Source organism: Dreissena polymorpha, chromosome 8, assembly GCF_020536995.1.
Source record: "Dreissena polymorpha isolate Duluth1 chromosome 8, UMN_Dpol_1.0, whole genome shotgun sequence".
NCBI lineage: Eukaryota > Metazoa > Mollusca > Bivalvia > Myida > Dreissenidae > Dreissena > Dreissena polymorpha.
The window spans coordinates 99,855,555-99,999,733 of record NC_068362.1 but is presented as its reverse complement, the minus strand read 5'-3'; the positions used below and the strand labels follow the sequence as shown (position 1 = coordinate 99,999,733).

Genomic DNA, 144,179 nt, shown 5'->3' with positions numbered 1-144,179 from the left:
AACATTAACCCATTTATGCCTAGCGTCTAGAAAAAAAGGCCTTGGCAAACAGCGTAGACCCAGATGAGACGCCGCATGATGCGGCGTCTCATCAGGGTCTACACTGTTTGCTTAAAGGAATTTCTGTAAGAAATATTCTAAATATAAAAATAAATATACTAGACATTCCCTAATTTTAGAAATAAATTGATCCAATTAAGAAGGATGGGAGAGTCCACTAGGCATAAATGGGTTTAAACTGAATGTCTTTGGAGTGTTGTATCCCATGTAAACGCATAGTGCAAAATATCCTTACAAGAATTTCGTTTTGCGATTATTAATAGACCAATACACAGCCAATCGGGTTTCTAAGATATTATATTAGTACTGTGTAGAGTTGCATGAATCCAAAGTCACCTTAATCACAGACCACTAATTTAAGTGTAAGGTGTTTGTTGAATAACAGTGTCAGCTCTCTCTTTCTTATTTAACTCCGATTCCTATTCTTTTTAATGCCGGGCGCTTGGCAGGAAGGCTTCGGTACCCATCAATTTTGTAAATGAGCCAAGTAAGCGTTCTCCTCCTTGTTGGACTAGACCGCGTTAACAAACGCCGAAACCACTCGGCTACAGAGACCAATAAAACATGCACCTATATTTCCGCTTACGTTGTAGGGACCCGCGAGGTGGCGTTCGTACACGCGATCTCCTCGGCCGGAGTTGCGCATGCGGTGACGCGCGCATGCAGCAAAGGGGACCTCCAGACGTGCGGATGTGACCGCACGGTGAACGGGAAGACCGCAGAAGGTTTCGAATGGTCCGGATGTTCGGATAACATCGGCTTTGGTACCGCGTTCTCGCAAAAGTTCGTCGACGCAAGGGAGCGGACGCGTTCGTCGACGCAGAAGAAAAGCAAAAATATAAAACGGGTGTTAATGAATCTTCATAATAACGAGGCAGGGCGAAAGGTTGGTATATAATTATAATTGCATAGCTAATGAATATTTATTTGTTCATCTTTATTAACTTCATTATTTATTTATTTATTTATTTATTTATTTATTATTTATTCATTCGTTTCTCCCTTTTCCTTCCTTCTTTCATTCATTTATGTGTGTATTTATTCATCTAAAACTGAATCGATATATATTGTTTTGTGTTTTTATATTGTATTTAATGTCGTTAGGATTGTTGATCGTGTGAAAACAATTGATAAACAAAAGATAATATTCATCGTTTTACCCATACATCCAATATGCATCCTATAAACTTCGTTTCGTCGTGAATAAAATAATCATAACATGGTGTTTGATAAGGAAGACAAAGTAAACCCTAACTAATGCAAGATGGCGCTTTATTGCTTTGTGCACGCTTAATTTACAGTTAATTGGACTGACAATACGACTACGAGAAGCTTTAAATTATCCGAAATTCCTTTCACACGAAACTACGTATAATTACGACGAAACATTTCGTGCTTTCAACTGCAACCAATGATAGACATACAATGCAACATTTCACATTTTATTACCGCTATATACACCATTAACCCTTTGATTTGGACCAAATTAAAGTTGAGTTCAATGAAAAGTGCAGTTTTGTTTGTAATAGAGTAAGGCACTAATAAATGTTCGAAAAGAATTATACTTTCCAAGCAATACTCAATAAATCAAGTTGTAAATGTCGCAGTTAACCAAGTGATTTTTACGGAATCCGGATATTGCCATCTATAATCTCGCCCTTCTTTCATCAAGGGCGACACTAGACACACGAAGCGATACTTGACCTTATTCTTGACAGTCGCGGCGATACTTAATCTTTTTCCTGAAAGTCGCGGCGACACACGATATTTTTCTTGACAGTCGCAGCGAGGTACGACGTCTAATTTCAGACCGCGACACTAGACACACGAAGCGATACTCGATATTTTTTTTTGACAGTCGCATTCAAATATCGCTGTAATTATATCGCCTGTCAACTGTCAGGTTTTTTAAACGGTGTTACAGTAATTTTTAATCATTTATTATTAATAGCGTCGCGGTCTTAAATTAGACCGCGATACACGAGATTGGGATAATATGAGCGATATTTGAAAAATAAAATATCGTGTGTCGACGCGACTGTCGCGCAAAATATCGTGTATCGCTTCGTGTGTCTAGTGTCGCCCTTTGAAGGCGGCACTAGACACACGAAGCGATACTTGATCTTTTTCTTGACAGTCGCGGCGATACATGATCTTTTTCTTGACAGTCGCGGCGACACACGATATTTTTCTTGACAGTCGCAGCGACGCACGATATATTTAACTCGATATATCGACTTTTGGGCTACCTACACAAGGGCGATATATCGTGTTAAATATATCGTACGTCGCTGCGACTGTCAAGAAAAATATCGTGTTTCGCCGCGACTGTCAGGAAAAAAATCAAGTATCGCCGCGACTGTCAAGAAAAAGATCAAGTATCGCTTCGTGTGTCTAGTGTCGCCCTTGATGAAAGAAGTGCGAGATTATAGATGGCACTATCCGAATTCCGTATATTTTTGATAGTCGTACGATGATTGGTTTATATTATACTCTATATAAGCAATCCTCGTAGTATCACAAAATATAACGACAACAACAGAACTCTCCAAATTATTCAATAGTTTCGCGTTGCAAAGCTTGATAATTTTCGGGTTTTAAATCGTCAAAAGATGCATATAATGGATATTTTAGAGCATAGTAAATGTCAAGTGTTACTGTTTCCTCACAATTATCATAAGTAAAACGAAAATTTGCGGATCTGAAACATTTTTGTTTAATTTTGTCAATTAACCAAAACGTGAAAAGGTCCCTTTAAATTAAAAAAAAGTGTCTGCGATCATATGTAGAGTTGGCAGACTATGTTTAGAATCGACCGAAAGACTAGAAACGGTACTTTTTAAATAAGCTTTTTACTAGGTACCGACAATAAAGAATACGTCTGTATGAATCATTACTGTAAATGCTTATAAATTGCTCAATTAAAGATTATTACCATAAACACACACGTATAACGCCCTTTCATGCTCACTGAAGGTAAAACACATTTGTCAAGACTAGAGTGAAAGCTTTACGGGCAATTTTGTTATAACAGGAATCAATGACCCGTCGCATCATATTAATCTTTCAACGTTTGGAAAAAATAAACCAAATATCTCGGAACATTAAAAATATAAACTATAAATCTTCGCGCTTCGTCATTAAGTCCATATTTTCTTACATTTTTATTATCTGTGCCTCTGTTAGTATTTATCGAGTACATAATTCGCCGAAGAGCCAGGTAACGGGGGTCTAAGGCTCCGGCTTATGTGCGGCATTAACGGCTATTTACCGCGCCGCATGAGGTATTTTCGTTTAAAGGGGCGGTTTAATTGATCAAATTGATTTATTGATACCACGTTTCGCTTTAAATACGGATGTTTGCGAAGAATTTTATTCGCCACTTGCTTCCCATATTAAAAAAGTCATATATCATAAAACATTAACAGTGTTTAAGAAGTAAGCTTTAAATACGGATATTTGCGCAGAATTTCACTTCGCCATTTGCTTCACATATTTTTAAAGTTATATATCATAAAACATTAACCGTGTTTAAGAAGTCCGTCATATTGTGGATATGACGAACACGTAAATAATATGACAAACGTCAGTTACCAAGTCATGTTGATGAAAAATCATCATGACAAATGTAAGAAACAGTGTTCTGTTTACAAACAAATAGAGAACACGACAAATATCACCTGCAACGTTGTGTAAATAAAACAGTTTAAACAAGACAAATATCACCTGCAACGTTGTGTAAATAAAACAGTATAGAACAGGACAAATATCAGCTGCACCGTTGTGCAAATAAAACAGTATAAAACAAGACAAAATGTCAGTTTTAATAAAGAAAAATTAACACAATCCAAAATATATCAAACTATCCCTTTCATTGTGAGCTCGCAATTGCGTCTTAAGAAGGCAATACAAATATCATCTATATTATAAACTAATAATGAAGGCGAAAAGGTTAATCGCTTTTGAACTATCCGACCATGTATAGTCATTTCGCTCAAAAGCACAGATTCAAATGTTACATTAAATGTGTTCTCGCTTGAACTCTTTGCGTATTGGTAAAAAAATTACATTAACAAGTTCTGGAATATACTTGTTTCTATACGTTTCTTCTGCTGAGTAAACATTGACTTGACGTATGCTTCCATTTTATCATGTACATAATCCCAGAGAGTTGATTGTTGGCGATCTGTTTTAAAGATTCTGGTCATATGACTAGAACCACGTCAATTAAAAAGGTTAATGAAGAGTGTTGCGGTTGATTCTGTCAGACATTGTATTCATATGAGCCGCGCTCTGGGAAAACCGGGCTAAATGCAAGTGCCTGAATTGTCGTCCACGTGAAATGTCGTCCACGTGAAGTGTCGTCCACGTGAGGTGTCGTCCACGTGAAGTGTCGTCCACGTGAAATGTCGTCCACGTGAAGTGTCGTCCACATAAAGTGTCGTCCCAGGCTAAATGCATGTGCGTGAAGTGTCGTCCACGAGTAGTCTGAGCAGTGCGCACAGGTTTATCTGTGACGATTCTTTCCGTCTTGACTAAATTTGCGTTTAGAAGAGACTTCATTTACGCGAAAAAATCAATAAAAACGGGAATTTTCTTCGTCTCTGATAAGCCAAGGAAACTCTGGAACGAACATGAATTAAGCCCGGTTGTCCCATAGAGCGGTTGATAACATGATATAACGTACATTACTATGTGTTGCGTCGCCTCTTGTACACAGTGCTCATAATTATTTTTATCCTCTATCTGTCTCCCTAGACCGGAACATTAAAAATGATATATGATCTTGTATGTTAAAATAGCATTCACATAGTCTAAGCAATTTATTTAGTTCTATCGTACTTAACCCATTTATGCCTAGTGGACTCTACCATCCTTCTAATAAGGATCAATTTATTTCCAAAATTAGGGATGTCTAGTATATTTATTTCTATATTTAGATAATTTCTTACAGAAATTCCTTTAAGCAAACAGCGCAGACCTTGATGAGACGCCGCATCGTGCGGCGTCTCATCTGGGTCTACGCTGTTTGCCAAAACCTTTTTTCTATACGCTAGGTATAAATGGGTTAATGCACAGAAAGTTAATAAGCCTGTCTGGCTTCTACAAGACGAACATCACTAGTATATGGCACACTTACCGGAAGCTCTGTTACGTTTCAGAAGCACCCAGATGCTAATCACGTCCTTTGCCGTCATAACAACCTGTGTTGCCAACCTGGTCCTACATTTTGGAAACCAAATCAAACTTTTAATTAATTTCTTGTAGAGAAGTTTTGTTAATCACGAAAGAGTTTGGTTTCGCTCGCGGGGGTAGAAAAATCTTGTAATTCCATTATATGTAATCGAAACGAAGATTTATCGCGAGTCGTTCTAAAGGCAGTACGCGGATAATAAATGGCTTATACCACATGTTGAATATTTAGTGCACTAAAATAGAATTTTAGTAATAGAAAGCTCAACCTCTGCATATGCACGTTAGGAATTGATATGCGCATCGAAATCGTAATTTTAGTACAATTGTTATTTCTATTCAAGAGGATATAAATTAAGGAAAAGTTATCATACTTGCAAAACTCAACTTTTAGTTACGAGCAGATTGTATCTTAACCAATGAAGTATTATTTAACCCATTTATGCCTAGCGTCTAGAAAAAAAAGGCCTTGGCAAACAGCGTAAAACCAGATGAGACGCCGCATGGTGCGGCGTCTCATCCGGGTCTTCGCTGTTTGCTTAAAGGAATTTCTGTAGAAATTTTCTAAATATAGAAATAAATATACAAGACATCCCTAATTTTGGAAATAAATTGATCCAATTTAAAAGGATGGAAGAGTCCACTAGGCACAAATGGGTAAAACCGTTCCAAGAATGTTCATAATACTGCTATGTATTGAAAAATTCCACTAGTACACCGGATTGTTAATATTATAAAACATCGGACTGTTCATAATAGTGTTATATGTCGAAAATTTCAAATTATATACCGGAAAGTTCATCATATTGTTGTTGATCGAAACATCATACACATTCATCAAAATGTTCATAATATTGGTATGTATCGAAATGTTCATAATATTGGTATGTATCGAAATGTTCATAATATTGGTATGTATCGAAATGTTCATAATATTGGTATGTATCGAAATGTTCATAATATTGGTATGTATCGAAATGTTCATAATATTGGTATGTATCGAAATGTTCATAATATTGGTATGTATCGAAATGTTCAGAATATTGGTATGTATCGAAATATTCATAATATTGGTATGTATCGAAATGTTCATAATATTGGTATGTATCGAAATGTTCATAATATTGGTATGTATCGAAATGTATCTTCGTATACATCGGAATGATCACACAAGTGTTGATAGAAAGCTCATAATATTGTTTTTATAAAAACAGTCTTCTAAATCATTGGAATGTTCATATTATTGTTTTATTGCAAAGCATTCTCCTCAAACATCGGAAAGTCCATAATATTGTTTTTATTGAAAAAGTCTCCTAGTACCCCCGAATGTGTTATGTATCGAAACATTCTACTAAAACTCGGGAAGTTGATAAGTTTGTTATATATCAAAACCTTCTAATAAATCACTAACATGATAATAATATTGTAGTTTATCAAGAGATTTTACTACAATACTTAAGTTCATAATATTGCTATACATCGAAATATTCTTCAAAAACACCGAATATTCATAACCATATCCGGTGCGTGCCTTTTCAAAGCGGGCATCGAGAAGGAACGATTAGACACATCCGGTGTACTTAGGTGACAGAATAATAATAGTAATAATAATAATAATAATAATCTTATTATTTTCCGAAGGTAACTCATTAAGACAACACATTGATAAAAAGTCATGCAAACAGTTTAACAATGGCAATCTTATTTTCAATGAGGCCTTCAAACAACTATGGTTTGTATAATGCATTTCTACATTTTAATGCAAACATGTAGACTTTGACGGACATAAGTGTACTGTAACAGTGTAATAGAGGTGTTATAAAAAGCAAGTATATTATATGACTTCTCTTATATTATTAATTTCTCTTCCAATATTGAAATGGTTTCAAGGAAAAAAAATTAATAACAGAAAGTATTAAAAAATATAAATGTTTTGTTGATTACATTTTCCCATATGCACACACTCTAACGCACGCACGCACACACCTATACACACACACACACACTTATACAATTACCATATCTTAATTAACACGACCAATAACAATAACAAAAATTTAACAAAAACAGCCGCGTACATTATACTATAAAGTCAGAGTTTAAAAACGTGGAATACATTATTCTTGAAATAGTTTACGATTGATAGAAGTGGCTAATATACACAAATATTATAATTACAGAAAACAATATTCATGACCAGTGTTGTTCACAATAGGATATGAAATTACAAAACTGCTATGAAGAATAGCCTGCACCTCCTTGCTATAAAAATAGTTGAAAAAGCAATATGTATATTTGTTTGCAGAAATTAAATCTACAGTAATCATTACGACACGTATGGAGGAGTATTTGACTTTTGAATTAGAGGAAAACAGAAAAATGTTACTACGCGTGAGACTCAATTTGCGCCTCAAAGAGGAAATATTTCTTAAGCCTATGTTTGAAAGTGGTGAGAGTGAGAGATTGGTGAATACTAACCGGTATGTGGTTCCATATTCCCATACCAGAGTAACTAAACGACTTTTTTTAAAGGTTTGAGTGAGCGTCAAATCATTGTATGATATCGATCTTAAATTGTAATTATTGTTTTTCACCAGTTTTATCAACTCGTCAATATATGTGGGCGTTAAATTATAAAGAGATTTGTAAATAATTATACCTGGTAAAATATTTACGTCTGTTTTTAAAAGAAAGCCATTGTATTTTTTTTGATAAATAATAATCATTTATATTTAAGTCATTTCGTAATATTACTCTTAAAAACCTTTGCAGTTTTGATATTCTGTTTATGTCTCTAGTATTTGCATTTTGCCATGTGACACATCCATAATCAATAATTGGTGTTACATACACATTATAGAACATAATTTTCATCTCAGGTGTTAGAAAATATTGTATACGCCTGAACAGTGATAATTTCGAAGCAAGTTTTGAACAAGTTATATTAACATGGGCCTTCCAATTTAAATGTTTATCAATATGGATACCTAGAAGTTTTTGGGTTGCAACATGTTTTATTTTTTATTTATTTACAAACAAATTTAGATCTTCTAAATGTTTAAGTTTTTGGCGTGATCCTATAGTCATGAAAGTAGTTTTATCTGGGTTGACTGCCATATTATTTATCATACACCAATTTTGTGACCTTAGTAAGTCGTCTTGAAGTGTGCAATTTATCATACATGTAGTTATATTATTCCCTTTACAGTAGATTGTTACATCATTAGCATACATGTTAGATTCTGATGTTAGTTGTAAGGGTAGATCATTCATGTAAAGTAAAAATAACAAAGGTCCTAAAATGGAGCCTTGTGGTACACCGGAACTTATCATGCAGGTGTCTGATGTTACTCCATCTGCCCGAATTAGTTGTAAACGGTTTTGTAGATATGATTAAAAAAAACTTCAAAGACGAATCCGAAAAATGATATAGTTTCAACTTGTGCAGATGAATGGTGTGGTCTACTAAGTCAAATGCTTTTTTGAAATCCACAAAAAACAGTTCCTATCATATAACCATAGTCCTTACAATTTAACCATGAATCTACGAGTGAGATTAAAGCAGTTTGGCATGAGTGGTTTTGTCTAAAACCCGATTGGTGTTCATTTAGTGTACAGGTTTCCTTTAAAAAATTTATTTAATTGAATGGCTACATGTCTTTCAATTATTTTAAAAATTGTAGGTGATAAAGAGATAGGTCCAAAATTATTTGGATCATGTTTATCCCCTCCTTTATGGAGAGGTACGACACTTGCTAATTTAAGTAAGTCTGGAAAGATTCCAGTTGAAATTGAAGTATTTATTAATGTCGTAAGAGGTTGTACGATATAATCTTTGCAAAGTTTAAGGATATTAGGTCCTATTCTGTCTAAGCCACTACTTTTATTAGGATTAAGTTTATCAATTAATGTAAGAACTTTCAAAGGTGATATATATTCTAATTTGAACTCTCGATTACCCAATTTTTCATCTAAGAACATTTTTAAATATTCAAAATTTTCAGGTTTGAAAACTGTTTTCTTAATTATATGAGATATGTTAACAAAATGTTTGTTAAGTTCATTAGCCACACGCTGTCTCCCACAAACATTAACATTGTTTATGTTTAATGTATTAGGTAAAATTGCTCTTTGATTTTCACTATCATTTGATATGCTTTTGATAGATCGCCACAATTGTTTAATATCTTTTTTCTCTTTAACAGCATTATTGAAAAACGCTCTCTTATGTTTCTTAATTATGGGATTGCATTTGTTTCTCCATATTTTATACTGATCAAAATTGTTGCAAGCCTTTAATATATCCCTGTTAAATCTAGCCTGTTTTATTTCATCTGAATACCATCCAGGCTGATGTATGCGCTTAACACGCTTACTTTTAATTGGCGCATGCTGGGATAATACTGTGTTTAATATATTGTACAAAGTCGTTAGGGCCAAATTCGGATCATTTGTAGTTTCTATAATATTCATATCATATTGACCTAGATCTTGTAGAAACAGTGTTTCATCAAAATGTTTAAACGATCTATAAGTTATTTGTCCATGTTCAAATATAGACTTACTTTTAAGTTTACAAAGGAGTGTACACGTGATTGGATAGTGGTCACTGATCAATTATTTTTGATGACGTTTTTGTTACTTCGGTTGGATATTGAACCAGTTGTGTCAGTCCGAAATCAAGTACAGTTTTTGCCCATTTTGTATTATTAAATTCATTAGGTGAAGAAAATTCAATGTTAAAATCGCCAATAGCTGACCAATTCATATAAGATGATTCTGCAAAATCCATTTGTTTCTCAAATGAATATATCCAAGACTGGGGACTGTTTAGGGCACGGTAGATAAAGAATAGAAGATGTGATTTATTATTTTCGATAGCTACCTGTAGCCAAATAGTCTCAATGTCCGAGGATTCTAGATCAAAGCGACGGACATAGCTTATGTTCTTTTTTTAGATATATAATGAGTCCTCCACCAGCCTTTTTTGACCTGTCTTTACGTTCAAAACGAAGTCGTTAATTAATAGATCTGGATCATTAATTGAACCTGTTTAAAACGTTGCACTCAAACCAAAAATAACAATTGACGCTGGCTCTCCCATTATAAGTTTGAGTTCATCTAATTTTGGAAGAATGTGTTGAATATTCAAACTTGCTACATGAATACCTTGTGTGCTGAAAGTAAAAACGTTTTTATGAATCAACAATTTATCCTTGAAATTATTATTCGTTTTGAGAGGAGGCATTTTCGATACATCTACGTTTTTGCTAACATTTAGATACTGGTATGAATCATAATTGCAATTACAATACAACGTACATGTATTTTTAGAAACAAAATTAGTGTCAGGTTGAATATTATTGTCACAAATTATTTTGTTGCATTCAGTACATATATTGATAAGTTTAAGAAATTGGTTTTCATGAGTAAATAAGCCAGAGTGTCCGTCAGTGTTTTCCTACCATAATATGTGATTTCGGCAATCTTCTGTCGAGTGGTTTGCTAAACCGCAACGTATGCACGGTGACCATCGTCCACGTAGCTGAAAGTTTCTATTACCAAACAGGCGACCGTTAGTCTGGAAACGGTCTCAAATGCCATATGTCGCTCCTGTCCATGGTGGCCGAGAGTAACGTGTAGCGGCGACTCTGTGTGTTAATTCTCTCGCGGACGTATGTTTGGACTTCACAATTATAGTTACCGTGTTGATTGTCGAAACTAGTTTACTCGAGCCTTTTGGACACAGGTGTATATCGTCTTTGAAGTAAAACGGACGAATTGTGGTTTTATCAGCGTAAATGAACGAATGGTAGCAGTCAATGAGAACAGCATCCGTTTACATACACAATTTCTTTATTTCTTCATTTACCGGCCCGATGTCCGTGTCCGTTCGCGGACAGAGAGCGCATAAATATACAGTACACTGGTGACGTAAAGCCTCAAATGTTGAGTGAAGCGTTTCATACACACTGCGTGATGTTCCGGAAGCTGCATCATTACCTCCGACATAAAATACTATTTTTGTGTATTTTGATATATCGTCAGTCAAAAGACGAGTGTAAATGTCTCTCGATTTCTTACCGGGAAGTGTACGTACGTCCACATTGCTCTGAAGGCCACGCTTACGTATAATATTTTAATATTTGAGTCTCCGATTAATAACGTTCTATTCTGTTCAAGTCTGGGTTTATGTACGAAGTCATTAGTATGTGCGTTTCCGCTTCCTGTCAGTTCCGACGCGTTTTGCGAATTTTGCAAAGCGGGCGATGTTTTTTTCTACATCAAGTGATTGCGTCGCGGGAAACATTGTACGATCATTTGATTAATCATACGATATAGCAGGAGTTTCCATCAATTAATTTAGCGATATTTCAGTTTCTTTTTGTTACGTTAAAATATTAGACATCTGGGTTTTCATTGATTCAGAGAAGGATTGCCATCGTTTTAGAAGTCCCTCGTTCAGGTTGCTTATTTGCGTCTTAACAGATTCTGAATTTGAAGTAACATCTTTCAACTTATTGTTCATGTCACTACAGCACAGAGTGTGTTGAATTTTTTAAACCACATATAATATATTTTATTTCAGCGAGTTGCGTTGAGGTCTGTGGTATGTGTTCCCGCATTTCACTTTTATGTTCATTTATTTCACTTGAAACGGATTTCATAAAATCATTCAATATCTCATGGATATTCGAATTTGTGTCTTTATCAATTCGACGAGCATGCTTTTCTTTTCGTACTGACTGAACTGATTCATTGAGGCGACGTAATTCTTTATGACTATCGGATTCATTTTGATTTTCCGAAAGTTTAGATTCATTTTTGCTTATTGACATCAAAAGTTTTTTGAAGGCATTGTTTACATCAGTTGTTGTTGTTTCGTCATTTACTCATCTTTCCTCTATGTTTTTTAACATCGCTGGCAGGTGAATTTGCGTGAACTGATGAGAGTTTATAAGTTGATTAAACACGAACTTTTTGTGTGATAAAAGTTTAATGTATAAATACCCTGTCGACCAGAACTTAACTTGTATTGCGTTTTAATAAGATTTCCCTGTCTGTCGTGCACCGGAACTTTGCAACATTTATACGGAAGAGTGTTATTGCTGAAAAACTGATCCGCCGCAATCTTGAAAAGTTCATACATACCAGTGTTTAGTAAAAGTCGAAAACCTCCACCTGTCACGTATACAATGAAATCTTCTTGATCGGTGAAATTCAGCTTCTTTCGTTGTGACTTCTCCATATTTAGCGTGTAAACCTTATCAACTGCGGCGCCATCCGTAACATTGTTAACTCCGCGGGTGCCGCTGTCCCAGCGAAAGGCACAATATCACGTTACATGTTACGTCGTTTACGTTTGTCCGAAATCCACAAAATTACATTGTTGTATCGACTTTTGTTCAGAGATTCTGTTTTTTATAATATTTAAGTATGTTTTTTTTTAACCAGACGATTAAAAACAGTTAAAAACTTAATTTAAACGTGAAGAGTTTAAAAAAAAAGTTGTTTACAGCAACCGGACTTGACGTCAGAAGGTTGATGTGACTTTGATATATGACTTAGGCACCAGTTAAATAGCATCAATGTGAAAACCAATGCACTGTGTTTGTTTGTGTTATTTTTCTGAATGACCTTTGTTTACAACTGCTTTAAATAAAACAAGTCAGACATGGTACCCATTTTATTTTGTTAACGGTACGTCAACGTCATGATCGACATAAAATGCTAATTGGCTTTAATTGGGAATGTTAATTGAACGATGATAATTTATGTGTGCAAAACAACAATGAATAAAACGCAAAAACATTTATATTGAATCCGGGATTTCTTCAAGATTGTTGATAATACGTGCAATGCGCATCAAAGGAAACCCATTTATCAAACATTGAGCTTAATCTGTCGCTTTAAACGGTATGTTCAGAACTGGTTTACAGAATAACAGTTAAGCGTTTCGGTGTTAACATATCGTGTCACCACTTGCATATGAACGAGTCGCTTTAAGTACGCAGTAGAAATTGAGCATGACTTAAAAAGCAATTTATTGTCATTGTCTACCGCGAGATGCCTAGTAACGTAGGCGTGGGTAAATACAGTAGATGGGGTGTTGGATTATCTGAGTTAATACATAATAAGAAAATATTCACTGCAATAACTCCTTGAGTCTAAATATTACAGCAGCGTATACTTCAACAAACATTTCGTGTACTATACGTAAATTTGAAAAAAAGTAAACCAGACTGAGTAAAGTATGTTCGTATTTAATTTTTTTTCTTGTATTCTATTTTATTATTATTGTACAAGATTCTTATATCTTTCATTATTTTTAGTATGATGTATTTAACTGCGTATTGATTTGTTATCAATGTATCATTGTAAATGATTTGTTTCTGGCATTCATTTGAAAAGTAATGCCATGACAATTAAAAATGTTTAAATTATGTTATTTTTGATAAATATTATTGGCGTCGCACTTAAGTGCGACGACTCGTATGTAATACGTTGTTGTTGTTTTTTCGCTTATGGGAGGAGAATTTATTTTACGGATCAATGTATATATTTTTGTTGTCAAAATATCTTGCATAGTGGTGATTTTTTGTGTAAATTAGTGTAAATAAGTACTGCATTTGTGCCTATTTCATTTTACTACAACATTTATTGCCAATAATGCAAAGCTAATTCTTTTAATTAATAACTGATCACAGGGACTGGGCAAAAATAAAAGATCACAGGGACTGGGCAAATACGCGAACCAGTGAAACTTTCTGGTTTTGTAAAAAAAAACATAATCAAAATATATTTATTTTGTGGTTTTTCTAACAATAGCGCAGACTTTTGTTGTTCGAGTTTTGGTTAACGCGTATATTCTTCAATTTTACATGACGACAGCGATTTTATTATGCCCATGAAATATATGTGTGAGAGGGTAGGGGGGGGGGGGGGGGGTCGTAAACACATTAAAACTTTTACAGTGTTTTCATATCAATGAGTACTGAACCCCTATCGTAAATGAGCAACGTAAGAATAAGTTCATAATAATCTCCCCTTGAAGTTGAGAAAAATATGAAATTACGCTTACAAAATGAAGCAGATTTTTAAAAACTACAGTTCTGTTCCATTAATGAAAACTGCACACGGATGCCAGTAAAAAAGGAAACCAATGTAAATAAAATTAACTATGAAATATTTGGGGGTTACAACACAAAATTATAGATAATGGTTTTTTGGGGGTTATAACACAACATCATAGATAATGGTTATTTTGGGGTTATAACACAAAATCATAGATAATGGTTATACCAGTATTTTTTCTATTTTGTTTAAACTAATCGACCAATGTATTAATATTTACAGTAGAAAAATCGTTCCATGTAACTTCATTGAGTGCCTTTTACACTGACATTCCCGACGCCCTTTGATGCTTTGCATCAATAGTTATCTTGTTAAATGTTACAATACAGTTGGGTTTAGGTTACATTTTGTCGGGTATAGTGGAAATTATCTTGGGTCATATTATCATTATGTTGGATTAAAGAGTCTTTTCACGGATTTTGGCATGTGTTGAAGTTTGTTATTAAATGCTTTATATTGATAAATGTAATCGTTGGATCTAAAAAGCTCCAGTGAAACACAAGAGCAAAATTAAAGAAAGAAAAAAGTAACCCTCAATTGGGCTCAAACCACTGACTCCTGGAGTAAAAGTCTATCGCTTAAACCATTCGGCCATCCACGCACACACAATGAGTGATGACCTTTATACTATTTATAAAAGTAATTTTCGTAGTATCACAAAATATAACGACAACAACAAAACTTTCCAAATTACTCAATCGTTTCGCGTTGCAACGCTTTATGTTTTCCAGGTTTTAATCGTCAAAAGATGCATATAATGGATATTTTAGACGAAAATTTGCGAATATGAAACTTTTTTTATTTTGTCAATTTTCTGAAACGTGAAAAGGCCCCTTTATGCCTAGTGGACTCTCACATTCTTCTTAATTGGATCAATTTATTTCCAAAATTAGGGATGTCTAGTATATTTATTTCTATGTTTAAAATATTTCTTACAGAAATTCTTTGTAGCAAACAACGCAGACCCAGATGAGACGTCTCATCTGGGTCTCCGCTGTTTGCCAAGGCCTTTTTTCTAGACGCTAGGCATAAATGGGTTAAGGTAGGATTATGTTGGGTTAAATTTGCTTTTCGTTTAATTAACATCACATTATGATGAGACCAGTGTTCATTCTGTTGAGTCAAGTTGGTATTTTATTTAGTAAAAAATAACGCAACATTATGTCAACTTACCCCAACATAATGTTACCTTAAGTTAACCCAACAAAAGGTTAACTCAATACGATATCAACCTTTCGACATATTCTTACAATAGCAATAACAGCATTCAAATAAACTCAAAATTTACCTTACTTTTCACGTTTTGGTAAATTGACAAAAATGTTTCAGACTCGCACATTTTCGTTGTATTTGCGAGGAAATCGTTATACTGAACATTTACCATTATCTAAAATATCCATTCTATGCGTCTTTTGATGATTTAAAAATCTGAAAATTATGAAGCGTTACAAACGCAAAATGATTGAATAAAAATGTGAAGTTCTGTTGCAATCGTTATATTTTTTTGACCCTACGAGAATTGCTTATATGAAGTATTAATATGTCATATTCTGATTGAGAACGGATGGCCGACTGGTTTAAGTTTTAGACTTTCAGTTTTTCGAGCCCTATTGTGGATAACTTTTTTCTTTCTTTAATTTTATTCTTGTTTTATTTAATGGAGCTATTTAGTGCCAATGTTTACATTTATCAATATAAAGCATTTAATGACAAACTTTAATATATGCCAACATCTGTGAAAAGGTCCCTTTAACTGTGTCAAAGTAACCAGATTGTATTCGTTCTCCTTTACACTCTTTATAGGCCGTGGAAGAGAGTATGCAAGTTGTCTGCAAATGTCACGGCGTTTCCGGCTCCTGCGAACTGAAAACTTGCTGGCGCTCCATGGCAACGTTCAGAGACATTGGTGCCATTTTGAAAGAGCGCTTCGACGGAGCGACGGAAGTCACCCTCGAGCAAAGCAACACTCGCTCCGTGTTGGTTCCGGTTAATAATCAGTTTAAACCACCAACGCGGTCTGATATTGTGTATTTAGTGCCGTCGCCGGATTTTTGCGAGTCAGACGCTAAAACTGGGTCGCTCGGGACCAGTGGGCGGGTCTGCAATAAGACGTCAAAGGCCATAGACGGTTGTGACCTCCTGTGTTGTGGTAGGGGTTACGAAACAAGAACGGTGACCGTTGTGGAGCGGTGTCAGTGTAAATTCCACTGGTGTTGTTACGTCATTTGTGAAAAATGTTCGCGAACAGTGGACGAACACGTGTGCAAATGAGCTATTTTAAAAACGAGGATTTACAGATATTTTTTTTCAATTATATGCAATAGTGATTTAACAATAATCGGTTGATACCATTAATCGGCCAGTACGACTAGAACATTTTATGTTTAAACCATCAGCTGTAAAGTGAAGTTGTATTCATGTTGTTGCGTATGTAATCATGTTTCTGATGCAACAATTAATTGCTTCGTTTCATAACTAGTTTTATGTGAAACATGTTTACATTAAGCAAATTGAAAAAGCTGTTAAACGTGTAAATATGTATATTCATGAACAACACGTATGTCAATTGTTTTCAGAATGTTGTTGATAAGTGACTTAAGTGTGAAAATTAGATATCAATATGAAGCACTTGACACTGAGCAGACTGCACTATGGAAGATTGTTAACGAGGACACAATTTCCATAACACAAGTCCTGCCAATATGCAAACAGACCAAACGTTTAATGCCAAGTAACGTTTATAGCAGATATTACATTAAAACAGTTATTTAACCCATTTATGCCTAGCGTTTAGTAAAAAGGCCTTGGCAAACATCGCAGACCCTGATGAGACGCCGCAATATGCGGCGTCTCATCAGGGTCTGCGCTGTTTGCTTAAAGAAATTTCTGTCAGAAATATTCTAAATACAAAATTAAATATACTAGACATCCCTAATTTTGGAAATAAATTGATTCAGTTTAGAAGAAGGGAGAGTCCACTAGGCATTAATGGGTTACAAATTTAGTGCGTTTTGACATTAAAAGTTTGTTCGTAGTATCCTACCTTCGTGATGACTTAGTTCACGGTGACTGAAGTTCTTATTGGCTTAAGTTCGTGATGACTTATGTTCGTGATAATGTATGCACGTGAAGACTCAAGTTCGTGACGGCTGAAGCCTCTGTTGACTTATATTTGTGATGGCTTATATTCGAGATAACGAACATTCGGGAGGATTCACTTGAAGTTAGGATGGCAAGATGTGCGACCGTTAAGTCTTAGATGGAATAAAATGTCGGTATTGCCTACTGGTTTCCGTTTATGACGGTATGTCAGTGTTCAACAATCGCACGAGAATTTGAAAACGTCGTAGTGAGGATGGTAATATTGCACGACAAACTATTTATATGTTGTGCAATGTTTTGCTGATTCGTTACAATTGGCAGACAAGTGTGAAAATTTCCATTCGCTGTGCATGAAAGTATTTTTTCAGATGTTTGTTCTATACGTTAAAGAATAGGTACATATGAAAACACGTTAATAGTATTACAATTTTGCTCTTATGAATTTCACGATAGTGTATTTGTGTCTCTCTTTCTCACGGTTTACGATATACAACGCGTGTTGCCGTATGCATATTAGAAACAAATGTTAAAACCTACAATAACCATCCAGTAAACTGGAATTATGAAATTATTTTCTCTTTTGCAATAACTGCATTTATATAGTGAATATTCATATATGTATGTTTATATAAATTGAAGAAATACGAAATTCGAGTATCTTGTTTATTTGTAAGAGGAAAGTTTCCACAAATAGAATAATAATCGTAGTAAAAACAATCGGAACTTTAAAATCGTTATCGTTAATAATAATATCAAGTGTCTCGTTTCTTTGTTTTTAAAACTAATAAATTAAACACTGGATCGTAATATTCTGAATCCGCCGTTTTCGCGATGTTGGTTTGAACGTTATAAGACAATATTATTTAAGAAATAGTAAACCTCACTGAGGTCCCTATGGCATTATAGTGACCAGCCAGGCAGCCACAAACCGTATATGGACCGAAGCCGTAGGCTGAGGTCCATATACAGTTTTTGGCTGCCTGGCTGGTCACTATAATGCCATTGTGATCGAAGTGGAGTTTACTATTTCTTATATAACACCGAAGAGTGTCCCCTGTATGATTGTACAGTGTTGTACCGGCTTTCCTTACTTTTATTTTTCATGCAACTGAATGCGCAAACGATGACGTATATTTTGTGACGTAGTTTCTCTGACGAAACATTTCAGTTGGATGTTAAGGACATGTCGGACATGGTGTTTTTTAACAGTTAGTTATTTGTTTAAGGCATCGAACGAATGCAAAACGTATTTCGGATTGTGTGTTTATCATACATAATGTAAATTTCGATAGGAATACAATAAAATAGTGTGATTTAAAATGAGTTTCGATAAAGGGATGAAAGAATAGAAAATGGAAGTGAATATCGTTTTGACTTTATTGTTAAAAACATTGGATTAACGTTGGCATTGAGGAAAGCCTGTCGTTTATTCTAAATTAAGTGTTTTTTTTTACTCTTGTTGAATCTGAACTAGTGCCAATGATGTTCAATAAAACGCTTTAACACGGTGCACATTTAGTAATGTGTAACCCCGAACGGTCCATATACAAAAAATAGTGACCGCTCCATATACTCTTAGGTTTCTCAATCGCATTTTACAGACTGAAACCGGTCATATAGATATAGAAGGATCGATACCTCTGAGGTGTAATATTCTCATATATTAATCACAATATGATACAATTCTTCATAGTCGTTACTCTCGCAATATAATTATTAACTCATAACGATTGTTATTTGTCACATTTCGCTAAACGTATGCGCTCGCATTCAGTTTTGCGATGAGCAATTGACCCATGTTCAAATACCTTTTCTTCCCCAAATCACACTGTTCAAACTTAATCAGGTGACCAATAGAATATTTTTCGCCAATGTGAGAGAAAACTGTGAACTGTGGATACTGCAATTTAAACCATTTATGCCTAGCGTCTAGACAAAAACGCCTTGTGCGGCGCCTCATCGGGGTCTGTGCTGTTTGCCAAGGCCTTTTTTCTTAAAGGCCTTAAAGAAATTTCTGTAAGAAATAATCTAAATATATAACTAAATATAATAGAAATCCCTTATTTTGGAAATAAATTGATCCAATTTAGAAGGATGGGAGAGTCCACTAGGCATAAATGGGTTCACGTTGCTTTCCAATTTATATACATGTAACGCTCAGTTTAGTTTCAACTAAATTTAATGTTGCACCATGAAAACGTAAAATGTTCTATGTTTAAAACGTTTACAATCGGTTGATGTTTTTTGCGCATTTATGCGATTCTGTCATGGATGCTAGATCGAAAATTTCATAAGAGTGTTCAATGCAATTTGTTTACGATCAATAGTCTTGCATATATAATTTATCTGTATGCTTACAGATATAACAGTCATATAACATGGAGATTTGAATTTGCAGGGTGCAGAATCAACGAGTTTTCAGGGATTTGCACGCGGGCTGGGCAGAATGTAAACACTACGTTTAGAACTTTATTTTTGCAAATATCTCAAGTTATTGGAATACATTTGCATAACTATTTAGTGCATACAAACAGTTTTGCTTGCAGTTTGTGCCGATATCATAAGGTATAAGAATAAATCCTTGATTACGTCTGAAATCGGTGACAAAATTGTGTGAAGCCTAATCTTGAAGTATACATGGATTAAAAAAACACAGACTTATCAAATACAGTAATTCTGGCGTATTTCACATTGCCAAAAGCAGCATTACAATCTGTCTTTTATGCACTAGTTGAAATTCATAAGAAAAGTTGTTTAAAGAAGTTATTTGTTAAAAAGCAGTACTTGCCGGCATGTTTACACCCATTAACGTTTAATTGGGAACCCAACAAAGTCACGTGATCCTGCACGGTGATAAAGCTAGCCTAAGTTTCGGCAACTAATCTGCAACACAACACATTCTTTCATACAGGTGAAGTTATCAATAAAACGCAAAACATATTGAAAATGTTTTGCGACGAGATAACACATCTGTTAAAATAAGCAACGGCTCATTAAGCAAGACTAAAGCGATTTTGGAAAATTGTCACAAATGAAAAATGGTTATTTTGCAAATCGCCTCTAGCAAATTAGTTTCAAGGAATATTCAATGGCTTTCGTTGTCAATCGTGCGTCTCTTCTTCATTCTTAACACCGGAAAATCGATTACAGTCTGGTTTGAATTAATTTGTTCATTCAATCACACAATCCCGAAAAAGAGATATACTGGTTTGTAAACGCATAGTATCAAAATGTTCCGCATAAAATGAATCATCCACTAAAACGCGGAACCTGTATAAAACATTAACTGCAATTTTAGAGTATATGTGAGATGTATTTTCTCGTATTTAGTAAACTATAATTATTCGTGAATTAAAATCCGTACACATATGATTATTTGTTTCTGGTTATATCGCCAAATAGGTTATGTAAATTGTTTTATCCCATCATCAAACGTGCATTGTCGAAATAAACCACTGTGGAATAAATTTTCCTCTATTTCGGCAGTGCTGAAATATAGCTGTCACGCGCGGCGAAGAATGGTCATATTACTCGGAATCAACTATAAAGTAATCATTTTTAGTAAAATCGAATCAGATTCAACTATACAAACAATTTGATACCAAGATGTAATATAATTTTAACACATAATGCAACTCAAAAAGCAAATAAACATATTTAAAAATATTAAGTGCGCGTACTCGTGACGTCATTATTAACACGTCATACGACACAATGCATGTTGTTTCACAATAAAGATGCAGTTGTTTAGTGTCTTTTTTTTTCATTATTTCTTAAAAATCGGAGACGTAGAGGTATGATAAACAGAAAAACAGGTTAGTAACTGATCTTTTTGTAATGTATTAGGCTCGACACGATTAAAATAATGAAACAATGTTTGCTTAAAATATCTTTGGGATTTTCCGTCTAGTTCGATTTTCCTAATCTATTTTTAAAGAAATAATTTACGACTAAGAAAATTGATGGGATAAATCGAATACTAGGTCGGTGCCGAATAAAGCAAAGTTTATCTTGCTCGGCATGAAAATCTGAACCACTCGCCAAGGCTCGCGGTTCAGATTTTCTAAGCCTCGCATAATAAACTTTGCTTATTTCGGCACCGACCTAGTATTCTCTATTTGTTTTTCTACAAATGATCCTCACATTAATGGTTATGCAAACATATATAGTATACATGTGCTCACTATATTGCACGCTTCAATGATTTTTTTTGACACTACAGTACGTTATTTTATATTGGGTAAGTTCAAATACATATTATCAATACCTCGAAACTTAAAACGAGACGTGTACGTTTAAGAAACTTGTTAACTTTTTTCGTATTGTTATGTCCCCCACCACTAGAGTGGGGGATATATTGTTTTTACCATGTCTGTTGGTTTGTCTGTTGGTTTGTTTGCGCCATCTTTAACATTTTGCAATAACTGTTTCTATATTGAAGATAGCAACTTCATATTTGGCATGCATGTGTATCTCATAAACCTGCACATTTTGAGTAGTAAAAGGTCAAGGTCAAGGTCATCCTTCAAGGGCAAAGGTAAAAAAAAACTAAATCAAAGCAGCGCAAAAGGGGACATAGTGTTTCTGACTAACACATTTCTTGTTTGTAATGTTTCATATTTGCCTTATATAATGAACGTGAAATGCCCTACACATAGTTATAAAAGCATTTTAATACGCTGATTAAACATATTGCATGCACTGTAAGTCGAAATCGGGACCTACCGAGGCAAAACGTAACGCGTCACCCCTACACCGCGCAGTCTTCTTTGATCAGCCACGTGTTTCGTGCGCTATGTAAGAAATGCACGTACTTTCTAAATTATCTATGAAAAGCGTTACAATCGCTTTATTATTTTATCGAAATCGAAGTCGATAAAATAATAAAGCGAGTGTAACGCGATTGTTACTTAACTATGTTGAATATAATTTAAACATTATTTATTATTAGTCTGACCATTATGGCTAAACCTGTCATTTGCCGACCTGTGAACACGAACGCATTTTATAAATACTAAATCAAAAGGCAATACAATGTTTGAATTTATGATACCGTTAAACCTGTATTTACTGCTACTTTTAAAGTAACATTACTACTCAAAATCAACGAAAATTTCGTACAATATTTCGTAAATAAAGTTAAACAATTAAAAATCATTGTTCCTTATGGCAATTGCCGAAATTTCAACACCAGGTCTGGTAAAATAGATACAAAATGCTCGTTTCTATTATGGTTTTAACATGGTACCATTTTAGTGTTCGTGTGTCGTATAAATAGATATATTCACAGGAAATTAGCATGGAATTTATTGTGGACACAAATAAATAAAAACGAGCATTTTGTATCTACAAAAATCTATGTAATCATATCACATCTAGCGTTGAAATTGTGGTTATTGCTTTAAGGAACACTGATTGTGTAAACTTTATTTTACGAAATACATTACTAAATTTTCGTTGATTTTGAGCACTATAGAGACTTTAACTCGGATGAGAAAACACTAAGAAAAACAGCCATAATGTAAAACCATTCGATACATATAAAGTTGTTGCAATTATACAGAACATGAGCCTTGTTCTGAGAAAACTGGGCTGAATGCATGTGCGTAAAGTGTCATCACAGATAAGCCTGTGCAGTCCGCACAGGCTAATCATGGACGACACTTTCCGCCTAAACTAGATTTTCGGAAAAAAGGGACTTCCTTTAAACGAAAAATACCATTAAAGCAAAAAGTGTCGTCCCTGATTAGCCTGTGCGGACTGCACAATCTTATCTGTGATGACACTTTACGCACATGCATTATGCCCAGTTTTCTCAGAACGCGACTCATATATAGAAGTACTGGGGGACAACCTCAGTAGAGTTACAGTGTATTATAGTAATAGCTACTTCCCCCTTTGCATGGCTGCGAGCGTTGATGAATTATCAAGTAAACATTATATTCACAGTATAATAATGAAATAAATGTAATTAGTAATGTTCAAATGACAAATTAATTTAATAACATTTGATAGTAAAGCAAAACGATCGATTGCCCCAAAAATACATACAATACAACATTAAACATATACTTGTGTTTGAAGCTGGGGCGGCGCCTTGAAACGATGAATTTGAAGGATTAAAAGGCATATGGCTAAACTTTAGAACCGCACGACTCGCACTTAGCACAAATTAATCACAAAATCGTCATAATCAGGTTTTTTTTTTTGTGCATACTTTTGTTTTTTGAAAGGTAAAAGTACCGGTAACTAAAAGTGTGAAAACACATTGTTTTCAAGCTACCAAAGCAACAACACAATTTTTTGTAAATGTACTGGTGTAAATGAAGGTTACATTTAACAAACAGGCATTCTATCAGACCCCGTATGCGCACAACTAAAAAAAGACAATTATTTTGTATATGTATGAATATTCACTCATCTATCTGGAGATTAAGAAATGTGTTTTTAAGCTGTTAAATGTTTAGTGTTGTGACGTTACATTCTGCTTCCCATTCGCTTTACTTACTAATACTTGTTTTAAATAAATAATTTAGCATAAAAGCAACGTTCAATAATGCCAATTTGATTTTTTGTGTAAACACAAGTTTGTTTTTATTCTTATCGTCACGTGTTATCCAATGAGTACTCACTATTGAGCCTGAAATACGACGCAAACTAGTTTGTTCGAAAAAATTTGGTCGGGTTAAAAGCGAATCAAGAGTTATTGGGTTTATTCACTACACCCCCCCCCCCACAATGAGAGCTCACTTCTTATAGTTTTAAGTTTCGAATTATGCTTGAACACATTTTTACATCAAAGTTACCAAAGGGCAACGACTCTGCTACAAGGAAAACACGAGTTGTGGTTTGTGTGCACTGCGCTTACTCTCAATGAGATACCTATAAAGTAACAATGGAGTTTGCATTATTTAAATTAAAACCCTGATAAAATTTAATTATAACAAGAGTTCCGCAGTCAGAGACATATGCCTCACAAACAGGGCTTTGCACTAGTGACCCAATTTCAATAGGGGTCATCTACTGCCCAAGGCAAATGCACATGTGAAGTATCAAGCCAATCGTTCAATTTGTTGATGTGTTATTGATCAGTAACTATTTTCACACTTAATGTGACAGTGACCTGGACCTTTGGCCTAGTGATCCCAATTTCAATAGGCGTCGTCTACTGTCCAAGGTCGATGCACATGGGAAGTACCAAACCAATCGGTCGATTCGTTGACGAGTTATCGATCAGAAATTATTTTCTCATTTATTGTGACAGTGACCATGATCTTTGACCTAGTGACCACAATTTCTATAGGGGTCATCTACTGTCCAAGGCCAATGCACTTGAGAAGTACCATGCCTATCAGTCAGTTTGTTTGAGTTATTGATCAGAAACGATTTGGCCACTTATTGTGATAGTGCCCTTGACCTTTGACTTCAATTTCAAGAGGGGTCATCTACTGCCCAAGACCAATGCACTTGTGAAGTATCAAGCCAATCAGTACATTCGTTGACGACTTATTGATCGGAAACGACACTTAGTGTGATAGTGACCTTGACCTTGTGACCCCGATTTAAATAGTGACCATCTACTGTCCAAGGCCAATGCGCATTTGAAGTATCAAGCCAATCGGTCAATTTGTTAAAAGTTACTGATCGGAAACGATTTTCACAATAAGTGTGATAGTGACCTTGATCTTTGACCTAGTGAGCCCAATTTCAATAGGGTTCATAAACTGTCAAGGCCAATTCACATATGAAGTATCAAGCTAATTGGTCAATTTGTTGACGAGTTATTGATTGGAAACGATTTTCACACTTATGTGTGATAATGACCCTGACCTTTGACCTAGTGACCCACTTTCCATAGGATTCATCTACTGTCCAATGCCACTGCACATGTGAAGTATCAAGCCAATCGGTCAATTCGTTGAAGAGTTATTGATCTGAAACTATTTTCACACTTAGTGTGCGTGACCTTGACCTTTGACCTAGTGACCCACTTTCAATAGGGGTCATCTACTGTCCAAGGCAAATTCATATGTGAAGTATCAAGCGAATCGGTCAATTGGTTGACAAGGTATTGTTTGGAAATGATTTTCACACTTAGTGTGATAGTGACCTTAACCTTTGACCTAGTGACCCGAATTTCAATAGTTGTCAACAACTGTCCAAGGCCAATGTACATGTAAAAAAAAGCCAATTGGTCAATTCGTTGATGAGTTATGGATCAGAAACCAACTGGTCTAACGACAGACAGACTGGTCTACTGACAGATATCCAGCAAAACAATATAGCCCTTCTTCCTCGAAGAGGGGCATAAAAATGAAAAAAGCCAATAACTTCATATGAAGTTTAAAGTTGATACCTTTTATAATAGTCAATGAGATATGCTTCGTGGGTCAAACAATATGGAAGGTCATTAGGGACATACAGTAAAATAATAGGATAATAAACTAACAACACGTTTGTGCAGAGTTATCTTTTCATTTATTGAACAAAACAGATTAATAGCAGGTGTCAATAGCTAATTGCAACAGGTTACATTAATGTAGCACTTTATATCGATATATCATTGGAGACAATATACAAAATCAATAATGAGTACAAACATAAGACAAATCTGAGATAGACCAACAAAGCTTGCAAACAATTTAAAATATAGTTAAATCTATGCAATGAAATGCTACCTGAATAATGAATCAAACATTAACTGGTTTGCACTAAGGACAAAAATAAATTAGAACATGAAGTAGATATACAGGCTAAATAATATTTTTTACAGAATTCATGTAAACACAAAATGGTTATAGGACAGACATTGTACAGTATTTTAAAGTTGATCGAATCATGCTTCAAAAGCAACAATGTATTGAATGCTTTAAAATAGTGAAACCAAATTTACAATATATATATATATATATATATGTATCACTAATTACTACAAAACACATCCGAGCATACATACACCTCATTTCACAATCTGCAACAAAAGTACTGTAAAATCCAATTTTTTGTGTGGGGGTTATAAATTTTTGTTTATTTGGTTGGTTGAAAGATCCACACAGTAAAACAATTTAACACATTAAAAAATGATCAAAGAAAACTTTATTTTCTAACAATTATTAGTTTATATTGATTAAAATGTCACGACTGGTATATTACATTACTTGAAAATCATATATTCAGTATATTCGGTAATAAAATTTGCAATTTGAAATCGAAAATACATCGTGAAAATAGGTGACATAACGTTATACACACTACATTTGTATAAATAACGCAAGTAGATGGATCATTTTATATTTTAAATAAATACAATTCACTACGCATGCACAATTTGCATTACTGTGTTTACCACATGACGATGATGATCAATCTACTTGCGTTATTTATAGTTAACTGGTAGTTACTTGGTAGACATACCCAGTAAAATTTTATTACCCAATTTACTGAAAATATGACTTTTTTCAAGTAATGTAATATACAAAATTAATGTAGGACATCATAGCATTCATAACAAGAGCACCGCCTTGCGGGTGCAGACCGCTTATCTTATTTTCTTTATAAAGGTGTAGGGACCTATCTCAATTTCAATCACAAAGAAGGGAGAGATGGAGAGGGGTGTATAGTGTGGGGGTGTGGTCATTTATTACATTATCTTCCAAAAATGCCCAACAAATGCAAAATTTTTATTTTTATTTTGCGGGGGGGGGGGGGGGGGGGGTTCTTGGGTGAAAAAACAAGAGATGTGTTCGTCAGAAACACAATGCCCCCTATTGCGCCGTTTTGAAAAAAAAGTGTTTTTTTTACCTTTGACCTTGAAGGATGACCTTGACCTTCCACCATTCAAAATGTGCAGCTTTATGAAAACGCTTCTTTGAAATATATTTTTTTGACCTTTGACCTTGAAGGATGACCTTGAACTTCCACCACTCAAAATGTGCAGCTTCATGATAACGCCGCTTTGAATTTTTTTTGGCCTTTGACCTTGAATGATGATCTTGACGGATGACCTTAACCTTAAACTTCCACCACTCAAAATGTGCAGCTCCATGATAACACCGCTTTGATATATTTTTTTTTACCTTTGACCTTGAAGGATGACCTTGAACTTCAACCACTCAAAATGTGCAGCTTCATGAGAATGCCGCTTTGAATTTTTTATTTTTTTTTGACCCATAAGGATGACCTTGACCTTTCACCACTCAAAATGTGCAGCTTCATGAGATACACATGCATGCCAAATATTAAGTTGCTATCTTCAATATTAAAAAAGTAAGGCCAATGTTAAAGTTTTCGGACAGACGCCGTATATTTGACATTTACCTTGAAGGATGACCTTGACCTTGGGTGGAGTCTATTGTGGTATGTCAGGTAAGAGTTGTTTTGTCAAATATCAATCATATCTAATCATAAATAAAGAAAATATGGCAATTTTAGCAAAATTTAATAATTTGACCTTGAGAGTCAAGGACATTCCCAGGCTTTGGAAATATTCAACTTGCCAGGTACAATACCCTCATGAAACCATGAAAGTATTTGAAGTTTGAAAGCAATAGCCTTGATACTTAAGAAGTAAAGTGGATCTATATATTAGAAGTAAAGTGGATCTAAACACAAAAAGTAACCATATATTCAAAGTTACTAAGTAAAAAAAGGGCCATAATTCCGTAAAAATGACAACCAGAGATATGCAACTTGTCGTTTACTGTCCCCTTATGATAGTTTGCGAGAGTTCCAAGTATGAAAGAAATATCTATGATACTTTAGGGGTAAAGTGGACCAAAACACAAAACTTAACCAAATTTTCAAGTATAAAGGGTCCATAATTCCGTCAAAATGCCAGTCAGAGTTACATAATTTTGCCTGCACAGTCCCCTTATGATAGTAAGTGTTGCAAGTATGAAAGCAACAGCTTTGATACTTAAGGAATAAAATGGACCTAAACACAAAACTTAACCAAAATTTTTAATTTTCTAAGTATAAAAAGGGCACATAATTCTGTCAAAATGCAAGCCAGAGTTATCTAACTTTGCCTGCCCAGTCTCCTCATGATAGTTAGTAACTGTACCAAGTTTGAATGCAATATCATTGATACTTTATGAGAAAAGCGGACCTAAACGCAAAATTTAACCGGACGCCGACTCCAAGGTGATGACAATAGCTCATTTTTTTTCTTCAAAAACTAGATGAGCTAACAATGTGCGATTGTGAAAAAAACAACACCCAAACTGCCCATGGGTATCTCTTTCACTCTGTATCTGCCTCTCACTATCTTTCTCACCAAAATACTAGTTACTATTCTTTTTCTTTTCTTTTTAAAAAATAGACTCATTTACATAAACAAAACAATATGCAATACAACAAAAGAGTAACAATCAATGTAAACAATATTCATCTATGTATGCCCTTGTGAGTCTAACTCTGTCACTAGAATAAATGTTTCCTGACAACTTCATTACAGAATAAACAAAATGTCAAGAAACTTGGGTAATTGTGACCTTGTTTAATGCTTGAGACACAAATTTCTGCAAGTTCTCATGAACACCTATATTCAATGAATGTCTCTATTCAATCAGTGTTCTCATGAACACCTATATTCAATGAATGTCTCTATTCAATCAGGTTTGTGAACTTTTATTAACCTATTATTAGTAAGGTAAATCTTCATTAAACTGTGATATTTCTTTTTGGTGAAACGTGACTCATCCTACTCAAGCACTTGACTGGCAAGACCAATTTAAGATGATAAACTGCTGGTGATAAAATTATATTTATTTTATCATTTAGATCTATAAAATATATTATAATACTCAAATGATGGCAGCTTGTGCAAAAGTTCACAGATAACTCAGATGAGGGTATTCTCATGATAGTCAACATGCCCACATCCATTCCGTGACAGGTATTTTACGCCGTTATTTACCATTTCAATTACCTTTATTTAATTTGTAAATACCAGTCACTTTCCAGCAATATCAGTAAGAAAGTGATTAGCATTTATTTTGAATTCATATTTGCTTTTTATCTCGACTTTACTCTCTATGAATTTTTGTTTAGGAGATGTTATTTTTTGATCCCATTTTAACATTTCGTAGCGAGTTAAGTCGAGATATACATCAAATATTACTACGAACTAAAAGCTTATCACTTTCTTGCTGATCTGGCTGGAATGTAAGCAGCATCAACACAATTTAAAAAGGAATAATGGGTATTAAACATCGAAAAATGCCTTTATCTGCATGGACGTTGCAATCTTGCCTATCACGTAATTACTCCCTCTTTTACTATTGAATAATTTCAAGTCTGTTCAGATACTTGACAGCCAATCCAAGGGAAGCAAAACTTCCCTCAGCAAAATTCAGCACCATAACATACATCATGTACATATACAATATTTGATTATGATCTTTCAATGACCTTATATTCTACATATACACATACATTTAAAACTTGAGAATAAAATATGGGTAACGGGAAAGAAAGTTTCCAGTTAGTAAAGAAAATTACCATTAAATGGTGAATATTTCTTTCAAGCATAGAATACATCTGAACTCATGCTTGAAAACTTTTCTTAACTGGCATATCAGGATAATAATTGTACATTTATAATCAGTAAGGAAATAAGTCATCAATAGTATCATATAATAATGAAATAAATCTGGCATATGTGTTTACACAATTATACTTTAAGGCTCTGTCCCTTTAATAACCTTCTAGCAAAATGAACAAAGCAAATGTATAATTTGGTACAAAAATGTGACTTAAAAAATGTTATTATCATTTACAAATTTACAAAAAAATACATTTTTTCCCCAAATCCATGATACTGTTCACCAGATTTTTGTATACAGCATTTATAAAAGCAGCTGTACATAAATATGTTAGTAAAATAATTATGATTCAATAAGAACCTTGCTGTACTACATAGATATTCAGTCTATTGAAATGAACGTGGAAATCGTTTGAAATGTGGAAGAATTGATAAAGCTCAATCACATGGCTTATAAATACATTGTGTGGAGTCAGAGCTCCAGATAAGGATTTAGTCTAAAGGGTATTTCACCCCTGATATTATTGTTAAAGCGTTACATATTTTACTCCTTTATGGTTTCAGCCATAAAGGGTATTTAGGAATATTTAGGGGTATTTTCCATTTCCATAGAAAACTGACACAGAAAATGGCGTGTTAAATCTAGAAATAGTATTATTTGTTATTTATATTATTAAATGCAAATAGAAGGAATTTAAAATAACGATATGAAAAGACTTTCTTTGAAAATATTCCCGCAGACGCCGCTGGTCGCTTTAAAAGGCCCTGTTTTGATCCGCAAACATAAGGGCCGCCATTTTTAAAACAAGCTTATTTTGATTGACTTACTTTCATTCAAAGGCATTATGACTTACACTAAAAACTCAACTGGATTATTGGTTAAACCGGTTACGCACTTTAATCGATTTAAAATACGTACCAAGATTTGTATTGCGTTTTGTTACGTACTGGGCCGATTTTTAATGCGTTTTAAAACATAAAAGAATGATTCCCACACATTTCAAGAAAAAAATTGTTCCACATTAAAAATATCTTCTTTTTTTAACCAAATAAACTACAAAACATGAAAACGGTCTTATGCCATATGTGGCTAGTGAGACCCATTTTCCTTCATATACAGTAAATTGGCGTTGCTAGAAATCAGCTTGCATTTATTCTGTTAATGATGAAAGAGTTGTTTTCATTGTAACCAGATCGATTGCTTGATGTTTAAAGGGATAGGAAATTTGTAATCATGGAATGACATCGGATATTAATGGGATGATATGACTAAATTTAAGTGATGAACAACTGTGATCACACTGCTGTTTTGTTTTGATATTGTTAATGAATTAAATCAAGGCATATGTTTAATGAAACACAGACAAATTAAGAAATTAACTGTGATATTCTGTATGCCAACAATTTTAGCTTTTTTAGCATTTTAGCAAATGATTCAAAGGATTTTCTTCATTTAAATATTTCCTACCAAAGCCAAACAAGAAACCGTCTGAGACGAGTGATGCTCCCCAAAGTTTTTTTGTCACAATATTGCACTATATATTCAGATAAAAGGAAACGTCTTGAGGGCAAAGTAGTTGGGGGGACAAGATTTTTTTTTATAGAAAATTTCAAAGAGCCATAACTCTGTGAAAAATCATCCGACCAGAACCCGCTGATAATATGCACATCTTCTCTTGGTAGTGAAGCTTTCCATAAAGTTTCATTGAATTCCGGTCATTAGTTGCTGAGAAATAGCCCGGACAAGAATTGAACTTTATGTACAGTTAACGGAAAATTTCAAAGGGCCATAACTCTATGAAAAATCATCCGACCAGAACCCGTTGATAATATGCACATCTCCTCTTGGTAGTGAAGCTTCCTATAAAGTTTCATTGAATTCCGGTCATTAGTTGCTGAGAAATAGCCCGGACAAGAATTGCACTATATGTACAGTTCATGGAAAATTTCAAAGGGCCATAAATCTGTGAAAAAACATTCGACCAGAACCCGCTAACAATATGCACATCTCCTCTTTGTAGTGAAGCTTCCCATAAAGTTCATTGACTTCCGGTCATTAGTTGCTGAGAAAAGCCCGGACAAAAATTGTGCACAGACGGACAGAAGAAGCGGCGACTATATGCCCCCCCAAAAATAAATTTGGGGGGGGGGGCATAAAAACTGAAATAGATGGTAAAAATTATTGAATAATATTAATGATCAAGGAATGTAATGGATAAAATGTGTGGAAGACAGTTCATTAATACCAATTGTTTCAAACAATACTGCTTTGATACTACATATACATGTATAATCCAAGCAAATGAAACGCATACTGTATTTGCCTTAAAGCAGTTGTAACTCCCAATGCTTTGAATTGATCCTTCTAAGGGGGAGAACCCAGTTTTAAGCAATTTATGTAAATAGTTTATAAAGTAGTGTAAGGAACAAGAATTTCTCTCCTGAAATAATTTCTTGAGTTTCATCATTTACTATATTGAATATGTCTATAAATATAGCTGATTAAACTCATAGGATGTCATATTAATTTACACAGAATTACTCAATTTAAAGTAACACATTATTATTATGATAACTGCCTGAGATACATGTAAGTCAATACACCTCATACTGAACATATTCAATTAATTACCTAGTATCAAGACATCTTATTGTATCAAAACATGTTCACAGAATTAATGTCATAAGACAGGTCAATCAAATTATATAAAGCATTAAAAAATGCTAGAAATACAATTTTACATATGATCAAGAACAAGTATTTTGAATGGTTGTATTACACTAACAAGAGCACCGCATAACGGGTGCCACATTCTGCTGCGAAAAACTTGTCAGAATTTTTTTTTTTTTTTAGAGGTCACAGTGACCTTGACCTTTGACCTAGTGACCCAACAAGAGATGTGTTTGTCTGAAACACAATGCCCTACTGCGCCACATTGAAATACAATTTCTATTTATCATTTGGCAGGTATAGAAATTATCTCCCTTTAAAGGTTACTTCCCTTGAATTTTGTCCAATCCAACGGGGTGAGGGGGGGGGGGGGGGGAGGGTCTCACAGTCAATTATGACCATGTCAGACATCACTGATAACCACGGCCTGTAGTTTAAAAGAGAACATAGCCATAGAGTTGATCATGTATCTATGGACATATGTCCACCGTTATGTATTGAACATCAAAGAAATGATTATTATATGATTTATAAAAAAACCTTTGACAAATCAATCATTTGGTTTATAAATAATCTAAATGATAAATCTGTACAGTAACTGTGAAAAGAACTTAAATTCTTGGTAAGGAAATATAAAATATGAGATTTATAATTATATTCATTACTTCCCTTGAATTTAATTCTGTATTAAATTTCTATTTTTAGTAGCAAATAATTGAAAGCCACTACTGTGACTGTAGATTCACCACTCAAAATGTGCAGCTCCATGAGGCACACATGCATGCCAAATATATAAAGTGGCTATGTGGAAAAGGGGCCATAATTATGACAAAATGCTTGATAGAGTTGTCTGCTCTTGTTTATAGGTTGGGGTCATGTTGGTAAACAAGTATGCAAAATATGAAAGCAATATGTCAAGGGACATTGAAAATAGTTGGGGTATGACGCAAACTTTAACATTTGCTGCATATTCTAAGTGAAAAAGGAGCCATAATTATGACAAAATGCTCGATAGAGTTGTCTGCTATTGTTAATAGGTTGGGGTCATGTTGGTAAACAAGTATGCAAAATGTGAAAGCAATATGTCAAGCGACAAAGAAAATATTAGGGGTAGTACGAAAACTTTAACATTTGGACGCTAACGTAGACGCTAACACAGACGATCACGCCGACGCCAGGGTGAGTATATATGATAGCTCCACTATATATATTTCATATATAATAGTCCAGCTAAAAATAACCAACCAATCGAAACCCGATCAAACTTAAAAAATCCTGTTAAGTTAAGAATTGGAGTCAGAGTTCAAGAATGATACTTATTGTGTACAATGGATACCAAACTTGATTCATTATTTCATTAACATGCAATAAAATATTTTCTTGTTCAAATCAGATTTAACATGTTTTAACAATAATAGAACATTTAACACTGATAATAAATCAAACAATTTATACAATTTATACAATCAACAATAATCAATAATTACCAGGCAAGTTAACATAAACAATAATGGCACATACGATTTGTACAGACACCTTTATCTTGAATGGTACAATTACATAAAAACAACAGTTTTCAATTAATAATCATTACTATAATTAGAGACGCGCTCTGAGAAAACGAGGCTTAATGCATGTGTGTTAAGTGTCATCCCAGATTAGCCTGTGCAGTCTACACAGGCTAAGCAGTCTGCACAGGCTAATCAGGGACGACACTTTCCGCTTTAATGGTATTTTTCATTCAAAGAAAATCCATTTAAGGCGGAAAGTGTTGTCCCTGATTATAGCCTGTGCAGACTACACAGGCTAATCTGGGACGACACTTTACGCACATGCTTTAAACCCAGTTTTCTCAGAACGCGACTCATTAAAATATTCCAAACCACCTCTTTTTTTTGAAACAAAGGATTCTACAAAACTTCAGTATTTGTATACTTGTGATTGAAATCAATACAAATACTAGTAGATAAGTTACTTAAAAGTATTGCAATTGCCAAAATTAAGAACAAAGAAAATGTTTTTTTTGTACATTAAATTTAAAAATCACATAAAATAAAAATACGGTTCAAAACATAAGCTCTAGGTTACAGTATACTAGTAAAAGTTATTCAAAACAAGAGGGCCATGCTCGCCCTAGTTACTAGTTAGCTCACCTTAGAGGAGTCGGTTCATTCATTTTTTACCAAACATCAAACTTGACCTAGATATTGTCCAGACAAACAACCTGGTCAAGTTTCATCATTATTGAACCAAAACTCTGGCATATGGAGTGGTTTTGTTTTTGTAAGATTTGACCTGGTGACCTATATTTTGAGTTGACCCCCTTACCAAACATCAAACTTTGCTTACAAAAATAAATATTATGACCAAGATTCATTAAATCTGAAACACAATTGTGACCACTAGAGTGTTTACAAGGATTTTGTATAATATAATGAAAATTTGGACAATCTAAGGGCAACAATGATGGCAATGTTTTTCAACGGACCGGAACCACTTTTAAACTCAACCAACATATCATTAAGACAAACATTTTGACAAAGTAACATGAAGATTGGGCATGAAATGTGACTTCTACAGTGTTTACAAGTTTTTTCTTTTTTTTGACCTAGTGACCTAGTTTTTGACCCGGCACGACCCAGTTTCGAACTCAACCAAGATTTCATTGGGAACTCGACCGAGATTTCATTGGGACAAAGCTTCTGACCAAGTTTCATAAAGATCGGACAATAACTGTGGCCTCTAGAGTGTTTACGAACGAATCTGGACAGACGACGGACAAAGACTGGTCACAAAAGCTCACCTGAGCAATCAGGTGAGCTAAAAAGACATCTACATTTGCAGAAAAAAATCTACAATCTTTCAAAGGAATGATTTGTATAACAATGAACTAATATGGCAGCAGTTACAGATAAATATTTCAGACACAAGTATATTCATTGTCTAAAAATGTGAAATGTCAACTGTCACAAACGCGAAAAGCCATGAGTCCAAAAACACATTACACTAATATTAAGTCAGGCTGCAATAAATATAACTATACTCCGTCAGACAATGTTTCAAAACATATACTTATTTGCTAATTTTATCTTTCAGATTTGTTCCTTATTTTATCAACAATTTCATAGCTTCTTTTAGACTGAAGTAATGCTGTGATGTTGTTGAATTTACATCAACACATTCTCGCAGTCTGTTACATCAACCACATTCTTGCAGTCTGTTACATCAACCACATTCTCGCAGTCTGTTACATCAACCACATTCTTGCAGTTTGTTGAATGATGGAGAAAGATGCAACCTTCTTTCTTTTTGTTTCTGCCTTCAGAGATTCACTGCTCTAGTATTTTAAAGGATGTTTTTACTTTGTTTATTTTAGAAGGGACTCATAAAAAAGGCTTCATATCATAAAATAAAATTGCTGAATCAGCACTATTCTTTTGACTTTGACCTGTCTTTTCAAATTACACTTTTAACTCTTTCAGTGCTGGAAGCCAATTTTGAAGGCCTTTGCAAACAGTTTGGATCCAGATGAGACGCCACAGAAGTGGCATCTCATCAGGATTCAACCTGTTTGCTATTCTGATAGTATCATTTGAAAAAAAATCAAAGAGAATGCTAATATTAGAAAATTCAGCAGACGACATTTTAGCAGACACATTTCCCAGCATGCAAAGGGTTAAACAATATAATAAAATATTAATGCCTGATACACAGTTATCACATACAAAAAGTTGCGAGTAACCAGGGAACTTTTCATGAGATACACAGAACAACTATTGTGCGGAGGTGATAGGTGAAGGTCATCAGAACCTATCAAGGTCAAGACAGGGTCAAGGTCATTTGGTAGCCACTTTGGGGAAGTTCTGGTAGATCTTCGAGTCTTCTTGGGGGGGAGGACTGAAAAGACATGACATAATAAGTGTCTCGTTCTGAGAAAACTGGTCTTAATGCATGTGCCTTAACTGGATTTTTGTGTAGAATAGACTTCCTTTAAATGAAAAATACCTTAAAAGCGGAAAGTGTCATCCCTGATTAGCCTGTGTGGACTGCACATGCTAATCTGGGACCACACTTTACGCACATGCATTATGCCCAGTTTTCTCAGAACACGACTCATACTGGTATCATAATTACAAATACTAAATGTGCTGTGATGTCTCTACCTTTTAGTTAGGAAATAAACAGATGATCATCAAAAGTTTTAAGTCTCTATAACGCTCAAAATCAACGAAAATTTCGTTAAGTATTTCGTAAAATAAAGTTAACACCTTCACAATCAGTGTTCCTTATAGCAAAAGCCAAAATTTCAACGCTAGATGTGGTATGATTACATAGATTTTTGTCGATACAAAATGCTCGTTTTTATATATTTGTGACCACAATTAATTTCCGCGAATATATCTGTTCATACGACACACAAACACAATTTTTGTGTTCATGTGTCGTATGAATAGATATGCAAAACAATAATAAAAACAAGCATTTTGTATCTACAAACATCTATTTTACCAGACCACATCTGACGTTGAAATTTTGGCAATTGCCATAAGGAACACTGATTTTTAATTAGTTAAGTTTATTTTACGAACAATTGTACGAAATTTTAGTTGATTTTAAATAGTAATGTTACTTTAATTTTGCACAAAGTCATGCAATTTGCTTTAAAAAACCGCCATCTTTTACAAATAAAAATTAGTGACACACAAAAATTTAAGATTGTGAAAAATACTTTTCTATCACCCTTCCTTAAAAACAATCATCTGATTAATTTTTAACAATGGTGTCTTGTTATGCAAGTTTAATTCTGAATATTCCTGTACCAAATAACTTGGTTTACTTTTATGTTACTTGACAACCAACACGTACAATGATGATTTAATCTACAAAAACAGAAATAAAGAAACATCTGCAAAAGGTTCTAGGATAAACACAGTCACAGTTACCTTGACCTTGGACCTAGTGACCCAAAATTGTCAGTCTGTCATAAATATAAAACAGAGGGACAAATATGCTTTGTTGACTTCTTTGACCATCCATTCAGGTAACACTAAAGACATTTTGTAAACACCACATTTATTTGACACCTTTTAAAACCCCATATCAGAGCTCATTTTTATTATATTGACACATTTGCAACCTGGATAAACTAATAATTTACGCTTGATTAGTCTTTGGTACTACCTACATGTACCCCGGTACACTTTAGTATACTTAATTGGACCCCGGGTACAGTTAATATACTAACATGTACCCGGGCCATTTAATACAGTACCCAAGATTTATTCCCTCCTAAAATCCCATGTCCTAAAAAGTGCTACGGAATATAAAATTCGCTTTAAAAAAAAACTTCCTCAAAATGCTTTTTGAAAAGTTTCGATAATATAGAGACGAAATTGACATTATTGTGACCATAATTAATTTGATGAAAAAGCCGACAACAACCAATTTAGGGTTATATAAGTATACTTAAGAGTACCCGGGGTACATTTAAGAAGTACCCGAGCCGACAATGACCAATCAAACATAATTTACCACCTCATATTTTCATCAGTGTTAATAACATATAACTGCTCTATGTGAAATAATATACATGTTTCGTTAGTTGTCAACATAAACAATCTAAAATTTCAGAAAATGGAAGCTGGAATCTATGATAATTATTCATATTTGGAGAGTGAGTTATGTTAAATAATACACTCAAATATATATCATTTTTATTGCATATATGTTTTTCATGCATTAACATTTAAAAATAGTATTTCAATGAATAACATGAATTCATTTTGATGTAATAAATTTGTGTTGTTGTGAAATTATATTTAAATCATAGAACTATAATATTTGAGCTTCAATCTGGGAACATGGGACTGAATCCATTAGTATACAGGAGTTGTCTGCGCAGGCTAGTATACAGGAGTTGTCTGCACCTGAATCCATTAGTATAAAGGAGTTGTCTGCACCTGAATCCATTAGTATAGAGGAGTTGTCTGCACATGACAAATGGGACTTAATCCATTAGTATACAGGAGTTGTCTGGACTGAATCCATTAGTATACAGGAGTTGTCTGCACCTGAATCCATAAGTATACACGAGTTGTCTGCACAGGCTAATCAGGGACAATATTTTCCACCTAGACAGGATTTTTGCTCAAAAGACTTTCTTTCAACTAAAAACTCCCTATAAGTGGAAAATGTCGTCGCTGATTAGCCTGTGCTGGTACTGCACAGGCTAATCTAAAATGGGAAGAAATTTAAATGTTTTATTATTAATACTTTGTATAAAAAAAGCAACTAAACCATATATTAATGTATGTAAAGTACACATTTATTCTCTGTTTAGTTATATTCTTTCGTTATGATTCTCCCTATCATAAATCAATGTGTCTGTTTTTACACAGTGACAGCTCTATTTTGAAAAGTGTTCAATTCCTTTGTTCTTGCCAGCAAATATACTTAGCTAAATATTTAAAAGAAGATACATGTTCCGATCTCAAGCCTGTGTAAATACTGTTTTAAAAGCTTAATATAATATTATATGAGCTATGTTATGCCAAAGTTTAATGCTTATGCAGCTATCATAGCGACCAGCATTGGCCATTGCTATTCTCAATAATCTTTTTTCCCATAAGAAGCAACATGAAAATGGCTTTTGCAAACAGCATAAAACCAGAATAGCCTGCGAGTAACTTGCAGTCTGTTTACGTTTTATTCTGTTTGCTGCTCATCATGTATGTACGGGTTGGAAATAAAGCCTTCAAAACTTGAATCTAGTAATTAGATCGTTAATTAAATTTAACTTTTTATGGGACTACAAATGCATCAAAATACGTATCTAAGTGATAAAGGGTTAAAAGGAGCCTTTTCACAGATTTTGGCATGTATTGAAGATTGTCATTAAATGGTTTATATTGATAAATGTAAACATTGGGTCTAAAAATCGACAGTTAAAAATACACAAGAATACAATTAAAGAATTTAAAAAAAAAGTAACCCTCAAGAGGGCTCGAACCACTGACCCCTGGAGCCATGGAGCAAAAGTCTACTGCTCTATCCACTTGACCATCCTCTCTTCTACCATTTTCAATGTATTTGTTTACCTCATATATGCAATCCTCGTAGTATCAAAAAATACGACGACAACAACAGAATTTTCCAAATTATTCAATCGTTTCGCGTTGCAAAATTTATAATTTACAAGTTTTTAAATTGTCATAAGATGCACATAATGGGTATTTAAGAGCATAGTTAATGTTCAGTATTACTGTTTCCTCACAAATATCATAACTTCAAGAAAAATTTGCGAATCTGAAACAATTTTTTTCAATTTTGTCAATTTACCAAAGCATGAAAAGGCCCCTTTGAGTCCCGCCATGATTAAGGGATTTTCAGCAGCGGGCATGGTAGCTTCTGACCACACTGTGCCGTTGTGCAGGCTGCTCTAGAGCTTTGCTGGCTGCATATGACATTACATATGACATGACATCCAGTTTTATACAATGCGACTCCTATAGAATGGTCATCGACCATAGATAAACAGTTTTGGAAATTCAAATTAATTAGAGCCATTCATAATAATTGTTAAAAAAGCCTGTTGCTTTGCAATGATTTAATTAATACATAGACTGTAGTATTTACCATTCAGGATTAAATATTTAGCATTACAAATATTAAATAATACAACAAGAGCTGTCCCCATCGGAAGACATATTGCCCCTGAAAAACGCTTGTTCAAAACCTTAACGCAGATTTCGAAACCTTAATGCGGACCCTAAGTTCAAGATCAAGGTCAAAGGGGTCAAAATTTGTGTGCGTATGGAAAGGCCTTGTCCATATACACATGCATACCAATTATGAAGGTTACATCTGAAGCGACATAGAAGTTAAGAGCATTTTTCGAAACCTAAAAGCAAAACTGTGACAGACGGACAGTCCGATCACTATATGCCCTCCTTCGGGGGCATAAAAATCTTCATTGTTAATACATGTTTATGAATGCCATATAATATGTGGACATGGTTAACCCATTCATGCCTAGCGTCCTGAAAAAAGGACATTGCAAACAACGTAGACCCAGATGAGACGCTGCATAATGCGGCGTCTCATCTGGGTCTGCGCTGTTTGCTTAAATGAATTTCTTTAAGAAATATTCTAAATATAGAAATAAATTTACTTGACACCCCTAATTTTGGAAATAAATTGATCCAATTTAGAAGGATGGGAGAGTCCACTGGGCATAAATGGGTTAATGTGGTGTTAGTAACATACTGAAGATTACATGGATAATGACGACTTGAAGCAACGTGTGAAAACATACCCAGATGCCTGTAGCTATGGACTTAAATCATTTTTGTATGGTTAAGGTAATATTAACAGTAAATTGGAGAGAAAGTCAAAGTATCTTAAAGTTCAAATTCTTTTCCTATGGACTTTTACCACATGCACAATTCAGGCAATATTGAAACCACATGCACAATTTAGGCAATATTGAACGTGTATTTTAATCAAACAATCCCAATAGTTTAACTTCTTTTCCAATGGACTTTTACCACATGCACAATTTAGGCGTCATTGGAAGTATACTTTAAAACAAGAGCACCGCATAACGGGTGCCTGCAACGCTCGGCTGCGGGTGCAGTTTTGAAAAAATGAAAGCTTGTCAGAATTTTTAGAGGTCACAGTTACCTTGACCTTGGACCTAGTGACCCAAAAATGGGTGTGGTGTGTGGAACTCATCAAGATGCATCTACATATGAAGTTGCAAAGTTGTAGATGGAAGCACTTTGATTGTAAAGCCTATGTTAAAGTTTTATATTATATGTCACATTGACCTTGACCTTTGACCTAGTAACCCAAAAATGGGTGTGGCGTGTATAACTCATCAAGGTGCTTCTCCATATGAAGTTTCAAAGTTGTAGGAGGAAGCACTTAGATTTTAGAGCCTATGTTAAAGTTTTATATTAGAGGTCACAGTGACCTTGACCTTTGACCTAGTGACCAAAAATAGGGTGTGGCATGTAGAACTTATCAAGATGCAGCTACATATGAAGTTTCAAAGTTGTAGGTGGAAGCACTTTGATTTTACAGCCAATGTTAAGGTTTTAGCACAGCGGACGGCGAGCTGGCTATGACAATACCTCGGTTTTTCTCTGAAAACAGCCGAGCTAATGACATCAAACAATCCTTAATGTTCAATATCTCTGCTATCACAGGAATAGCTATCAACAATAAACTATTATTAAATTACATTGTATTAAAAAATGGATGTCAAAAGTGCCTTCTTTTTTAATACTAAATTTACAATGGACTGAAACCACATCACATACAGATTTTATTCAGTCAGTTCAAACATAATTATTACTGTGTAAGTGATCTTGCAGAACTTGGTATATATTGGCATGAGCCTCCCTATGTGAAATCAGGGCTTAATGCCTTTAACTTATAAATGAGTGTCCTCTCAGATTAGGCTGTTCAAGTGTCCTCTCAGATTAGGATGTTCAAGTGTCCTCTCAGATTAGGCTGTTCAAGTGTCCTCTCAGATTAGGCTGTAAAGTGTCCTCTCAGATTAGGATGTTCAAGTGTCCTCTCAGATTAGGCTGTTCAAGTGTCCTCTCAGATTAGGCTGTTCAAGTGTTCTCTCAGATTAGGCTGTAAAGTGTCCTCTCAGATTAGGCTGTTCAAGTGTTCTCTCAGATTAGGCTGTTCAAGTGTCCTCTCAGATTAGGCTGTAAAGTGTCCTCTCAGATTAGGCTGTTCAAGTGTCCTCTCAGATTAGGCTGTAAAGTGTCCACTCAGATTAGGCTGTTCAAGTGTCCTCTCAGATTAGGCTGTAAAGTGTCCTCTCAGATTAGGCTGTTCAAGTGTCCTCTCAGATTAGGCTGTAAAGTGTCCTCTCAGATTAGGCTGTTCAAGTGTCCTCTCAGATTAGGCTGTTCAAGTGTCCGCTCAGATTAGGCTGTTCAAGTGTCCTCTCAGATTAGGCTGTTCAAGTGTCCTCTCAGATTAGGCTGTTCAAGTGTCCTCTCAGATTAGGCTGTTCAAGTGTCCTCTCAGATTAGGCTGTTCAAGTGTCCTCTCAGATTAGGCTGTTCAAGTGTCCTCTCAGATTAGGCTGTAAAGTGTCCTCTCAGATTAGGCTGTAAAGTGTCCTCTCAGATTAGGCTGTTCAAGTGTCCTCTCAGATTAGGCTGTTCAAGTGTCTCTCAGATTAGGCTGTTCAAGTGTTCTCTCAGATTAGGCTGTAAAGTGTCCTCTCAGATTAGGCTGTTCAAGTGTTCTCTCAGATTAGGCTGTTCAAGTGTCCTCTCAGATTAGGCTGTTCAAGTGTCCTCTCAGATTAGGCTGTTCAAGTGTCCTCTCAGATTAGGCTGTTCAAGTGTCCTCTCAGATTAGGCTGTTCAAGTGTCCTCTCAGATTAGGCTGTAAAGTGTCCTCTCAGATTAGGCTGTTCAAGTGTCCTCTCAGATTAGGCTGTAAAGTGTCCTCTAAGATTAGGCTGTTCAAGTGTCCTCTCAGATTAGGCTGTAAAGTGTTCTCTCAGATTAGGCTGTAAAGTGTCCTCTCAGATTAGGCTGTAAAGTGTCCTCTAAGATTAGGCTGTTCAAGTGTCCTCTCAGATTAGGCTGTAAAGTGTCCTCTCAGATTAGGCTGTAAAGTGTCCTCTAAGATTAGGCTGTAAAGTGTCCTCTCAGATTAGGCTGTTCAAGTGTCCTCTAAGATTAGGCTGTTCAAGTGTCCTCTAAGATTAGGCTGTTCAAGTGTCCTCTAAGAACAGGCTGTTCAATTTATGCAGGCTATTCAGCAACAACACTTTCTGTCTTCACACAATAAGTGCTTAGAAAATACTTTCTTTAAACAAAAAACAAAAAAAAACATAAAAGCGAAAGTGTCGTTCCTGCATGATTCCCCTGTGCAGAGTACACAGGCTAATCTAGGTTGATGCTTAATGCACCTGCATTAAACACAGTTTCCCCACAGCAAGGCTCAAATGTGGGATTGCGTCCTATCTGGGGCTTGGTCTTACAATACTGTCAATCACATTACTTATCTGGGGCTTGGTCTTACAATACTGTCAATCACATTACTTATCTGGTGCTTTGTCTTACAATACTGTCAATCACATTACTTATTTGCTGCATGGTCTTACAATACTGTCAATCACATTACTTATCTGGGCCTTGGTCTTACAATACTGTCAATCACATTACTTATCTGGTGCTTTGTCTTACAATACTGTCAATCACATTACTTATTTGCTGCATGGTCTTACAATACTGTCAATCACATTACTTATCTGGTGCTTGGTCTTACTATACTGTCAATCACATTACTTATCTGGTGCTTGGTCTTACAATACTGTAAATCACATTACTTATCTGGTGCTTGGTCTTACAATACTGTCAATCACATTACTTATCTGGTGCTTTGTCTTACAATACTGTCAATCACATTACTTATTTGCTGCATGGTCTTACAATACTGTCAATCACATTACTTATCTGGTGCTTGGTCTTACATTACTGTCAATCATGGTCTTACAATACTGTCAATCACATTACTTATCTGGGCCTTGGTCTTACAATACTGTCAATCACATTACTTATCTGTTGCTTGGTCTTAAAATACTGTCAATCACATTACTTATCTGGTGCTTGGTCTTACAATACTGTCAATCACATTACGACACATCTGAGTACACAAAATATAATTGAGCCGTGCCCTGTGAAAAAGGGGTTTAATGCACATGCGCTATTATGATGCTATTTTCTGTTTCAAGAAAGTCTCTTCTTAGCAAAAATCTAGTTTATTCGGAAAGTATCGTCCGTGATTAGCCTGTGTGGACTGCAAGGCTTATATGGGATGACACATTAAGCACATGCCTTAAACCCATTTTTCACAGAGCAGGGCCCATAAGTTAACATTATAATATTCCAAAGCATTAATACATTATTCTTGTTTGCCTTTCCATAGCAACATTTCTTCAGAATGGACTGAAAAGTAGAACAAGATGTCTTCTCCATGTCTACATATGTAAGGCTTGCTCTGACAGAAGATAACAATGTAACATTGACCTTATTTTAGAAAACAAATGCTTATTTACCTATAAAAACAAGATGTGCTTGTGAAACACCATGTCCCCCTATATGACGTTTGACCTTGAAGGATGACCTTGACCTTGACCCTTCACCACTCAAAATGTGCAGCTCCTTGAGATACACACGCATTTCAAATATAAAATTGCTAGCTTCAATATTGCAGAAGTGACATTCCATCAGCAATTTTGACCCATATATTTGACCTTGAAGGATGACCTTGACCTTTCACCACTCAAAATGTGCAGCTCCATGAGATACATTCTCTCCCCTTATTTGTGGCATGTGATAAAAAACATCAACAAATGCCACAGTTTCACAATCAACACTTACTTGATGTATATGTTTGAAAATACTATTAAAAACACACACAACAGTTTTAAACAAGAAACCATCTGAGACGGGTGATGCTCCCCAAAGGTCACAATATTGCACTATATATTCAGATAAAAGGAAACGTCTTGAGGGGCATAACTTTGGACAAAATAATACGATGGATGGTTTAGCAACTTAAAAATTTCAAAGGGCCATAACTCTCTAAATAAATCATCTAACCAGAACCCACAAATAACATGTGCATCTCCTCAAGGTAGTTAAGCTTCCCATAAAGCTATATGTACAGTTTATAGAAAATTTCAAAAGGCAAAATCTGTGAAAAATCATCCGACCAGAACTGGCTGATAATATGCACATCTTCTCTTGGTAGTGAAGCTTCCCATAAAGTTTAATTGAATTCCGGTCATTAATTGCTGAGAAATAACCCAGACAAAAATTGTGCACGGACAGACACACGCACGGACAGACGAAGCGGCGACTATATGCTCCCCCCAAAATTTATAAAAACAAAGAACCACAGAAACAGTTGCTGACAAAGTTCACTTAATGTGTTTGTAATACATGTAATAAGCTTCAATTGGGTAATTTGCAGATATTTTTTTACTTGATTGAAAAGAAAAATCATAAGGATAAACAAAGTACATGTATTTGTCTTAAACATGTCTTGTTATTGTACCATACCATACCCCACACACTAGTTGTCCAAACCAAACCAGTTAATACCCAATGTACCAATGTACTTACTTTGCAACTGGTCTGAAAGAAGATATGTCCAATATGCATCTCAACTGTTATTTTGTAAAAGAATTTATTAACAAACCACTTAATGCAAAATAACAGAACAATCTGCACTTACATATCTAGCCAAAGTAAAATAAATTAATATAATCTGAAAGCCCATTTAACCCTCTTACATTTATAAATATACATATTTTTTGTCACTTAGAAAGTTAAATTTTATTAATTTTATTTATTTAAGACCTTTCTTACGTAATTCAAGTTTTAAAGGCTTCATTTTAACACCTTAGATACTGCTGAGCAGCAAACAGTATAAAACCTGAACAGACAGGTTAGTTACTCGCAGGCTGTTCTGGTTTTATGCTGTTTAAACATAGCCATTTTCACTTTGCTTCTGAGTGGGAAAAGGTTAAAGGCCAGAATATAGCATTTAATCAACTTTTATTTTGGCAAAGGTTTTAAAAACCAACCACTTAATGCAAAACAACAGATCAATCTATGCTAACAGTTCAAGCCAAAGTAAAATAATAAGAGCCGCATCTTGAGAAAACTGGGCATAATGCATGTGCATAAAGTGTCATCCCAGATTAGCCTGTGCAGTCCGCACAGGCTAATCAGGGACGAAACTTTCCGCTTTTATGGTATTTTTGGTTTCGAAGAAGTCCCTCCTTACCAAAAATCAAGTTTAGGCGGAAAGTGTCATCCCTGATAAGCCTGTGCGGATTGAACAGGCTTATCTGGGACGACACTTTACGCACATGCATTAAGACCAGTTTTCTCAGAACAAGGCTCATATGATTATAACAGAAAGTCCCACTTCCGAGCAAAACAAGCTGATAGCCTTATCTGGCTTTCAAGAGAGAAAACATAAATATTCATCATATGTATATAAGCTAACACACATATCAAACATCTGACATGCATGTTGATGATCAGTGGATTTTGCGGAGACCTAAAAAAAACTACCTGATGCATTAATTTATTTAGCCCTTTACCACTTAGATATTAAAGTATTTGGGCGCATTTTTAGTCTCTTAGAAAGTTAAATGTTATTATAGACCTTTCTTACTAGATTCGAGTTTTAAAGGCTTCATTTCCAACAGTAAGATACTGATGAGCAGCAAACAGCATAAACCTGTACAGACTGCGAGTTACCTGCAGGCTTTTCTGGTTTTATGTTGTTTGCACATAGCCATTTTCACTTTGCTTCTGAGAGGGAAAGATTTAAATATTCCCAAAAATGTTCTCTCACAAAAAATAGACTCAAAGATTGACTTACTTGCATACAAAATTAAACATCCCCATTTGTCCATAATTAAAACTCCAGTGTTTTGCTTGTAGGATGAATACATTTAAGTTTGGACATCAAGCTATCCTGGACAAATTTGTTTTGGGATCAATTTCCATAAGGTGTTAAAAATAATTTGTACTGATAGTACCTTTATATTGTTTAAAAGTATTTATTAGGTGAAATACAAGTTAAAAATTTAAGTGAGATGAAATTATTTGCTTTTTGTAAATAATGCATAATTGGGGAAACCAATGATATTTTGCAAGTGCTTAAGGATTTTCACAATTTTAATTTAATATAATTAAATAACAAAACCCAGTACTGTCAAGACAATAATATTCAAGGTAAAAATGGATTCCTCGGTTGCTACAGGAGATACAGCAGAGTTTGATACAATAATTTGACATTTGGAGTCCTTGTAGAAATGTTCAAGCTTTCACAGATTCAAGCTCACAAAATATGGCAATGTAGATACATGAAGTACATGCATTTTCAAAGTAATTTAAGAATTTGTTTGAAATAATCAGATACAAATCATGCTATTTTTCTACCTTTTATTCAATGCCATTTACCATAAATCAAACAAATTACAATTTACAGTTTGCCAAGAAAACAGAAAACGCATGAAAGCGGAAAATGATAAGTATTTAAAACAAGAGATGTGTTTGTCAGAAACACAATGCCCCCTAATGCGACTCTTTTTTGTTGTTGACCTTTCACCTTGAAGGATGACCTTGACTGTTCACCACTCAAAATGTGCAGCTCCATGAGATACACATGCATGCCAAATATCAAGTTGCTATGTTCAATATTTCAAAAGTTATTGCAAAACTTTACTGTAAGGTTAAAGTTTTGGGATAGAATGACAGACCGAAAGAAAGAAAGAAAGAAAGACAGGCCAAAAACAATATACCCCCAATCTATCGATCCGGGGGCATAAAAAATATTTTAAGAAAGAATTATCAGTCCAGTAATCGCAATTAGAAGTTTAACCAATAAAACTCAAGTGTGCATACAATTACAAGAGACCAAGACAACTTTACAAACCATGTGCATTAACCGTTACCCACTTAAATTTTAGAAGCAAAGTGAAAATTGCTTTGCAACCAGCATTAAACCAGAACCTGCGAGTAACTCGCAGTCTGTTCAGGTTTTATGCTGTTTGCTGCTCATCAGTAACTAAGGGTTGGGAATGAAGCCTTTAAAACTTGAAACAAGTAAGAAAGGTCTTGAATTAAATGTAACTTTCTCAGGGACTTAAAATGCGTCAAAATACATATCTAAGTAGTAAAAGGTTAAACTGAGAATCTGTGCAAGGCCAGATTCAAATTGAGTCGCAGTCTGAGAAAACTGGGCATAATGCATGTGCGTTAAGTGTGTCATCCCAGATTAGTCTGTGCAGTCCGCACAGGCTAATCAGGGATGACACTTTCCGCTTTTATGACATTTTTCGTTTAAATGAAGTCTCTTCTTAGCAAAAATTCAATTAAGGCGGAAAGTGTTGTCCCTGATTAGCCTGTGCAGACTGCACAGGCTAATCTGGGATGACACTTCACGCACATGCATTATACCCAGTTTTCTCAGAATGCGACTCAAATTTTACCAGTTCCAGGGGTTGAGGACTTGTGTTTATTTTAATCACCCTCTGTGAACTTACTTTGGCAGATCTCTGAAGTGTTTGGCGGGTGGTTTGGGATGAACAAGGGCGGGATGCTCCATCACGGTGGCGCTGGGCGGTGCCGTGCCGCGGATCAGCGAGTTTCGGTCACCACCGTGCATCTGACTTGCATATTGAATGTTTGTGTACTCGCGACCAACTACTTTGCTTTGCTGAAGATAGAGAAACAGCATTTGTGATTGTTACCTTCTTTATAAAGTACCTGTTAAAAGCTTTTTACCAATAAAAGAATAATTACAACATTTCAAATTGCCATCTAAATATTCCCTAAAGAAAGGAACATTCATTTTTCCCCAAAAGCCTTTGTCTGCAATTGCAAAAATAAAATGAGCACTGAAAGTGAACATTTCACCATTAGGGCAGGTAAAACAATATTTAGATAAGTTTGTGCTACTCCCAAGCAATAACAAAGACAATAATTCCCAATCTTCAAATTTAATACTGCACATGATCCCCATTTCATGGATTTTTGCACGTACTTTGCCCATATTGAGGACAATTTATACAATTATCATGCCAACATTTACAAAATAATAACCTCTCTGAAAATGTTGGTGTAATTAAACTTTGTGTATTACAGTAACCGGTGTAGTATAGTGACATCATTTGGTGTATTTGCATTTAATTGCTTGGTGAAATTGTACTGTTTTCATCCATTTTCCTTTTTAAACTTTAATAATTAAGACAGAGGAATTGCCTAAAAAATGATGAAATGAATGGAACAAAAGTCACATTTTAAACACAGATACGTTCATCTTCTCGTTTACAAAGCTGAACCAGAAGACTTATAAGCATTTCTTTATTAATATATCTGTAATCAATACTAGTAAGTGGACTACACTGGGACAAGGTGCTGAAAATATAATTATGCGTGGATAATTGAATAAAACATATGTCCATATGGCACAATTGACATCACAAACCTCTCTTATCTGTAGAAAATGCTTCTTTACAGTTTGACTTTTGACCCCCAAAAATGACCTTGACCTTTGAGGTATAGAGAAAGACAGGTGATACATCCAACACTCTGCCTGCACTTGGTTGTAATTGAGCCTTGTTCTGAGAAAACTGGCCATAATTAGGGCTGCAACAATATACCGGTATATCGGTATATATCGCAATACGCAATCCGCATATTGTATTGCGATATGATTTTCATCATACCGGTACGAAAATTTTACAAAAATTCATTCACATATCGTCCAGAAAAGCCATCCAAAATAATGATAAAAAGGTAAACAAAACAAAGCAGTGTAAATTATTTTTTACGTAAAAATAGCATTCTAAAAAGTGTATTATACGGAGTAGCGTTGTTACATGGGAGCATTCATTCGATGCTTTTGAACAGATTATCGTTGAATTAATTTCGCACAGCTGTAAATGTTTCGTTCGATTCTGATTTGAGCATTATTTGTAATCCGAATTTCGGAAACACGCTTCCAAATTTGAATGCTAACGCGACAATAAAAAATTATAGCGTCAAATAAAAAGTGCTTTATCCTTTGTCTCAATAAAAAGCGCGCGAAAATTATACAGACATGTAGAACGTCGCATGGAAAGTATGGGTGTATTTTGTGTTGTATACAAACGGGAACATCACGTCAGCTGAATTACGCGTGTTCAGTTGGAAAAACGCCCCGGTTGGACGTTATTTCATCACATCTTTAAATAGTAACAATTGCAAAAATGTATTTGATACTTAAGAAAATTTGCGAATGTTTGTGTTTCTTATTATTCTTGAGCACATTTATAGTAAATATTTACCAGAATTTGCTTTAAAATTGGAATTTATGGGATTATCGGGTAATTGGCAAGTTATAATTTTGGTACAAGTTAGCAATATATTGCGATATATTGCAATACGGGTTTTTGAACTGACAATATATTGCAATACGGTTTTTGGCGTATTGTTGCAGCACTAGCCATAATGCATGTGCATAAAGTGTTGTCCCAGATTAGCCGGTGCAGTCAGCACTTTCATGGACGACACTTTCCGCCTATATTGGATTTTTGCTAAGAAGATACTTCATTTAAACGATAAATGTCGTAAAAGACGAAAGTGTCGTCTCTGATTAGCCTGCACAGGCTAATCTGGGCTAATGCTGGAACGACACTTTACACACATGCATTATTGCCAGTTTTCTCAGAACACGACTCAATTAGTGGTTAGTTATGGTATGTTAAATAGCATGATGACTTACAAAGTAACCTTGACCTTTGAGGAAGGGTCAAAATTGTTACACCCTATACATTTTCTTGCAATGGTTCACATAGGTGCACATTCATTTTGAAATCCATCAATATATGGCAAATATATGGCTAACACTGGATTGTTAAGATGCTTTATGACTAAACTTGACCTTTAACCTCTAAGGGTGACATTGACCTTAGAAGTGGGGAAATGGGTGTCAAATGTCCTCGTATAAAGGTTTACAATTTAGCCTAGTTTCTATATGTTTTCCACATCAGGATGCTATGAAGAACTTACTTTGCCATTCCCAAAATTAGCCAATTGCTACAAATAGACAAATTTGGCTACAGAAAATAATATTTCGCTTCAACTTTTCCTTTATAACTACCCATAGAATAACCAAAGACTCTTTCCAAGGCAAGTTAAATTTCGCAAAAGAAATGTATGAGTCAGAGAAAGTCCTGCTAGGGTAACAAAAACAGCACAAAACACATCAAAAGCTTGTTCTGCCTGTTTAAGTGTCTTCTCTGAGTAAATATAGCCAAATGATATGAGTACCCAATGTACCAATGTACTTACTTAGCAACAGTCCTCAAATAAGAGATACGAATCTCAACTTTTAATTTGGCGAAGGATTTAAGGACCAAACAAAAAACTCCCACGCAAAACCCATAACACACCTGTTCAGCCTCTATACGTTTCTTCTCCGTCTCGATATAGTGGTGGACGGCGTAGTAGACGAACTTGTACTGGGCCTCTGTCTGTACCATGCCTGACCGCTGGGAACGCACCATCTGAATGGTCTTCTGTATGTCAATCTCGCAGTCCATGCCTGCAATTATGGTACAAGAATTGGTACAAGAATATAGCAGTCCATGCCTGCAATTATGGTACAAGAATTGGTACAAGAATCTCGCAGTCCATGCCTGCAATTATGGTACAAGAATTGGTACATGAATATAGCAGTCCATGCCTGCAATTATGGTACAAGAATTGGTACAAGAATCTCGCAGACCATGCCTGCAATTATGGTACAAGAATTGGTACAAGAATCTCGCAGTCCATGCCTGCAATTATGGTACAAGAATTGGTACAAGAATCTCGCAGTCCATGCCTGCAATTATGGTACAAGAATTGGTACAAGAATCTCGCAGTCCATGCCTGCAATTATGGTACAAGAATTGGTACAAGAATTTCGCAATCGATGCCTGCAAGAATGGTACAAGAATTGGTACAAGAATCTCGCAGTCCATGCCTGCAAGAATGGTACAAGAATTGGTACAAGACTCTCACAGTCGATGCCTGCATGTATGGTACAAGCATTTGTACAAATACGCGCAGTCGATGCCTGCAAATATGGTACAAGAATTTGTACAAGAATATCGCAGCCCATGCCTGCAATTATGGTACAAGAATTGGTGCAAGAGTCTGGCAGTGCATGCCTGCAAGTATGGAACAAGAATTGGTACAAGAGTCTGGCAGTGCATGCCTGCAAGTATGGTACAAGAATTGGTACAAGAGTCTGGCAGTCCATGCCTGCAAGTATGGTACAAGAATTGGTACAAGAGTCTGGCAGTCCATGCCTGCAAGTATGGTACAAGAATTGGTACAAGTGTCTGGCAGTCCATGCCTGCAATTATGGTACAAGAATTGGTACAAGAGTCTGGCAATGCATGCCTGCAAGTATGGTACAAGAATTGGTACAAGAGTCTGGCAGTGCATGCCTGCAAGTATGGAACAAGAATTGGTACAAGAGTCTGGCAGTGCATGCCTGCAAGTATGGTACAAGAATTGGTACAAGAGTCTGGCAGTCCATGCCTGGAAGTATGGTACAAGAATTGGTACAAGAGTCTGGCAGTCCATGCCTGCAAGTATGGTACAAGAATTGGTACAAGAGTCTGGCAGTCCATGCCTGCAATTATGGTACAAGAATTGGTACAAGAGTCTGGCAGTGCATGCCTGCAAGTATGGTACAAGAATTGGTACAAGAGTCTGGCAGTGCATGCCTGCAAGTATGGAACAAGAATTGGTACAAGAGTCTGGCAGTGCATGCCTGCAAGTATGGTACAAGAATTGGTACAAGAGTCTGGCAGTGCATGCCTGCAAGTATGGAACAAGAATTGGTACAAGAGTCTGGCAGTGCATGCCTGCAAGTATGGTACAAGAATTGGAACAAGAGTCTGGCAGTCCATGCCTGCAATTATGGTACAAGAATCTCGCAGTCCATCCCTGCAATTATGATACAAGAATTGGTACAGGCATTTAACCAATTAAAGGGGTCTTTTCACAGATTTTGGCATTTTTTAACTTATTCATTAAATGCTTTATATCGATAAATGTAAACATTGGATCGTAAAAGCTCCAGTAAAAAATCAAGAATAAAATTTAAAAAAGGAAAAGAACATTGCCCTGACCAGGTTTCTAACCAGTGACCCCTGGAGTCCTGCCAGAGTCCTGAAGTAAAAACGCTTTTGCCTACTGAGCTATTCCGCCGAGCACATATACTGGAAGTATTTTATACCTTATATAAGCAATCTTCGTAGTTTCACAAAATTTAACGACAAAAACAGAACTCTCCAAATTATTCAATCGTTTCGCGTTGCAACGCTTTATAATTTTTAGGTTTTAAAATCTTCAAAAGATGCATATAATGGCTATATTAGACCATGGTAAATGTTCAGTATTACTGTTTCCTCACAAATATCATAACTAAAACGAAAATTTGCAAATCTGAAACAACTTTTTTCAATTTTGTCAATTTACCAAAGCGTGAAAAGATCCCTTTAAGACATGCCTGAAGTAAGGTGGTATATAAGAGGCTTGGAACAGGAAAATCAATAAAGCTGCTTCTGGGAAAACTGGGCTTAATGCATGAACGTAGTGTTGTACTAGATTAGCCTGTGCATCGCATTCTGCCTTAACTGAAAAAAAAATCCATAAAAGCAGAAACTGTCATCCTTGTCATGCCTGCGTAGACTGCATAGGCTTATCTTAGAGGATACTTTAAACACACATGCATTCAGACAGTTTTCTCAGGTTGAGGCTCCATTTAAAAAAAATTGTGCAAATAATGTGTAAGCTTTATCTGAAATTTTATCACAGAATTGACAAGTGTCTTTGAAATGTAAAGGAACTTTTCTATGATAATAAGGACTCACCATAGGTTTTGATCTGATTAAGGATCATGTCTATCACAATAAGGGTCCCCGTTCTGCCAATGCCAGCACTGAAAAGGAACATGAAGTAGTTTATAGCTATACAATAGTAACAAGTTTCTCTCAAGGAATGTTTGTTTTGAAATCAATCAAGCAGATATTTAAAATTTGAAATAAAGCCATACAAAAAATTGAGAACAATCATTTATATATTTTGAGAGCCAGTAATCTTGACCTTATTTGCCCAAAATACAACAAGAGGGCCTGAAAGGCCCAAAGTCGCTCGCCTGACATTCAAAGGAACTGACCTGTTCTGTGCAGCCCAAGATGTCATTAGAACAATATGTTCTTACCAACTTTCATGACTAGTGAACACCCTGGCACGTTTTTCAACAGACCAGAACCATTTTCATACACATCTAAGATATCATTTAAACAAATATACTGACAAAGTTTCATGAAGATTCACAAGTCCATATAAGGAAAAATGCCCCACCCACTGGTGGCCATGTTTTTCAAGCAACTGGAACCACTTTCTAACTTGTCCAAAATATCATTGGGACAAATCTTCTGACAAAGTTTCATGATGATCGTATGATAAATATGGCTTCTAGAGTGTTAACAAGGTTTAAATATAGCTATATAAGAAAAAATGCCACGCCCCCTTGGCAGCCATGTTTTTCCACCACCCGGAACCATTTTCAAACTCATCCAAGATACCATTGGGACAAATCATCTAACAAAGTTTCATGATGATCGGACAATAAATGTGGCCTCTAGAGTGTTAACAAGGTTTTACTAAAGCATGATATATAGCCATATTAAGAAAAATGCCCCGCCCCTGGTGGCCATGTTTTTTTAAGCAACCGAAACCATTTTCGAACTCATCCAAGATATCATTAGGACAAATCTCCTGACCAAGTTTCATGAAGATCGGAAAAAAATGTGGCCCCTAGAGTGTTAACAAGGTTTTACTATAGCCATATAAGGAACAAGAAATGTGTCCACAGGACAATGATGCCCCCAACTGTAACTTTGTCACTACATAAAAGAATAAATGTGTAACAGCTTGGTAGAAGTTATTAGTTTTTTTTCAAATCCTAAACGCAGATTTCGAACCTAAACGGGGACCCTAAGTTCAAGGTCAAGGTCACAGGGGTCAAAATTTGTGTGCGTATGGAAAGGCCTTGTCCATATACACATGCATGCCAAATATGAAAATGCTATCTGAAGCGACATAGAAGTAATGAGCATTTTCGAAATCTAAACGCAAAGTGTGACGGACAGACGGACGGACAGACGAACGGACAGTCCGATCACTATATGACCTCCTTCGGGGGCATAAAAATGTCTGAGAATATCAAAATAAATCAGAAAGCCACATAAACTAGAGAGCGGACAACATGCTTAATCCTTGAAATGCACTAAGTGACCCCGTGACCTAGTTTTTGACCCGGCATGACCCATATTCGAACTTGACCTAGATATTGTCTTAATACAACTTCTTACCAAGTTTAGTAAATATCAGATGGAAACTAATTCAATAAAAGAGCAGACACCAGGATAAATCCTTGAAATGCACTAAGTGACCCAGTGACATAGTTTTTGACCCGGCATGACCCATATTCGAACTTGACCTAGATATTGTCTTGATACAACTTCTGACCAAGTTTAGTAAAGATCAGATGAAAACTACTTCAACTAGAGAGCTGACACCATGCTTAATCCTTGAAATGCACTAAGTGACCCCGTGACCTAGTTTTTGACCCGGCATGACCCATATTCGAACTTGACCTAGATATTGTCTGGATACAACTTCTGACCAAGTTTAGTAAAGATCGGATGAACACTATTTGAATTAGAGAGCGGACACAAAGTGTGACTGACCGACCGACCGACGGACAGTGCGAAAACTATATACCCCCTTTTCTTCGAAATGGGGGCATAAAAATGCCCGGCCCCCTGGCAGCCATGTTTTTCAACCAACCAGCATCATTTTTGAACTCATCCAAGATATCATTGGGGTGAATCTTCTGACCAAGTTTTATGAAGATCGGACAATAAATGTGGCCTCTAGAGTGTTAACAAGATTTTACTATAGCCATATATAGCTATATAAGGAAAAATGCCCCGCCCCTTGGCAGCCATGTTTTTCAAGCAAACGTAACCATTTTCGAACTCATCCAAGATATCATTAGGACAAATCTCCTGACCAAGTTTCATGAAGATCGGAAAAAAATGTGGCCCCTAGAGTGTTAACAAGGTTTTACTATAGCCATATAAGGAACAAGAAATGTGTCCACAGGACAATGATGCCCCCAACTGTAACTTTGTCACTACATAAAAGAATAAATGTGTAAAAGCTTGGTAGAAGTTATTAGTTTTTTTTCAAATCCTAAACGCAGATTTCGAACCTAAACGGGGACCCTAAGTTCAAGGTCAAGGTCACAGGGGTCAAAATTTGTGTGCGTATGGAAAGGCCTTGTCCATATACACATGCATGCCAAATATGAAAATGCTATCTGAAGCGACATAGAAGTAATGAGCATTTTCGAAATCTAAACGCAAAGTGTGACGGACAGACGGACGGACAGACGAACGGACAGTCCGATCACTATATGACCTCCTTCGGGGGCATAAAAATGTCTGAGAATATCAAAATAAATCAGAAAGCCACATAAACTAGAGAGCGGACAACATGCTTAATCCTTGAAATGCACTAAGTGACCCCGTGACCTAGTTTTTGACCCGGCATGACCCATATTCGAACTTGACCTAGATATTGTCTTAATACAACTTCTTACCAAGTTTAGTAAATATCAGATGGAAACTAATTCAATAAAAGAGCAGACACCAGGATAAATCCTTGAAATGCACTAAGTGACCCAGTGACATAGTTTTTGACCCGGCATGACCCATATTCGAACTTGACCTAGATATTGTCTTGATACAACTTCTGACCAAGTTTAGTAAAGATCAGATGAAAACTACTTCAACTAGAGAGCTGACACCATGCTTAATCCTTGAAATGCACTAAGTGACCCCGTGACCTAGTTTTTGACCCGGCATGACCCATATTCGAACTTGACCTAGATATTGTCTGGATACAACTTCTGACCAAGTTTAGTAAAGATCGGATGAACACTATTTGAATTAGAGAGCGGACACAAAGTGTGACTGACCGACCGACCGACGGACAGTGCGAAAACTATATACCCCCTTTTCTTCGAAATGGGGGCATAAAAATGCCCGGCCCCCTGGCAGCCATGTTTTTCAACCAACCAGCATCATTTTTGAACTCATCCAAGATATCATTGGGGTGAATCTTCTGACCAAGTTTTATGAAGATCGGACAATAAATGTGGCCTCTAGAGTGTTAACAAGATTTTACTATAGCCATATATAGCTATATAAGGAAAAATGCCCCGCCCCTTGGCAGCCATGTTTTTCAAGCAAACGTAACCATTTTCGAACTCATCCAAGATATCATTGAGACCAATCTTCTGACCAAATTTCATGAAGATTGGACAATAAATGTGGCCTCTAGAGTGTTAACAAGGTTTTACTAAAGCCAAATAAGGAAAAATGCCCCACCCCTTGGCAACCATGTTTTTCAAGCAAACATAACCATTTTCGAACTCATTCAAGATATCATTGAGACCATTCTTCAGATCAAATTTCATGAAGATTGGCCAATAAATGTGGCTTCTAGAGTGTTAACAAGGTTTTACTACAGCCATATAAGGAAAAATGCCCAGCCCCCTGGCGGCCATGTTTTTTCACCGATCTGGACCATTTTGGAACTCCTCCACGATATCAATGAAACCAATGTTTTGACCAAGTTTCATGATGATTTGGCAAAAATTGTGACTTCTAGAGTGTTCACAAGGTTTCTCTTAAGCCATATAAGGAATACTGCCCTGCCCCCTCGCGGCCATGTTTTTCAACGGACCGGAACCATTTTTGAACTCAACCAACATATCATTTAGACAAACATTTTGACAAAGTTACATGAAGATTGGGCATCAAATGTGACTTCTACAGTGTACACAAGGTTTTTCTTTTTTTTGACCTAGTGACCTTGTTTTTGACCCAGCATGACCCAGTTTCGAACTTTGTCGAGGTGTCAATGGGACAAATGTTCTGAGCAAATTTCATGAAGATCAGACAATAAATGTGGCCTCTAGAGTGTTCACAAGGCAAAATGTTGATGACGGACAACGCACGACGGACAAAAAGCGATCACAAAAGCTCACCATGAGCACGTTGTGCTCAGGTGAGCTAAAAATTACAAATAAAAAAAAAATCCACCAAGCCCTTACTTGACTTAACTTAATACACAAGGGGGTTATAATCATGTTAAAAAGATGCTTTATATTATAGGTCTTGGTCAGTAACTGTTTACCTAAATATATGTGGCACGTTTTGAGACTTTCGGTGCTAATTCAGCAAGCGTCATAATGAGAAAACTCATCCGAAATGACGTCTCTAAACTTCCCGCTAATTTTGTATAAATTGCCTAATGTTTTCAGTGATTTTTCCATTTATCTTATTTAAGTAATATATATATGGCATTGACAGGTCCTTGAAAGTATTTTCTGTCAAACAAATAGTTGATTTTGACCTTTTAATGTCAACAGGCTGATTTATTACTCCCATTTTACCAAAATTGGCAACTTATAATTTAAAGCCTCACAAAATCTTTCAACATGTTGATAACGATTTTAGCTTGATGCTAATAATAGTGTTTGGATTTAACTTGTCTTTGAACAAGGTAAGGGTTATTCTTTTAATCAATTTCTTTTTATGTTTAAATTTCCAAAATAATTACAAAAAACAACATATTTACAACTAAAAACGAAAGAACAAATGGCGACCGTGACCTTTCTCATTTTCTTATATCTTGTTTAAATTTTAATTTAATAATTGAAATTCTTATTTGTTTTATTACGATTGAATGAGAAATTCCATCTCTTATTTATTTATATTTCCCACCTAAATGTGTATCCAAAAAATCACAGTTTTCTTTTGGAGAAATTCCCATCTGGAAATTCTCCTATACTCATTGTCTGTCACTGTATAAAAGTGAAAGTGCAATTTAAATGTTATGTTTTTGCCATAGAGCAGCATAATGACCTCAATTCGCTTAATTTCATGAAAACTGATTAAATCTTATTCTTGTTTTAACACAGAATATCATCAGACAAGCCAGCAGGAAGATAAAAAGCCATACAGGGCCACTGTGCAGAAGATGTCAAGAAATATATGACCTTCTTGAAAAGAAGTTTTATAACCTATTGTATACCAATCCTACAGTAAACAATTAGCATCTCTGCTCAATGCCGGTTCTGTAAGAGGAAGATCTACAATGCTGTTCAAAAGGAACTATTCTTACCTATCCCACTGAAGATATAGCCATGCCAACAAAACGTGACTAATAACAGCTCATATTACACCTACTTGCTGTAACTGGTCTATGATAATATGCTGCAACCATGGTAGATTTAATATTTAACTGCCACAATACCTCACTCACATTTATGGAATATGTTTGACTTCATCAGAAATTTTACCTATACTCATTTTATTATGCAGTTTTTATAATTTGTATTCCATTCTAACATTATATGTCAAGTTAAAAAAACTGCAAGCATTTTTAATTTTTAAAATGGTTACCCTGGTAACCACAAAGTTTTAATCATTGCAATTCAACTAATTCTTAAAAAATTGATGATTCCTGAATTAATTTTCATTTAATGGGTTCTAAAATAGCAATGAGTAACATTTATTGTAAAAATTAAATGAACATTGAATAAAACAGAGAAAACTATGTTCGTCTATGTATGTACTTAATTATGGGATTTGTTTATAATTCTTTATAAATGTATATTATCATTGAATTATTATTATATCTGAATTGCTAAGAGATTTAAAAATACAATTTGTTATAACATTGTATATTTTTTATTTACAAGGTTTAACAAACATAATATTTAATGTTCACATCTGTTAAATAAGTAATTTTATTTTTACCTCTTTCAAATAAATAATTGTGTGTATGGACATTGGTTTCCATGGTTACAGTTCAAACTAGAGCTTTGTCACAGAGGTGACAAATACCACCACACGCTGTATTGACACAGAATATTTTGAATGTTGTCTTCACAAAAACAGCGGACACCATGCTCAATGTTTAAAACGCACTAAGTGACCTTATTTTTTACCTGGCATGGCCCATGCTCGAACTTGGTCTAGACATCATCTAGATACAACTTCTGACCAAGTTTGATGAAGCTCGGATGAAAACTACTTGAATTAGAGAGAGGACACCGTGCTGGATGTTTTTAAATAAACTTAGTGACCGCGTGACCTAGTATTTGACCCGGCATGACCCATATCCAAACTTGACCAAGACATCATTTAGATAAAACATCTGACCAAATTTGGTGAAGAGCATATGAAAACAACTTGAACAAAGAGATTGCCAAGCAATATGGTACCCTACCGGTGAAACTCCACCATTGTCAGTAATTTATTTATTTTTTATTTTTTCCATTTGTTGCCATAGCAACCACAATTTTTGAGGTAGGAACAAAATGAATTGAGGTGCATAATCTCCATATTGCCATCTGTCCATGTTTTAAGTTTCATGAAAAAATATGAAGAACTTTTTAAGTTATCGCAGGATCAAGAAAAGTGTGACGTACTGACAGACAGACCGACACACTGAGCGCAAACCATAAGTCCCCTCTGGTTTCACAGGTAGGGGACAATTAGACAGCGGACACTGTATACGGACCGACCAACAGACCGTCTGACAGACAAGCTCATTCCCATATACATGTACCCCCTAAACATCGTTTGTGGGGGTATAATAAAACATTTAGATACTTTGTAAACAATCACTATTATATTTGGGAAACAGTACATTCAAATTTGGAATATACTGGTACAGTTTGTAAGACTTTTTTTGCAGTGTCATTAAATTTGTTAAAGTTTGCTAATTGCTGGTAATCTTATCTGATCCAAATAGACTGCAAACTAATTCAGCGCGAATAATCACAAGAGTCTATATTTATTGAGATAGACACTACGACTTTATATCTACATAAGGTATGGAACAATGTTTTGTTCAGTATATCAGTAATTAAACTAACAACAGTTAAAAAGTGAATTGCATACACAGAATTTCAATAGTTTGAATTATTTATGGTGTTTCCATGGTAACCAATAGAAATTTTATGATGTTGATAATGTTTTCTAATTATTTAGTAGTATTATGTATATTTAATTATAAAACCATATGTTATTGATTTATTCATGCACTTGTAGATTTATTAACAAGAGGGCCAAGATGGCCGTTGTTTGCTCACCTGAGAGGAGTTGGTTCATTCAATTGTTACCAAACGTCAAACTTGACCTAGATATTGTTAAGACAAACATCCTGGTCAAGTTTCATCATTATTGAACCAAAACTCTGGCGTATGGAGTGTTAACGAGCTTTTTGTAAGATTTGACCTGGTGACCTATATTTTGACCCCTTATCAAACATCAAACTTTGCTTACAAAGGTAAATATTATGACCAAGATTCATAAAATCTGGAACAAAATTGTGACCTCTAGACTGTTTACAAGGATTTTGTATAATATAATTTTAATAATCTAAGTGCAATAATTATGGCATTTATTATGTGATTTTCCTCTTTATCAAACTTGACTCGGATCTTGTGGCCATATAGCTAGCTTCTCAGCAACTTTGATAAAGAATGCTTGAGAAATGTGAATGCTAGAGTGTTTACAAATCAAATGTGGACGGACAGACAGCAGACAAAGACCAATCCTAAAACCTCAACTGAGCAATCAGGTGAGCTAAAAAGTGACAGATCTGAGCCATTTTCCAACTTGTCCAAGATATCAATAAAACCAATGTATTGACTAAAAGTCACGATGATAAGGCAAGAGTTCACATGTTTTTACTATATACATATAGAGAAAACTGCCCCGCCCACTGGCGGCCATGTTTTTCAACAGACCAGAACCATTTTCAAAATTATTTTACGTATCTAGGAAACAAATGTTCTGACCAAATTTTACAAAGATTGGACCAAAAATGTGACTTCTAGAGTGTTCACATGTTTTCACTATATTCATATAGAGAAAACTGCCCCGCCATGTTTCTTCACCAAACTCGTCCGAGATATCAATAAAACCAATGTTTTACCAATTTTCATGATGATTGGGCAAAAATTGTGACTTTTAGAGTGTTTACAAGGTTTCTCTATAGCCAAATAAAAAAAACTGACCTTCCCACGGGCAGCCATGTTTTTCAATGGACTGGAACCACTTTTGAACTCAACCAACATATCATTAAGACAAACATTTTGACAAAGTTACATGAAGATTGGGCATGAAATGCGACTTCTACAGTGTCTACAAGGTTTTTCTTTTTTTTACCTAGTGACCTAGTTTTTTACCCAGCATGACCCAGTTTCGAACTTGATAGAGATATCATTGGGACAAATATTCTGACCAAGTTTCATGAAGAACGCATAAGAAATGTGGCCTCTAGAGGGTTTACAACCAAATGTTGACGGACGGACAACAGACAAAGACCGATCCCAAAAGCTCACCTGAGCAATCAGGTGAGCTAAAAATGTATTAACTTATTTAATTGACATGAGAATAAATAAAGAAATGTTTATTTCTTTGTATTTTTATAGGCATTTCTAAATAAGCCATTTTAACCTGAAACAGTAAAAGTTTGCAAAAATCTTAATTTTTCAACATACATGGAGTTTCTGAAAATATATGTCACTTTTGTTCATGTACCCCGTTTTGACCAACAATCTCAGAACAGGCCACATATATGTACAGTTGTACTATCTGTAGTAGATATAGAAAGATAGTCACTTGAACAAAGATGCCCCCACATTCAACTTTTGTTTTCAAATTTTACCTTCAACCTCTTTAGTGTAACTTGGACCTTTAAATTAGGAAAAATGGTGTTACACTGGCAACATCCTCTTGTGATTTGTAACCTTTGCTTCACGTTGTTTTATAAGCAATCGATATACGTCAGAAATGGCTGAAATGACAGGACTTTTGATGTGACAATGTGACATTGAAACACTTACAGACATACAGAACGACTGTGTGAATGCCATGTGCTGCCTTCTTCAAAAGAGGGACATCAAGTGAATGGATTTGAGCAACTCAGTTATTAACTTGAGCTTTAACTGACACAGTGATAAATACCGAACCCTCTAACTTCTGCTTTCACACAGATGTAGAGCTATGAAAGGGCTGTACTGTGATTTAAATGTAAGACCTTCAACTAATTCAGTTATAAGTTTTGTCCAGTGATTGTGAATTTCTGAAATCAATGTATATTTCTTCAACATTGTGAGAATGGGGCTTAGACACCATGCTCAATTTTTAAAACGCACTAAGAGACCCCTTCATCCGATCTTCACCAAATGAAGAGTTTTTGACCCAGAAAGGCCCATGTTCTAACTTGGCCTTAAGATCATCTCCATAAAACTTTAGTTTTGGGCCCGGAATGGCCCATGTTCAAACTTGTCCTACAGATCATTTAGATAAAACTTGTGACCAAGTTTGGTGAGGATTGGATAAAAACTACTTGATTTAGAGAGCGAACAACATGGTGAGGTTTAAAACGCACTAAGATACCCTGTGACCTAGTTTTTGACCCGTCATGACCCATATTCAAACTTGACCTAGACATCATCTAGATACAACTTCTGACAAAGTTTGGTGAAGATTGGATGAAAACTACTTGAATTAGAGAGCGGACAACATTGTGATGTTTAAAACGCACTAAGTGACCCTGTGACCTTGTTTTTGACCCAGCATGACCCATATTCAAACTTGCCCTAGACATTATCAAGAAACAACTTCTGACCAATTTTGGTGAAGATTGGATAAAAACTACTTGAATTAGAGAGCGGACAACATGGTGAGGTTTAAAACACACTAAGTGACCCCGCGACCAAGTTTTTGACCCCGCATGTCCCATGTTCGAACTTGACCTACACATCATCTAGTTACAATTTCTGACCAAGTGTGGTGAAGATTGGATTTAAACTACTTGAAATAGAGAGCGGACATCATGCTCAATGTGTAAAACGTACTAAGTGACTCTGTGGCCTAGTTTTTGATCTGGCATGGCCCATGTTCGAACTTGGCCTTCAGATCATCTACATAAAACTTCTGACCAAGTTTGGTGAAGATCAGATAAAAACTACTTGAATAAGAGAGAGGACACCATGCGGAATATTAAAAAACGCACTAAGTGACCCCGTGACATAGTTTTTGACCCGGCAAGGCCCATGTTCGAACTTGGCCTTAAGATCATCTAGATACAACTTCTGACCAAGTTTGGTGAAGATCGGATGAAAACTACTTAAATTAGAGAGCGGACAGCATACTGAAAATTTAAAACGCACTAAGTGACCCCGTGACCTAGTTTTTGACCCGGCAAGGCCCATGTTCGAACTTGGCCTTAAGATCATCTAGATACAACTTATCACCAAGTTTGGTGAAGATTGGATGAAAACTACTTGAATTAGAGAGTGGACAACATGCTGAATGTTTAAAACACACTAAATGACTCCGTGACCTAGTTTTTGACCCGGCAAGGCCCATGTTCGAACTTGGCCTAGACATCATGTGGATACAACTTCTGACCAAGTTTGGTGAAGATCCAATGAAAACTATTTGAATTTGAGAGCGGACACTTAATACATACCGACAGGCAGACCGACAGACAAGTTCACTCCCATATACCCCCCTAAACTTCGTTGTGGGGGTATAATTATGAAACTTTAATTGGACATTTTATAAGTCATTTTGGAGAAAATACTATTTAGGATTGGGAATAGGGCCAAATATTTGCCCCAAATTGACCCCAAAACAACCCTACACTGGCAATGCCTGTATACCTGCAGTGCACAACTATAGGTCCAGCCTTCTGAAAGGACTGGCAATGCCAGTATACCTGCAGTGGACTACTATAGGTCCAGCCTACTTAAAGGATTGGCAATGTCTGTATACCTGCAGTGGACTACTATAGGTCTAGCCTACTTAAAGGACTGGCAATGCCTGTATACCTGCAGTGCACAACTATAGGTCCAGCCTACTGAAAGGACTGGCAATGCCTGTATACCTGCAGTGCACAAGTCTAGGTCCAGCCTTCTGAAAGGACTGGCAATGCCTGTATACCTGCAGTGGACTACTATAGGTCCAGCCTACTGAACGGACTGGCAATGCCTGTATACCTGCAGTGCACAAGTCTAGGTCCAGCCTTCTGAAAGGACTGGCAATGCCTGTATACCTGCAGTGGACTACTATAGGTCCAGCCTTCTGAAAGGACTGGCAATGCCTGTATACCTGCAGTGCACTACTATAGGTCCAGCCTTCTGAAAGGACTGGCAATGCCTGTATACCTGCAGTGGACTACTATAGGTCCAGCCTACTGAACGGACTGGCAATGCCTGTATACCTGCAGTGGACTACAATAGGTCCAGCCTTCTGAAAGGACTGGCAATGCCTGTATACCTGCAGTGGACTACTATAGGTCCAGCCTTCTGAAAGGACTGGCAATGCCAGTATACCTGCAGTGGACTACTATAGGTCCAGCCTACTGAAAGGACTGGCAATGCCTGTATACCTGCAGTGCACAAGTCTAGGTCCAGCCTTCTGAAAGGACTGGCAATGCCTGTATACCTGCAGTGGACTACTATAGGTCCAGCCTACTGAACGGACTGGCAATGCCTGTATACCTGCAGTGCACAAGTCTAGGTCCAGCCTTCTGAAAGGACTGGCAATGCCTGTATACCTGCAGTGGACTACTATAGGTCCAGCCTTCTGAAAGGACTGGCAATGCCTGTATACCTGCAGTGCACTACTATAGGTCCAGCCTTCTGAAAGGACTGGCAATGCCTGTATACCTGCAGTGGACTACTATAGGTCCAGCCTACTGAACGGACTGGCAATGCCTGTATACCTGCAGTGGACTACAATAGGTCCAGCCTTCTGAAAGGACTGGCAATGCCTGTATACCTGCAGTGGACTACTATAGGTCCAGCCTTCTGAAAGGACTGGCAATGCCAGTATACCTGCAGTGGACTACTATAGGTCCAGCCTACTGAACGGACCGGCAATGCCTGTATACCTGCAGTGGACTACTATAGGTCCAGCCTTCTGAAAGGACTGGCAATGCCTGTATACCTGCAGTGGACTACTATAGGTCTAGCCTACTGAAAGGACTGGCAATGCCTGTATACCTGCAGTGCACAACTATAGGTCCAGCCTTCTGAAAGGTCTCCTGTTTGGAGTTGACTGTGTTGAGGAAGTCCAGCACCACACTGGGGTCGCTGGGCACCCCGTAGTCCGGCCATGTCTGGAAGTGGTACAGCCACACGCTCCGCACCTCGTCTTTCTGTCAGGGAAAATTGACTTTAGAAATAAGGCGTGTTCTGAGAAAACTGTGCATAATGCATGTGCGTAAAGTGTCATCCCAGATTAGCCTGTGCAGTCTGCACAGACTAATCAGGGACAACACTTTCCGCTTTTATGGTAGTTTTCGTTTAAATGAAGTCTCTTCTTTTCAAAAATCCAATTTAGGCGGAAAAAGTCAACCCTGATTAGCCGGTGCGGACTGCACAGGCTAATCTGGGACGACACTTTACACACATGTATTAAGCCCAGTTTTCTCAGAACGCAACTCAAATGATCCCTAGGTTAATGTTGTTCTAAATAACTCCATGAATTTGTGTAAAAATAAATAACGATTTCTAACCCTTTATCACTTAAGATACATATTTTGACTTGTAGTCCCTTAGAAAGTTACATTTAAACAAATACCTTTCTTACTAAATTCAAGTTTTTAAGGGTTCATTTCCAAACCTTAGTTACTGATGAGCAGCAAATAGCATACAATCTGAACAGCCTGTTCTGGTTTTATGCTGGTTGCAAAAGCCATTTTTACTTTGCTTCTGATGGGGAAAAGCGTTCAGTAATTTTTAAGAGCAACATCATTTTCATGTTATTTACATGGTTGGTGAAACCCTGTTATAAATAATATACAAACATGTTATTTCACAGCCTTTTATTCTAGAATAAAGTTAAAGGGGCCTTTTCATATTTTGATAAATTGACAAAATTAAAAAAAAAAATTCATGTTAGTTATGATATTTGTGAGGAAACAGTAATACTGAACATTTACCATGTTCTAAAACAGTCATTATATGATTGTTTTGAAGATTTAGAAACCTGAAAATAATAAAGCGTTGCAAAGCAAAACGACTGAATAATTTGGAGAGTTCTGTTGTTGTTGTTATATTTTGTGAAACTACGAGGATTGCTTATATAACGCATAAAATACATTTGTCATTGTATGAGCATGGATGGCCGAGTGGTTTAAATGGTAGACTTTTACTCCAGGACTCCAGCGGTCAGTGGTTCCAGTCCTCTTGAGAGTTACTTTTTTAAATTGTATTCTTGATTTTTTTTACTGGAATTTTCAGATCCAATGTTTAAATTTGTCAATATGAAATAAAGCATTGTTTGACAAACTTCTATACATGCCAAAATCTGTGAAAAGGCCCCTTAAATACATTTTTGTTTGCTATAATGTTTTGCTGTTTTAACAGCGATTTAGTAATATTGCAGAAAAAACCTGACACTTTTACTTTGTAAGCTGGTTACCAGTGTTCGACATGATGTGCTACAAATTTGGGGCATGAAAGTTGAATGTCATAGACATTTACTTTAATTTTAATTTCAAATAATCCATAAAAGTTCCAACAGTTAAGGTGCAATGTGCAAGCTCTCTTAATAATCAATCTCCCTAACTCATAACCAGTGCGAAGTTCACATACTTCTGCAAGTAACTGACAGGTGCCCCACAAGACTGAGAGGTAAATGGGAGAAAAATATCTTATAAGTATTTCAGCCTTGTTCTGAGAAAACTGGGCTTAATGCCTGTGCGTAAAGTGTCATCCCTGATTAGCCTGTGCAGTCCGCACAGGCTAATCAGGGATGACATTTTCCACCTCAACTTGATTTTCAGTAAGCAGGGACTTCCTTGAAACTAAAAATACCATAAAAGCGGAAAGTGTTGTCCCTGATTAGCCTGTGCTGACTGCACAGGATAATCTGGGACAACACTTTACGCACATGCATTAAGCCCAGTTTTCTCAGAACGCGGCTCATTTCTTGATCAATCCCAGCACAGGTCATGTGGCATTGCTATGTATCATACCTTCTCAGTTTTGTAGTCTAGACTTACTGACCTAGCCCGCCAATTTGATTAATGAACAAGACCTGCATTTGTGCAACACAATTCCCCTACTTTGAAGTCCTACAGCAGCTGTTATCGAGAAAACAAGACCCATAACTCAGTCCACGGACCGGACCAAACCCACCATTCATCTAAGGACAAATAAGGGATGAATTAGGCCCCAATTTGATCACAATAAAACACTTCAACATGAAAATAATATTCCGGCCAATAAACTGACAGACAGAGTGGCTCTTATATAATCCCCTTAAATGAAACCAAAACATTTCACTTGCCGTTGCTTAACAAACATATAATATTCCATGTGGAGCAGACTCCAATATACCCCATACAATGTTACCAAAACTTCACTTGCCTTTCCGTCACTGTTCTCCCCGCGTCACTTCCAGCTCCCGAGTAATGTAGTCTTTATCTATGTCCTCCTTTTTTAATTTAACAATGATGGTCCCTTTGAACACGGCCATTCTTTTCTCCTTCTCCTGCGCATCAGGCCAGTAGCGCATGGCCTTTATCTGGGGGTAAAGATTGCAACATTTATTTGTGTCTTGTTCTGTGAAAATTGGGCAAAATACATGTGCGTAAAGTGTCGTCCCAGATTAGCCTGTGCAGTCTGCACAGGCTAATCAGGGATGACACTTTCCGCTTTCATTATATTTTTCATTTAAAGGTAGTTCCTTTTTACCGAAAAATCTAGTTTAAGTGGAAAGTGTCATCCCTGATAAGCCTGTGCGGATTGCACAGGCTAGTATTGGACGACACTTTACACACATGCATTTTTCCACATGTTCACAGAACAAGACACATTTCAGAAGTGAAATAGGGAACAACAGATTTGCCAAAAGAATGTCATCCACTATAATAATGTCATCCAAATTTTTCATTAAATATTTGCAGCACAGTATAATGTAAACTTTACCTTAATTTTTGAAGTTAAATAAGGGACATGATTGTGTTAAACAGCTCTCTTGGTTATGGGCATGCACATTGGCCCAATAATACGTGGTGTCTATTTGTCTAAAAAATGTCTTTTTTATATTGTAATTCTTAAACAGAGCAAGTTCCACTTCTCTCTTTTTTCTGAAAATTAACATTTCTTTAAGAATTATTGTACCACATTCCCCCCCCCCCCCTTACCTTTCCCCTCTCGACCTCCTTGGTCGTCATGACGATGACCCGACAGTTTTCCTGCCAGATCATGCGCCACATGTCCACAATGGTGTTCTGTAAGCAGCCCTGCGTCGCCAAGTAGCTCTTCTTAGGCTCAATATTGTCATCCTCCGCCTGAATGAAACAAACAATACTTTAGCCTAGCTCGTGAAAAATAATGAATGAAACAAACAAGAAACCATCGGAGACGGGTGATGCTCCCCAAAGGTTTTTTTGTCACAATATTGCACTATATATTTAGATAAAAGGAAAAGTCTTGAGAGGCATAACTTTGGACAAAAAATACGATGGATGGTTTAGCAACTTAAAATTTCAAAAAGCCATAACTCTCTAAATAAATCATCTAACCAGAACCCACAAATAACATGCGCATCTCCTAAAGGTAGTTAAGCTTCCCATAAAGCTTCATTGAATTCCGGTTAGTTTCTGAGAAATAGCCCTGACAAGAAGTGCACTATATGTACAGTTAATGGAAAATTTCAAAGGGCCATAACTCTGTGAAAAATCATCCGACCAGAACCGGCTGATGATATGCACATCTCCTCTTGGTAGTGAAGCTTCCCATAAAGTTTAATTGAATTCCGGTCATTAATTGCTGAGAAATAGCCCGGACAAACATTTTGCACGGACGGACACAGGCACAGACAGACGAAGCGGCGACTATATGCTCCTCCCAAAAATTTTGGGGGAGCATAAAAACAATTGAACTCACAAGAGGACTACTATGGCCAATGAGTTAAGACAAATTCCACAAAACTTTCAATTTGCAATAAATATTTGTTATCTGCACAAGTTTTAGAATTCTGCATATTTTACAAAAGCAAAATATATATATCAGCCTTGTTCTGAAAAACAGGGCTAAATGCATGTGTGTAAAGTGTCCTACCAGATAAGCCTGTGCAGTCTGCACAGGCTAATCAGGGACGACACTTTCCCCCATTTTCACTAAGAAACTTCCTCTAAACAAAAAATATCATAAAAGTATTGTCACTGATTTGCCTGTTCAGGCAGCAGAGGTTAATCTTGAACAATACTGTACACACAAGTTTTAAACCTATCTTTCCAAACAGCTGCTAATTTTACAAACAAAAGTAATGATATTTGAAGATATTTATTAACTATTTACTGTTATATGGTTTGCATTGATGTAATCTGAGCCCAGGACGTCCGGATCTCCATCTCGTAAACACACCCGAGTATGGTCAACTGAAATTTTGAGTGTTTTACACATCAGAAGTCATAAACCCTTTGCATGCGGGGAAATTTGTTGTCTGCTAAAATGTCATATGTTGAATTTCTAAAATAAGCATTTTCTTAGATTTTTTTCAAAGAATATTATCAAAATAGCAAACAGTTTGGATCCTGATGAGACGCCACGTTCTGTGGCGTCTCATCTGGATCCAAACTGCTTGCAAAGGCCTTCAAAATTCGGTTCCAGCACTGAAAGAGTTAATCTTTCACCTATCAGAAGCAAAGCAAACAAGGGACAAAATTGTCACAAAACCAGGTTTTCATTGTGAAAAAAAAATCTGATAAAGGGATAAAACTCAAACTGAACTTTTGAAATGACCAAAAAAAATTAACCCCCTTTGTAAGTTTTTTTTTTTTTTTTAAATCTATTTTTAGTCGTGGCGACCTTGACATTGGAGATATTGACGTGATTCTTTCGTGGGAAACACCGTCCCATGATGGTGAACAAATGTGCCAAATGATTTTAAAATCTCACAATGAATGACATAGTTATGGCCAGGACAAGCTCATTTATGGCCATTTTTGACCTTTGAACTCAAAGTGTGACCTTGACCTTGGAGATATCGACGTAATTATTTCGCGCGACACACCGTCCAATGATGGTGAACAAATGTGCCAAATGATTTTAAAATCTGATGATGAACGACATAGTTATGGCTCGGACAAGCTCATTTATGGCCATTTTTGACCTTTGAACTCAAAGTGTGACCTTGACCTTGGAGATATCGACGTAATTTTTTCGCGCGACACACCGTCCAATGATGGTGAACAAATGTGCCAAATGATTTTAAAATCTGACAATGAACGACATAGTTATGGCCCGCACAAGCTTATTCCGCCAGCCCACCAGCCAGCCAGCCCGCCCGCATTCGCCAATCTAATAACCAGTTTTTTCCTTCGGAAAACCTGGTTAAAAATACCATGTGCAACAAGCACAAAACCAGAACAGCCTGTGAGAAACTCTCAGTCTGTGAAGGTTTTATGCTGTTTGCTGCTTATCAGTACCTTAATGTTGGAAATGCATTATTAAAACTGTAAACTTGCAAGAAAGGTCTTAAATTTAATTTGATTTTCTTAGGGACTACAAATGCCTCAAAGTGCGTATGTGATTGGTAAAGGGTTAAGCTTTTACATGCCCAAGGGTCAACTGAATTGTGGCCCAGAATCATCTGTGTTAACGCATCAGTAGTTATTAAACATTCACATTTAATCAATAGTCAACTGAAATGTGGTTGGGAAACATCAGTGTTACCACATCAGTAGTCGTTGAACATTAACATGTGTGATATTCAACTGAAATGTGGTGGGTAAACATCAGTGTTACCACATCAGTAGTTATTTAACATTAACATGTGTGATATTCAACTGAAATGTGGTGGGGAAACATCAGTGTTACCACATCAGTAGGCATTAAACATTAACATGTGTTATATTAAACTGAAATGTGGTGGGAAACATCAGTGTTACCACATCAGAAGGCATTAAACATTAACATGTGTGATACTCAACTGAAAGGTGGTGGGAAACATCAGTGTTACCACATCAGAAGGCATTAAACATTAACATGTGTGATACTCAACTGAAATGTGGTGGGAAACATCAGTGTTAACTTCATGGTACAATAGTTTCATATCTATTTAGCTTTATGTGAACTTTCATGATAAAAAGTTGTGTACCTACGTTTTTACACAGAAGAATAGTTCTGCATCTACTTTACATGTAGTGTCATGTGTACTTACATGGCAGAATATTTTTGTATCTATTTTTCGCTTTATTTTCTGGTCGACCTCCTTCTTTCCGGCTAAACAAGTGCTTGACCTCTTGCTGTTGTAAATGCTGAAAAATGTAAACATTTTATACAGGTTACAGTAACAAAAAAATTCTTAAAGTCTAGTGGTTAATAAAAGTACATTATTTTTTTACACAGTCCATGCATAAAAAAAATGTTGCTTTAAACTTGAGATCAACTTATTTGGGCTGGTCACACACAATATTTTGGTTATATCATCCATGCATACAAGATCTAAACACCCAAGGACAACAAGGTAAAACTGAACTTCCCAAGTACAATCTACTTAAACTTAATGTCTCAAAGGAAAACTGGAGGTAGGACCAGGAGGTAAAACTGTATGCCCCAAGGCCAATGGTGCATTCTTTGATTCTTTCCCAAATGAGATGTGGGGGCAAAACAGCCTCTATAACGCTCAAAATCTACATAAAATTTGTAAAGTATTTGAATTTTCGTAAAATAAAGTTTAACAATTATAAATCGGTGTTCTTTATAGCAATTGCAGAAATTTAGTCAGGTAAAATAGATGTTTGTAGATACAAAATGCTCGTTTTTATGCCCCCGCATCGAGAGATCGGGGGTATATTGTTTTTGGCCTTTCTTTCTTTCTTTCTGTCATTCTGTCCCAAAACTTTAACCATACAGTAAAGTTTTGCAATAACTTTTGAAATATTGAACATAGCAACTTGATATTTGGCATGCATGTGTATCTCATGGAGCTGCACATTTTGAGAGGTAAAAGGTCAAGGTCATCCTTCAAGGTCAAAGGTAAAAAAAAGCGGCGCAATAGAGGGCATTGTGTTTCTGACAAACACATCTCTTGTTATCATTGTTTTGCATATTTAATTCCATTTTAATTTTCTGCAACGATATCTATTCATAAGAAACATGAACACTAACATGGTACCATTTTAGTGTTTGTGTGTTGTATGAATAGATATATTTGTGGGAAATAAAAATGGAATTAATTGTGTCACAAATAAATAAATTACGAAATACTTCACGAAATGTTCTTGATTTTGAGAGTTATAGAGGCTTTAAATACAAAGCTTTTTTCACGATATTGTTACAGCGCAAACGGACACAGCTTAGATTTATCTGCAGTGTGAACACTGTTGAAATTTAAACATGCAACATGTAGTAACACCATAACAGTTCAGTTTTAGCTGCGCATTTCTCTTAATGAGTCATTATTGAGAGCACATATATGATTTTAAGTGTTTGACTTAAACTACAACAATATAGAGAAATGATTTTATCTCCCTCAATTACAGATACTGTATTCACTTCCTCATTTTCTATAACATTTTACATAACCACCTACTGAAATGTTTAACAATCTGAAAAGGATGGCGGATTTTGGCATCAATTAGTTTCCTTGTTTGCAAATGGTGGCAGGAAGAACTAAAGCAGCCTCTCAAAAATGTATTTGTATTCATCAAGATTTATATTTTTAAATGTTAAACTTTTGCAAAGTTTATCTTCAAAAATCAACATTTATTTTCCTTGCAGAAAATGCGCAAACCAGCATTGGTTTTAAATTATACAAAAATAAAACCATCTAACATGCAGACCTCTTCCTCCCAAAACCACTTGCATCCAGAAAAACAAATTGAAATATTCATATTAACTTAGACACAATATCAATGTTCAGGGGTGTGATTTTTCCTCCTTTCAGCTAATTTCCTCCCTTTCAATGCAAAACTTATTTTTCAAATAGTTATAAACTTTGCTTTATCTATGTATAAATATAGAGTTTGATTGAAGCCTGCTAGGGTGGTAGTGCATTGTCCTTCCCTGAGTTAGTTCTTAACCCTTTGCATGCTGGGAAATTTGTCGTCTGCTAAAATGTTGCCTGCTAAATTTCTAAAATTAGCATTTTCTTCGATTTTTTTGTCAAAAAAAACTATCAGAATAGCAAACAGTTTGGATCCTGATGAGACGCCACGTTCTGTGGTGTCTCATCTGGATCCAAACTGTTTGCAAAGGCCTTCAAAATCCGGTTCCAGCATTCAAAGGGTTAAATCTCACCCCTGATGTTATTGTAATATTGTTTCTATAACATATTTTTGTCTCAAATATAAAATTCTTTGCTATTTCTACCTTGTTTTGGCCAGTTCTCAATAGTAAACAAGAAACGTCATATCACTAGGCTACTTTTCTGCTTTGATAGAATAATGTGCATAATCTGTAGTACATGTTATAGTATATGTAAACTTTGAGGAGAAATTTATGAATTCAAACAATAAACAAGACTCTTCCCGAACATATCTGTAAGCTTCAATTGAATACCTGGAGTAGATAGTGATACAAAGATGTTTCACTTTAACCCTTTCCCACTTAGAAGCAAAAAGAAAAAGGCTATGTGTAAACAGCATAAAACCAAAACAGCCTGCGAGTAACTCGCAGTCTTTGGGGTTTTATGCTGTTTGCTGTTCATCAGTATCTAAGGGTTGGAAATGAAGCCTTTAATACTTGAATCGAGTAAGAAAGGTCTTTAATGCAATTAAACTTTCTTAGGGACTACACATGCGTGAAAATACATATCTTAGTAGTAAAGGTTTAAATACGTATCTAAGTGGTAAAGGTTAACATTAACTACAGCATAACGCAAATGCCAATGTGGGCACGAGAGTGAGTAATAGATGAATGAGATGAATAGCTGAGCTTAAGTTCAATTTAATTAAAGACTTTTCTTAATAGATGCAAGTTTTAAAGGCTTCATTTTCAACCCCTAGATACTGGTGAGCAGAAAACAGCATAAAACCTGTACAGATTGCAAGTGACTCGCAGGCTGGTCTGGTTTTATACTGTTTGCACATTGCCAGCTATTCTGGTTTTATGCTGTTTGCACATAGTTGGCTGTTCTGGTTTTATGCTGTTTGCACATAGCCATTTCTACTTTGCTGCTGAGTGGGAAAGGGTTAAAACTACAACAAATAATGTGCATACACTTCACACTTAACAACTTATATCCAAATGTTTTACTGGCAATATATATCAGTTGAATAGGAATTGAAAAACAAACAAGGGCTGTTTGTAAAACATGCATGCCCCCCATATGGGCTGTCCGTTGTAGTGGCAGCCATTGTGTGAATACTTTTTTTGTCACTGTGACCTTGACCTTTGACCTAGTGACCTGAAAATCAATAGGGGTCATCTGTGAGTCACAATCAATGTACCTATGAAGTGTCATAATCCTAGGCAAAAGCGTTCTTGAGTTATCATCCGAAAATCATTTTACTATTTCGGGTCACCGTGACCTTGACTTTTGACCTTGTGACATCAAAATCAATAGGGGTCATCTGCGTGATCAATCTACCTGTGAAGTTTCATGATCCTAGGCATATGCCTTCTCGAGTTATCATCCAAAAACCATTTTACTATTTCGGGTCACCGTGACCTTGACCTTTGACCTAGTGACCTCAAAATCAATAGGGGTCATCTGCGAGTCATGATCAATCTACCCATGAAGTTTCATGATCCTAGGCGTATGCATTCTTGAGTTATCATCCGGAAACCATTTTACTATTTCGGGTCACCGTGACCTTGACCTTTGACCTAGTGACCTCAAAATCAATAGGGGTCTTCTGCGAGTCATGATCAATCTACCCATGAAGTTTCATGATCCTAGGCGTATGCGTTCTTGAGTTATCATTCAAAAACCATTTTACTATTTCGGGTCACCGTGACCTTGACCTTTGACCTAGTGACCTCAAAATCAATAGGGATCATCTGCAAGTCATGATCAATGTACCTATGAAGTTTCATGATCCTAGGCCCAAGCGTTCTTGAGTCATCGTCTGACAACCACCTGGTGGACGGACCGACAGACCGACAGACCGACCGACATGAGCAAAGCAATATACCCCCTCTTGTTCGAAGGGGGGCATAAAAAATCTAACATAAAAACCTTTCATTACCACAACCAAGAACCCATGCAAGTTTTACCATGCATTTTGGGTAATGGCATACCTCAAATTCGTCCCAGAATCCCCCTCTACTGGTACTGCTTGGTGCGTTCTGGTTGGTCGTGTCCTTGGTCAGCTGGGTCACACGGTTGTCTATGTTGCGCGCTGCTATACGGGTCGCGTTGTATGGCTGAAATGATCGTGGGCTTAATTCATGTGCGTGAAGTGTCATCCCAGATAAGCCTTGCAGTCCATACAGGCTAATCAGGAAGGACACTTTGCAGTCCGTACAGGCTAATCAGGAAGGACACTTTGCAGTCCGTACAGGCTAATCAGGAAGGAAACTTTGCAGTCCATACAGGCTAATCAGGAAGGACACTTTGCAGTCCATACAGGCTAATCAGGAAGGACACTTTGCAGTCCATACAGGCTAATCAGGAAGGACACTTTGCAGTCCATACAGGCTAATCAGGAAGGACACTTTGCAGTCCATACAGGCTAATCAGGAAGGACACTTTGCAGTCCGTACAGGCTAATCAGGAAGGAAACTTTGCAGTCCATACAGGCTAATCAGGAAGGACACTTTGCAGTCCATACAGGCTAATCAGGAAGGACACTTTGCAGTCCATACAGGCTAATCAGGAAGGACACTTTGCAGTCCATACAGGCTAATCAGGAAGGACACTTTGCAGTCCGTACAGGCTAATCAGGAAGGACACTTTGCAGTCCATACAGGCTAATCAGGAAGGACACTTTGCAGTCCGTACAGGCTAATCAGAAAGGACACTTTGCAGTCCGTACAGGCTAATCAGGAAGGACACTTTGCAGTCCATACAGGCTAATCAGGAAGGACACTTTGCAGTCCGTACAGGCTAATCAGGAAGGACACTTTGCAGTCCATACAGGCTAATCAGGAAGGACACTTTGCAGTTCATACAGGCTAATCAGGAAGGACACTTTGAAGTCCATACAGGCTAATCAGAAAGGACACTTTGCAGTCCGTACAGGCTAATCAGGAAGGACACTTTGCAGTCCGTACAGGCTAATCAGGAAGGACACTTTGCAGTTCATACAGGCTAATCAGGAAGGACACTTAGCAGTTCATACAGGCTAATCAGGAAGGACACTTTGCAGTCCATACAGGCTAATCAGGAAGGACACTTTGCAGTCCATACAAGCTAATCAGGAAGGACACTTTCCCCCTAAGCTGGAGTTTAGTTCTGAAGAGAATCCCTTTAAAAGTGGAAAGAGTCATTCCTGATAAGCCTGTGCATACTGCACAGGTTAATCTGAGACGACACTTAACACACATGCATTGAGCGCAGTTTTCCCTAACTGAGGCTCAATAATGAGAGATTGTTCAGAGGTCAGGGACTCACAAAACTCCCTTTGATGAGTATAGGCACCCCAATTAGTGTTGTCCTAGCATCCATGGGATGCGTGAACCCCTAATCATGGCATACTTTTCATCCCAAGTAATGCATTTCATATGAAACCAAATACCCCATACCTGATGATATACATGTCTTGAATGCCTCAATGCCCCTGTTGTTTTCACATCAAAATAGGATATTTATCGCATAAACAAGAAGAAACGTAAAGTTTAAACTTCAAATGGCTCCTTTTCAACAGTAAGTTGAACAAATTTTCTTCACTCTCAATGGGGTTCTGGCCCTTGATGATATAAAACATCCGTTGAAGTTTCAAAAGGATAGAACTTTATATGTAAACAAACAATAAATGTGTTTGTCGGAAACACTATGACACCTTCTGAGCCGCTTTGAATGATTTTTTTTTACCTTGACCTTTCACCGCTCAAAATGTGCAGCTCCATGAAATACAAATGCATGCCAAATAGGAAATTGCTTTCTTCAATATTGCAAAAGTTATGGCAAAATGTTAAAGATTTTCTTTTTTCTCAAATTTAAGGGGAGATAATTCTGGACTTATAACTCCGATATTGCTCATTTTCAATAAGGTTTGACTCATCATTCAGATAAAGACACTGTGCAAGTTGGGAAATGATTGGATGAAAACTGTGGACTTAATTGCATAAACAAGCCTTATTTCACAATTTTCTCAAATTGAAAGGGAGATAATTCTGGACTTTTTACTCTGATGTACATGTAACCCATTTTCAATAGGTTTTGAGTCCTCATTAATATAACTACACTGAACAAGTTTGAAAGAATCGGACGAAAACTGTGGACTTAATCGCGTAAACAAGAAAAAGTCTTACGCACGCACGCATGGACGGACGACGGAAACCACACCATTACATAAGCTCTTCAGGCCTTCGGCCAGTTGAGCTAAAAACAAACAATTGGCATACGTCTGCCAAGATCATTTAGGTCTTTCCAATATAAAAGTTTGAGAAGGAACCACCAGTAGTAAAAATAAAGTAGAAAACACATGACAACAAAAAATATGGTCACAATTGGGACATGAAACATACATAAAAAAAGCTCTGGTAAAACAATAAAAAATATTAATAATTTTCACTGTTAATTATTACTCTTTGAAACAGTGAATTATCAGTTTTATTAACTGATAATACTCCATAAACCAACGAAAAGCATAAAATAAAGCGTTAAAAGTATATAGTAACAGTGTAAACATGAGTGTTCTTGATGAAGCATGTTGATCTTTGACTAAGGAAAAAAACTAAATGACAAAAATAGAAAGTGTTAATCACTGAATTAAGTTTGTTTAAACTCTTTTTATGTTATCCTACACTTATAATGCTGAACTAGAGCTTTGTCACAGACGTGACGAATACCCCCACATGCCACATTGACACATAATATTTTGCATGACGTCTTCACAAAAAACAGTGGACACCATGCTCAATTTTTAAAACGCACTAAGTGACCCATTGACCTAGTTTCTGACCCAGAAAGGCCCATGTTCTAACTTGGCCTTAAGATCATCTCCATAAAACTTCTGACCAAGTTTGGTGAAGATCGGATGTAAACTACTTGAATTAGAGAGCGGACACCATGCTCAATGTTAAAAAACACACTAAGTGACCCCGTGACCTAGTTTTAGGCCCGGAATGGCCCATGTTCAAACTTGTCCTAGAGATCATTCAGTAAAAACTTGTGACCAAGTTTGGTGAGGATTGGATGAAAACTACTTGAATTAGAGAGCGGACAACATGGTGAGGTTTAAAACCGCAAAGATACCCTGTGACCTAGTTTTTGACCCGGCATGACCCATATTCAAACTTGACCTTGACATCATCTAGATACAACTTCTGACCGAGTTTGGTGAATATTGGATGAAAACTACTTGAATTAGAGAGCGGACAACATTGTGATGTTAAAAACGTACTAAGTGACCCCGTGACCTTGTTTTTGACCCGGCATGACCCATATTCAAACTTACCCTAGACATTATCAAGATACAACTTCTGACCAATTTTGGTGAAGATTGGATAAAAAGAGGGCCTGAAAGGCCCAAAGTCGCTCACCTGAGATAACAAGATATTAATTGGACAAATCTTCTGACCAAGTTTCACGAAGATCGGAAAATAAATATGGCCTCTAGAGTGTTAACAAGGTTTTACTAAAGCCATATAAGGAAAAATGCCCCGCCCCCTGGTGCCATGTTTTTCAACCAACCGGCATCATTTTTGAACTCGTCCAAGATATTATCGGGATGAATCTTCTGACCAAGTTTCTTGAAGATCGGACAGTAAATGTGGCCTCTAAGAGTGTTAACAAGATTTTACTATAGGCATATAAGGAAAAATGCCCCGCCCCTTGGAAGCCATTTTTTTCAAGCAAACATAATTATTTTTGAACTCATCCAAGATATCATTGAGACCAATCTTCTGACTAAATTTCATGAAGATTGGACTATAAATGTGGCCTCTAGAGTGTTAACAAGGTTTTACTATAGCAATGTGGCAATGTTTTTCAACCAACTGGCATCATTTTTGAACTCGTCCAAGATATTATTGGGATGAATCTTCTGACCGAGTTTCATGAAGATCGGACCATAAATGTGACCTCTAGAGTGTTAACAAGATTTTACTATAGCCTTATATAGCCATATAAGGAAAAATGCCCCGCCCCTTGGCAGCCATGTTTTTCAAGCAAACATAACCATTTTCAAACTCATCCAAGATATCATTAAGACAAATCTTCTGACCATATTTCATCACGATTGGACAATAAATGTGGCCTCTAGAGTGTTAACAAGGTTTTACTATAGCCATATAAGGAAAAATGCCCTGCCCCCTGGCGGCCATGTTTTTCAACCAACCAGCATCATTTTCGAACTCGCCCAAGATATTATTGGGATGAATCTTCTGATTAAGTTTCATAAAGATTGGACAATAAATGTGGCCTCAAGAGTGTTAACAAGATTTTACTAAAACCATATAAGGAAAAATGCTCCGCCCCTTGGCAGCCATGTTTTTCAAGCAAAGGTTACCATTTTTGAACTCATCCAAGATATCAGTGGGACAATTCTCTGAGCAAGTTTCATGAAGATCGGAAAATAAATGTGGCCTCTAGAGTGTTAACAAGGTTTTACTATAGCCATATAAGGAAAAATGCCCCACCCACTGGCGGCCATGTTTTTCAACCAACCAGCATCATTTTCGAACTCGTCCAAGATATTATTGGGATGAATCTTCTGACCAAGTTTTATGAAGATCAGACAATAAATGTGGCCTCTAGAGTGTTAACAAGATTTTACTAAAGCCATATATAGCCATATAAGGAAAAATGCCCCGGCCCTTGGCAGCCATGTTTTTTACGCAAATGTAACTATTTTCGAACTCATCCAAGATATCATTGAAACCAAATTTCATGAAGATTGGACAATAAATGTGGCCTCTAGAGAGTTAACAAGGCAAATGTTGACGCCGCACAACGCACTACAGACGACGGACAAAAAGCGATCACAAAAGCTCACCATGAGCAAGTTGTGCTCAGGTGAGCGAAAAAACTACTTGAATTAGAGAGCGGACAACATGGTGAGGTTTTAAACACACTAAGTGACCCCGTGACCTAGTTTTTTACCTGGCATGGCCCATGTTCGAACTTGACCTACACATCATCTAGTTACAACTTCTGACCAAGTGTGGTGAAGATCGGATTTAAACTACTTGAAATAGAGAGTGGACACCATGCTCAATGTGTAAAATGTACTAAGTGACCCTGTGACCTAGTTTTTGATCTGGCATGGACCATGTTCGACCTTGGTCTTCAGATCATCTAGATAAAACTTCTGACCAAGTTTGGTGAAGATCAGATGAAAACTACTGAATAAGAGAGAGGACACCATGCTGAATGTTAAAAAACGCACTAAGTGACCCCGGACCTAGTTTTTGACCCAGCAAGGCCCATGTTCGAACTTGGCCTTAAGATGATCCAGATACAACTCCTGACCAAGTTTGGTGAAGATCGGATGAAAACTACTTGAATTAGAGAGCGGACAATATGCTGAATGTTTATAATTCACTAAGTGACCCCGTGACCTAGTTTTTGACCCGGCAAGGCCCATGTTCGAACTTGGCCTAGACATCATGTAGATATAACTTCTGACCAAGTTTGGTGAAGATCGGATGAAAACTACTTGAATGAGAGAGCGGACACTTAATACGGACTGACAGACAGACCGACAGACAAGTTCACTCCTATATACCACCCTAAACTTCGTTTGTGGGGGTATAATTATATAGTATTTGAAACTAATTCACATTATTTTATATTTGTTACAGTTTTAATACATGATTACCATGATATGCATACATTCTACATGGAGAAAAATCTAATTGAGCCACGCCCTGTGAAAAGGGGATTTTATGAATGTGCGTAAAGTGTCGTCCCAGATTAGCCTGTGCAGTCCCCACAGGCTAATCATGAACGAAACATTCCGCCTTAACTTGATTTTTGCTAAAAAGAGACAATTTTGTAAATGAAAAATATCATAACAACGGAAAGCATCGTCCCTGATTAGCCTGCGTGGACTACACAAGCTAATCTGGGATGACACTTTACACACATTCATTAAACCCCATTCTGGGATGACACTTGACCCACATTCATTAAACTCCATTTTCATAGAGCACAGCCAAAATGTAAGCTCACATGTCTAAGATGCACTACTGTGCCTGTTGTTTCAACCATGGGATTCTTTTTGTAATGCTCCACAAGATCAGCCAGACTGTTGAACTGTTCACCGCCTCCCACGTCAAACTTGGCGTTTTGCTGAAAAGAGGTTGTACAGTGTTAAAGGGACCGTTTCACAGATTTTTGCAGCTATAAAGTTTGTCATTAAACGCTTTATATTGATAAATGGAAGCATTGGATCTAAAAAGCTCCAATAAAATAAAAAAAAGAAGAAAATTAAACAAAGAAAAAAAAGTAACCCTCAACTAGACCTGAACCATTGACCCCTGGAGTAAAAGTCTAACATTTAGACCAAGTCTAACATTTAGACCACTTGACCATCCGTGATCATAGAGTGATGTATTTTATACTATATATAAGCAATCCTCCTAGTGTCACAAAATATAACGACAACAACAGAAGTTGCAACGCTTAAAGCCACACACCTTGAAATGAAATACATGTCATTTGAGAAAACCAGGTTTGATGCATTTGCGTAAAGTGTTTTCCCAGATCAGCCTGGTAAGTCTGCACAGGCTAAATCAGGGACAACTATTTCAGATTTTATGGAATTTTTTGTTTCAATGAAGTTTCTTCTTAGCAAATATCCAATTCATGCAACAAGTTCTGTGTCTCATCAGCCCGTGGGATGACGCTGCTGCGCACATGTATTAAGTCTTGTGTTACCAAACTGAGATTCATAGGTATTGACCAAGAACACATTGATATCATAGGGAGCAAAGTTGTATGTAAAAATAAGTAGAATTTGTTTCAGAAAAAAGAAGTAAGAGATAAATACAGCATTCTCTCCTGTAATTTGTGGCAGGTGATAGAAAAACATCAGAAAATGCCACAGTTTCACAATCAACACTAACTTGAAGTATATGTTTGAAAAACAAAGAACCACAGAAAAAGTTGCTGATAAAGTTCAATTTATGTGTTTTGAACAATAAGCTTCAATTGGGTTATTTGCAGATGTTTATTTAAACTTGATTGCAAAGAAGAAATCATAAGGATAAACAAATAACACGTATTTGTCTTATACGAGTCTTTGTTATTGTACCATACCAAACCCCACACAATAGTTTTCCAAAGCATACCAGTAAGTACGCAATGTACTTACTTTGTCAGGTTCCTGAAAGAAGATATGTACACTATGCATCTCAACTTTAATTTTGTAAATGAATTTATTAACGAAGCACTTAAAGCCACACACCTTGAAATGAAATACATGTTTATCAGTACATATAGATGCAAATTGAAACTGTGCAAAATTGCCATTAAATCTATAGCCTAGTTAGCAAGTAATTTATAATTTTTTTAAAAACCAAAGTAGGATTTCTATATGTATAGGTCAGGGTTTTTTTTTAGAAAGAGGGGAAGACGCTGGACGCTGGGTAAAAGGGGAAAATCAAGTGCGAAAGAGACATATTTGGGGAAAAAATAAAAACTGTTCATTTCAATGTCTATAACTCACCTACAGACTTAAGGGTTTTTTTAAGAAAAAGAGGCATGTCTCTGGCCTTTTTGTTCTTAAACACATGAACAAGTATGATGTTAAAGTCAAAGTCCTAAATAAAGTTGCAGGTGTAGATCTAATAATGGGAAATGTTTTCAACTGGGGCCGGGGAACGATGTCAATATTATGATTTCAATTTCATTATGAATGGGTTGACGATCTAGATCAGCTACAGTATTGGAAGGGAAAGGTGCGGCAGTTGCCGATTGTCTACTTTCACTTTCACAATAATCCGACAGAATTAATCGATGTTGATTACATGTACCTCCGAATCCTGCTGGGTTTCAACGGTTTTTGATGATTCATTCTTAAAAAATGCGCCAACTCAATTAATATTTTCCGAGTCCGAACGTTTTATTTTGTTCGTGTATGAACGCCAATTGTGAGACTTGTTTCTGTTTTAACGTTTATATCTTGGCTTTCACATAACCCGGATGAAAATTCGACTGGTTTCCGGTAATTAATTGACGAAACACCCTTCTCGCGCAAGACAGGAATCCAGTAAAATAGTCACATGATTAATACGATTAGTTGCCCGGTTTCCATGACGTAATTTAAGAGCTATATATAGAATCACTGGGATTCCCAGATTTGAGTGTCCGTCGGGAGAGAGAGAGAGAGAGAGAGCGAGATCGTTGTACATAGTACAAATTGGATAAGTGTCGACTTCCCAAAAGAAAAAAAACATTTCTTTGAGGGTAAAATATTATATTTTGGTGAAAAATTATATTTTTGGAGGGGAAATGGTATTTTTAGGGGAAAAATTCTGGTAGGGGATTATTTTTTAGTTTTAAAGCGCAAAAAAGACGGATTTCTACCTTGTTACAACCAGATATATTTTAATTGGCATAGATAAAATTAAATCTATAGCCTAGTTTGCAAGTAATTTATTATTTGTGTTAATTTTAAAACAGAAAGTAGGATTTCTATACGTATACGTCCATTTCGACAAACGCAATTATTTTTAAGTTTTAAAGCGCAAAAAAGACGGATTTCTACCTTGTAACCACCAGATATATTGTAATTGGCATAGATAAAATTAAATCTAAAGCCTAGTTAGCAAGTAATTTATTATTTATACGGTATGGCTTTTAAAATCGAAAGTAGCATTTCTAGACGTATACGTCCATTTTAACAAACACAATTATTTTTAAGTTTTAAAGCGCAAAAAAGACGGATTTCTACCTTGTAACCACCAGATATATTGTAATTGGCATAGTTAAAATATGTTTCTTATTTATACATAAATTTCATTTCATTTCAAGGTGTGTGGCTTTAATAATTTTCAGCTTTTCAAATCATCAAAAGATACATATAATGGATATTTTAGAGCATGGTAAATGTTCAATATTACTTTTTCCTCACAAATATCATAACTGCAATGAAAATTTGAGAATCTGAAACATTTTTTTTTAATTTTGTCAATTTACCAAATCATGAAAAGGTCACGTGTGTGAAACCCTTTCATAATCATAAGAAAAGTGAAAATGAAGTAACTCGCAGTCTGTTCAGGTTTTATGCTGTTTGCTGCTCATCAGTATCTAAGGGTTGGAAATGAAGCCTTTTTAACTTGAATCTAGTAAGAAAGGTCTTAAATTAAATTTAACTCTCTTAGGAAATACAAATAGGTCAAAATACAAATCTAAGTGGTAAAGGATCATGAAGAGCAGACAAACAATTAAAATGGCCATGCCATTAAACCAGGTTTATAAACGCCATAAAAACAAATACTTTTGTGTTAATATTGCTACAGTTGTAAAATTACTGACAATTTACGGAACAGAACATAACATTTCGGTCCGGAAAAGCAAAATTGAAAGGCACAAGTCGGACAAGTGGATTTAAAAACTTTAAAATAAAAGATATGAGCCCTGATCTTTCTCTATTGCATGTATAGAAACAATGCAACCATTACAAAATTGTTGTCATTTCATCGATTCCAAGGCCGATTTAGAACTTTGATCAGGAACAGGTTTCTAGAGCATTTTCTGCACACACAAAATTACCGTATTTGTGGTTTGGGTCTTAACCTCTCAGATATAAACTTTGACACCTTTGTAGTAATTTACGAAATTAAATCTTTTTTTGCTAAATCCAAGTTTTAAAGGTTGCAATTCCAACCCTAAGATACTGATGAGCAGCAAGCAGCATAAAACCTCAACAGACTGTGAGTTACTCCCAGGGTGTTCTGTTTTAAATTGCTTCTGAGCCGGTGAGGGTTAAATATCAAGGAAAACTCACCACATTTCTTCGAATCGTCACGTGAGTAACCTTGTCCTCACACTTCACAGAAAGGACGAAGAACCCGGGCTTGCTTTGAGATTCTCGCACCAGATAGCTGCCGTACTTCCCATTGTCCATTAACTGCTTCTCTGCCTCCTTGCCCGATATATGGCCATGGAACCACCTGAAGATAGGAAACACTAAACAACATTAACCCTTTGCATGCTGGGAAATTTGTTGTCTGCTAAAATGTCGTCTGCTGAATTTCTAAAATTAGCATTTTCTTCAATTTTTTCAAAGGATACTATCAGAATAGCAAACAGTTTGGATCCTGATGAGACGCCACATTCTGTGGCGTCTCATCTGGCTCCAAACTGTTTGCAAAGGCCTTCAAAACTCGGTTCCAGCACTGAAAGAGTTAACATTATGATATAGGAATTATGATAGAAATGGGCTGTTCTCTGTGAAAAGGGGATTTAATGCATGTGGGTAACGTATCTCCCAGATTAGCTTGTGCAGACTGCACAGGCTAATCAGGGACATAACTTTTCGCTTATATGATATTTTTCGTTTAAAGAAAGGTTCTAATTAGCAAAAATTCAGGTTAAGCGGAAAGTGTTGTCCCTGATTAGCCTGTGTGGACTGCACAGACTGCACAGACTAATCTGGGATGACGCTTTACACACATGCATCAAACCACCTTTTCACAGCCCAAATTATTATGAGAGATTAATCATGAAGCTCCAGAAATATTTTATAATAGAAATTTATTAAATAAATTATTATAAGAGATTAATTGCAGAACTTTGGACATTATTATAATTTTTTATAAAATTTATTCAAACCACTTAATTTCAAAACTCAGGACATTATAAGCAAGGAAACTTGAAACTCCAAAACAATAAGAAATTTATTGAATTAATGAGTTATAAATGTAGTAAGTGATTAAATTCTTTCTAAGATTTCACAAGGCAACCTTATTGTCCGATGCATTTGACCCAGATTTGTACTTGTCCTATATGCCCGATTGTTGCAAAAAGCTACCACGTGCCTTCTAATTTCAATGTCACATGGTACCACGTGCCTTCTAATTTCAATGTCACATGGTACCACGTGCCTTCTAATTTTAATGTCACATGTTACCTTTTTGCACCAATAGGGCGATAAATTATTAACATTAACATACAGTGGCCAAGTTTCATTCACTTTGGATCGGAAATGTGGCCTTGGATGCATGTGACTGTCATTTATATCATAATCTGCTTAGTCAATGTAACAAATTTAGTCAATGTAACAAATTTAGTCAAGGTAACAAATTTAGTCAAGGTAACAAATTAAGTCAAGGTAACAAATTTTACAAAGTTTAGTGATGATTGAGTTTTGAATGTGGCCTCTATAGTGATAACATTAATTATTTTATTTAAGCTCTTTTTTATCTGGTTATTGAGTTTTGAATATGACCTCTATAGTTAAGATTTATTAAAGCTCTTTTCTTTATCTGGTTAGAATACCTACTTTTTGGATGCGTGTGGCCATGATTCAAACACAGCCTTAAAATTGTCAAGATAAGTATTCTGAACAAGTTTCATCAAGATTGCTTCAATAAATTAATGTGACCTCCAAAGTGACAACACGATTTTTCAAAGATCTGCCGCATTACCAAGATTTCAACTTGGCCTATACATTTTTAAAATTCTGACCATGTTTCATCAAGATTTAGTCAAACCTTTGGCCTAGTAACCTTATTTGCATAAAGTGTCGTCCGAGATTAGCCAGGCTTATCAGGGACGCCACTTTCTGTGTTAATGTGTTTTTTTACATGAAATTGATAATTAACAAAAATCCAGTTTCGGTGGAAAGTGTCCTCCCTGATTAGCCAGTGCAGAATGCACAGGCTTAAAAGGGACTACACTTTATGCACCCTGTAGTGGTATTCTCAATTTATATTTCTCCACCATATAACCACCCCACCCAACCCTACATTTACACTTCCACCTACCCACCTTTCCATACTTTACTCATAAAATGACCCACCCACCTTTCTGTAGTGGGATCTTCAGAGTTGACTGGGAATTTCAGCTCGATCACGTCTCCATTCTTCTCCTTCAGCTGGCCCATGTTCTCCATGTAATACTGCACGAGTTCAGCGAGCGTGGCAAACTTCTCTCCTCCGTAGAGGTCATAGAAGTCTCCTGTGTTCTGGATCTTGATGTGTGTAACCTGGCCATTGCGTCTAGAGAACAGATTGAATACAGGTCAGTGCTGATATACATGCTATGCAACAGATGTGTGTGGCCTGTCCATCGCATCTATGGGAAAGATTTGATGCAGGTCAATTAAGCTTTAACTATTTATTTTAGCTTGATTGTATCAAAAGCTTTCAAGTCTGTTTCCTTGGCCTACAACCGGTACTTGCTGTCTTTGGGGAAGATCTAGAAAAAGCTCCCCGAGTGGGGATCAAACCGTGACCTCCCGATCGCTAGTTGGACTACATATCCATTACGCAACTGCGAACTTAAGCGCCTTCTTGCAACCCTGCACTGGTACATATTTTACAGGGCTTGTTAAGGTTCCAAGTTTAATATCTATAAAATGGTAAAATATACATTTTTGAATGTAATACATACAAATTTGGTTTGCTTTGACAATGTGTAAAACAGTGTTAACAAGGTTTTACAGTAGCTATATACAGCTATATGGCTAAATATATATAACTCAACCAGAACCATTTTGAACGCATCCAAGATATCATTGTGTTAAATCCTTTGCAAATGTGGCCTCTAGAGACTTGACTAGGCAAATTGACATCACACGAACGACAAAAGGCGATCACAAAGGCTAACCATAAGCACATTATGCAAATCTGAGCTAAACAAGAGCTGTGTTCGTGAAACACAATGCCCCCTACTGCGCCGCTTTGAAGCCATATATTTTACTTTTGACCTTGAAGGATGACCTTGACCTTTCACCGCTCAAAATGTGCAGCTCCATGAGATACGCGTGCATGCCAAATACGGAGATGCTATCTTCAATATTGCAAAATTTGACCTTTGACCTTGAAGGATGACCTTGACCTTTCACCTTTCAAAATGTGCAGCTCCATGAGATACACATGCATGCCAAATATCAAGTTGCTATCTTCAATATTAAACAAGAGATGTGTTCGTCAGAAACACAATGCCCCCTTTTGCGCCGCTTTGAAATATAATAAAAAAATGACCTTTTACCTTGAAGGATGACCTTGACCGTGAACTCCCACCACTCAAATTGTGCAGCTTCATGAGATAACCGCTTGAAATTTTTTTATTTTTTTTTTACCTTTGATCTTGAAGGATGATCTTGACCTTGAACTTCCACCACTCAAAATGTGCAGCTTCATGAGAACGCCGCTATGAAATTTTATTTATTTTTGACCATTAACCTTGAAGGATGACCTTGACCTTGAACTTCCACTACTCAAAATGTGCAGCTTCATGAGTTACACATGCATGCCAAATATCAAGTTTCTATCTTCAATAATACAAAAGTTATGGCCAACGTTAAAGTTTTTTTTTGGACGCACTGACAGACTGACATACACACATACTGACGGACAGTTCAACTGCTATATGCCACCCTACCGGGAGCATAAAAAGTGATGGCCAATGTTAAAGTTTTTGGACCGATGGACAGACGCCATATATTTGACATTTGACCTGGAAGGATGACCTTCACCTTTAACTACTCAAAATGTGCAGCTCCATGAGATACACATGCATGCAAAATATCAAGTTGCTATCTTCAATATTGAAAAAGTTATGGCATATGTAAAAGTTTTTGGACAGACAGACAGACGCCATTTATTTGACATTTGACCTTGAAGGATGACCTTGACCTTCATCTTTCACCACTCAAAATGTTCAGCTCCATGAGATACACATGCATGCCAAATATCAAGTTGCTATCTTCAATATTGAAAAAGTTATGGCCAATGTTAAAGTTTTCGGACGGACAGACAGATGCCATATATTTTACATTTTATCTTGAAGGATGACCTTGACCTTTCACCACTCAAAATGTGACGCTCCATGAGATGCACATGTATGCTAAATATCCAGTTTCTATGTTCAATATTTAAAAAGTTATGGCTTTTAAAGTTTTCAGACTGACAGACACACTGACTGACTGACTGACGGACAGTTCAACTGCCATATGCCAACCTACCGGGGGCATAAAAATAGTAAATTAGTTCAAATAGCACATTAAGTCGCTTATAATGTGCAAAGTAAACCATCCAAAGATTTTAACCAAAAATTGTCAACCTGCTCCTTTTCAGTATTTGCATGAATGCGTGACTTTCTAGTTGACAGGTTAGCTCCTAAACAGACTGTGCAAAAGCACAGACTGGTCTGGATTTCTGCTCATCCCACATGGCATAATACAGGGGTGTGATGGAGGTGAAGTCTGAGGGGAGGAACATTGTGTAGAGTCATCGCACATGGCATAATACAGGGGTGTGATGGAGGTGAAGTCTGAGGGGAAGAACATTGTGTAGACTGATCACATGGCATAATACAGGGGTGTGATGGAGGTGAAGTCTGAGGGGAAGAACATTGTGTAGACTGATCACATGGCATAATACAGGGGTGTGATGGAGGTGAAGTCTGAGGGGAGGAACATTGTGTAGAGTCATCCCACATGGCATAATACAGGGGTGTGATGGAGGTGAAGTCTGAGGGGAAGAACATTGTGTAGACTGATCACATGGCATAATACAGGGGTGTGATGGAGGTGAAGTCTGAGGGGAAGAACATTGTGTAGACTGATCACATGGCATAATACAGGCGTGTGATGGAGGTGAAGTCTGAGGGGAGGAACATTGTGTAGAGTCATCACACATGGCATAATACAGGCGTGTGATGGAGGTGAAGTCTGAGGGGAGGAACATTGTGTAGACTGATCACATGGCATAATACAGGCGTGTGATGGAGGTGAAGTCTGAGGGGAGGAACATTGTGTAGAGTCATCGCACATGGCATAATACAGGGGTGTGATGGAGGTGAAGTCTGAGGGGAGGAACATTGTGTAGACTGATCACATGGCATAATACAGGGGTGTGATGGAGGTGAAGTCTGAGGGGAGGAACATTGTGTAGACTGATCACATGGCATAATACAGGCGTGTGATGGAGGTGAAGTCTGAGGGGAGGAACATTGTGTAGAGTCATCGCACATGGCATAATACAGGGGTGTGATGGAGGTGAAGTCTGAGGGGAGGAACATTGTGTAGACTGATCACATGGCATAATACAGGGGTGTGATGGAGGTGAAGTCTGAGGGGAGGAACATTGTGTAGACTGATCACATGGCATAATACAGGGGTGTGATGGAGGTGAAGTCTGAGGGGAGGAACATTGTGTAGAGTCATCGCACATGCCATAATACAGGGGTGTGATGGAGGTGAAGTCTGAGGGGAGGAACATTGTGTAGAGTCATCGCACATGCCATAATACAGGCGTGTGATGGAGGTGAAGTCTGAGGGGAGGAACATTGTGTAGACTGATCACATGGCATAATACAGGGGTGTGATGGAGGTGAAGTCTGAGGGGAGGAACATTGTGTAGAGTCATCGCACATGCCATAATACAGGGGTGTGATGGAGGTGAAGTCTGAGGGGAGGAACATTGTGTAGAGTCATCCCACATGGCATAATACAGGGGTGTGATGGAGGTGAAGTCTGAGGGGAGGAACATTGTGTAGAGTCATCGCACATGGCATAATACAGGGGTGTGATGGAGGTGAAGTCTGAGGGGAGGAACATTGTGTAGACTGATCACATGGCATAATACAGGGGTGTGATGGAGGTGAAGTCTGAGGGGAGGAACATTGCGTAGAGTCATCCCACATGGCATAATACAGGGGTGTGATGGAGGTGAAGTCTGAGGGGAGGAACATTGTGTAGAGTCATCGCACATGGCATAATACAGGGGTGTGATGGAGGTGAAGTCTGAGGGGAGGAACATTGTGTAGACTGATCACATGGCATAATACAGGGGTGTGATGGAGGTGAAGTCTGAGGGGAGGAACATTGTGTAGAGTCATCGCACATGCCATAATACAGGGGTGTGATGGAGGTGAAGTCTGAGGGGAGGAACATTGTGTAGACTGATCACATGGCATAATACAGGGGTGTGATGGAGGTGAAGTCTGAGGGGAGGAACATTGTGTAGAGTCATCCCACATGCCATAATACAGGGGTGTGATGGAGGTGAAGTCTGAGGGGAGGAACATTGTGTAGAGTCATCGCACATGGCATAATACAGGGGTGTGATGGAGGTGAAGTCTGAGGGGAGGAACATTGCGTAGAGTCATCCCACATGGCATAATACAGGGGTGTGATGGAGGTGAAGTCTGAGGGGAAGAACATTGTGTAGACTGATCACATGGCATAATACAGGGGTGTGATGGAGGTAAAGTCTGAGGGGAGGAACATTGTGTAGAGTCATCGCACATGGCATAATACAGGGGTGTGATGGAGGTGAAGTCTGAGGGGAGGAACATTGTGTAGAGTCATCCCACATGGCATAATACAGGGGTGTGATGGAGGTGAAGTCTGAGGGGAGGAACATTGTGTAGAGTCATCGCACTTGCCATAATACAGGGGTGTGATGGAGGTGAAGTCTGAGGGGAGGAACATTGTGTAGAGTCATCCCACATGGCATAATACAGGGGTGTGATGGAGGTGAAGTCTGAGGGGAGGAACATTGTGTAGAGTCATCCCACATGGCATAATACAGGGGTGTGATGGAGGTGAAGTCTGAGGGGAGGAACATTGTGTAGAGTCATCCCACATGGCATAATACAGGGGTGTGATGGAGGTGAAGTCTGAGGGGAGGAACATTGTGTAGTCATCCCACATGGCATAATACAGGGGTGTGATGGAGGTGAAGTCTGAGGGGAGGAACATTGTGTAGAGTCATCCCACATGGCATAATACAGGGGTGTGATGGAGGTGAAGTCTGAGGGGAGGAACATTGCGTAGAGTCATCGCACATGGCATAATACAGGGGTGTGATGGAGGTAAAGTCTGAGGGGAGGAACATTGTGTAGAGTCATCGCACATGGCATAATACAGGGGTGTGATGGAGGTGAAGTCTGAGGGGAGGAACATTGTGTAGAGTCATCGCACATGGCATAATACAGGGGTGTGATGGAGGTGAAGTCTGAGGGGAGGAACATTGTGTAGACTGATCACATGGCATAATACAGGGGTGTGATGGAGGTGAAGTCTGAGGGGAGGAACATTGTGTAGAGTCATCGCACATGCCATAATACAGGGGTGTGATGGAGGTGAAGTCTGAGGGGAGGAACATTGTGTAGAGTCATCGCACATGGCATAATACAGGGGTGTGATGGAGGTGAAGTCTGAGGGGAGGAACATTGCGTAGAGTCATCCCACATGGCATAATACAGGGGTGTGATGGAGGTGAAGTCTGAGGGGAGGAACATTGTGTAGACTGATCACATGGCATAATACAGGGGTGTGATGGAGGTAAAGTCTGAGGGGAGGAACATTGTGTAGAGTCATCGCACATGGCATAATACAGGGGTGTGATGGAGGTGAAGTCTGAGGGGAGGAACATTGTGTAGAGTCATCGCACTTGCCATAATACAGGGGTGTGATGGAGGTGAAGTCTGAGGGGAGGAACATTGTGTAGAGTCATCCCACATGGCATAATACAGGGGTGTGATGGAGGTGAAGTCTGAGGGGAGGAACATTGTGTAGAGTCATCCCACATGGCATAATACAGGGGTGTGATGGAGGTGAAGTCTGAGGGGAGGAACATTGTGTAGAGTCATCCCACATGGCATAATACAGGGGTGTGATGGAGGTGAAGTCTGAGGGGAGGAACATTGTGTAGAGTCATCCCACATGGCATAATACAGGGGTGTGATGGAGGTGAAGTCTGAGGGGAGGAACATTGCGTAGAGTCATCGCACATGGCATAATACAGGGGTGTGATGGAGGTAAAGTCTGAAGGGAGGAACATTGTGTAGAGTCATCGCACATGGCATAATACAGGGGTGTGATGGAGGTGAAGTCTGAGGGGAGGAACATTGTGTAGAGTCATCCCACATGGCATAATACAGGGGTGTGATGGAGGTGAAGTCTGAGGGGAGGAACATTGTGTAGAGTCATCGCACATGGCATAATACAGGGGTGTGATGGAGGTGAAGTCTGAGGGGAGGAACATTGCGTAGAGTCATCCCACATGGCATAATACAGGGGTGTGATGGAGGTGAAATCTGAGGGGAGGAACATTGTGTAGAGTCATCCCACATGGCATAATACAGGCGTGTGATGGAGGTGAAGTCTGAGGGGAGGAACATTGCGTAGAGTCATCCCACATGGCATAATACAGGGGTGTGATGGAGGTGAAGTCTGAGGGGAGGAACATTGTGTAGAGTCATCGCACATGGCATAATACAGGGGTGTGATGGAGGTGAAGTCTGAGGGGAGGAACATTGCGTAGAGTCATCGCACATGGCATAATACAGGGGTGTGATGGAGGTAAAGTCTGAGGGGAGGAACATTGCGTAGAGTCATCGCACATGGCATAATACAGGGGTGTGATGGAGGTGAAGTCTGAGGGGAGGAACATTGCGTAGAGTCATCGCACATGGCATAATACAGGGGTGTGATGGAGGTGAAGTCTGAGGGGAGGAACATTGTGTAGACTGATTTTGACTACGCGAATCGCGTGAATAACGCAATGACAAACCTTAAAACACACATTTAAATTTACACCATCTAAACCTTATTAACAAGATCTATTTATGAAAACCTTGTTGAATGCACATTTAACATATTATGCAGTCACCAGTATTAATTGTGATCAAAATCAACGTGTGTTACGATCCTTATGAACGATGACAGCAATCTTTCGCTTGAGCTCAATGTCTTTATATGGAAAATACAGTAAACAGCGATACATTGTTCAACTAACGACAATTTACATCGGGATCCGTAGTTCAAGATTTTTCACATGGAAAATGACTTTATCCTTACCAAGTGGATCTTCCATACCCATTCAGAAAGTGGTATTGCCTTCTATCCATGTCATATTTATATCCACTGTTGTTTCTTCCTTTTCCCATTTAAATTTGTTGTTCAATAATTTTTTAATCTCCGACATTTTGTGAGATTTGTTGTTTCGTTGAAATTCTTCATTTTCACTTCACAAAGGCCCCATTTGCAAACGAATAAGCAAAGAAAAATGAATCACATTTTAAGAGACCAATTCTTATTGGAGGATTGGCAAACGACAGCCAATGACACCGCTTGGTTAGAAAGTGCTTAAGCAGAATCTACCAGTGTAATATGCGGAGATGTTTCACAGGCTGTGGATTTTTCAGGCCGCTTATGAAATACGCCAGCGGAATCGGTCGTACCTCCCTTCCCCATTTTTTTACAAATTTACGCTTATCGCGGAAATGAGCCCTGAAAACCCGGTCCATGGAAATCTGCAGAAAAATCACACCCCTGATAATACCCATTTTAGCATGAAGCCAGTCATTCATAGAATGAGAATGGGCAACCATGACCAAAATGTTAGTTTTCAGGCCAACCTGCACTTCTGAGCCCCCCCCCCCCCCCCCAAAAAAGTTTAGTTAGACTACATCCCTAGTAGGTTTAGCAAGTATAGAAATATTCTGAGAGAGTGAAGTCTCTTATGTGACTGGTACCTGACTGAGAGAGAAAAGTTGCCTATGTTTAGTGCTGCAACAATACGCCAAAAACCGTATTGCAATATATTGTCAGTTCAAAAATCTGTATTGCAATATATCTCAATATATTGTAAACTTGTACCAGAATTATAACTCTCCAATTACCCGATAACCCTGTCAGCGATTTTCCTCCTTCTTTATAAAGTACCGGTAAACGGTACTTTCCCAATCTAATGAAAATTCCCAAATTCCCAATCAGCATCTGAAAAAATCCCAATCGGCGTCCGAATTTTTCTCAAAACGATCGAAAGTTTTGTAACAAAACCCAACTTTCGGCGAGCGAACAAAGAAAATCGTATAGTTGTGTGTAACCACGCGCTCGATTAGTTTCGGTTTTATTATTCAGCGCGTGCGATCAATAGAGTCGTTACTGTTTACGGTGCTTTTGTCAGGCAGCCAGCGTACTGTTTTACGTCAGTTTGTAACCTTGCCTCTGTGGAAAGTGTGTTCAGTCTAATGAACAATCTTTGCACGACCATTCGGAACCGTCTATAACAGGACACATTGACAGCACTAATAATGCTGTGCAGAGAGGGATGCCAGCAACTGATAGATGATCAAACATCAAAGATTGTTGAAATTTTTAAAAAATGAAAGACAGAGACATTGCTTTATAAGAGATTAAAACAACTAGTAATTGATTTTGTGTGTTCTTAATAATATTCTGTTATTTATATCAAATTTATTACTTAATGTTCATTAAGGCATGTCTGCAAATGATTATTTTAATGGGTATGTTTAATTTAAGTATGAACTGCATGATGTATTCAATAAGACCCAAACTTCATGGCGCGATTTTCCCAATTTAAGGATTTCACGACTCGATTTTTCCCAATTTTGAGGTTTTCACGACTCAATTTTTCCCAATTGAACCGGTACGGGTACTTTTCCCAATTGGACAAGGAAAATCGCTGCCTGTATATTCCAGTTTTAAAGAAAATTCTAGTAAATATTTACTAAAAATGTGCTCAAGAATAACAAGAAACACAAACATTCGCAAATTTTCTTAAGTATCAAAAACATTATGGCATTTGTTACTATTTAAAGATGTGATGAAATAGCGTCCAACCGGGACGTTTTTGTTTTCACTGAACACGAGTAATTCGCCTGACGTGATGTTCCCGTTTTTATACAACACAAAATACATCCATACTTTCCATGAGACGTTCTACATGTCTGCATAATTTTTGCGCGCTTTTTATTGAGACAAAGGATAAAGCACTTTTTATTTGACGTTTTTTTATTGTCGCGTAAGCATAAAAATTTGGAAGTGTGTTTCCGAAATTCTGATTACCAATTAAAAATGCTCAATTCAGAATCGTACAAAACATTAAAGGCGGCCGAGTTGATATTTCTCACAACAATTTGGTTTTCTCAACTGACCAGAATTGATCAATATTCGTAAGATACATTCTAAAGCTTAACTCTTCCATTCTGATTTTCGCAAAAATTGTGCCAAAAAATGCCAAAAGCATCAAAGATACGAAACTAAAAATCATGTACATAACGAAATGCTCAAGACTATTATTAACCTGTGACGTATACACGCCTTGGGCCACGTGAGCGCCAATTTCACGTGATTTCCACTTCGGCGCTTTTCAAAACAAAGAACAACTACTAAACCACAGGTGCTGGGTGCGTGGCCAAATCACTTAAACACTTTCAATATGTCATAAAACAACATTTTTCGTCAGTTTGACAAAAAAAAAAAGATATATTATTCATAAACAAGGTAGGTATCTCTTGACACAGGAAAATCACCTACATATACAACTATCGAAATATCACAGCTATGGAACATAATCCACATTAGTACGATTAACAAATAAGAGAGTATAAACTTACAACACAGATTTGTCCTTTTGTTTGCGTTATTACGTCGAAATCATGGTAAATCGGGAATTTTTTATCAGTAATTTCGAGTCCAGCTTCATGTCGATCAGACGCTCAAGTTAAATACGATTCTCGGTTTCAAATTTTCGGTAACTCTGAGGCGCAGTAATGATTATATTAGTGTTTGGTGTGGGCAAAAGACAAATCTGTGTTGTTAGTTGATAAAGTCGTATTTGTTTATTGTACTTACGAGGATTATGTTCGGTAGCTAGGGTATTTCGATACTTTTACTCTTGATAAAATCGGCCCTGAACGTTCGGTCAGACGAGAGCCTACCTCAAATCATTCCTACGAGTTCGAGAAGTGTTTTCTTGTAGTTTATATTGGCAAGTAGCCGTTTGAGGTCATTGCTCGTCACGAGGCAACCTTTCCCAACAAAATGGTACATATTTTACGAAAATCTACCGCCATTTCGGCACTTAATGGCTCAAAAAAGTGTTGAAGAAGGTGATTTTCCTGTGTTAAGAGATAACTACCTTGTGTGTATATATATATCAGATTTTTTTTGTCAAAATGATGAAAAATGTTGTTTTATGACATATTGATAGTGTTTAATTGACTCCTGTGCTCCGGGTCTGTGCATTTATTTTCATGCTTCAGTCCATGTCTCGAGCCAATCACGTGGTTTTACATGTGACCCGCGCGTGTTTAAATATAGATCATTTCTGTCCATGGACAGAAATTGAAAAGCCCTATCTTTGTACTGATTTTGGGCATTTTCTTGACCGATTTTGACCAAATCATGTGCACATCTGACATAAATACGTTCACATTTTGACTCATAATCACTTTTTGCGCCACATAACAAAAATGGGAAAATATACCAACATCAACTCGGCCGGCTTTAACAGTTAAGCGCAATTAATTTAACGATAATCTATTCAAAAGCATCGAACGAATGCTCCCATATAACAACGCTACTCCGTATAATACACTTTTTAGAATGCTATTTTTACGTAAAAATTTATTTACACCGCTTTGCTTTGTTTACCTTGATATCGTTATTTCAGAGCTTTTCTGGACGAAATGTGAATCAATTTTTGTAAAATGTTCGTACCAGTATGATGAAAATCGTATCCCAATACAATATGCGGATTGCGTACTGCGATTTATACCGATATACCTGTATATTGTTGCAGCACTACCTATGTTACTGGTACCTGACTGAGAGAGTGAAGTCTCTTATGTAACTGATACCTGACTGAGAGAGTGAAGTCTCTTATGTAACTGGTACCTGACTGAGAGAGTGAAGTCTCTTATGTTACTGGTACCTGACTGAGAGAGTGAAGTCTCTTATGTAACTGATACCTGACTGAGAGAGTGAAGTCTCTTATGTTACTGGTACCTGACTGAGAGAGTGAAGTCTCTTATGTAACTGGTACCTGACTGAGAGAGTGAAGTCTCTTATGTAACTGGTACCTGACAGAGAGAGTGAAGTCTCTTATGTTACTGGTACCTGACTGAGAGAGTGAAGTCTCTTATGTAACTGGTACCTGACAGAGAGAGTGAAGTCTCTTATGTTACTGGTACCTGACAGAGAGAGTGAAGTCTCTTATGTTACTGGTACCTGACAGAGAGAGTGAAGTCTCTTATGTTACTGGTACCTGACAGAGAGAGTGAAGTCTCTTATGTAACTGGTACCAGACTGAGAGAGTGAAGTCTCTTATGTTACTGGTACCCGACTGAGAGAGTGAAGTCTCTTATGTTACTGGTACCTGACTGAGAGAGTGAAGTCTCTTATGTTACTGGTACCTGACTGAGAGAGTGAAGTCTCTTATGTTACTGGTACCTGACTGAGAGAGTGAAGTCTCTTATGTTACTGGTACCTGACTGAGAGAGAAAAGTTGCCTATGTTACTGGTACCTGACTGAGAGAGTGAAGTCTCTTATGTAACTGGTACCTGACTGAGAGAGTGAAGTCTCTTATGTTACTGGTACCTGACTGAGAGAGTGAAGTCTCTTATGTAACTGGTACCTGACAGAGAGAGTGAAGTCTCTTATGTTACTGGTACCTGACAGAGAGAGTGATGTCTCTTATGTAACTGGTACCTGACTGAGAGAGTGAAGTCTCTTATGTTACTGGTACCCGACTGAGAGAGTGAAGTCTCTTATGTTACTGGTACCTGACTGAGAGAGTGAAGTCTCTTATGTTACTGGTACCTGACTGAGAGAGTTAAGTCTCTTATGTTACTGGTACCTGACTGAGATAGTGAAGTCTCTTATGTAACTGGTACCTGACTGAGAGAGAAAAGTTGCCTATGTTACTGGTACCTGACTAAGAGAGTGAAGTCTCTTATGTTACTGGTACCCGACTGAGAGAGTGAAGTCTCTTATGTTACTGGTACCTGACTGAGAGAGTGAAGTCTCTTATGTAACTGGTACCTGACTGAGAGAGAAAAGTTGCCTATGTTACTGGTACCTGACTGAGAGAGTGAAGTCTCTTATGTAACTGGTACCTGACTGAGAGAGAAAAGTTGCCTATGTTACTGGTACCTGACTGAGAGAGTGAAGTCTCTTATGTAACTGGTACCTGACTGAGAGAGAAAAGTTGCCTATGTTACTGGTACCTGACTGAGAGAGTGAAGTCTCTTATGTAACTGGTACCTGACTGAGAGAGAAAAGTTGCCTATGTCACTGGTACCTGACTGAGAGAGTGAAGTCTCTTATGTTACTGGTACCTGACTGAGAGAGAAAAGTTGCCTATGTCACTGGTACCTGACTGAGAGAGTGAAGTCTCTTATGTAACTGGTATCTGACTGAGAGAGTTAAGTCTCTTATGTAACTGGTATCTGACTGAGAGAGTTAAGTCTCTTATGTAACTGGTACCTGACTGAGAGAGTTAAGTCTCTTATGTAACTGGTACCTGACTGAGAGAGTGAAGTCTCTTATGTAACTGGTACCTGACTGAGAGAGAGAAATCACCTATGTTACTGGTACCTGACTGAGAGAGTGAAGTCCCCTATATTACTGGTGCTGGGCCGGGCCAGGAAACTCCCGTCAAACCCACGGGTCTTCAACAGCTGTTCAGCCCCTTGACCGTCAATATTCGGGTGAAACCATCTGAAATGAGATGCATGTCATGATAAATATGTGGTTTAAATGTATTAACAGATAAATCCTAAAACTACATGGGAGATTCACAACATAACAGTGAAATTCTGGATTATTAAATGTAACAAGTGATTGTTTATCTATACTGGTTTGAACAGAGATTTAAGGAGCCCTGTTTTGATGTCATGGTATGCATCTGAACTATTTTTGGTAAAATAAAAACTATGATTGACAATTGGTTAATAAGAAAATCCCTCAGAAATTTCTGACTTTGTGATCATGTTTGACTGCTAAACTCTTATGTATCTTACATAGATATTTAACCCATTTATGCCTAGCGTCTAGATAAAAGGCCTTAGCAAACAGCGTAGACCCAGATGATACGCTGCTTGATGCGGTATCTCATCTGGGTCTGCGCTGTTTACTTAAAGGAATTTCTGTAAGAAAATTTCTAAGTACAGGAATACATAAACAAGACATCCCTAATTTTGGAAATAAATTGATCCAATTTAGAAGGATAGGAGAGTCCACTTGGCATAAATGGGTTAATTGAATAAGAAAAGCTCTATGCTCAGTACCTGTTGATCAATCAAAATACGTTACAAAGCTAACTAGTATTGCAAGTTATTTTATGAAACCTATATAATTGATCGCTACTTCCCTCAACTTATCTTGTGAACAGTGACCAAAACGGAGCAGTAATTTATGATGCTTCTGTGGACAAATTTGTTTAAAATGTGCATGTGATTTTCTAAACACTTGTGAGGCACCATTATATCAGGCCTATGGCTCAACTCTTTCCAACTCAGAAGCAAAGTGGAAATTGCTATGTGCAAACAGCATAAACCAGAACAGCCTGTGAGTAACTCGCAGTCTGTTCAGGTTTTATGCTGTTTGCTGCTCATCAGTAATTATAAGGGTTGGAAATGAAGCCTAAAAACTTAAATCTAGTAAGAAAGGTTTTATAATAATTTAATTACATATGGGAGGGGCTAAAATGTGTTAAAATACATATCTAAGTGGGAAAGGGTTAAGGAAATATCTGGCACGTCACTTACAAAAGATTAATGTGACAATCAAAGTTGGATGGTTATTTTTTTAAATAATGTTAAGTCTTTCAACTTTGAGAGCTTGATTATTCACACAATAAAAAAATAACAAGTGCTCAATTGAGCTTAATGGAAGTTTTAGATAGCTTGAAAACTTAAACGTTAACCCATTTATGCCTAGTTGACTCTCCCATCCTTCCAAATTGGATCAATTTATTTCCAAAATTAGGGATGTCTAGTATATTTTTTCTATATTTAGAATATTTCTTTCAGAAATTCCTTTCAGCAAACAGCGCAGACCCTGATGAGACGCCGCATCATGCGGCGTCTCATCTTGGTCTACGCTGTTTGCCAAGGCCTTTTTTCTAGACGCTTAGGCATAAATGGGTTAAACTTGCAACTGTGTTTTTTTTATATTAATGCAATCCAGTGATTCAAATTCTCAACCATGAATCACATATATGACAGCTATTAGTGATACAGATATTGACCTAACATTTACATATTAAACAGTCTTAGATAACCCACTCAACCGTCAACCGAGTCGAGAGATTTTTGGGTCGGTCAAGTGAAAATTATAAGCCGGTAGCCCGATCGGTAGAGTGCAATTTTTTGTGTCCGTACTTAGTAAAATGTCCGAAATAGATTCATATAGACGCTTATTCAAAACTGCATTTGTTATTTCTCTTGAGCAATCATTGATTAAACGCTTATTAAACAGTGTTGTATGTCTACCTCAAGAGACGCTATTACTAGTATTATTACTGGGTGGAGAACTCGCAGCGATAAATTTGTTTTAATGTCTTTTCTGCGATATTTTGAAGGCGCAACGTACAAACATCAACTGGAAAATGACAATGAAGGTTGCAACATAAATTATGAACAGTCAATGAAATGAAAATTCCAACCATTACGGAAAAATAATCGGTCATGGCTTCGTTTTGTATTGGAGACTTTGATTCTGAGCCAGCATTGCTTACTGACTGGTAAGTGCATTTCATACGTAATGTACAAAAGCAACATGCAATTAAATATCATGCTCTAACTAACAAGTATAGTTTTTAACAGATAAAATTATTCTGTCAAGGAACGAATTCTGACTTTAAAAATTAAAATTCCAATGTGTTATCATACAGCATTTTAGATGCTGGTACAATCGGCGACAAAATAGATGTGGCTTAGGCAATGGAACTACTTCTACAAATGTCGTTTTAGATTAAGAAGACTCAGAAGTTAGGGCAGAAAGGTTACCTTATTGTTCTACTTCTTATGCACAGCAGCACAGGTACATTTTTATCCCCACGCTTTTTGAAAAAAAGGTGGGGATATTGTGGTTATCTCCGCCGTCCGTCCGTCCGTCTGTCCGTCCGTCCTGGCCACTATCTCCTCCTACACTAAAAGCACTAGAACCTTGAAACTTACACACATGGTAGCTATGAGCATATGTGCGACCGTGCACTATTTGGAATTTTGATCTGACCCCTGGGTCAAAAGTTATAGCGGTTGGGGTGGGGCCGCGTCAGAAATTATCACTCATTTTTTTAGGTTATTTTACATTTACTTCTTTATTTCTACACCGATTCACTTCAAATTGATACTGGACCTCTCTTATGACAATACGGTCAATCTCAACCATGCATGGCCCCATTCCCAACCCTGGGGCGCCCCGCCCACATAGGCCACACCCACCAAAAATTTCCATTTACTATAATTTTTTCATTTCTACACGGATTCACTTCAAATTGATACTGAACTTTTGTTATGACATTAGGGTCAATCTCAACTATGCATGGCCCCAATCCCAACCCTGGGGCGCCCGCCCACATAGGCCACACCCACCAAAAAATTCCATTTACTATATTTTTTTCATTTCTACACAGATTCACTTCAAATTGATACTGAACTTCTCTTATGACATTAGGGTCAATCTCAACTATGCATGGCCCCATAACCAACCCTGGGGCCCCGCCCACATAGACCACACCCACCCAAAATTGTCTTTACTATAATTTCTTCATTTCTACACCGATTCACTTCAAATTGATATTGAACTTCTCTTAAGACAATACAGTCAATCTCAACTATGCATGGCCCCATTACCAACCCTGGGGCGCCCCGCCCACTTAGACCACACCCACCCAAAATTGCCTTTTACTATAATTTCTTCATTTCTACACCGATTCACTTCAAATTGATACTGAACCTCTCTTATGACAATACGGTCAATCTCAGCTATGCATGGCCCCATTACCAACCCTGGGGCCCCGCCCACATAGACCACACCCGCCCAAAATTGCCTTTTACTATAATTTCTTCATTTCTACACCGATTCACTTCAAATTGATACTGAACTTCTCTTATGACAATACGGTCAATCTCAACTATGCACGGCACAATTACCAACCCTGGGGCGCCCTGCCCACATATGTCACACCCACCCAAAATTGCCTTTAACTATAACTTCTTCATTTCTACACCAATTCACTTCTAATTGATGATGAACTTCTCTTATGACAATACGGTCAATCTCAGCTTTGCATGGCCCCATTACCAACCCTGGGGCACACCTAGGTCAAACATTCGGCGTGGGGATACGCGTCGGCCTCTGCCGCGCCATTTCTAGTTTGTATTATTGCTAGTTTGACATTGCATTTACTTTTTTCAGATATTTGAGTGGAAAATTCAAATCATGTTATAACATTGTTTTTGTTTTCAGGCCGCCTTTAAGAGCAAACCTGACATGTCAGACCTGGATGTCACGTTGACTCAGACAATGATCATGATAGAATGGAGATGTCTGGAGACCTTGTGTTAAGTTTTTTGTCAGACATTAACTGTGAATAAAACAGAATCAAGCGTTAACTTGTTTAATCTTTATAGAATTATAACTTTTATTTCCGGCTAGTTATCCCCACGCTTTTTGAAAAAAAGGTGGGGATATTGTGGTGATCTCCGCCGTCCGTCCGTCCGTCTGTCCGTCCGTCTGTCCGTCCGTCCTGGCCACTATCTCCTCCTACACTAAAAGCACTAGAACCTTGAAATTTACACACATGGTAGCTATGAGCATATGTGCGACGGTGCACTATTTGGAATTTTGATCTGACCCCTGGGTCAAAAGTTATAGGGGTTGGGGTGGGGCCGCGTCAGAAATTATCACTCATTTTTTTAGGTTATTTTACATTTACTTCTTTATTTCTACACCGATTCACTTCAAATTGATACTGGACCTCACCTATGACAATACGGTCAATCTCAACCATGCATGGCCCCATTCCCAACCCTGGGGCGCCCCGCCCACATAGGCCACACCCACCAAAAATTTCCATTTACTATAATTTTTTCATTTCTACACGGATTCACTTCAAATTGATACTGAACTTTTGTTATGACATTAGGGTCAATCTCAACTATGCATGGCCCCAATCCCAACCCTGGGGCGCCCGCCCACATAGGCCACACCCACCAAAAAAATCCATTTACTATAAAAAAAATTTAGGTTATTTTACATTAACTTCTTCATTTCTACACTGATTCACTTCAAATTGATACTGAACCTCTCTTATGACAAAACGGTCAAACTCAACTATGCATGGCCCCGTTGCCAACCCTGGGGCGCCACGCCCACATAGACCACACCCGCCCAAAATTGCCTTTTACTATAATTTCTTCATTAATACACTGATTCACTTCAAATTGATACTGAACCTCTCTTATGACAATACGGTCAATCTCAACTATGCATGGCCCCATTACCAACCCTGGGGCACCCCGCCCACATAGGCCACACCCTCCCAAAATTGCCTTTTACTATAACTTCTTTATTTTTACACCCATTCACTTCTAATTGATACTGAACTTCTCTTATGACAATACAGTCAATCTCAACTATGCATGGCCCCATGATCAACCCTGGGGCGCCCTTGGGTCAAACATGCGGCGTGGGGATACGCGTCGGCCTCTGCCGCGCCATTTCTAGTTGAAATTGATTCGGGCTAGTGAAATTTCCAAGCTTGTAGCCCGGCTGGGCTAGTGCCTAAAAAAAATTTATGCCAAGACTGATTAAACATATACATAGTACAACATTCCATAAATCATAGTAGATTGTGACCTGCCAATGACATCACATTTTAAAGTACATACAGATCTGGTCAACATAAATCTGTCAAAAATAATGTTCAATTTTGACCACTTGAGTTGGGTTATTTTCTAAAAATAGATCACAAGAAGTTTGTGACGCACAAGATGGATGTAAATTACAACTTGCATAATACCTCCAACCTAGTTTTCTTATCAAATTTTAGGTATGTACATGTACTTCTATATTAGTTATTGCTGAAGTTAAAAAAGAATACTTTGGTCAATAAAGTTAAAAATATCTGAAATTTTTTATATGAATTTTGCGTTTTGTGATGCTCAATTTCAAACTTTGACAAAAACATGCCCAGAATACATGATTGTGTAAACCAAACTAAACATCTAATGACAACCCTCAAATAAACATACAATTCATTGAGTTTATTGATTTCAGTGGCTATCTTATCTATGAAGTGGTAACACGCACTTCCTTGAGCTATTTGTAATTTATAATCATGATACAAAATCTTACTAGAATTCGGCCAAACAATTATTACGTATTCCAAGCACATGTACCAGACTTTAATTAAAGAGGGCTCAAAAATAATAAATTACTGATTGATGACACATTTTGTTAAACAATATTGCATGTAGAATCAATATATTATTCTGGGATAAAAACTTATTTCAAGAGAAACAAGAGCTGTCTCCATAGGATGACATATGCCATTGATAAACGCTTTGATAGAAATAATGAGCATTTTTCGAAACCTAAACGCTTTTTCCGAAACCTAAACAAGGACCCTAAGTTCAAGGTCAAGGGGTCAAAATTTGTGTGCGTATGATAAGACCTTGTCCATATCCAAATGTATACCAAATATGAATGTTACATCTGAATCGACATAGAAGTTATGAGCATAGTCGAAACCTTAAGGCAAAGTGTGACGGACGGACAGTGTGATCACTATATGCCCTCCTTTGGGGGCATAAAAATAGCTTTTTTATGTTGTTAAATAAATTGTTGTTTTTTTGCTAAGTAGAGATGTGTTACTGGTAACATACAATTTATACTTGACGCCTCATAATAATTAATTATATGTCTACCAAGTATTTTACTTCCTTAAAGCTTGGTCATTGACAATACATGTACTCTTTCTTTTTGTAAATAAAAACATTTGCTTTACAATCTTTCAGAGTTGCTAACTGCTGAAAAAAAAGTTACATTTATATGAATGTGCCCTTCTTTTCAAAAACACAAATTTTCAAACGTCATAAACAAATTGGTTTCTTTTATAAATCTTCTGGCATATTTATGTCTACCTAACTATATTATAATAAATAATTTAAATTATGTAGATAATAAATCATACATGAAGTTACCACATGCACAACAAGTAGAAAGAATTGTATAAGAAGCAAATAAAAACTGTAACAAGTACATGTAAGTACTTCTAAAAACGATAACAAATGCACCCTTAAAAGTCATAAATATTTATATGACCTAGTGAGCAATGTTTGCATTCAATATCAAAGGAAAAAAAGTCCAGACAAGGAAGTTCTTAAAGCTTGTTACATACATGCTTTTAATATAGAAGCGTTCATGATAGGTCCATTTAAAGGGAAATTATTTCAACATCCACACATAGATTATAATAGCAATATTTAAATATTTACAAAGGTAATGTCAAGGAAGGAAAGAAATATAAGTTGACACAACATTGGCCCAACAGACACACCTTATCAGAAAATAAAGACGCTCAAGTGTTAAAAAATCATTCCTTTATTATTTCACTGTAATGTTGTTAAAACAGATGCAGTATAAGAGTAGTTTTAAGAGGGCCAAAATTACAAGTTGCTCACTTGAGAAAAGAGGAAAATAAACTCTTCTAAGAAGCCTGTGCGATGTTTGTATTATACATGTAAATTTGGCTTCTGAACAAGCGATTTTGTGCTGCTTTATAAAGTACAGAAAACGGCACTTTCCCAATTGGGAAAAAACTACACATTTCCCAATTGCTGTTAAAAACATTCCCAAATGAAGTTTTTTAAATAAGCAACATTTAGAATCAGAAGTTGACACTCAAGGAAAAAAGTTTGGTCGGACACAAATATGTCCAATAAAACTTCTTTTTCTGATCGTTTCAAACAGCAGAAACACAACGATTACATGACTGTTCGTCATTTAAATGGTTATTTCCCGTTCAATAAACATTAATGAATCGATAACAATACATTTTATAGTCATTCGCACACCATCAAAAGTGTTTTATTTCACTCCGATGTGTAAGTAAACAAGCAAGAGTTTTAATTTGTGAAGGAAGTGTGGGAATCCTCTGACGTCATTCGATAAAGCAATGTGTTCGCATGCATTCTTTTTATTGGTTGGGCAGATTTTCCTGAGGATCTCCGTTAAAAGGTGAGTGAGAAATTGATGAAAACCGACCAATCGTATTTTGTGTTTACAAAATCTCTGACGTCATCAAAGGGTTTCCCAGAGTCAAAATAGAATTTTTATGTTTAGATTTTGTACTTGCGGATTTTTGACGTGATAAAATGGTGTTTACCATACTTTTTCGATAACAATGGGTATTGTAACCGATTGAACAATGTTTAATGTGCATACAGGTGCTGTTTATATACGGTTTAATGACTTGGTTATTGAGTTTTAGCTCTTTAAAGTGATTGACATGGAAAATCTCTATGTGGACACATTTGTGTCCGACCAAACACGATTTTGGAAGAGTGTCAACTTCTGAGGGCTGGTATCGAAATACTGCTGGATCAATGGTATTGATGTTAATTTTTTCTGATAAATTATTTTATTAGCTTTTGAAAACAACCGATATGTAGTTGATAATTGTTACAAATTGTTCGAGTTCCATGGTTTACAGTAAAGATGGTGTAGTTTTTTGGCAAATGAAGTTGCACTCCTGGTCTCTATTATAGCATATATACACAAAAAAATACAAAAAAAATACGGGATTCCCTCCATTGGCATATCCCACCCAGGCAAATAAACAGACAGACAAGGTTATCAGAAATTAAACACACTGGGTTATGAAAATAATGCCATCTCGATGTCACCATTATCGAAAACTTAAGTCTAAATGAAATTTCAATTTTCATATAAAGATCAAGAGAAAAAGTCTTAACATTAAACCACATATCAATATGATATGGAAAATGACTTTTTTTTAAAGGTGGCGGGCCCTTTCAAGATGGGAAATTTTAATACCAAAAGGGATTTTGTTTATTTATTTATTTTAAGAATTTAATTTACTACTTGTTTAGCTTTAACATATTTTTACAAATGCTAATTTTTTATGTGCTCATACTTGATATGAGGAATATACACCTAGCTGGGAACATACAAAAACATACAAAATGCTTCTAACTTGGTACTTTTTGTACAAATGTAGTCCAAAATTTTAACAAGTAATGCTTACATGGAAAGTGAGAATATTTTAAAACCAGAGCACCGCATAACGGGTGCCACGCTGGGCTGCGAAAGCTTGTCAGAGTTTTTTTTTTTTTTAAAGGTCACAGTGACCTTGACATTTTACCTAGAGACCCAAAAATGGGTGTGGCATGTAGAACTCATCAAGGTGCAGCTACATGTGAAGTTTCAAAGTTGTAGGTAGAAGCACTTTGATGTTAGAGCCAATGTTAGAAACCTTAACAAAATGTTAAGGTTTTAGCACGACGCGGACGACACGACGACGGACACAACGAGCTGGCTATGACAATATCTTGGGTTTTCTCCGTAAACAGCCAAGCTAATTATTATTGAGGAAAAATATATAACTTTTACCAAGGGAATGGGGAAAAAAAATCCACAAATAAAGCTCTAAACGTTCACTGTAATGTGCACTCTTCATCCCATGATTATAGTAAAATATACTTGTGTTTATTTAACCAAAATGTTAATCAGCAAAACACTAGGCTGTGCACAATGGACTAAGTGGTGACATTTTGTTAAAAAGAAAATACATTTTCAAACAATATATATCTCCATGACTCAAAATGTTCTTTTTCTATATGTTGTCATTAAAAAACAGGTGTGCATTATACAAAGTTGCATGTTATACAAGGTAAGGTACTGTACCTTTTAGTTTTGGCACAGAAAAATAGCGTAAATTGCATTCAAAAATTGGAAGATCATGAACCTTTCAGGCAAGAATCGTCAAACCATCAACAAACCTGATACCATGTACTTTCTGAACAGCATATTCCTTTGGTTTTTCTGATTCAGTAACATTTTTGGTTTCCTTATCCATGAACAAATTTGACAACCGACGTAACTTTGACCCCACATTTTCTGTAAAAGTTTTTTGTCCTCTTTGTCTAGTTGCCATGGCAGGTTATGAATTCAAAATGTTCATCACAAAATTTTCATTTCAACTTTGCATGTCAATCCAGCTATTTTTGTGCTGTTAATATTCATTTGCATCATATTTTATGCCATTTTTTCCTTAAAACTTTCATACTATTTTATTGAAACTCCATTCGTTCCCATTAATAGAAGGCTCTAAGAACAGTTTCAATTTATCAAAGCCAAAGATAATTTAAATTGACTTATTAGTCAGTTAATTTTATTTAAAATCAATTTAAAAGCATCTGATTGCATAAAACATTGATTTTGATTTTTAGATAATAAGGAACTGTTACAATAAGTCCTCACAGCAAACTGGCAAAGGAAGATAATCATATCATTTTTTTCCTGTTCCCAGGTAAATATAAGATGGATGGGAAGTAAAGTTGCAATTTTGACAGAATCTGCTTGTAAAATTGTTTACAGCCTTGTTGTGCGATCGCAAGATTGCAACTATGGAGAGGAATGTCAAGACAAACGCTCATAATTAAATAGGAAGTAACATAATTCATGTTGCACTTACAGGCTTCCTGAAAATACCGGACCGCCGGTCTTGTCCATCAAAATTCTTTACGGTCCGGCGAAGTTTCTAATATTGCCGGTCCTTGTGACAGGCCAAACAAAATATGACTAAATACCGAAAAGTCTAATACTTGCCAAAAGAACGATTACACCCAATTGGAATCACTCTTTCGTGAATTTCGAGCCTTTTTTCATTAAGAACACTAACGCGTTACTAGTTCTTAAGAGTTCTCTCCCTTTGTTGTTGTTTTTCAAAAACGTCAATTTCATTGTTCCGACATATAACCATCTATCCAATTACAATGGTTGTAACAAAAAACTACACATGAAAAAAATGCTTATACAAATGATCGAAATTGTCAAATTTGAAGTTGTAATCATCATATATAAGCAATGTTTTGCTTTATGTCTCGTCTGAACGCATGAAATAATACGGAAATGTGCTTATATCAGTGTAATATCGCATAATGCCATTATTATTTTATTTTTGATAATATAAAACAGATAGTTTTGTAAAAGATTGATATTGTACGTAGAATATTTAAGAGTACATTTTGTACATTAGTTGACTACATAATTACATATTATATTGAATGAATCCCATATTTTAAAATTAAAGTGTGTTACATTTGCATATGAACACATAATGATTTGATGTTATATGTTCCAAAATCAGTTACTTATAGTTGTCCAATACTTATACACAGGCTGCACATTGCAATAAATATGAGTTAAACTTTAGTAAATTCTTCAGTTATAAACTCACGCTGTTCGGTCAGGTGAATTTTTGTCTGGACAGGCTTACTTTTCCATCAGCCTGTCCGGTTGACAGGCACTGTTTGGGACTTTTCAGGAAGCCTGCACATACATTATAATGCATATTTGGGTTGTTTTCCAAATTTGAAATATAATCTTACAAACACACTTACATAATTTGCAAATGGTAATAACTAAAACAGCATCTTTGTAGAATTGTAAGTAGAATGCATAATTTAATTGTCCTTTTGAAAAAATTTGATCTGATAAAAAAAACACTCATACAAGTGATAAAAAAGCCACTCATGAATAAGAAGCAGAAATTAGGCCAAAGCTCATGTTGTTGAGTGCTTTTTTGAGGCCAAGGCAAAGTAATGTTGGAGGCTCACTCAGGGTGGATTAGGAATGGTCATTATAAACCATCTGTGTAAGAGTTCTGGACAAGTGGTACTGCAGTGTTGACGTTGTTAAACGTTATAAACAGAGAATAAATGGTAGCTGTCATATGACAACAGATTGATATCCACAAAGCCAAATGGGAGGTGGCCAATAGACATTTTTCATGATGCCACATTTCTGTACACAAAATGTGTAAAAAAAATAAAATGCACAAATAAGAAAATTCCGACCGAAATGACAGAAACCGAAAAATGTGTTTCCCGGTTGGTACTGTGTTTTAAATAACCGTATGCTGTGTTTAAGCGTGCCAATGCGTAGAACATCATCGTATCGAGTGTTCCATAATGCAATTTTGCGATCTTGAGACTTCAGACAAAATGGCGGCCGCTTGTGTCTATGCATTTCTTAAGACACATTTACGTTACTGTGGTTTGGAAGAGTAAATTTGGGTAAAAAACTACGGAAATCGGACGCAGTCTAAAAATGTCGCATAATACGAAGTTCTATCGAAGTAAAAACAAAAACTTGACTCGAAAGGCACTCACAAACTGAACATTTTGTGGGGAAATACTACCGCCAGTTAGTCTATGGTTAACCCAGAATCTGACTAGCCCATTAGCAAGCAAGTGATGAACATTTTCCACTTCCAGATTCAGAGTCACTTAACCCTTTTTAGCTTCTTAACATTTCAATACTGTACATTTATGATGTTCAGCTTTACTTTTGTGTTTCAACAAATGGTTGCCTTCAGACAGTTGGCAACTTGAACTTTGAATAAAAATATGTTGGATACGCTGACATGCAGGTCCTTCAACTGTGAAATCCTAAATGACATATGGAGCTATGTATTTTATTAGAACTTCAAGCATAACAAAGTCTGGGTTTTTTATGGTACACATACTTACGTTAGCAGTGGACAATGACTGTTACATGGCAAAAAAAACAGTTTAATATGTTCTCACCATTTTTGGGCAATACTATGTATGAAAACATTATATTAAATAAGAAAAAATCAGAAATTTTTTTCCCAAATAATGCTTTTGTTGATGAAAATTCTTCCCAATTTGGAAGATTTTGCGACTCGAAAAATCCCAATTTTGCTAGGTACTTTTCCCCAAATTAGACAGAAAAAGGCCTGCGTATTAATTGTTGTAAATTGGTTGAGAATCGATATCGATGGTCTGAGGTAGAGAAATGTGATCCGGTTTCACTTTCAACTTTACTTTGTTTCAAAAAATGGTTGCCTTCAGACATTGGGCAACTTGAATTTTAAAAAATAATATGTTGAACGCAGGTCCTTCAACTGTGAAATTTCATTCAAACAAGGGCTGTTTGTAAAACATGCATGCCCCCCATACGGGCTTTCCGTTGTAGTGGCAGCCATTGTGTGAATACGATTTTTGTCACTGTGACCTTGACCTTTGACCTAGTGACCTGAAAATCAATAGGGGTCATCTGCTGGTCACGATTAATGTACCTATGAAGTGTCATGATCCTAGGCAAAAGCGTTCTTGAGTTATCATCCGAAAATCATTTTACTATTTCGGGTGACCGTGACCTTGACCTTTGACCTTGTGACCTCAAAATCAATAGGGGTCATCTGCAAGTCATGATCAATCTACCTATGAAGTTTCATGATCCTAGGCGTAAACGTTCTTGAGTTATCATCCGAAAACCATTTTACTATTTCGGGTCACCGTGACCTTGACCTTTGACCTAGTGACCTCAAAATCAATAGGGGTCATCTGCAAGTCATGATCAATCTACCCATGAAGTTTCATGATCCTAGGCCTATGCGTTCTCGAGTTATCATCCGGAAACCATTTTACTATTTCGGGTCACCGTGACCTTGACCTTTGACCTAGTGACCTCTAAATCAATAGGGGTCATCTGCAAGTTATGATCAATCTACCCATGAAGTTTCATGATCCTAGGTGTATGCGTTCTTGAGTTATCATTCAAAAACCATTTTACTATTTCTGGTCACCGTGACCTTGACCTTTGACCTAGTGACCTCAAAATCAATAGGGGTCATCTGCGAGTCATGAACAATGTACCTATGAAGTTTCATGATCCTAGGCCCAAGGGTTCTCGAGTTATCGTCTGACAACCACCTGATGGATGGACAGACCGACCGACCGACAGACCGACAGACAGACCGACATGAGCAAAGCAATATACCCCCTCTTCTTCGAAGGGGGGCATAAAAATCCTAAATGACATATCAAGCTATGTATTTTATTTGAACTTCAAGCATAACATTAACAAAGTCTGTATTTTTATCATACACATACTTACGCTAGCAGTGGATAATAACTGTTGCATGGAAAAATTATTTTAATACATTTCTTAGCATTTTAGGGCAAAACCTATGTATGACACACTATGTCCCCCCCCCCATATATTTGACCTTGAAGGATGACCTTAACCTTTCAACACTTAAAATGTGCAGCTCCATGAGATACACATGCATGCCAAATATCAAGTTGCTATATTAAATATTGAAAAAGTTATGGCCAATGACAATAGCTCGGGTTTTTTCCGAAAACAGCCAAGCTTAAAATGTGTTTGTCAGTATGTCCCCTTCTGCGCCGCTTTGATTTTTTTTTTACCTTTGACCTTACAGGATGACCTTGACCTTTCACCACTCAAAATGTGCGGCTCCATGAGATACACATTCATGCCAAATATCAAGTTGGTATCTTCAATATTGCCAAAGTATTCATAAAATGAGCGATTTTGGTCACATATACTTGACCTCTGACCTTGGAGGATGACCTTGACCTTTCACCACTCAAAATGTGCGGCTCCATGAGATACACATGCATGCCAAATATCAAGTTGGTATCTTCAATATTGCCAAAGTATACTTTTCATAAAATGAGCAATTTTGGCCACATACATTTGACCTCTGACCTTGAAGGATGACCATGATCTTGACCTTTCACCACTCAATGTGCGGCTCCATGAGATACACATGCATGCCAAATATCAAGTTGCTTTCTTCAATATTGCAAAAGTATTCATAAAATGAGCGATTTTGGCCACATATATTTGACCTCTGACCGTAAAGGCTGACCTTGACCTTTCACCACTCAAAATGTGCAGCTCCATGAGATACACATGCATGCCAAATATCAAGTTGCTATCTTGAATATTGAAAAAGTTATTGCAAATGTTAAAGTTGGATCAAACAGACCAACAGACCAACGTACAGACCAACTTACAGACCAACAGACAGGGCAAAAACAATAAATAAAGACAAAAAAAAATAAGACAAATAATTTCCCAAATAATGCTTTTGTCGATGAAAATTCTTCCCAATTTGAAAGATTTCGCGACTCGAAAAATCCCAATTTTGCTAGGTACTTTGTCCCAAAATAGACAGAAAAAGGCCTGGGTGTCATGATATTTGCATTATAATGTACTTTACCAAGGTCAACAAGAGGCTGGATACATAATGTGGTGGATACGGCATGGTCTAAGCAACATCATAAAGATGTTGGGATTTACCAAATCGGTTATCTTAAGATTTATACCAGATCAGAGACCAACAATTTTTATTATCGTCAAATCTAATAAGGACAAGGTCAAACTCAGCTTGGTAGGTAAAAGTGATTGGGGATTATGTACGGTGAAGGATTGAAAATATGTCACAACCACCTAAATTTAAGTGAGAAACAAGTTCAATTACATGTACCATTAAACAAATCCCTAGATATCCATAACCTTCTTACCTCCTTTGTTTAACAATTTTCAATGGTTCCGTGGGTGAAAACGGTCGTTTGGACTCATCCGTGTCACCTTCAACTTTCGTTGCCATGACTTCCACAAGATTCAAGGATTTCAAAAGTCAGGATCATGAACACCATCGTAAGTAAAACATTATAAGTGCATTTTTTAAGATTTTGAGTTGTTGACTTTTTACTCAAATTACTTCAGTTTACAGTGTGACTTCAGTGTCTGTATCTACCCTATTATTTACTCCAAAATAATTTTAACATGATTTACACACTTTTTTCATAGTAAAATGTTTCTTAACTATGCTGTATTTGTAAAGAAAACACATGTTAATTTTTTTTATTTTATTTTATAGATATTTATCCAACTATACATGTAAGATTATCACAATCCTTCACAAAATGTAAGTCTTCATTTTAAGTTTGTTGTCTGAGCCACCAAAAGCAGAGTGTCCAAAGCAACTAAATACCACTTAAGCAATTATAAATGGAAACTTATAAATGTATCATCATCTAAGCAATCAGTTTTCAAGTACAATAGCTTTAATAGATGTACATGAGCTTGCATATAAGTACGTGTCAATTACTGGCATTTCAATACACATACTATTTAACTATAAAGTTAGCTTCAATTGTCTTGAATGATCAAAGCTTTTTTTCATAATCTAAAAATGTTACAATTTCCATGTTTTTACCTTCATGTAAACTATTCTATGTAAATTATTACATTGAGGAATTAAGCTCAAAATCTATATTTGCTTTTTGTTCAGCTAGTTATGCAAGTTATGTCAATTTTATTAACAAATAAATTCATTCAATATTTTAATAATTTCTTTGTAGTTTTCTCCTAGTATGAAAATCTTGACATTTAAATATTCAAAAATTACAGAAAATCAAGATAATTATTTCCAAGACAAATTATGACAAATTAATATCATAGGCTTAGCACTGTTATCAAATCAAAAAAGCAATAAAAAGAGCATTAAAAATTGATTTAATTGCATTTTAATTACGCAGACTATAATATGCACCAAAGCAACAGAATAACAACTAACTGAGAACAATGTTTACAAGAGTTGAGAAATTAGCATCATATAGCATCATAATTAATCTCAGGAACTACGACTGAAACCTTTGTGTAAACTTAGATGATTATGCAAATACTACATTGTATTGTTAACCCTTTGCATGCTGGGAAATTTGTCGTCTGCTAAAATGTCGTCTGCTGAATTTCTAAAATTAGCATTTTCTTCGATTTTTTTCAAAGAATACTATCAGAATAGCAAACAGTTTGGATCCAGATGAAACGCCACGTTCTGTGGCGTCTCATCTGGATCCAAACTGTTTGCAAAGGCCTTTAAAATTCGGTTCCCGCACTGAAAGGGTTAAACATGATTCATATTTGTTTTCAAAAAGCCAACAGGTGTTGATGTTCAACTTCTGTGTTTGTGTGTCTTACTTAATCCATTTTTGTCTAGCGTCTAGAAAAAAGGCATTGGCAAACAGCTTAGACCCAAATGAGACACCACATGATGCGGCGTCTCATCAGGGTCTGTGCTGTTTGCTTAAAGGAAATTCTGTAAGAAATATTCTAAATATAGAAATAATTATACTAGACATCCCTAACTTTGGAAATAAATTGATCCAATTTAGAAGGATGGGAGAGTCCACTAGGCTTAAATGCGTTAAGCAGACAAAGACCAGATAACCGGGTTCAGATATTGTAATCAGATCCATCCTTACAAAACATGACACACTTTTTTGCTTGCTATTCAACAAAGAAGAATAAATAATTACTTTGGCTAGTGGATGATAACATCTATATAATTTGTGCACTTATATAAACCTAAATTGTATGTATTGTTTATACAATTTTATTATGAAGCATAGTATTGGTAAAAGTTTTCATAATAATAGAAGCTGATTTACCATAAACAGATTATAAGCTAGCTTGAATATGAACATTATATTGGTTAATGATAAAAAGTAATAGACAAGAATTATCAAACATAACTGTGTTATATGCCTTTGGTCATCTCATAAATAATGTTTTTAGCATCCATTTATTTGGCATACTTACATTTACATAACCGTTTTTAAAAAAGGCACTACAAAAAATGGATTATAAATTACAATATCAAGGAAACATTATACTTGGAAACAAAGCAATTGCTTTTTTGAAATAGGTAAATCTTTTAAGTACGTAGTTCATGAAACAAGTATCATTATTTTGATAATTTATAACTAAGAGAACTGTTACATTTGTTGAAGTCAATAACATGTGAATTAAACTGAAATAAGTATAGTATAAACACAGTCCACATTCAAAATGATGAATCAATGATCATATACATGACGGTCTATCAAATGTAAATCCGAATTCCAATTTCAATACTTAAAACAAGAAAAAATGTGTGAATCACAAGTTAAAATCATCTTCAATAGTTAACGGTTTAAAACTTTCTTAAACTTGAATATCTTTCCAATAAGGCTACACTCAAGTCCCCAAAAGAGGAAGTAATCCACTAGGTCGACCAAGCACATATTGATTTAAATTGATCAGCCCTAGGTACAAGCCATGGTAAATAGGGTGTAGATAAGCAATGAAGACTCGGGTTTAATACAAAGCATGTAATAATTTGTCCCACACCTGCAAAAAAGTTAATTTTACATTTTCGTCCTACAGCATACTTGAATAAGAGGAAGTACAGGAATCTGATAATTATGTGGGAAAATGGTATGTGAGAATCACAGGCATTCGGCATTAGCTACTACCCCCCACCCCCATGACCAAAAAAATTCGTTGAATTTTTTTTTTTTTTTTATATAACAAGGTATGTGACTTAGACACTTGAATTGCTGATTTCGGCATTCCAGCCAATTTCCAAAGCTCACTACTCCATCAATTTTCAGCCGATGCACAATTCTGGTATCAAACAACGCAGAAGACTTCATACTAAATGAATAAATCGATGCATGTTCGCATAAATGTAATGTAAAGCGGTCATCAAAAAACCAACTTGCAACATTATTTCTAAGAATCAATCTGATTTCCGCGAAAATACATTACAAACGTACACACTTAGGTTGAACAGTCATTCGCAATGGGTTAAACAAAAACTTCCTATATAACAAGAGAGTTTTCCCCAAGAAGATTGTGTTTTCTGCAATATTGTCAAAGGCATCTTAAACTTTCTGATTAAAGTTAAGCTAACCAATCAGTAAAAAGATTTCAATGTCCATTAAAATCTAATTTCAAAATACAAATTGCATTCTACTTTTTGCCTTAACGTGCTTAAGATTTTGAGGACCATTTAAGGGAGAAAACTACTGGACATAGTTCATGCAGGGAGACAACTTTAAAAGCTAAAGCTTAGGGATTATAATTCAGGAAGACAAATAACCTGGTGGCACATGGAAATGATGAACAGGCTCAGATATAGAAACAAATAATGAAAGAGCACAAAGCAGTATAATGAAATGCAAAATGGCTTTTGGATTGAGGAAATATCAAGTTTACCAGTATATTGAAAAATGAAGTATTATCATAATATAAAATAATTCCAATTGTGAAACAGTAATTAAAAAATTACAATATTAAACTGACATTGTCATATATACAGTTTTACTTAATTTTTTTTATTAATAAAGTATTCAATTAAATGAAAATGTTGAGTTTATTTTCTTTTAATTGGCCATTTTGGGGTAAATTTGGGTAAATATTTTAGCAATATCATTATGTTTTGCTACATGTATTTGGTAAAAAACATAATCTCAGTGATAATTTTTAGCAAACAAATCACCATGAACTTTGGTTATTTATGTACATATATGAAAGTTTTAGCAAAACCCATCCAGCACTTAAAAATGAGTTAAGTTCACAATATTTGTGTGTGTTTCATACAAACTATGGCAATAGCTATAATGCTGCCAATCTTAATGGCCGCGTACAAATCCGGTAATTAAAATATACCTGTAAGAGGTAATTTCTGAACATCATTTTGTTGAAATATTCGGAAGGATTTTTTGTCACTGAGCCCAGTTCTGTGAAATCTGGGCTTAATTCATGTTTGGGCTTAATTTAAAATGTCGTCTCTGATTTCCTGTGTGCAGTCCGCAAAGGGTTATCTGGTCTGACACTTTGCGCTTAAATGGAATTATTAATTTAAAATGGCGTCCCTGATTTCCTGTGTGCAGTCCGCAAAGGGTTATCTGGTCTGACACTTTGCGCTAAAATGGAATTATTAATTTAAAATGTCGTCCCTGATTTCCTGTGTGCAGTCCGCAAAGGGTTATCTGGTCTGACACTTTGCGCTTAAATGGAATTATCAATTTAAAATGTCGTCCCTGATTTCCTGTGTGCAGTCCAGTCTGCAAAGGGTTATCTGGTTTGACACTTTGCGCTAAAATGGAATTATCAATTTAAAATGTCGTCCCTGATTTCATGTCTGCAGTCCGGAAAGGGTTATCTGGTCTGACACTTTGCGCTTAAAATGGAATTATTCAATTTAAAATGTCGTCCCTGATTTCCTGTGTGCAGTCCGCAAAGGGTTATCTGGTCTGACACTTTGCAGCTTAAATGGAATTATCAATTTAAAATGTCGTCCCTGATTTCCTGTGTGCAGTCCTCAAAGAGTTATCTGGTCTGACACTTTGCGCTAAAATGGAATTATCAATTTAAAATGTCATCCTTGATTTCCTGTGTGCAGTCCGCAAAGGGTTATCTGGTCTGACACTTTGCGCTAAAATGGAATTATCCATTTAAAATGTCGTCCCTGATTTCCTGTGTGCAGTACGCAAAGGGTTATCTGGTTCGACACTTTGCGCTTAAATGGAATTATCAATTTAAAATGTTGTCCCAGATTTCCTGTGTGCAGTCCACAAAGGTTTATCTGGTTCGACACTTTACGCTTAAATGGAATTATCAATTTAAAGTAAGTCTCTTCCAAACAAAAATCCAGTTTAAACAGAAAAAGTCGTCTCTGATTAGTCTATGTTTGGTCAAGTTACTAACTTGTACACTCAAAGCACAGTGACAAGTTACTCACTTGTACACTCAAAGCACAGTGACAAGTAACTCACTTGTACACTCAAAGCACAGTGACAAGTAACTCACTTGTACACTCAAAGCACAGTGACAAGTAACTCACTTGTACACTCAAAGCACAGTGACAAGTAACTCACTTGTACACTCAAAGCACAGTGACAAGTAACTCACTTGTACACTCAAAGCACAGTGAAAGTAAGTCACTTGTACACTCAAAGCACAGTGACAAGTAACTCACTAACTCACTTGTACACTCAAAGCACAGTGACAAGTAACTCACTTGTACACTCAAAGCACAGTGACAAGTAACTCACTTGTACACTCAAAGCACAGTGACAAGTTACTCACTTGTACACTCAAAGCACAGTGACACCATTTATGCAGCGAGTAACTAACAGCAAATGTTATCAAACCCCATATAATGAATTATACTTCCGTATGTTTTAACTAGGTCAACTATCAGTGCACAGAATGCGAGTCCTTGAGACAAAACAATAAGGAGTGAATTATACTATTACAAAACTGTGTTAGTTAATCAATTGAAAGAGAAATATGATACTAATGACATTAGCATACTTAAATTATGTTTGTGGTTTTCAATTCAGATTGCATGTTACATTTGTATGTGTATTCTTATTTTCTACCAGCATAACTTGGAAAAAGTTTAAATGTAAACATTAATAAGAGCTGTCAGAGGACAGCGCGCTTGACTATTCGAGTGCTTGACAGTATAACATAAGCCATCATGGAGAGGGGGGTGGGGGGTATAATGTGGGTGTGTGGTAATTTAATAATGATTTTTCAAAAATAAGGAGGGTGGGGATTCTGGGGTGGGGCATGGGGGATGGTTTGGGTGGAGTGCATTGTGGTATGTCAGGTGAGCGTTGTTTTGTCAAAGTATAAATCAAATGTGATCATAAATAAAGAAGTTATGGCAATTTAAGCAAAATGTTCAATTATCAAAGTATAAAAGGGGCCATAATTCTGTCAAAATGCTTGATACAGTTGTCTGCTCTTGTTTATAGATTGAAATCATGTTAGTTAAGAAGTATGCAAAATATGAAAGCAATATGTCAAAGAACATAGGAAATATTTGGGGTAGTACGCAAACCTTAACATTTGCACACTTACGCTAACAGGAAAGCCAACGCCGGGGTGAGTAGGATAGCTCCACTATATATATTTCAAATATAACAGTCGATCTAAAAATAGCCACAAAAGAGTCAAACAATTGACCCAATATTTATATAAAAGTAATTGCATTAAAACAGTAATGTATTCGCAGTCTTTATAGCTTTACATACCAAATGTTCCTGTATTAATTTAAACAAGAGATGTGTTCGTCAGAAACACAATGCCCCCAATTGCGCCGCCTTGAAAAAAATTGACCTTTGACCTTGAAGGATGACCTTGACCTTGATCTTCCACCACTCAAAATGTGCAGCTTCATGAGAACACCGCTTTGACAAAAAAATAATAACCTTTGACCTTAAAGGATGACCTTGACCTTGAACTCAAAATGTGCAGCTGCATGAGAATGCCGTTTTGAATTTATTTTTTTACTTTTGACCTTGAAGGATGACCTTGACCTTGAACTTCCACCACTCAAATTTGCAGCTTCATGAGAACACCGCTTTGATTTGATTTTTTTTGACCTATGACCTTGAAGGATGACCTTTACCTTGAACTTCTACCACTCAAAATGTGCAGCTTCATAAGAATGCTGCTTTCAATTATTTTTTTTACCTTTGACCTTGAAAGATGACCTTGACCTTTCACCACTCAAAATGTGCAGCTCCATGAGATACACATGCATGCCAAATATCAAGTTGCTATGTTCAATATTTCAAAAGTTATTGCAAAGCTTTAATGTAATGTTTAAAAAAAAAAATCCTTTGACCTTGAAGGATGACCTTGACCTTTCATACTCAAAATGTGCAGCTCCATGAGATACACATGCATGTCAAATATCAAGTTGCTATGTTCAATATTTCAAAAGTTATTGCAAAACTTCAATGTAAGGTTAAAGTTTGTTTTTTTTTACCTTTGACCTTGAAGGATGGCCTTGACCTTTCAACAGTCAAAATGTGCAACTCCATGAGATACTAACACATGCCAAATATAAAGTTGCTGTGTTCAATATTTCAAAAGTTATTGCAAAACTTTAAAGAAAGGTTTGAGTTTTGTGTGTGTTTTTTTTACCTTTGACCTTGAAGGATTACCTTGACCTTTCACCACTCAAAATGTTGCTATGTTCAATATTTAAAAAAATTATTGCAAAACTTTAATGTAAGGTTAAAGTTTTGATGACAGAATGACAGAATTACGAAATGACAGACAGACCAGAAACAATATACCCCTGATTTTTTTCTTTTTTTTTTTACCTTTGACCTTGAAGGATGACCTTGACCTTTCACCACTCAAAATGTGCAGCTCCATGAGATACACGTGCATGCCAAATATCAAGTTGCTATGTTCAATATTTCAAAAGTTATTGCAAAACTTAAATGTAAGGTTAAAGTGTTTTTTTTTACCTTTGACCTTGAAGGATGACCTTGACCTTTCACCACTCAAAATGTGCAGCTCCATGAGATACACATGCATGCCAAATATCAAGATGCTATGTTCAATATTTCAAAAGTTATTGCAAAACTTTAATGTAAGGTTAAAGTTTGCTTTTTTACCTTTGACCTTGAAGGATGACCTTGACCTTTCACCACTCAAAATGTGCAGCTCCATGAGATACACATGCATGCCAAATATCAAGTTGCTATGTTGAATATTTCAAAAGTAATTGCAAAACTTTAATGTCAGGTTAAAGTTTTGTGTGTTTTTTTACCTTTGACCTTGAAGGACGACCTTGAACTTTCACCACTCAAAATGTGCAGCTCGATGAGATACACATGCATGCCAACTATCAAGTTGCTATGTTCAATATTTCAAGTTATTGCAAAACTTTAATGTAAGGTTAAAGTCTTGTGTGTTTTTTACCTTTGACCTTGAAGGATGACCTTGACCTTCACCTTTCACCACTCAAAAGAGCTGCACATTTTGAGTGGTAAAAGGTCAAGGTCATTCTTCAAGGTAAAAGGTAAAAAAGCGAAAGCGGTGCATTATGGGGCATTTTGTTTCTGACAAACACATCTCTTGTTCTAAATTGGTAAAGGTAAAGGCGCATTATTGGTTCACATGCAACTTCTCCATAACACTGCCTCTACATGTAATAAATTCAAACTTTACACATGTTTTCAGCGTTGTCTGGTGAAGTCCCTGACCTAGATAAAAAAAAAATTGTTGCAATATATTAGTGTCTTTTCACCATTTTGGGAATTGGGTCTGGTCCCTTTTGATTGGGAAATTCAGATATTATAGCTTACTTTTGTCAAAAATTGGTAAATTAATGTAGTTGATTTTATGCTTACAAATACTTTAAAATTTATAATAAAAGTGAAGGTTATTTTAATGTTCAACTTATAGAGCTATATTTGGAGATAATTTGACGTGTTTAGACTTTAAAAAAACAACGTTTCTGGAATCCTTCGATGGGGAATTTTTAGATCCAATTTCAGAAAAATTTATATTTTTTTAATTGGGAATGGGTCCCTGTACCAAACCCAAATTTGAATGAAAAAAAAACACCAAGAGCCGTTCATTTTTTCTATTATATTGCTTCAAGTGGTGATCAAGCTGTTGTTGCAACATATTGATGATGTTTACATGATGATGAATTTGAAGTAGATGCATCATGACAGGTATACGTTGACTCTGAAGCTTTTGTTTCTGCTCAATAATAACAGATTTTGGAGGTCCTCATGTTATTTGTATACAGTCTAATCTGTCAATAAAGACCACTCAAGGGATATGGTTGTTGTGGTCTTTGTTCACAGGTGGTCTTTATTCCCAGGGTCGATTGAAACTTTGGAAAAAAATGCAAGTAGTTTTTTTAGAGGTAACTTATCTATGTTTGTGCTCTATTGTTTAAATGTTTCAATACTTATGCATGTATAATCAAATAAAGGTTTGAAAACACAGTTTTGTTTTAATATTTATTATTTCCATTCCCTAATGTTTTTATTATTTATTCAATTAATCATATACGTGTATAAATAACTATTGACATACATGTATATGTACATGTAATTCAGAATGTTCTGGATTTGAGTTTTGCCTACACCAAGATCACTAGCCACTCGTCTACAACTGTGTCCTTTACCTAACAAACTAACGACCTTAACGCGTTCTTCCAACGTCAAGAACTTACGCTTTGAAGCCATGATGGTTAACTTACTGACAATTTACTTATCTATAATTTATGCACGTCTTATCACGGAGAAATTTAAGAAGGGAATGACTATCAAAATGTTTGTATTTAAGGCATCGTAATTGATATGAAACTGTTCATTTCCTTAATGAGTTGATGAAAGCCCCAAACTTGTCTTTGATATTTTTGGCAATTAGTACATTAATCGCGAGTCACTTAAATACAAAGGCAAATTTTTACTATTTTGACAAACTGTCAAATGCATAAAGGAAGCAGGCGACTACCAATTAGCAATACGTGTTTAATAAACAAACAACTGCTATCGAGTGCAATAAACTGTCACTTGCCAATATCTCCATAGCGACCGATGAGTCCACAAGTAAGATGTGTATCACGTGACAGCCACATGGCGGCCATTTTGTTTTTTGAAAGTTGCGAAATCGTTGATTTTTATGATCGCAGTGGTCGTTGTAAGCTATCAAAATGGACTTTTGGGAATGTAAAAGGGCGGTCTTTGGTCTTTGTTCGCAGGTGGGCTTTATTTGCAGGTTCAATATATACCTAGTAAAATCGTTTGGGAGGAAATTGGTGTGGTCGTTATTGACTCTTGGTCGCTATTAACAGGCGGTCGCTAGGGCAGGTTGGACTGTAGGTTGTGCAGATTGTACATATGTAGAATTTTAACCCTTTGCATGCTGGGAAATTTATCGTCTGCTTAAATGTCGTCTGCTGAATTTCTACAATTAGCATTTCTTCGAATTTTTTTCAAAAATTACTATCAGAATAGCAAACAGTTTGGATCCAGATGAGACGCCATGAACATGGCGTCTAATCTGGATCCAAACTGTTTGCAAAGGCCTTCAAAATTCGGTTCCCGCATTGTAAGGGTTAAGGAGCATTTCATATCACCTTAAAAAATGCACTTAAATTGCCCTTGATTTCAATCATTTTTCCCACAAATGTGAAGAAAAAGCCATGGAAGTTTCAAAGTGAAGTGTCATTACAGGCTCTTAAAAGTCATCACATGCTGTTGTGCAGTCATTTTACATGCATAATGAATGTTAAGTTGTGCTTCAATAGCATGTAAAAGACATATAAGGAAGAGCTTGAGAAAATATGACTGACAACAAAACTTTTTAAAAAAAGAGCTCGATAAAATGTTACTGACAACTTACACTGTTTTTGAATTTTTATTAGTAATACAGTCATTGTAATTCAGATTTTAATCTACAAGCAAGTCGGTCTAGTAATATGGGAATTTATACTAGCCCGAGTCAGATTTTACTAGCCCAAACATTTTTGTTAAAAATGCAGATAAACAACATATAAAACATCCAAAGAAGCATTCATTTATTCAATCTTTAGAATACAATACAACTCTCTTATTAATTTCATCCTTGTCCATGTCCGCTTCCTCTTCATCTGAGCCAGCCTCTTTCGGAAGTAAGAAATAAGTAGAAATTAATTTCACACACAGATTTCAATCTAATCACAATTATAAATATATACATATACATATATACATACTGTTTAGGTAAAAAATTAGCAGAAGTTGAGACTGTATTCCATATATCCATGTGAAAGAGAGAGCAAACCTGAACCACCATTTATTTTACCTAATAGTAATCCCGAAAACACAATACCTTGCGCTTTACGCGCAGCAATCCAATTATCAACTGATTGCGCAGCACGTGTGTGCAATGTGTTAAAGTAACATTACTACTAAAAATCATCGAAAATTTCGTACAATATTTCGTAAAATAAACTTAACCAATTAAAAATCAATGTTCCTTATGGCAATTGCCGAAATTTCAACGCCAGATGTGGTCTGGTAAAATAGATGCAAAATGCTTGTTTTTCCATTTTAATTTCCATCAACAATATCTATTCATACGACACATGAACACTAAGATGGTGTTCATGTGTGGTATGAATATATATATTCGCGGGAAATTAGAATGGATTTAATTGTGGTCACAAATGTAATCATACCACATCCAGCGTTGAAATTGTGGCTATTGCTATAAAGAACACTGATTGTTTAGGTGCTTACTTTATTTTACGAAATACTTTACGAAATTTTCGTTGATTTTGAGCGTTATAGAGACTTTAAAGACAAAAGGGGCAGTTGATATAAGCGGCTCAAAACTTTGTTTACAAATATTGAAAATGAAAGTGGAACTCTTTTCTGTTTTCTGAATTTTACAAGCACGTCGGGCTTGTTATATTGGATTTCATACAAGCCTGAAAGAACAAATACTAGTTTTTTGCTGTCGGATTAGTGCGAATTTCAACGAATGGTTATAACAGCTTTTGCAACCAGCATAAAACAAGAACAGCCTGTGATTTAAATACTCATAGTCTGTTCAGGTTTTATGCTGTTTGGTGCTCATCAGTAACTCAGGGTTGGAAATAAAGTCTTTAAAACTTGAATTTAGTAAGAAAGTTATTTAGTTAAATGTAACTTTCTAAGGGACTACAAATTTATCAAAAAAACGTTTCTAAGTGGTTGAGGGTTCAGGGCTAGATAAGCATCACACTTACTGAGACTCTATCACAAACCAATCGCGTAACTCACCTTTCAAAAAGAAAAATAAACATATGGACATATCATGGGATTGATATTGAAGTTGATGATAACTTTAATTATATAGGAACAGTGTTGAATTATACTGGAATTTTTATGCCCATGAATCGAAAGATCAAGGGTATATTGTTTTTGGTCTGTCTGTCTGTCATTCTGTCATCAAAACTTTAACCTTACATTAAAGTTTCGCAATAACTTTTTATGCCCCCGGATCGATAGATCGGGGGTATATTGTTTTTGGCCTGTCTGTCTGTCATTCTGTCCCAAAACTTTAAGGTTACAGTAAAGTTTTGCAATAACTTTTGAAATAGTGAACATAGCAACTTGATATTTGGCATGCATGTGTATCTCATGGAGCTGCACATTTTGAGTGGTAAATGGTCATGGTCAAGGTTATCCTTCAAGGTCAAAGGAAAAAAAATTAAAACTTTAATATATTAAAGTTTTGCAATAACTTTTGAAATATTGAACATAGCAATTTGATATTTGGCATGCATGTGTATCTCATGGAGCTGCACATTTTGAGTGGTGAAAGGTCAAGGTCATCCTTCATGGGCAAAGGTTGAAAATTTAAAACTTAAATATAGTAAAGTTTTGCAATAGCTTTTGAAATATTGAATATAGCAACTTGATATTTTGGCATGCATGTGTATCTCATGGAGCTTCACATTTTGAGTGGTGAAAGGTCAAAGTCATCCTTCAAGGTCAAAGGTAAAAAAAAGCGGTGCATTAAGGGGCATTGTGTTTCTGACAAACACATATCTTGTTAAATATTGAACATAGCAACTTGATATTTGGCATGCATGTGTATCTCATGGAGCTGCACAAGTTGCTATGTTCAATATTTCAAAAGTTATTGCAAAACTTTGCTGTAAGGTTAAAGTTTTGGGACAGAATGACAAGACAGAAAGAAAGACAGACAGGCCAAAAACAGTATACCCCCGATCTATCGATCCGGAGGCATAAAAAGGGGCATAATTCCAATTAATTGCAGGTCAGAGTTATGACAAAGTCAATTGGTCAATGACCCTATACACCGACCCCAAATGCATATAAAGTATATACTATATAATGACATTCTGGTTGGATATAATAAACATTCATGAACATGAGTACATTGCGTAAAAACAGTAAGCAAAAGAGTCAAGACATGCTAATTTAAGGGATTGACAAAAAGAACATGGTAAATACAAATTTACTATCATTAATTGTGTTTTTCCCTTAAATATGTTCATGGTTTTACCATATTTTGCATAATAATTGCAGGTGCAATTTAGGGAGTGGTTACAAAACAAAATTACCCATTTTCAGTAGTTTCTTAGCTTAATCTTTAAAACAAAGTACAATATAGACATCATCTCAGACTCACAGTGCACTCACAAAATATGATTGTTTATAATGTAAAAATCTTAGTCTCATGTCTACATGTACCTGGTCAGAAATGGCAGGAAAATGTGCCACGTTGTACATTGCGTATGTTCACCACATCAACTTGTGTGAAAATTGCAAGAAAATGGGAACATGAAATTCTGAGTTACTTCAATTCTTACTCCCTGTGACATCATATATGACAGTTAATATATGAAGGAAGAGTAAGAATGTGGACAGTACAAGATTAGTGTAAATTAAACTAAATTTATTGAAAGTTGTATGCTATGATTACAAACACTTGCATTAAACATATAATTGTGTTTGCAATTTTGCTGTTTTACAATTTATTTCACTAAATATCACAATGTGAATCTGTTTTAAATGTAAATTTCAATTTCAGACAAAGAGCAAGGATTCAGATGACAGGTCAAGATGGTATTGCTGTTCATTTGTTTCCATCTTTTAAATGACTTTGTGCCGTACATGTTGGCCCTATAAAACTCTGTTCAATCCTATGGCTTTGCTCTTCTGCTTTGTACGGTGAAGGGCCAGTTACGGCGTGGTACACAGAGGGAGTGCGCTTAATCAAAATGGAGGGCAGACATATATCTCTCAACTGTCTCTGCGTGAACAACTCTATTGTCCAGGTGGTTCCACTCTATAATTGTTTTCATGCAGAACGAGTTTTTAAATTGTATACTATTAGTGTTTTTGATCACAAAGTGTTTTTGATCACAAAGCCTCTATCGTTATTAATCACTTGTTTGTCTATTATATTTGATGTTACACAATCACTATATTGTTTCGCTTTAGTATGCCTTTTAACCCATGCTGGTTTTAAGTATTCCAGTGCTTTCCACAGGATTTTTGTCAGGCGCTTACAGGGGTGGTTCAGGAGGGGTGTCCCCTCCAGACGTAGATTTTTTTTATAATTTTACGTGTCAATTCACGTTCTGTGGTGCGTTATAACTCAGAGAAAAACAGCGTCAAAAGACATCATTTGGTGCGCTATGACTCTTCAAGAAAATCCCCCAGTCATTTAAAAATATATATTTTTTTTTATATTGTTTAATTGTTTTAAAACTTTCCTGCACAGATAGTAAAATCCCGACTCGAACGATTCCCCAATACATCCGTTTCAACCCGACTCTATTACTGTATAGAGCTGCAACGATTCACCAACAGCTCGATTCGATTTCGATTTCAGACACTCCGATACCAATTTCTTCAATTGAATTCATCCTCAAACCTAGTTTTATCATATATTCACTCTTATGCCTCAAAATTAACATTTCTGTTCAAATGTTATTTCAATAAAACACATAAAAAAGAATAGCAAATAAGGAATTTTAATATAAAAACTTCTCACTAGAAGATTGTGTTGATTACACAATAATATAAAAAATAAATAAATAATCATAAGAACGTATCTGGAATCAGTTGATTGGTAGTACTATCACTATTATACTTTTACCCAGAACCGCTATAAGCATGTCTACCATTGTGCCATGACAACATCACCTGTTACCTGTAGGACAAATCACATTCTCTAATAAACTTAACAAAATTCCAACAGAAATAGAACTACTTTTCTGGCTCGGGACTTTAGTAGTTGCACTTGTGCGACCTCTTAGTCTTGCTTAATCAACGTTATGTTTGCGTTTGACATGTTGCATTAGATTAGTGGTTGAGCCGGACTTAGCGTACGCCACATCCGTGAAGCACAGTTTGCTTTATCGGTAGGGCTACCATCCCAAAACCCAAAATACTGCCACAATTTTTATCCCCACGCTTTTTGAAAAAAAGGTGGGGATATTGTGGTTATCTCCGCCGTCCGTCCGTCCGTCTGTCTGTCTGTCCGTCCGTCCTGGCCACTATCTCCTCCTACACTAAAAGCACTAGAACCTTGAAACTTACACACATGGTAGCTATGAGCATATGTGCGACCCTGCACTATTTGGAATTTTGATCTGACCCCTGGGTCAAAAGTTATAGCGGTTGGGGTGGGTCCGCGCCAGAAATTATCACTCATTTTTTTAGGTTATTTTACATTTACTTCTTTATTTCTACACCGATTCACTTCAAATTGATACTGGACCTCTCTTATGACAATACGGTCAATCTCAACCATGCATGGCCCCATTCCCAACCCTGGGGCGCCCCGCCCACATAGGCCACACCCACCAAAAATTTCCATTTACTATAATTTTTTCATTTCTACACGGATTCACTTCAAATTGATACTGAACTTTTGTTATGACATTAGGGTCAATCTCAACTATGCATGGCCCCAATCCCAACCCTGGGGCGCCCGCCCACATAGGCCACACCCACCAAAAAATTCCATTTACTATAATTTTTTCATTTCTACACGGATTCAATTCAAATTGATACTGAACTTCTCTTATGACATTAGGGTCAATCTCAACTATGCATGGCCCCATAACCAACCCTGGGGCCCCGCCCACATAGACCACACCCACCCAAAATTGCCTTTACTATAATTTCTTCATTTCTACACCGATTCACTTCAAATTGATATTGAACTTCTCTTATGACAATACAGTCAATCTCAACTATGCATGGCCCCATTACCAACCCTGGGGCGCCCGGCCCACATAGACCACACCCACCCCAAATTGCCTTTTACTATAATTTCTTTATTTCTACACCGATTCACTTCAAATTGATACTAAACCTCTCTTATGACAATACGGTCAATCTCAACTATGCATGGCCCCATTACCAACCCTGGGGCCCCGCCCACATAGACCACACCCGCCCAAAATTGCCTTTTACTATAATTTCTTCATTTCTACACCGATTCACTTCAAATTGATACTGAACTTTTCTTATGACAATGCGGTCAATCTCAACTATGCATGGCACAATTACCAACCCTGGGGCGCCCTGCCCACATATGTCACACCCACCCAAAATTGCCTTTTACTATAACTTCTTCATTTCTACACCAATTCACTTCTAATTGATGATGAACTTCTCTTATGACAATACGGTCAATCTCAGCTATGCATGGCCCCATTACCAACCCTGGGGCACACCTAGGTCAAACATTCGGCGTGGGGATACGCGTCGGCCTCTGCCGCGCCATTTCTAGTTATTTTAGCTTCTTAGGCGCATCTGATAATTTCAATGTCGGCAACAACTTGTTCAGCCATTTTGACGCTTTTTCCGAAAGTAGACCGTAACGCGCTTATTGATTGGATGACTAAAGTAATTAGCAGCCAATCGCGCGCATTGTAATTACAGGTAAAGATACAACCTACACCTCTCTTATCAAATAGTCAGTTTAGGTATCTATGTATATATATGTCTATTTGTTAAAGAATCAAATCGAAATTGGTAGTTTTGGTATCGTAATCGAATCGACGCATTTCGAACCGATTTTCGATGTATCATATCGAATCCTTGCAGCTCTATTACTGTATACTTACTTCTTTTCAAGTTTCTATTTATTACCCGATAATCCCATTTATTCCATTTTTATAAATCACTTTCTGGTAAATATTTATGATAAAAGCTCTCAATTATTTCTTTAACACAAACCTTGCTATTTTTCTATAGTATCAAATAAATTTTAAGTGACTATTTATAGATTTGATAAAATATTGCCTCTGAACATGTGTCAATCCCTTGACGTGTTGTGTGCTTGTTAAAACGCTCAATGCACGCACGTGCTTTGTATGCAAATGATGCGACCTTGTACATGCTGCATAATTTTCGCGCTTTTTTAATAGAGAAAAAGATTCGACACAAAATAAATTTGCACTAATAATTTGAAGCAAAAATATTTTAGTTGCGGTAACATTTACATTCGGAAGTGTGTTTCGGATTTAAATCGCGTTAACATCGACTTACGGGAATGGGTTTCAGATTACAAATTTAATTATTCCCATTTGAGATTCGAACAAATATTAACAGTTGCATTATGAATTCAACGATAATTTGTTAAAAGCGGGTATATACGATCTTGTCAAATATTTATTACTTAATATAAAATGTGTAAAAACATATTATACATATATTTCAATATGAACTAAAATAAAAGTTAAGAAGAACATGTGTCGAAAAATGCTAAATAAGCCAGATGTTTAATTTTGAAATCCAAAAAGGCTGTACAGCCCAATGCGCCAGCATGTACATGTATATCATGCATGTACGATGTGAATCTAAATTTAGTTAAATGGTTCATTTGAAATTCCTGCAGCGATATTGATTCATACGACACACGAACACTTACTAAAATGACGAATGCATCGGTTATTGTAAGAAAATATGTACAAATTATCTGCGTCACAATTGGCTCGGGGCACTAATTTGAATTTGCTGCATATTATGAAATTCGTCTTAAATGTATCATTTTTTCTTGCATATTGTGTGTTATTATAACATATTTGTATCAATATATTACAATTCAATACATATAAAAATCGTATAATCTCGCTTTAAACACTTTACAAGTGACAAGTCGAATAAATGTTTTGATGGAATTATGCATGAAAAACATGTTGTCCACAAGGATTACGGCCGGTTGCCATCATCTGTCTTCTAAGTATCGGACGAAACATTACAATTGTGCGTAATTAATTCAACCAAAATTTGTTAAAACGCATTACGTGTCGGATACATGTCAGAAAAACTAGGTGAATCAGTTCTATAAATGATAAAATATACATGTACTGGAATTAAATTATTAAATCGCATTATTTTGTAACCGGAATTTATTTGCACAACTTATTCACTATAAGTAATTAATTGTTAAACAATTGCAATTAATTTCTTGTATTAATTATGAGTCATAGGTAACACTTGTTTACAGTAAAAAGGTGTGATGATGATGCCGTAACCGTCTTTAATGTACTGTACTAGTTACCGGTTTTATATTACATAAATGGTGCAACTTCTTGCTTTATCAAGCTGCGATAAACTTTAACTTTGTGCCCGACCTCAATCAAAAATAATGGTTGATTGTTAACCCCACCCTCATAAGCATTTGCGTAACTGATTGGACGATGAACATCACAGGTTGACGACTGGAAAGTTACCTGATACATCCTTGTCAGCATTTAAATAACTGTCTAGTCATGGTAATGTGGCTAGAATAATCGATCAGGCTTCCTGAAAAGGCAGGACCGCCGGTCTTGTCCATCAAAATTCTTTACGGTCCAGCGAAGTTTCTAATATTGCCGGTCCTTGTGACAGGCCAAACAAAATATGACTAAATACTGAAAAGTCTAATACTTGCCAAAAGAACGATTACACCCAATTGGAATCACTCTTTTCATGAATTTCGAGCCTTTTTGTCATTAAGAACACTAACTCGTTAATAGTTCTTAAGAGATTCTCCCTTTGTTGTTTTTTTCGAAAAGGTCAATTTTCATTGTTCTGACATATAGCCATCTATCCAATAACAAAGGTTGAAACAAAAAACTACACATGAAAAAAATGCTTATACAAATGATCGAAATTGTCAAATTTGAAGTTGTCATCATCATATATAAGCAATTGTTTGCTTTATGTATCATCAGAAGGCATAAAATAACACAGAAATATGCTTATATCAGTGTAATATCGCATAATGTCATTATATAATTTTATTTTTGATAATATAAAACAGATAGTTTTGTAAAAGATTGATACTGTACGGAGAATATATAAGAGTATATTATAGTTGACTACATAATTACATATAATATTGAATGAATCCCATATTTTAAAATTACAGTGTGTTACATTTGCATAAGAACACATAATGATTTGATGTTATATGTTCCAAAATCAATTACTATTAGTTAGTGTTTTTCCCAGGAGGGCAAAGGGGCATGGCGCATTACTTTCAAAAAGGGCATTTTAGCGCGCAGTTTAGGCAAAAAAGGGCAAAAACGTTCCATGTTATTTGCTCCACGAAGCAGTTGTGGAAAAAATAACCTATAAACAAGCACATTTAATGGTAATAGATGTATTTAACTTACTATGATTTATATTAATATATTTACCTTGCAATGAACATTTAAGTTCCATGCTGTTTCAATAAACTGTACAGCACGACAAACATAATAAAGCAATATATGCATATGAATCTGATTATTCACAGATCCACTAACATATAAATGAAACCATGTTTGTCTTATCCCATTTTCTAACAATAATCTCGACAGATGTTTAAAATAACATTGCGAGTAAATTGATCTCTAACAATATGCAAACACTCGTTTCCGTGACATACATCCACCGAGTAGATTACAAATAAATAAATTATGTTGTTGCTATCTGAAACATTTTTATGCATCGTTGATTATCACAGACATTTCATTTATTCCTTCTTAATGTATAATCTCCATCGTTAGTTCGATCGTTTACGACGTTATTTGCCATTTTTGCCGAGTCACAATTTAATTCTGTATAGTCCGCCATGTTGATAAAATGTCAAATGATGTAAGCGACAGGTGCGCATAGCAACGTTAAATCGTATACGCGATTAGTATTTTGTTAAATTGGTATACGTCTCGGTAATTATTTCAATAATTAGATCTAATTATCTTAAAGACGAAATCGATAAAGAATAAATTTGTTTGTGAATTTAAAAGTAATTATGCGTAAAAAAAATATGTTTTGATATAACTGAATAATGCATGCAAAGCACAATTGCCACAAGAATAACATCGAGTTTTTCATCAAATGTCTCCGAAGTAATGATTATATCGTGGAGGAGTACACATTGCCGAGCGAAAAGTGCGCTTGGTATAACATAGCCTCCGGCATTATCGATTGATACTGACACGGGGTTATTCACGCATGACTAATTCACAGCTTTGGGGCAGCCAGTAAGACCTAATCGAGCACTGTTATAGATTAAATCTGCTTAATTAAATATAGTCGATTAGACGTTGACGCCTCTCGAGTAAATCAAGCACAGTCGGAGCGTCACAGACAATCAAGGAAGCTGATTTTGCGGACCAAGTAAGATCGTAAGGCAAATTTCGTGGCGAAATTTGCCTTTGAAAAAAAGGGCGCGTGGCGAAATTTGCCTTTAAAAAGGGCAGCGTGGCGATCCGGGAGGGCGGCGTGGCTTTTCGCCACGCTAAAATGGCCTGGGAAAAACACTATATTAGTTGTCCAATACTTATACACAGGCTGCACATTGCAATAAATATGAGTTAAAATTTACTTAAATCTTCAGTTATAAAGTCACGCTGTTTGGTCAGGTGAATTGGAAGCCTGATTGATACGCGCATCATGCTATTCTCTTATTAGTGGATGATCCATTACCCCATGTGGTGTTTATGGCGATTACTTGTCAAAGTACAGAGTAGGTACAGAGTGCTCTTTTAAAACAGGGAATATTGATACACTGATAGAGAAACCTTGATTTTTTGACAATCTCCACATTCTTTTACTGAAAAAATACACTGATCGGAAAATTTCAAGTGCTCCGGATACTCTGATTTGGAAATTCAAGCGCCCCGGCGAGGGATCGTTAAATGGCCTGTGGAAAGCCCTGATTCAGTTGCTGGTATAGCTGGCACCAAATTATGCTCAAGCTGTACATAGCCTGTATGCATGAACTGTGTATGCTCCAAAGATATTATGCTGAGACTGGGACACATGCCAATACTAGTATGGTAGATAAATGCATCAAATACAAATCAATTGGCTTTCCACTTAGTGTTGTATCTTTTCACTGAGCTATCTTGAGCTCAAATTATGAATAGATGTATGTGATATTTTTATATTTTGTACATGTTGCAAATGCCCATGTATGCATTCCTTGCCGAAATAAATCTATCTATCTATCTGTCTGCTAATCATGTTCATGATTTTTGTTCAACCCCACCCACTCCAAATACACAGCCAAATTGATATTTCTAGAAATGTGACAGGGAAAACATGCTCAGTACCAACTGGCTATTTACCTTCTCGACGCCATTATCTGCAAAAATGGCCAAGAGATTTATATGGTTTACAACACGTCGAAAAATATTTCTTGGTGTTTCTTCCTCCTCGGAAATTGGTTTGAAAAACAATCTCGTCACGCAAATCGCTCATAGGTTACAATATACTATATATAAAATGATATGCGGTTGTATACATTCTCCTAACAGAGTTGTCGTTCGTGCCTCAACATACATAAAGTGGTAATGAACCACAGTGTAAGAGAGTGGGATTTATAAAAACTCGTACTAGAAACGCAATGTGCTGTTAGGGAACCTATGTCCGACGTACTTCTTCCATTCTTGTGATTTGTCGCTATCTTTAGGCCAAAACATGAAGCTACAAAATGTTACTGATTAAAATCAAACAACCCTTAGATGATATTCGGAAAGTGAAAGTATTCTCCTGTTAACAGCTAGAGCTAAGGATAATCCGTGAAAATTTTCTGTTGCATTGCATATTGCTAGAGATTAAGCTAAAGCGGAATAGCGCGGTTGCGGTTGAGGGTTCCGTTTGTATGCCCCACACCATACGTTACCCCTTTTAATTTTTCATTTTCTATGTAGTAACATTGTTTGTCCTTCAGTTGTCAATGTTCTATTAATTGAAGACACACCCAACGTGTTCCATTGGCTGTTTAAACTACCGAATCCTCTGGTGAAACACCGTCTAAAGTTCATTTAAGTGAATGTGGGTGTATTTGCAAGTTAATGAGGTCTTGACTGCGTAAAGCTTTTTTATGAGATGACCCGGAGTGTGTTTCAAATCCTACCTTATTCACAGGTCAAAGCTCTACTACAAATGAGATTCACGAAATACTGGTGAGAGGATGAGGTGTGGCATGGGCTTTGGTGTGACGGTGGTACGGGAATCGAACGTGTGGCATGTGGTCGCGTCGGATGGTGGTGGGACTTGAAGGAATGCGTTTGATGGGACAGTGTTCCCGGACGAAGACGGGTTTGAGTGGAACGGGGTGGGAATGTGGTAGTTTGTAGTGATGGTGCGGGAATGGTCTCTGCCATTGGGTTGCCATTTACGGGGGTTAGGGGTCGAAATTGTGGTTTCGGTTAGAGGGGGAGGGTCGCCGTGGTGTTATGAATATGGTGTCCGCCTAGCGACCTAAAGGTCAGGGGTTCGATCTTCACTGTGGGAGCGTTCTTTAGATCTCCACCAAAGACACAAAGAACTGACTCTAGGCACAGTAAAATGACTCGAGAGCGTTTCAAATAATTAGTAAGTACTTTAAATGCAATCGAGCTTAAATAAATAGGTTTAAACTGAATTGTGGTTTCGGATAAGGCAGGGAGAGAATGCGGGGATGGAAAGTGTGTCATTGGTTTGAGTGGGTTGGTTGTGAAAGTAGAAACATGTATGAGGGGGTTTAAAGGGACGGGGTTGTTTCTAATGAACGCGATGCATGGGGTAGTACGGGGCGGCTGTGAGGGGATGGGGATGCGGCATGAGTTTTTTTAGACGGGAATTGCGGTGATGGGGCTGTAGAAGGAGTTGGGCGGAAAAGGGTCTTTAGATGGCAGTGTGCCTAGGGGTAACTGGGGTACAGGGATGGGGATGTGTTATATGGTTTGATGGGGGCGGTTTGCGGGAATATGAGATGTGCATGTGGGTGGGTTTGGTATGCCGAGGTGTAGAGATTAAGAATGTATGTGATGGTGTGCTGGGATGGGATTGTAAAATGGGTAAGGTTGGACGGAGATGTGCGGATTGGAGTGTGGCAGGGCGTTGGCTGGGACATGGGTTGTAAGATGAGGATGGTGAATATGTTTCAGGGATGGGTTGTTGTACGGGATAGGGTAAAACGATGGTGCGTTGTAAAATGTGCGGTGGAAGCAGAGAGAGTGTTGCGTTAAAGAATGCATCTGGAACACAATCGTTCGGCTTGGTGACTATGAAAAACACTGACATGCGCCGTTATTTGGAAGCAAACACTGAACGTCCGCCTTAATAAGACGCGACTCACGAAGCCTCATATCTTCCACGGAACGTTGTTGGAAGTTTGCTCTCTTTATCAGGTTTTGATGCTATTTCTATATGTGTGAGCACAACTTTTTCACTTCGTTTCAGCAAGCATTTAACACACCGGCAAGGTTATAAATACCATCCGAACGATATGCAATTCCTTTGCTCAAAAATCGATGTGGAAACAGGAATATGTATTTTGCACAACACGTCAATAGAAGTACCTACTCTTAGTCTTACGAGTATTTGTCATTTTTCATTTCGAAAAATTTAAAGATAAAGGAAACCATCCAACCACGTTTTGAAAAGGTTTACCTGGGCTGGACACATATATGTTTTGCTACAAAATGGGATGCATGGCGTATCCTGTTAGTAAGATACATATCGACAAGAGCGCAATTTAATTAAGTATCTAAACGATATGACCGAAGTGTAATTTATATTTGTTGCACTGCGATCATGAGTGAGAGAAATTATTTTCCTTTATCATGAAGACCTTGCGTGATTATGTGAAACGTTATAAATTACGAACATAAACAGGCTCTTTAAAGATCATTATCAGGTTGAAAATGATTGTAGACGTTTGGGCTTAAAAATGGTTGGCAATATGGTTCGAGTTACTTCCCTTCAATCCTATGTATGGCTAGCACTTTTACTGTATACATTATGAAAACTGATTTTAAGTTAATATTTCATTGGAGATTTATATTATCACCACCATTCACTTTAATCAAGGTATGACCATGGTGTTTGGAGGATTTTTCAAGATGATTAATTGATTGCGCAATAGTGCATTTTGTAATAACGGACAATACAGTATATTGAAACAATTGTATGGCATATAGGGATATTCCACTACGACCCGATCCCCAACGATTTGTCCCGATTTCCAATATTTTGAGGTCGGGGACATTCGTAGCTCAATCGGCGAAGTTCCTAACTCATTCGTAGCTAGTCCTGGGCCGGTCGTAAGTGATTCCTGCAACTCGTAAGCTCCGGTAAATCGTGGCCAGATTTTAAACGTGTTTAAAATTTTGCCAGGACCTCCAAGACTGAATTTAATCGCAGTTGACTCGTAACAGCGTCGTAGTGCGTTCTTGGGCGTCGTAATGGAATCGTAGGTAATTCGTGACTAAATTGCGAAATCGGTGATCACGTGATCTGTCTACGAATCAGCTACGACTTTGTCAAGACTCTCACGAGATCACCCCGAGTGAATTGCGAGCCCGCTAAGATTCTCACGATTAAGATCAAGACTCTCACGAGATCACCCCGAATGAGTTGTGAGCCCGCTAAGATTCTCGCGATTTAGATCAATATCAATAGATATTGGCGCCTAATTAATGGGTGCGTTCGGTGAGGTCCTAGATAAGTCGTGACCGATCTGCATCGTTCGTAGTACAGTCTCAGTATATTCTTACACATCGTAGTGAAGTCGCGACCGTATTCGCGAGACTTTAACCGAACCGTCGTAACTCAATCGTACCAGTGTCGTAACTGAATCGTAGACTTTTACTAGTCTTCCCGATTAAATAAATGTGATAAATCGTTGTGAATCGTGGGCTTGTTTTCGTAGTGGAATAGAGCCAATACTTGATAGGGTCGGTGGTGGTAATGTGGTTTTTACCATGTATAATCATGATAGTCATGTAAAGTGCATTGATACGCGTTGAATAAGTCTCTTATGATTCATTTTATGAATGGCCAATATTGTATCCATAGCTTCATGTTTTATATATGTATTGTGAAAGTTGTAAATATTGGTTAAGACTATAATAAACTATAAAATGTAACCCGCCGAGCTTAGGGTATGCAATAACAAATCATGTTAGATACAGGCAATATGAAACTCAAAACAAATACGAATTGGAGAGAAATTCTTCTTCTTACAATCAGCTTGTCTTTAATCGATTGCAAGTGACCAATTGCTTCTAAAATACAAAAAAAAAATACATACAATAAAACACCCAATATAAATGTTATAAAATCATTGGAGGTTTAAACCGGTTTACAGGCTTTTCCGTACACAATATTTATGTGTATATTTAGGAGCACTTCGTATGTAACAATAAAATGTTGCATTAATGGAGTGTTATTATTGACAAAATATATTGAAAATTAAATTTGCACTAAAATAAGTGATTCCGGTTCGTGTTAAAACGGGATGTGATATGAAGAAATCTATGCGGACAAACATGATATTTAGTGCTTATTTCTCTTGTATTACTATATTTCATGCCTAAACCGAGAATCAAAATAGATGAACGTTTAACCCTACATTTTCGACTATTGACCTTAACTCTACTTGAACACTCATTTCAATAAATAATATGTAAAAAACGGGATATACGGGAAATAAACCGAATGGGTGAAAAACACAGAATATCTTTAAACAGAAAAAAACTTCAATCCGTTGTTATTTGAAAAACTGCTAGCAAAAAATAGGTTTTATCCCTTGTTTTTTTTGACGTTGCATTATTCTTATATTGCATGTAGATCCTGTATGGTAAATTTCCACAAAACCAACTACGCAAAATGTATTTATAACATGTTTACATAAATGCTTTTCAAAGAAAACACCCGTGTACATCATTGTTTGTTTTTGTTTCATAATTGTATCATTAATAAATTAATTTTTTACTAAGAGTGAATCAATTTTCACCTACGGGCGCTAATATTAGTTTCTATTGATTTAATCAAGGAGAATGACGTTAATGCTTACGTCTGATTCTTCAATAATCATTTATACTAATGGAAGTGTCAATTATGTGCTTGCTTTGATATCAGAGTTCACGTTTCTCTAGGGAGCAAAATGGCTTGGTCATCAAAAGGTCAATACGAAGGTACTCTATACTAATTGGTCCCACAGGTCATTCGAAAACATATTTCAACGGGTGCAGGAGTGTTGTTTTGTTAGTGAGGTTCAAATAATATAAACGAGTTTCATTGTCATGATATGTTTGAATACGAACACAGCATAGATTGTTATTCAGAACCTGGTTTGAAACTGCTAAACGGTGGATCACTGCTAAACAAACATGATGTCTCGTGCATATTCACAAATATGGACTATCTTTAATATGTACTGGTTTGCAGTTTATGGCATGTCAGTTATCGAATTTCTTATAAAAGAACAAGATAAATATTGCGAGGTTCCCACAAAGTGCTCGATGCAAACTTCAGCGTCAAATTACGAAGATTTCAGGATGTCAGAAGACTTATCTGATAACGCGACCATCCATTTCAGAGAAACAATTGTGGCACCACCGCAGTGGGTCGACAACAAATGCTGCGCACCGTGTTCATGTGATATTTCCTCTTGCTTAACACTGGGTACGTGCTGTTTGGATAATATCGAATACATGCTATACCCCAAAAACACCAAAACACTCGTACACGCAACATGTGTTTCACCGCAACTTAAGCCTTACACCGGTAAACAGGAATACCCTGAACAAATGCCGAATGTATTGATTGTTCAGAAGTGTCCTCCAGATGGAAACTCAAAATTGTTTACCGCCATGACAGCAGATAAATGTGACAATGGCTTTACGTATGCGGATATTGAAACAACGATGCCAGTTACTGACTCGACCACCAACATCACTTACCAGAACTTGTATTGCGCCTTATGTCACGGTGTTGATGAAAGCAAGATGGTGCGATGGACAGTCAAGATCGTGTGTAAGAATGAAGCCTTGATGCCAAGTTCGCTTAACAATATTGTACGCGAGGTGTTGCGATCAGAAAAGTGCAACCTTATGTTTGATATTCCGAGCAATCAAAACATTCTAAGACCGACGTGCAGGGAAACTATCGGTGCATGCAACGAAACTGGCTTGTGGGATGTCTATGATCCGCTCTTAGAGTATGCATGTCTGGCATTTTACACTCCGTATGCATCACTGTTCAAGAACGTATTTTGTTACATGTGTAACACGAACCACACAAAAGCCTTCGATTATTGTCCATCTGTCCAGCTTCCATTTTTTGTTGCAACATTCAGCGTGCTCCTGAAGTTGCCAGACACGAACCAGGGGTCTTTACATCCTCCCGGTATCATGGCCGTACCAACTGTCAGCAATTGTACCGTGAATCAAATGCACGATCCATTCCTAGTAAGTAATATATGTTTTCAGTGCAAAAAGAGTCTCTTTTTTGGGATCAATTATATTCATGAAACGCTTTTGGCATTGGTATACACGTATTCACTTGTACATGTATTCATTACATTACAAAAATGTTGTCATTGTTAATATTATTTTTAAAATATTGTTAGTATTACTTTTGTATGATGCCCTTGGCGAACACAAATGGTATGATTTCCCCATTTATATTTCAGAACATATGTCTGGAGCTATTCTGTTTGTTTCCGAAAACAATAACCAACGGGCAGTGCAGCGACATAGCAGAAACTGTTAATGGCGTGAATCTAAAACTGCATGTAAAACTACAATTAGTCGAACACGTGGCCCATAGTTTATGTCATTATGTAATAGCTGACAATATTGCATCTGCTTTCCTAGAACCATTGAAGGAAAGTAAAATAAATTCCTCTATTGTACAACTCCATGTCATGTGCAGAGAAATCACCGAGAACGGAAGTGGATATTATTTAATATTCGTAGAATTTCAGATGGGAAAATATTTCAATATTGAGGATTTAAATATTTTGAAAGATTTTCACGAGTCAGTCATTAATATTACCAGCTTCGACGAAACAACGATTGCGTTACGGTTGACAATCGAACATACTATCCATGTTTTGGACCTAAGTAATGTCGAAGCATTGGTATTTGACAATGAAAAAGAGACGACCCAGAACTTATCATTAATGTCGTTTCAAATTGCAGACCACTCGCTTCTGATG

The 144,179-nt window shown here is 36.6% G+C and overlaps 2 protein-coding genes across 2 annotated transcripts in view; one reads left to right on the top strand and one right to left on the bottom strand.

The window, feature by feature from the left end:
- Window positions 1-17,911, top strand: part of LOC127841430 (protein Wnt-4-like) — a 71,665-nt gene extending 53,754 nt beyond the window's left edge. Inside the window, exons 3-4 of the mRNA XM_052370252.1 lie at window positions 654-946; window positions 16,192-17,911. Of these exons, the coding sequence (XP_052226212.1) occupies window positions 654-946; window positions 16,192-16,659 (761 nt within the window). The 3' untranslated portion in view covers window positions 16,660-17,911. The remainder of the gene's footprint in view (window positions 1-653; window positions 947-16,191) is intronic.
- A 9,276-nt stretch (window positions 17,912-27,187) lies between these two features.
- Window positions 27,188-110,989, bottom strand: LOC127840764 (tyrosine-protein phosphatase non-receptor type 11-like). Its single transcript, XM_052369179.1, has 15 exons — window positions 110,525-110,989; window positions 101,088-101,210; window positions 88,530-88,724; window positions 86,510-86,675; window positions 82,729-82,848; window positions 76,689-76,814; window positions 72,664-72,760; window positions 70,800-70,879; window positions 69,641-69,787; window positions 68,872-69,018; window positions 66,489-66,643; window positions 54,187-54,254; window positions 51,709-51,860; window positions 48,817-48,989; window positions 27,188-36,602 (listed from the first exon to the last, which is right to left on the bottom strand). The coding sequence occupies exons 1-15, from the start codon at window positions 110,677-110,679 to the stop codon at window positions 36,542-36,544; spliced, it is 1,965 nt and encodes a 654-aa protein (XP_052225139.1). The 5' UTR covers window positions 110,680-110,989; the 3' UTR covers window positions 27,188-36,541.
- Window positions 110,990-144,179: the final 33,190 nt, after the last annotated feature.

Excerpts from the sequence above, each read along its gene's own strand:
- LOC127840764 (XM_052369179.1), bottom strand. The coding sequence starts at position 110,679 with ATGGCAACTAGACAAAGAGGACAAAAAACTTTTACAGAAAATGTGGGG. Across the intron at positions 48,990-51,708 it reads AACGTATAGAGGCTGAACAG|CAAAGCAAAGTAGTTGGTCG; the intron begins GTGTGTTATGGG and ends CTCTATCTTCAG. Across the intron at positions 36,603-48,816 it reads CACTTCAGAGATCTGCCAAA|TCCTCCCCCCCAAGAAGACT; the intron begins GTAAGTTCACAG and ends ATGTCTTTTCAG.